This window comes from Zingiber officinale, chromosome 6A (assembly GCF_018446385.1).
Source record: "Zingiber officinale cultivar Zhangliang chromosome 6A, Zo_v1.1, whole genome shotgun sequence".
Classification (NCBI taxonomy): Eukaryota; Viridiplantae; Streptophyta; class Magnoliopsida; order Zingiberales; family Zingiberaceae; genus Zingiber; species Zingiber officinale.
Window position 1 is genome coordinate 87,709,729 of NC_055997.1, and position 144,179 is coordinate 87,853,907.

The following is a 144,179-nucleotide window of genomic DNA, read 5'->3' on the forward strand; positions in this document are numbered from 1 at the left end:
TGGATATAATCAGCTAGATCTTATACTCATCGTTGACTTATTTTCCCCTTTGTCAAACATGTTCCTTCGGCGTGAATGGCGGCACATGGTAGGTACCTGAGGGTCTGAAAGAGTGAGAGAATAAGTCAAAGTTGGGGTCATTCAGACCGACTAAAGATGATGCTGATGAGAGTGAAGTGTTGATTTTTTGGTCAGACAAAAACTTTGGTCAACGGTAAGTACGACCTTGTGATCTTTATCTAAATTTGTTATAATTCCATGAATCTTGTCCGTGGAAGAGACGTGGGGGATCGGCGCTCTCTCACAAGAAACGGGGCATTGCGCTCACCGTCATGGTGGTGGCGGCGATGTACGGCGCATCTTCACTGCCGGTGATGGCTTGGGAACCGACGACGAAGCGGACGCGGGTCGGCGAGTGGTGCGCCGTGGCGAATGGCGTACATGAGTACATCGCGCGTTATACCACAAGTCAGGAAGAGGTATGGCCTGTCCGCTGCTCCTCTTAGGCTCCGTTTACTAGGGAGGACAGACGGAAATACAGATTGCGGAAACATTTTCACGATGGATTGTTTTTTCCTATTCACTTCATTAAAAAAAAAAATGAATTACTCACTTTTCTTTTATTTACCTAATGGATAGATAGATTTATGTCCGTCTAAATTTAACGAAAAGTAGTTTTCTCCTTGCTTATTGTTTATTGTGCTGTTGAATTTCTCTCAACTCATGATTTGGTCTCACATGACCGTAGATGACGATCTTGTATGACCGTGAACGGTAGCCCTTCTCAACAATAGACGATGGCTCTGCTCGACCGCGGATGACGATCCCGTATGAGGTCATCTCATAACCTCGCGTGGTTGCCCGACGTGAGGTGCCCTTAGTAGCTGTGGGCAACGGTGACGAATCACGATAAAGTTTATATTTATCTTAAAATTGATAACACTACGAATAAAGAAATTTCTATGCATATTTGGAACTGAATACATTAAAAAGCAAGTCTTTTTTGACCTTTTAATTAAGATAAAATATAATATATATTTTTATCAATAAAATATAATATTTATTTTTATCAATCAAATTCTTATCAGTAAAATATACTATCTCTTTATTTATAAGAGAGAATATGTTAAAATACTTTGTCTTAATTTATATGAAGTCTAATTTATAAGCCTGATCACTATTACAATATGATACATCTTGATTTTCTCGACTTTAGCATCATTTCGTTTTATTGTTTTTTTTTGCCTTTCATTTTTATGTCCTCTTTCCAATCGCCTCTCTTTCTATATTTCTCGTAGTCCCTCTAGCAAATGGGTCGACAGGTCGTGCTCGGGTTGAGCTTAGCACAAGCTTGATCGGCTATGTTTAATTGTTGTGCCCACACGACCAATGACGGCCCACCCACCTGCCTAGCACGAGCATAGTTCATGTTGTGTCGGTGTAGGCTTGGGCCACAAATTATTTTAAAAAGGCTCATGTTTAACTCGGCATGATTAGAATTTTGGCGGATTGCGCCAAGACCCAAAGCATGTTAGGTCAGTTCAGTCGCATATGGGTTTCCATTATTCCACAAGGCCTAAGATCTTCACATGTCAATAGAAAAAAAATGTTCTGAGCAAAATGTTTTTTATTTCGTGAGATTGCAAATGTAAATTTGTTTTTTTTTTTTTAAAAAAAGAAGCTCTTCGCAGGTTCAAATTCTTTCTAAAGTTTCAAATTCTTAAAATCAGTTTGCTAATTGTCATCAACAAGGAAACGAATAATTGTAATGATTAAGATACCCTCTTCGTATAGCTAATTACTCACCAATAATGCAGAGTTTCTATAAGAGCCAAATCAAAATAAATAATATTCTACTACTTTTCATAATTTCTCCATGAAATTATATTAAAAATAATGAAAATGAGCATTTTTAAATTAAAATCCTCTACAAAATTTTTTGAACTAAAGAGAAGTTTTTTTTCCCAAAATAAGGACGCCCACTTTAATAGCATCTCACCTTATATAAAATGACACAATTTTCCTTTGCTATCTCTATTATTATCATGCTACGTTATAGCAATTATAAAATTATAAGATTTGAGTTGTTATAATTTTGAAGCTGCTATAATTATAATAGTTCTAGCAATTACCATTCGTAACTACTATTATATAGAAAATAACCTTGATAAAGAGATTAAAATTTCTCTATCTGAACAAGACTTTAAATGATATTTTTAACCTAAACTTATATTATTATGGGTTACATCCAATAATAAATATAGAACGAATTTTGATTTGACATATTATATAACAAATAATTCAACTCCGAGTTACAATTTATCACCTCTTAAATTTTATCTAATATTTATATTATAGTAATTATGATTTTATAATTATTATAATTGTATAGTAACCGTAGATTCATAATTGTTGTAAGGCAACTCCAATTTAAGATTTAGATATTTCAAATATAAGTAAAAATAATAGGATCAGTATAATGAAGGATACTTGTGTAATTACACAGAGGAGGGGAGCTCTTCGATAAAAAAAAAAACATTCTCATCTGGGCGCCATTTTTGCCCATTTTTTTAAAAAAAATGCAAAAAGAAATAAAAAAACAAGGGCTGTTTTGATATTTTGCTCGTCTCCTCTACTGCTTCCCACTATTTAAATACGCTATTCCTCTTTCTCGGTTCGCTGCATCTCGTTGTTTTCTTCTCCTCCGGTCACCGTTTTCTACCGGCCTGCCATTCCACTGCGAGTAAGCTCGATTCTCTCCCTGACGATCTGGATCTCATGGTTGTTCTACATTTTCTTTTCTTACAAGCTTTAGATAGATCGTTTGGCTGATCCGGAAGCACTGCTTTGTGTTAGGTTGAAGGGGGCGAGATGAAGAACTCGGTGTCGGATCGGAATCTGTTCATTGAGAGCGAGGATGAGGAGGGCGATGGAGTCGACCAGGGCGAAGTGCGAAAAGCGCGGCCCTCGGCCGCCGGAGACGACTCCGACGGCTCCGATTTGTCTTCCGAGGACGGGGATAGCGCGCCGCGTAGCAGGCCCGGCTCTTACTCCACCAATTGGCCCCAGAGTTACAGGTAAACACCTTTTTCGCTTCCACGTATTAGGTATTGCGTTGGCTGCCTGCCTTACGATCGAGATCTGACGGCCGGGAGGATTCGGTTCCTGCCCGTGGGATCTGGATCCAATTGCGGCTTGGAGTTATCATTTTTTTTATTGACGTAATTTAACAGATCATGAACTCGCCCTATTCAGTAGTCATTTCCATCTCGTGTTCAAAGACATCATCATTGCTGCAAAGAGAGAAAAAAACTTTAGCTTTCCGATTTGTCTCTCCTTGGCTGTGTGATGCGGGTTCCACCTTTTACTATAATAGAGAAAAAAACTTGCAACTTACTGATTCTGATATCACAATTCAAGCTAGATGCTAGAAGAAAACAAGAAAAAAAAGCAGTAGTCTTGTTTTGTTTCACTTTGTTGACATAACTCTGCAATAATTGAAGTAACTGCCTAGGAACAACATACGGAGAGATCTCGGAATGTTGTGTATCTAATCGGAATATTTTTCTAAGGAAAAAAGGATTGAGCGGCCAGTAGCTGCAGTCCAATCTGACATGTTCTGCTTATTTTATTCCCAGTGAAGTGTGGCAAAGATCCAGGCGATGGGGTAAACTAATTGTTGTCGACAGGCTGATCCGTGGTGGGGCTCGTGCTCTACGTGTCAACTATGATACCAAAGGGGATTCTTATGGCTTGGAAGACTAGAACTGGAACATGGTGGATAAGGAGTAAATTATCTGTCGGAGTGAGTCATGAATGAGGCACACATGTGTCACGTGAGTAACGGAACAAACGAATAGTGTGCCATAGCTGACAGTGTTTAGTCAGTTCTCTGTCTCTACCTCATTTGAACAAGGGAAAGGAGTATCTTATGGATGGTAAATTAATTAAAGGATTAAGCTGCTTAAACAAGAAATTACTATTTCGTATAACTTGAAAATAGATCACATGATAAATGGATATATTGAAATTCCTTCCAAGAATAGTTTGTGACGATCTTACCACTAGGGTTATCAGGAAAAAAAAACTCAATTTTTGAGAAATTGGCGGCTTTGGTCATATTGTGGTTGGTTCGGTTTTGGCTTCCCATTTTCTCAATTTGGTTTAAGTTTCAACTTTATTGATTTTCTTGGTTTGTTTATCTTCACACATTTAAAGTAGTTTTTAAATCAGTTTTAGGTAATTGACTATTTTTTTAAATCAGTCTGTCATACTTGGTTTATACATGTTATAATAAATCATATAATCTGGTTATTTTCAATTAATTTGGGTCTATATATATATATATATATATATATATATATATATATATATAAGTCCAAAAATCAAGAAAACAAATTCGAAATTGGAATTACTTAAATAGACAAAATAGGCCTGTCTATCTTTATTTTGATCATACTAATTAAAATGTTTTTGGTAAGATGTTGTGAGGGCTTTATTTTTCTTTCAAATTTTTAGCACACTATAAAAAAAGGAGAATGAAAATTTCATATGCTTTGACTATTCAGTAAGACATTATATTAATGTGAGCCCATTCTACAAAATTTTCAACGTTTTACTTGATTTTTTATGTGCAGAAAAAATCATATGCTTGACCAAATACTAAGGTGTTAATCTGTTATTTTTCATTTTCCAAAAGGGGATTCTCAATCAAAGAAGGAAATTTAAACCAGTTTAAAGGTACTAATGTAGTTTTTTGTGAAGAAAAAGGGTTCGTAGGCTTCTCGACAGTAAATTGATCAAATTAAAGGAGCTTTCATAGTTAAAGATTTTTAAACTACTCTACACTTTAAATGATTGAATTGATTGAAATTGCATCAATATTTGAATGCCACAAACAATGGTCTATGTATATGTGTTTATCACAAGTTAATTGTTTTGTCTACTAATGTTCTCTACTGAGCAATATGATTTTGGACTTGTAATTACTATCCTTATTTTTAATATTATCAGGCAATCCATGGGCATGTATAGTAGCATATCATCACCAAACATAGGATTCTTGGGGACTCCAACTCTTAGCAGATTATCTAGCTCCTTCATTTCTTCTTCATTTCGGTCTGCCAAACACACACCGGAAATCGTTGCATCACTAATAAAGCCTTTGTTACCCACCACTGTAGTCGATCAGCAAAAACAACAACATGTTGAAGCAGAAACAAGGCGGAGCTCACACTCATTGCTATTGCCCTCAAGGAAGCCATCCTTGGCAAAGATACAAGAGAAGGCCTCTCACGAATTTCCTATCTCCAAAAATTGTTCCTATGGACAGTCAGTGTTCAATGGTATGCATGTATCAACCTATTCTCCTCCCATTTAATTTGGATATATTTTTATATGTAGGTAATATCAACCAAAAAAATATCTGTGGTTATTACCAAGTCCCACACTTGTCTCTTGCTCATATAATAAGAGTATATTTTCAAATTTCAACTTAATGTATTAAATTTTTAGATTTATTTGATCATCACATGTATTTTGTCTAATTCTGTTTGAGAATGTGGTACATAAAACTTTATTAGCTAGGTCTAGTTGAGACATCTTAATTTATTCCCTAATAGAAAACTGTCGACTAATAAACAAAATCTGTAGACTTAGAAGAGTACAACAATATTAATTTAGACTCAAGTATTTTGGACGAGTCATTTTCCCCCACAAGGTAGTAGGGCATTTTTTCTCATCTAAAACCATTATTTCATATTGATGCCAAAGCAAGTTAATCCTATGCATCTAAGTGTTGGGATTACATAGACTATTTGAGAGTTTGGTCACAAAGACCATATTAGAACATCCAATCCATACTTAGAGAAAATGGTTCGTGTGACAGCAAGCACACTGAGTGATAGTTGCTAAGAAGATTGTTATATCTTACATAGTCGTTCTCTGAGCAATCAATGCTAACAAAGTTGTTACACTTTACTTAGCCGCTCAAATAAATTAAAGACACACTCTGCATGACACATAGCCTCTTTCCTGGTGGCACATAGCCTTTATCCAGGATCCATCCAATCTTCCAATGGCACATAGCCATTATCTTGGAGATATTCATGTTTTGCTATTTACCTAGATTAAATAATCTTCATTTACATCAATATTAACATCTCTAATCCCTTATAATGACCATTATGTCAAGAACATGTTTCACATCCAATATTCACATTCATTTCTATACATAACAGAAATGAGTCGCCTAGTGAATAACATCTAATGATGTAAATATATTTAATCTTCCTTTTTAGCTAGAATCTATTCATACTAATCAGTTGTTTTTCTAGTTATGTTCCATAGACCAAATCATACATAGCCATAGGATACATGCTAAAGTAGCAGACACTGATTAGAACTTTAAGTAAACAGTTAAATAGTCACTAAGGCAAAAACTTAAGATTAACTTATAATCTCAAAGGTCTCACATAGTAGAGAAATAGGGATCCATTCTCCTACTACCTTTATTGTCACAATAGCATATGTGGTATGAATCACATATTACGATGTTATTATCTTTACTAAAAAAAGCGTATGTTTTACTTAAATTTAATATCGTACAGATTTTGATCTAGATATACCTAATGTCTAATCCTGCATTCAATATATAAATTCTAATCTGTCTTTCAACAGGTTCAGTAAATGGTAGGTTCATTTACTTTGATCATTATTAACACATAAATGATCTCATCTTGACACAATTATCAAGGCAACCTTAACTTATGGATTTATCTCTAATTTCAACTACAGAAGCTATTCCATAAGTAACGGTCTTACCTCTATTTGTACTTAACAAACAGAGATGATTATCTATGTGAGTGGAATAATCTCAACCTGCCAACATGCTCACCGAGATCTTATATGAATGTAACAAATATAACATATACACTAAATAAATTATGATAAATAACACAATCAAATCATAGAGTCTAATTGTTATTTCAATATTGTTACATTCTACGAAGTCCCAATCACATTAAATGCATGCACACATATGCAAAAGATTTTTTTTATTTTAATTGCATGTGGCAAATTTTTTTTATTTGATTTTCTAAAATCAAACATTTTCTCACGAAGCACTGTGCTTCGTGTTTCTTCTGTTTTCTTCACCTCGCGATTTCTCCACCGCATGCTGCCCACGTCCGCACGCCGAGCACACTGCCACGCAACCGCAACAAACACAGTCGCCGACCACATAGGTTGATCTCTGGCCTACTCGGGCGGTCATCGGTCTTCTTCGGCATTAGACGCCGATCAACTTTAGGCCCGATGACGTCACCAGCGCCTGCTTTGCCTGTCCCAGCCACCAGCAAATCGTCGGCCAGCCGAGACACCATCGCAGGCCATGGAATGCCGTCGTCGTCACATCCCTGCGCCCGAGCCCTACTCCGATGGAAATCGCTACACTGTCGTGATTTTTCAAACTTGGCACAATGCGCTGTCGAGCAGCGACGCTAACGCCAGCGGTGACTCTTACCAGTGACCCTGTCGCCGGTGAGCGACGACTACCAGTGACCCTGTTGCCGATGAGCAACGACTACCAGTGACCCTATCGTCGGTCTTTATATGCTACGACACATTAGTCGTGCAAAACAGTGACGAGAAATGGCAAAGCGATACAGAAAATATCCGAACAGCGATTTTATAATTCGTCTTAAGCATTTAGAAATAACACCGCGCTGATACCTGTTGGGTTTTTCGGGTTGCGAAAACCACTTTTTCGCGTCGCGGAAACCCCGAAACCCCCATGCCACCGGATCCGTGCGAAGTAAAACTTTCGAAAAACATTACGAGTTCGAGTTTTATGCTAGTTCTAAACTAGGAGAAGGAATTACCCTTGATGCGAAGCCCTTCGCGTATCCCGCTCTTCCAAGTGATGCCGGATCTCGAGGTTGTCAAGTGTACAACCCTCTAGAAGTATCCACACGAACAAATAGGTGGAGAAACCTAACACAAAGGTGTGCTAGCACCTTGGTAAGGTTCGGCCAAGAGAGGAGAGGGAGAGCTTGAGGAAGAAGATGAAATAATTAGCTTGAATGAAAAATGAATTCACTTCACTCACAAAAGTGGCCGGCCACATTAAGGAGTGTAACTCCTTTTCATTAAATGTGGAGGCCATTAAAGAGGGGACTTGTAACCTCCATGAGGTGGCACACACATGTGCCAACTATGATGATGTGGCACATCATCATTAGTCCTCCTAATGCCAACTCACAAATGAGGTGACAAATGGTCAAGTCAAACTTGACCATTCATTTTCCTTCTCAAGTCAAGTCAAACTTGACCAAATCTCTCCCATGGTTGATCTAATCTAACAATTTGATTCAAACGAATTTAATATAATGAATCTAATTCATTTAATGAAATTGATTCAAGGAGTCATAATCTAAATTAGACTCATTGAACACATGAATCAACTTGAGTTCAACTCAATTAGCCCAATTAGGATTACTCTTAATCCAATTTGATTAATCACATGAATCTAATCCTCCTGGTTCATCATATGAACCTAATCTCCATCTAATTGTCCTTTGTGTGTGATCCTATAGGTTCTTATAACGTTGGCAATGCTCCTAAACTCATTTAGAAGCATAAGTAATGAGCGGTATCTAGCAACACATCATTACTACCCAAGTTATAAGAATGCTGAGATCCAACATCACCTTGTGACTACTAATTGTGACTCCTCACAATATATGACAAGTGTCCTTCTATCCTAGATTGATCAATGTGAGGCATAGACCGTGTCATCCTCTAATCAATCTAAATCTTGAACTCCAAGTAGACTCACTAAATCAAATGAGCTCAATATCTCATATTGACTCATTTGGGCATGGCCATGCACTTCGTGGTCTGACTCTATCAAGAATATCGATGTCGCTCCCGTCATATAGGAGGGATAGATCCCATCTACATCACTCATATCCCTCTGCATAATTCGTTACATACCCAGTAATCGCCTTTATAGTCCACCCAGTTACGGGTGACGTTTGATGAAACCAAAGTACATAACTCCTTATGTAGGGAACTATAGTGACTTCAGGTCTAAGGACTAGTAGTCATACTAATAGTCACATGAGAAAGTATATGACACTCATATAACGATCCATGATACTTTCTCATGGCGGGTCATTCAGTATACATTCTCCAATGCATACCCATGTGTCAACTTGATATCTCCATATCCATGACTTGTGAGATCAAGTCATCGAGTTGACCCACATGCTAGTCTTATTGCATTAACATTGTCCTTGAATGTTAATACTTGACTAGGAATGATTAAGAGTAGTGTTCCCTATATCATCTCACTATCGGTTCAACTAACCGATTGATATAGGTAAGAACCCTCTACTCAAGGACGCTATTATACTTAGTTATTTGGCACCAATACAAGTAAGTATAATAACCAAAACAAATGCCTTTATTTATATAAGAATATGATACAACAAGTCCATAATACAATCATCAAATGATTGACTTTAGGACTCTAACTAACAATCTCCCACTAGCACTAGTGTCAATCAGTGTAGGCTCTAAGCCCCAATGACCTAGTGTGACTATCATGCTTCCTCTGTGCCAAAGCCTTGGTCAAGGGATCTGCGATGTTAGCCTTTGTAGATACTCTGCAAATCTTCACATCTCCTCTCTCGATAATCTCTCGAATGAGATGGAAGTACCGTAGTATGTGTTTGGTCCGCTGGTGTGAGCGAGGTTCCTTCGCCAGTGCTATAGCTCCATTGGTGTCACAATAGAGCTCAATAGGGTCAGCAATGCTAGGAACCACCCCAAGTTCAGTGATGAACTTGCGGATCCAAACTGTCTCCTTTGCTGCTTCTGATGCAGCAATTATAACACCCCGTAGAATCACCATCGTGTCCTGCTTCGAACTCTTCCAGCTCACAGCACCACCATTTATGCAAAACACGAACCCTGACCGCGATCGATAATCATCCTGATCGGTCTGGAAGTTGGCATCACTGTAACCCTTTACAGCTAACTCATCATTGCCTCTATATATCAAGAAATATTCTTTAGTCCTTCTTAAGTACTTAAGAATATTCTTGACCGCTATCCAGTGACTTTCACCTGGATCTGACTGGTATCTGCTCGTCATGCTCAAAGCAGAGGCATAAGGGATCTGATCCATGCGGTCTCTCTCCTCTTTAGAAGAGGGACCTTGAGTCTTCGTAAGACTCACGCCATGTGACATCAGCAGAAATCCCTTCTTAGAGTTCTGCATGGCAAACCGAAGGAGTACCTTGTCAATATATGTACTCTGACTTAGGCCAAGCAATCTCTCAGATCTATCTCTATAGATCTGTATGCCTAGAATGCGAGATGCTTCACCTAAGTCCTTCATTGAGAAGCAACTCCCTAGCCAGGTCTTGACAGACTGAAGCAAAGGGATGTCTTTCCCAATGAGTAGTATGTCATCCACATACAATATGAGGAAGACAACTATGTCCCCTACAACCTTCTTGTAGACACAAAGTTCATCTTCATTCTTGATGAAACCAAACTGTTTGATTGCATTATCGAATCGAAGATTCCAGCTCCAAGAAGCTTGCTTTAGTCCATAAATGGAACTATGCAGCTTGCATACTCTGCCAGTATGCTATGGATCTACAAAACTCTCAGGTTGTGTCATGTACACATCCTCAAGCAGGTTTCCATTCAGAAACGCGGTTTTGACATCCATCTGCCATATCTCATAGTCATGGTATGCTGCAATAACAAGCATGATCCGAATGGACTTAAACATCGCTACTGGAGAAAAGGTTTCATCATAGTTAATACCATGAATCTGCTTGAAACCTTTAGCTACCAAGCGACCCTTATAGATAAGTCCATCTATGTCAGTCTTTCTCTTAAAGACCCACTTACACCCAATGGGTTTTACCCCTTCAGGTGGATCAACCGAAGTCTATACTTGGTTGGTGTACATGGATTCCATTTCGGATCTCATGACCTCTAGCCATTTCTCGGAATCTGGTCTCATCACAGCTTCCTGATAGGTGGTAGGCTCATCCTCTATAAGCACAACGTCATCATGGTCAGACAAGAGAAATGAGTATCTCTCAGGCTGACGACGTACCCCATCAGACCTGCGAAGAGGTATGTCTACTTGAACTGGTTGTTGTTCCTCAACTCCTTGTGGAACAACATCATCCACAACACTTTGTGGTTCCAGTTCAACTTCCATCGAGGCTTCAGTGCTATGGTCCGCATCTTGAACTTCTTCAAGATCGAACGTACTCCCACTAGTTTTTCTAGAAACAAAATCCCTTTCTAGAAAGACCCCAGTCTTTGCCACAACTACCTTGTGCTGACTGGGAATGTAGAAGTAATAACCCTTAGTTTCCTTGGGATATCCAATAAAGTAGCACTTGTCGGATTTGGGTCCTAATTTGTCTGAGACTTAACGTCTAACGTAAGCCTCACAACCCCAAATCCTCATAAAAGACACCTGGGCATCTCTCCCAGTCCATATCCTATATGGTGTCTTTATCACGGCCTTGGATGGAACTCGGTTGAGTATAAAAACTGCCGTGTCTAGAGCATAGCCCCAAAGGAATGTCGGAAGATCTGTGTGACTCATCATAGATCATACCATATCTAATAGGGTACGATTCCTCCTTTCGGATACACCATTCCACTGTGGTGTTCCAGGAGGAGTGAGTTGGGATAGAATCCCACACTCAACTAGATAGTCACGAAACTCATGGTTAAAGTATTCTCCACCTCGATTTGATCGAAGTATCTTAATACTCTTGCCGTTGGTTATACTTCATTCTTGAATTCTTTGAACTTTTCAAAGGATTCGACTTATGTCATCAAGTACATAACCATATTTACTGAGTCAGTAAATGTGATGAAGTACCTATAACCGCCTCTAGCAGCGACATTGAAAGGGCCACATACATCACTATGTATAAGACCTAACAAGTCAGTCGCTCTCTCACTGTGCCCACTAAAGGGAGTCTTGGTCATCTTGCCTAGTAGGCATGACTAGCACGTCTCATAAGATTCAAAATCAAATGAGTCCAGCAAACCATCCTTATGGAGCTGGGATAAGCACTTGTCATTTATATGACCTAAGCGATAGTGCCAGAGATAGGTTTGGTTCATGTCATTTGACTTGAACCTCTTGGTATTTATGTTATAGATAGGGCTTTCAAGGTCTAAAATGTAGAGTCCGTTCATCAGAGGTACACTACAATAGAACATATCTTTTAAATAAACTGAACAACATTTGTCCTTTATTATAAAAGAGAAACCTTTCTTGTCCAAACAAGAAACTGAAATTATGTTCTTAGTTAAAGCAGACGCATAACAACATTCATCTAATTCTAATACAAGCCCAGAAGGCAAAGATAGATGATAAGTTCCTATAGCAACAGCAACAACCCGTGCTCCATTGCCTACGCGTAGATCCACTTCGCCCTTTGTCAATGCCCTGCTATTTCTCAGCGCCTGCACATTAGTACAAATGTGAGAAGCACATCCGGTATCTAATACCCATGATGAAGAAATAGATAGATTGACTTCTATAACATATATACCTGAAGTGGAAGTCTCACTTCGCTTCTTCTTAAGATCCTCCAAGTATACTGCGGTTCCTCTTCCAGGTGCAGTCGACCGGTGGAAGCATTCTTGTCGACCCTCCTTTAAGCGATGCCTTGCCTTTGCCTTAGCTTGGACTTTCCTTTGCCTTTGGGCTTGCCCTTGCCCTTGTGTTTCGAACCATCACAGTGGGGCTTAACCTTCTTAAGATTCAGCTCAGCGATTCTTAACATGCTAAGCAATGGCTTGTCAATTTCGTTCATATTGTAGTTTAGAACGAATTGACTATAGCTATCCGGCAAGGATTGCAAGATCGGTTAGTCAAAGCGGGAATCTTAACCTCTGTAGGTTTTCTATGTACCCAATCATTTTGAGTACATATGGGCCTACGGGAGCCCCATCCGACATCTTGCATTGAAACAGTGCCTTTGAGATCTCGAATCTCTCGTGCCTAGCTTGTCCCTGATATAATTGATGAAGATGTTCAACCATATCGTAAGCTCCCATCAACTCATGTTGCTTCTGAAGCTTACAGTTCATGGTCGCGAGCATCAGACAGGACACATCTAATGCGTCATCTTGATGCTTCTTGTAAGCATCTCGGTTAGCTCGCGTGGCAGTGGCAGGAGGAGCCTCCGGAATGGGCTGCTCTAGAACGTACAGTTTACGTTCCTGGGTGAGAACTATTCTCAAGTTCCTGTACCAGTCCAGGAAATTTGTTCCGTTGAGCTTGTCCTTCTTAAGGACAAAATGCAGGGAGAAAGAGTTCGTATTCGACGTCATGGTTATCTACAACAGAAAAATGCAGAAAATAAATATCATATTCTTTTAATCATTTAATTAGGCCTTTAACTAAATGATGCTCCCACTGAATTCTATAATTCATGTGGGACAAGATCCACATCATACTAACCCTTGAGTTAGCTTTGGCTAATATGCCCAAGATTTAGTATGATCGGTAGGTAACGATTTACCAATTACATCTCTATGCAACTCTTGTTTATAGGATCAAGATCAGCATTTATATTAAAACTCGAGTTAGCTTTGGCTAATACGCCCAAGAATTAATATAAATGTGATTTTGACCTACCAACCATTGGAAAATGCCTATAGTTAAACTCGATCCAATTGAGTTAACTAGTTACTCAATCTAATTGAGCTGTACTCACTCATGCGTTGATAGGCGGGACCAAGATTGTCCCTCCGTACTCTACCAATTTAATATGTGTTGCTCTGCTTTGGCAGATTCAACAACACATGTGATCGAGGTAGTGATAGGTATCACGGCACGATAGACATTTGAATTGACGCGATTGAGATCTAATCTAATCGAGAGGGTGCATCTTGTACATGATTTAGATCTAATCTAATCGTTAGACACTAATTAATTACTAATTATGCATCACATACACTCAAGCAATTAATTAAATTATTTGTGATTAGTCATGGCCCTACTACGATCTTCTCAAGCCAATGAGAAGATCGGATGGTCAACCTAAGGTCAATAGCTTCTCAATCTCCTCCCTTTGACCACCTTGTGTTGCTCGCGCCCTCCTCGTAACTCCGTCTCGAGTGGACCTTCCACCGCTCCAATTTTGTACATTATAATTTTTGAAACTCGAGTTACATTCGAGTCTAAACTAATTTACAACAAGAATATAAAATAGAGAAAGGCACGACGTGCAGGTCGCGAATCAAATATACAACACGCACATCACATGATGGCACGCAGGCCGTATTATGAATTACAACACATTTCCAATCAGATTGGGTCTTTTTGGGCCATGACTATCACAAAATGATACATAATTCTAAATTATGTATTTTCTATAATTTTCTGTAATTTTTACAATTTTTATGAGTAAAATTCCCGGCGGTTCCGTTTAGCGGGTTTTCGGACGCAATCGCAGAACGAATCCCCTTGCGGGGCCAGGGCAGCGCCCCTACCCGCGATCTAACCATCGCGAGTGTTCCTTAGCGATCCTACAGCGCCTTAGCCCGCTGTCCCAAAAAGATTTGGAGCGAAACCTTGCCGTTTCGGAAAAAGCCTACAAGTGTCGAAACACTTGTGCTTCGCTTCTACGAGAAAAATACCCATAAAAACTATAAAAATAGGAAATTTACAGAATACTACAGAACTGATATTTTTCATAAAAATACAAAATAAACTCGTACAAGACTTCGCACGTGGCTCTGATACCATTGTTGGGTTTTTCGGGCCGCGAAAACCGCTTTTTCGCGTCGCGGAAATCCCGAAACCCCCATGCCACCGGATCCGTGCGAAGTAAAACTTTCGCAAAACATTACGAGTACGAGTTTTATGCTAGTTCTAAACTAGGAGAAGGAATTACCCTTGATGCGAAGCCCTTCGCGTATCCTGCTCTTCCAAGTGATGCCGGATCTCGAGGTTGTCAAGTGTACAACCCTCTAGAAGTATCCACACGAACAAATAGATGGAGAAACCAACACAAAGGTGTGCTAGCACTTTGGTAAGGTTCGGCCAAGAGAGGAGAGGGAGAGCTTGAGGAAGAAGATGAAATAATTAGCTTGAATGAAAAATGAATTCACTTCACTCACAAAAGTGGTCGGCCACATTAAGGAGTGTAACTCCTTTTCATTAAATGTGGAGGCCATTAAAGAGGGGACTTATAACCTCTATGAGGTGGCACACACATATGCCAACTATGATGATATGGTACATCATCATTAGTCCTCCTAATGTCAACTCACAAATGAGGTGACAAATGGTCAAGTCAAACTTGACCATTCATCTTCCTTCTCAAGTTAAGTCAAACTTGACCAAATCTCTCCCATGGTTGATCTAATCTAACCATTTGATTCAAACCAATTTAATATAATGAATCTAATTCATTTAATTAAATTGATTCAATGAGTCATAATCTAAATTAGACTCATTGAACACATGAATCAACTTGAGTCCAACTCAATTAGCCCAATTAGGATTACTGTTAATCCAATTTGATTAATCACATGAATCTAATCCTCTTGGTTCATCATATGAACCTAATCTTCATCTAATTATCCTTTGTGTGTGACCCTATAGGTTCTTATAACGTTGGCAATGCTCCTAAACCTATTTAGAAGCATAAGTAATGAGCGGTATCTAGCAACACATCATTACTACCCAAGTTATAAGAATGCTGAGATCCAACATCACCTTGTGACTACTAATTGTGACTCCTCACAATATATGACAAGTGTCCTTTTATCCTAGACATCTAGATTCATCAATGTGAGGCATAGACCGTGTCATCCTCTAATCATCTAAATCTTGAACTCCAAGTAGACTCACTAAATCAAATGAGCTCAATATCTCATATTGACTCATTTGGGCATGGCCATGCACTTCGTGGTCTCACTCTATCAAGAATATCGATGTCGCTCCCGTCATATAGGAGGGATAGATCCCATCTACATCACTCACATCCCTCTGCATAATTCGTTACATACCCAGTAATCGCCTTTATAGTCCACCCAGTTACGGGTGACGTTTGATGAAACCAAAGTACATAACTCCTTATGTAAGGAACCATGGTGACTTCAAGTCTAAGGACTAGTAGTCATACTAATAGTCACATGAGAAAGTATATGACACTCATATAACGATCCATGATACTTTCTCATGGCGGGTCATTCAGTATACATTCTCTAATGCATACCCATGTGTCAACTTGATATCTTCATATCCATGACTTGTGAGATCAAGTCATCGAGTTGACCTACATGCTAGTTTTATTGAATTAACATTGTCCCTGAATGTTAATACTCGACTAGGAATGATTAAGAGTAGTGTTCCCTATATCATCTCACTATCGGTTCAACTAACCGATTGATATAGGTAAGAACCCTCTACTCAAGGACGCTATTATACTTAGTTATTTGGCACCAATACAAGTAAGTATAATAACCAAAACAAATGCCTTTATTTATATAAGAATATGATACAACAAGTCCATAATTCAATCATCAAATGATTGGCTCTAGGGCTCTAACTAACAATACCATTGTTGATAATTCTAAATGCATGAATTAAAACGGTAAACACTTACAGCGTTCTCCCGCAGATCTGCAATCGGCAATGACAAGACTCTCTGTCGGAAGAATGATCACAGGATTGTAAAGCTCTCCGCAATTCCACGAACCAAATCCCACCGCCTCAAATGTTCTTCCCTCTCTTTCTTTTTCCATCGTCGTGTGAAAAACTCTTCCTCGTTTTCTCACCTCACGAATGAACCTTGGACACACCCCTTATAAAGGGAAATAGCCCAAGGGTATAATGGACTTTTTTATTAAGAGTAGTGGGGAACGTGGGCATGTTCTCACGTTCCCATTTCCTATAGCTAGCAGTTTAGAGTTGTTCAGGACCAAATTGGTATAAATTTGATAGCTTAAAGGGCCAAAATTGAGGCAATTAAAAGTTTGTGGCTAATTTGATACAAACTTACTGTAGATGAAAGATTCATATGCTAGATGTTCAATGGTTTTCAAATTTCTCATACCTTTTAAATGACCCATTTTTTTAAATTATTTAACAAAATACTGAAATTATGCACTATTTATTTTAGGAATTAACGTACTATGTGGCGTTGGGATCCTTTCGACTCCTTATGCTGTCAAAGAAGGGGGATGGTTTGGCCTGTCCATACTGTTAACATTTTCTGTACTGGCCTGGTATACTGGCATTCTGCTGCGCTACTGCTTGGACAGTGAGGAAGGACTTGAGACATATCCTGATATCGGACAGGCAGCCTTTGGCATGATAGGCCGCTTTGTCATCTCTGTATGTATGAGGCACATTAATTTCTTGTCTCTTTTTACTTGTTAATAAGAGATCTGATGAGCTAACCTTGTTTTTTTCCCCATGTATTGCAGATAATTCTATACCTGGAGTTGTACGTAAGTAATTAAAAAAATGAATTCATATTATCATGCTCGTTTCAACTTTCTTATGCTATGTTTCTACAAGTGATCATGTCTCAAAGCGTAAGGTTATACAAGAACACTTTCTCTTCAGAATTTAGCAAACTCATTTTGCCTTATTGTTTGGGGTTTTCTTAATGCATTAGGAATTAATCTAAGTTGGGTTTTGTTTGTAGTTCCATTTTCAACTAAAGTTTTAATTTTTTGAATTTAGTGATCTATTATAATTTTGCAGGCTTGCTGTGTTGAGTATATTATACTAGAGAGGGATAACTTATCATCATTGTTTCCAAATGCACAATTGGATCTAGGCGGACTACATATGGACTCTCATCTTTTCTTTGCCATTTTAACCACTCTTCTTGTTCTTCCCACAACTTGGCTTCGAGATTTAAGTTTTCTTAGTTATCTATCAGGTGATTCTATGATTCATTACTTCTGTTTACAATTGTTAATTGTGACTATGGTACTTATGATGTTGCCTTTTAGGGTGCCTGTAGCAGCTCCAGATTTTGGATTCTTTTGGAATTAGAAACATAGTAATATGCAACACTCACAGACGTGTTAGAATATGAACTTCCTCAGGGATAATAACCTGAAGAAGCAGCAGGACATATCTTGATCTTAAACTATTTTAGTTTAAGATCCTACGTGATGTCAAATGTGTCTAACTTTCTTTTAAAACATTAAAAGATGCATGTTAATATGTGTAATCTCAATTTGAGAGAGTATGGAAACGGCCAAGCAACAAAATGAGAATTATTTTTAAATTAACATGATTACACCTTTGCTTACAATTAATTCTGCCATTGTTTTCACAGTTGCGGGAGTCATTGCGTCAGTGTTAGCAGTCCTATGCTTATTTTGGGTGGGTGCATTCGATAAAGTTGGTTTTGAAAATACTGGAACTCCACTAAATCTGCAAGGTATTCCAATTTCAATTGGCATATATGGCTACTGCTATAATGGTCATGCTGTTTTCCCAAACATATATTCCTCACTGAAGAAACCTAGTCAATTCCCAATGATTCTCTTTACATGGTGAGTAATTAAACATTCTTAATTGTTTGGTAATATTTTTTAGTCTTATATAAACTAATAGAATTAAGCTTGGCTAATCATGCATATACAGTTTTGCAATTTGCACGATGATGTTTGTGGGGGCTGCTGTTGCTGGCTATGCTATGTTTGGGGAGTCAACTACATCACAGTTCACCCTAAACATGCCACAGAATCTTATGGCTTCCAAAATTGCTGTGTGGACAACGGTAATACTAACATTTCACCATTTTACCTATGAGTGTATTTAAAATTTAATAGTAGATGCAGCATGATTTTTTTTTTCCTCTGCAACAATATGCAAACGATGTGCTAGGTATTAAAATTTAAATTAGATCGTCTGTTTTGGCTTTTGAAATGGATCAATGCCTAGATTGCAATGTTTCATTGCATATGTGACTGGAGATGCCAAAAACCATAAGATTAATTCATAGCGTAGGAAGAAGACCACTTTTACTCTAGTTAAAGGGTAAATATAATTTGGGAAGACAAAACTGAGAATTTTCTTATTTGCAATTGAGTTGAATTTTATTACTGTCTTCATATAGTTCATTTCAATGACAACCTAAAAATAAATAGTGCTATAATTGGACATTGAGTTTTCTTAGGCGCACCCTAGTTTATCTCACATGGCAAATTATTAGATAAAGTAAGGAGATTTATATACTTGAGAGTGAATTTGTGGCTATTGACCTTGAGAATTTTGGTCCAATGGTTAGCACTGTCAAAGTTGGGTCAATTTTCTCATGTAGATCAACTTCTAAGGCAACCAATTAATGGATTGAAATTGATTTTTCTGAAGGGCTGAATACCTGGTGCTAGCTCTGAAGTATGCACAAATTCACACAATATAGTAAGGTGTAAGAGGATTACAAGATTTGAAAGCTAAGATGGATGTATGGAGTTACTAGAAAAGGAAACATAAAAACACTAAATTTCAAGAGCAATTAGTTGTAGCTTCAGTAGATGATAAATTTAGAGAAAATAGGTTGTTGCATGTTCCAAAACAATTAACGAATTTTATGTCTAGAAGAGTTAGAATACATAAGAGTGGAAGGAACAAAGGATAAAAAAAGACCAAAAAAAGGTCAATGGAATAAAATGTTTATTAATGTGAATATTATTACGAGAATAGTGATTAGTGTCTGAGATGATTATATCATGGATTTTGTTCTATTATCTTCAAAAATTATAAGCTGAAAACTAATCTCTTCACATTGGCCTTGTTTGCAGGTGGTGAATCCAATTACTAAATATCCTTGATTTATACTCCCTGTAGAAAACATGCCACTTGCATTGGTTTAGGCTGTATGAATTTGATTTATAGTAGTCTATCCAATAATCTTATCCTAATATATGGTTGTGCATTCTCAAATACTAACTTCTAGATGAATATATATGGGGTCATAAGCAGAGTTGGTTATGGTGTCTTTTTTTCTACAAGAGGTGATCCTATTTAAATGTTGATTACTATAATGTAATAAATAACATGTATTCAATCTCCCTAGTATTTGGTATTCTAATCTTCCCTGAAGATCTTTATATTTCCTTAATTAAAGAAAACATATGCATTAACTCTTACTCCTCTGGCTATGAGTTTGGAAGAGTTGATTCCATCGCGCCATATGAAGACACATTTATATCCAATTATGATAAGAACAACACTAGTTCTTTCTACCCTGTGTGTGGCGCTCTCTATCCCTTTCTTTGGTGAGTGTTATTCCTCTTTCACTGCGTTCCTAATTTTTTTTTTGTTTTTTCTATAAAATGTTTTGCACAACTATTCTTAAGAAAGTGCATTAATTTCTAAGGTTACAATCCAGTTAATTATCAATTGACATGTGTTAACCTTTAGGTGGATTTTGTAGCTATTGATATAGTTTGCAAGATAATATAAAATGTAGTATTTGGTTTGCGTTAATACAAACAGAGGCAAAATAATAAAAATAATGAAGTTTGCATTTATATAGTAATATTTATATTAATAACTATAATCAATGTTGTGTCTAAAAGAAATTCACGTATCTCAATAATGGTATAATATTGTCCACTTTAGGCTGAAGTCCTCATGACTTTGTTTTTGGACTCTATCCAAAAGACCTCATACCAATAAAGATATCTTCCTCTTTTTTAAATTCATAATCTTTTCCATTTCTTTGTAATGTGAAGATTTGATTGTATTTCCAACAATCCTCCTTTTAAATGAAAGACCAAAATTACTCTCATAGTTCAGGCCTCCTCGCAAGCATCTTGTCACTATTGACTTCCTCCGAGCCTCCCTGTAAGCATTAGATCACCCTGACCTACTTCGGGCCTCCCCTCAACTTTGTTCGAGGTCACCCCACATGACATCTAATTTAGACCATGACCCTGATACCATTTGTTGAGATCAAAAGAATTCACATATCTACACATTGGTATGGGATCTTTTGGGTAGAGTATAAAAATAAAACCAAGAGGGTTTAGGCTCAAAGTGGACAATATCATACCATTGTGAAGATATCTGAATTCTTTTGATTCTAACAATTGGTATCAGAACCAGATTCCAAACCAAATGCCATGTAGGGTGACCTTGAATGAAGTTGAGGGGAGGCTTGGAGCAGGTTAGGGTGACCAGATGCTTGTGGGGAGATCCGGAGCAGGTCAAGAGTAATCAGATGCTTACGGAGAGGCCCGAACCATAAGAGTAATGGTGGTCCTTCGTTTAAAAGGAGGATTGTTGGGAATACAATCAAAGCCTCACATTGCAAAGAAATGGAAAAGATCATGAGTTTAAAAAGAGGAAGGTATCTCCATTGATATGAGGTCTTTTGGGTAGAACCCAAAAATAAAGTCATAAGGGCTTAGGTCCAAAGTGAATCATATCATTGTGGAGATACGTGAATTTCTTTAGACACAATAAATAGTATCATAGTCATGATCCAGACCAAATGTCATATGAGGTGGCCTTGAACGAAGTTGCAAGGAGGCCCAGAGCAGGTCAAGGTAACAGATGCTTGCGGTGAGACCTGGAGCAGGTCGGAGTGACCGGATACTTGCGGGGAAGGTCCGGAGCAGGTCAGGGTGATCGGATACTCACGAGGAGACCTAGACCATGAGAGTAATGGTGGTCCTTTGTTTAAGGAGAGGATTGTTGAGATACAATCAAAATCCTACATTGAAAAGATATGGAAAAAATCTTTGGTTTAAAAGGATGTAAGATATCTTTATTGGTATGAGCCCTTTGGATAGAGCTTAAAATTAAAATCATAAGGATTTAGGCTTAAAGTGGACAATATCAAATTATTATGAAGATATATGTATTTCTTTCAGTCCCAACAATTAAACTATACAGGCAGGTTAAGAAATTCATTTCCCTCAAATTTGCATTCCATTACGAAGTTGATTGAATTTTTATTGTCATCAGGATTGGTGATGGCTTTGATTGGGTCTTTGCTCACCATGCTTGTAGTAAGTTATATTTTGTTCTATACTAATGAAGAATGTATTCAAGTTTAGTTATTCGCTACTCAAATCTTACATTCTATTGCAGTCCTTGATTCTTCCTTGCGTTTGCTTTTTGAGCATTCTACGCGACAAAGTCACAAGGATTCAGGTAATCCAATTCTTTGTTTTTGATTGAAACCATTCGAAATCTAGTGTGTATGCTTCAATTAGCGGTCTAAGAAGTCTCAATTGTTTTTTTTGTTCTTGTGGAGTTAACATTAGAGATGGATGACTTAAACACTAATATGAACAAGTACCGATATTTATCCCCTTACTTGGAGTCAATTCTCAACAGGTACAAAATATCTTGTTAAGTGTCTCCTCATGTAACGACCCTATTTCCATGATTGATCTGCTTGTATCTGGTCGTGGGGCCGGCGATATTTAACCGCTTAAAAATATTTGCTCCAATAATATCGAACTATATAAATCTATAAATTGTGAACGTATTAGCGCATCTAATTTCCCAGTTATTAGGATCTTATTACGTAATTGCTTCTTCGCCTGTAGGGTTTGCTGTGCATTTTCATCATCACAATTGGAGCGGTTTCTTCCGTTTGTGGTACCATCTCATCCGTCTCAAAGATCATCGACAAATTAAATCAATGATATGCCTCCAAACAAATTTGTTGTTCCTTGTTCCTCGTTGTTTTAAATTTTATTTAATAAGTTTTGATTTCATTTACAATTCCACATAACTGAATATTTATTGAGCTATGAGCTACATTGAATGCAAAATAATAAAATGTGTTTCATTATCAATTCAAGTTTCCAGCTTTTGTTATCATAAGAGTCTCCTATTAGACTCATTTGATATAATGAAATTGTCTTCCTAAAAGATTGGAAGCTTTTGTTTAATAAATATCGAAAAGTAGATAAGTTCGAATTGCAAATGAAATGAGCGTCCTAAATTATATTTCAAATTTATTTGATAAATAAATGAATAAATAAAAGGAAAACTTATTTATTTTCAGAATTGGTAGGATAACTTTGAATGCTTAAATTATTATTATTATTATTATTATTTAAAAAAAAATCAAGTCAAGTCGGTGAAGGCCTGCAGATGTGGGAAGTCTTCCATTACTTGCAGTGAGCGTGGGGGCCGGGGACTGGAGAAGGACAAGCACGTAGGCATACTCAGCCTCAGGCGATAAGCATGATCGCACAATTCTTTTTGGTGCAGAATCCACCGAATGGAGTCATCATCAACGCCAAATGCCGTCGTATGTCAACTCGCAATCACATCACAATCGAATCACATATATGACCATATTTATATATGTTCTCCAACAGTAGGTACCTTGGTCTATAATAATGGCAAGTGAGTTAAATTCTGTAAAATTTTCAATCACAAATTAGAGACTCAAATGCCCATAATAATACAGTTGAAAGGAGCTTCATTTTACTATAATAATAGTCTCACATCTAATGGAGTTCTATATAGCCAATCAACTAATTGACTAAGTTGGTCCCTAGGAGGCATAGTGGTAAAGAGCCCATATTGTGGGCATATATTTAAAGTTTCACAATAAAAAGCTATGAAAAATATCATTTTTTAAAAAGGTATAATATATCTCAACTTTTTTAATATAGCTTAAAAGGAGAAAATTATATTTTTAGTCCTGTAATTTATATCTTTTTTAATTTTGGTCTTGTTATGAGTTAATTTACGTTCTTAGTCCTGTAATTTGTAATATTTTTCAAATTCAGTCCTTTTCCCTCTAAAATTGAAAATTTTCAACGGAAAATGTCTAATTTGTGGTTGGAATATAAAAAACACATGGGTCATAAAAAAATCAAAATCCCTAAATTCAATTTACAACTCATCATTTTCCGTTGAAAAATTTCAATTTTAGAGGAAAAAAGATTGAAATTAAAAAATAGCTTAAAAGTAAAATCATTAATATATATAATCTTCAAAGTATTTATAGGGTGTCTACACATAATTCAAAAGGGATTTATTTTAAAAGATATAATTTGTCATAATTCTATTTATGTAATAATTCTTTCTAAGCACACAACAAGCAACCCCATATTTAGGCCACACAACCAACCAATCCACTTCGTGGTATAAACATTTAACAATACACAATTTATTATTATTATTTTTTAAAAGGGGAAAATCAATCTCTCAACTCGTATATTATGATTTATTTGATAAAAGGGAAAAATCGACTTCGTGACCTTACTTTTTAAATTTATTTGATAAGTGAAAAATAGAATCTAAACGTCTATTCTAGTATTAATAGAATTTGAATACCTAATATAAAAAAAAATGATTCATCGTAATAATTATTATTATTTGAATCAAAATTATTAATCTACAAAATTAAGATCCGACAAGTATGGATACAAAGACCCACACATTTGCCACTCTCGCTTAGTGCTTTCCCCCACTTGTGCACAAACATTCAAATTAATTTTTCTCTCTTTTTCTTCTAAATATTTAATTTATTTTAAAATTTAAATATATGTTTTTTTTAAAAAAAATCTCCATAAATTCTTTTATTCCACTAACCACGCCATTTGCCTCCACCATAGCACACCAAAGTGACTACTTTTTTTTTTTTTTCTCTCTTTTTCCAAAAAATGGAAACAAATAAATTTCCATTTGTGCCTTAAGATTATCTTTGAAGCTTTAAAATAGTAAAAGATGCCTCTAAAAATTTTCAAACTACAATGATTTTAACCCCCAATTATTAACCTTATCAATTTATTTATCTAACGAAAAATGATTAAGCCTTCGACTCGAATAGCATTTCAGTGTTTATGACGTCGCTATTTCATTGAGTGTGGTAACAAGTTACTATACGAGATAAACTTAGAACACAAATTCTACAAAAACTCTTTGGGCAAAAATCAAAAGGACACCTATCATTTGACAAACCATTCAGATGCCCCTTTTCTAATTAAAGTTAAATGGACACTACATTTAAAACAAACTATCTGAAATACGTCCGGACAAATTTTAAAATTTAAATTGTAACAATTAGTTGCTAGTTTCTTCAGCTGACTACTAGTTATTATAATGTGTAGCAGCTGGTTACTAACTTCTACAATAATATTATAATTTTATGTTGATTTTACTTATTGGAGAATGATAATCTAATTTAAATAATATTTTAATGAACAAAACAAATTAAGAGGACTTCATGACACTCATTCTATTTCAATTGATATCTAATCACGATCGACTGTATAACAACCAACAAACAGCTACTCTAATGTGTAGTGGTTGATTGCTAGCTTCTACAACATCTTATATTAATTTTATTTATTAGAGAGTAATAACCTAATTAAAATAATATTTTAATAAATAAAACAAACTAAGAAGATTCTATAACACCCACTATATTTCAAATGAATATTATTTAATTATGATCGACTGTGTAGAAACTAATAAGTAGCTTTTATAATAATATTATTATTTAATATTGATTTGTTTATTGGAGAGTGATAGACCGATTAAATAATATTTGCAAAACAAACTAATGAAACTTCCCGGCATCCACTACATTATAAATAAATATTATTTAATCATGATCAATTATATAGAAGTTAGCATATAAGTTGTTATAATGTATAGTAATTATTGTTAGTTTTTACATATTATAGTAGTAATTATCTGATAATTTTTACACATTATAGTAATTATCAGTAGTTATTATAATAATATTGAGTCAAGGATATTTTTAAGATAATATTATTGATGGATGTGCATTTGATTTATTTATTTTTTAAAGGGACGTCCGTTTGATATTCTCATAATTTGGTTGCCTTTCGATTTTTGCCCAAACTTATTCTATAAGAATAAAACTTAAATGAAAAAGGTTTTATATGAAGTAAGGTTCACTTCAGTTGTATGATTAGCGTATTTGTCAATGTATACTGATATGGTGCATATTCATGGGGTCAGTAAGATGATGTGGTTAGGAGTCAAGACCACCAGATAGTCAAAAGTCAAACCTCCGTGGCTAGTCAGAAGTCCAGCTTACGTGGAGGTCAAAAGTCAAATTTACGTGGAGGTCAGAAGTTCAGCCTCCGTGGCTGGTCAAAAGTCAAGCTTATGTGGCCAGGGTCAAGGTCTTAGCTGACGGGGCGGTCAAAGGATAGGATTATAAGTTGGACAAGTGTCAGCCCTGATAGCGGTCAAGGATCGGGCTCACGGGCCAGGTACAACTGAAGACTGAGCCCACAAGCCAAGTAAAGGTAAAGGAAAGAAGGCCCTTGGCATAGAACAGATCGGGCGTACAGGTCGGGATGTACAAGCCATGGATAACAATAGAGAGGCAAGTCGGGAAACAGACCGGGCGTACAGGTCGGGACGTACAAGCCATGGATAACAATAGAGAGACAGGTCGGGAAACAGATTGGGCATACAAGTCGGGACGTACAAGTCATGGATAACAATAGAGAGACAGGTCGGGAAACAGACCGAGCGTATAGGTCGGGACGTACATGCCATGGATAACAATAGAAAGGCAGGTCGGGAAGCAAACCGAGCGTACAGGTCGGGACGTACAAGCCATGGATAACAATAGAGAGGCAGGTCGGGAAACAGACCGGGCGTACAGGTCGGGACGTACAAGCCATGGATAACAATAGAGAGGCAGGTCGGGAAACAGACCGGGCGTACAGGTCGGGACGTACAAGCCATGGATAACAATAGAGAGGCAAGTCCCAAGCGACTCTAGTCTAGATCTGAGGGAAACAGACCGGACGTACAGGTCGGGACATACAAGCCATGGATAACAATAGAGAGGCAGGTCCCAAGCGACTCTAGTCTAGATCTGAGGGAAACAGACCGGGCGTATAGGTCGGGACGTACAAGCCATGGATAACAATAGAGAGGCAGGTCGGGAAACAGACCGGGCGTACAGGTCGGGACATACAAGCCATAGATAACAATAGAGAGGCAGGTCGGAAATAGACCGGGCGTACAGGTCGGGACGTACAAGACATGGATAACAATAGAAAGGCAGGTCGGAATATAGACATGGTGTACAGGTCGGAACGTATAAGTCACGGATAACAACATACAGAGACAGGTTGGAATACAGACCACGGAGTATAGACCTAGCATTCAGGCACTACAGGACAAACAAGTCAGGGAATCGCAACTGCATGTCAGAGAATGCCAGAGAATAATCAGTGTGTTAGGGAATATGCGAACAGTTAGAACTCAGTACCCCTTTTGATTCCATCGACAGCCTATAAGAAGGTGCCACATGTCATTCACCGCCAGACAAAGCCTGACAGCCAACATTTCCTGACATCCGTCAGATCCAGAAACTTCCGTTGGAGTATAAAAAGGGATGTTTTGTCCCTTATGCAGGTACGCTCACTCGTCATTTCTCACTAGTCTTTACTTTTCGTCTTTTCTCTATGTTTTCTGGGAAAAAAGTACCTGACTTGAGCGTCGGAGGGCCTGACCCGAGGACTTTTTTTTCTGATTTCTGGTCTCTAACGACTCGGGTGCTCGTTTGAGTGTGCGCAAGGCCGTATTGTCATCACCCTGGTCATCTCCCTTCGTCAGCCACTCGTGCGGACCTTTTTAGGGGGTGCCAGGTAGATCCGACGCCTCGGCAACTTTCCGTCAATTTCCAGTACATCGAGGTCCACCTTCATCTGACTCAACTTTCGGACGGAATCATATACCATTGATAAATCTTTATTTGAATCGAATCGTACTCAGTGCTCTATCTTTAGTGAAAACCTCGTTGGCCCTTCACCAAAGTTGTATGTCATTCGATCATACTAGCTCAATGATAGTATTGATGCAATGGGCATGGCTCGAATCATGATAAAAATCATGTATACACCCTTCCATATGCTAGCGAACTATAATTTTCTGATTTATCTTTCTAATCGTACACCCAAAATACTTTTTATGACAAAATTTCATTTTATTTCATGAAAAAATCATTTAATAAAAATACCCCCCTCCCCAACACGGTGCAGAGGCAAGGTGTTTGATGGATTCATAAAGTACCATGATTCAAAACCCACCTAGGATAGATATCGACTTTAAAGTGGATTTTCGACTGTGGGACAAGTTACCACGAGCACTTTCAGATTTTCCACTTCCCCCATCCCAAGTGCTTATAAATAGCCTGGTTAGCATGCTCTCCCTTGTGTAACTAATTCAACCATGAAGCTCCTCACTCTACTCGCCTTCCTTCTTCTCATCACTCTCTCAACATCCATCAAGACATCTTCATCGACTGCAGTCTTCACTCATCGCAAGCTCAATCACGGCAATCAGCAACAGCAGAAGGATGTAACTACTGCAAACATCAACAATCAGCTTCCGTCTAACAACAACAACAATAACAACAATAAAACTATGAGAGTAGGAAATGGATTTGGTGCGGCAAGCAAAGACGAAGCAATTGGTGCCAAGAAGGACTTGGACATGGAGAATCACCATACTACTGATGCCTCAGTTTGGATAGCCGCTCATAATGGACCTGCACCAGAAAGGAAAAACTAGGGTTTGATCTGCATGAATATATAATTAATTAGTATATGCATGAAATAAATGAGGTACGTAGACTGAAGTTTAGTGCTGCTAATTAAGCTGTGTAAGTAATCAGCTTATGCATGTAATGATCATGTTAAACCCATCTGTACTTATGCATAGTATGTATTAATGTGATAACTAGTTAATTAGCTAATGATGGTTCATATTTTATTTATAGATAAATAGATAGATAGATGGGCATAATAAAATTAATCAATGATTAATTAGAACGACCGATAAGGAAACACATACTGTATGAATTTTTCATTACTTGTGTTAGTCGATGTGCTCTTCAGGAGATGTGAGTAAAGGTTGTGTTTTGATCCTCATAAAGTAAGGTGCGTGGACGCGGAGGTGGAAGGCATTGCGAGAAGGTTGTGTTTTGAAACTTTTCGATTTTCCTTTGAGGTTTTGTTCTACTAAACTAAACTTTTCGACGAAGATCAAAGTTATTTTGAGGTTAAAAGGCTAGATCATCTTTTAAAGAATTTGACCAACTTATCAATCAATGAAGATCTATAGCTATTACGACCACAATTGTAAGGAATATATATACTACTAATCTATCGCGCGATTGAAGGAATCTACAAGAGTCGAATGCAATGCATGAGTTAAGTGAATTGAATATAATGAGATGATGGGTGGTTATCACACAAGCAAAGTCAGATGTATTAGTAGAATGAAACAATAGATTGAACTCATTGAATGACGCTGACGAGCTAAACAAGCGGTCGGAATTAGATGCGAATGGGTTAAGTCGAGCACATAGGTTTTGTATTGTTCAAGTAGGTCGTGTGGGTTAGATAAATGGAGAGCTAGGGATGGACAGGTTAAGTGGTTTGACCAAGAAGGGTCGATTAGACTGAGTGAGTTAGTTGGCTCAAAAAACAGCTAATTAAGATAAATGAATTGGACAAGATAAGATCAAGTGAATGAGTCAAGCAAGTTAAACAAGTTTTAACCGTGGTATATCTTTTGCTAGATAGGAGTTTTCCTAATTACCATGATTACTTCCAAATGGCCGACAACAATCATTCCGTGTGATAGGCATCGCATTCAAATATGGCCAAGCCAACACCCGAATGTCTCCCTAATGCATCGAAACAGAAAATAAATAAATAATAATAATAAAATTGTGAACTACATACGCATATATATATAATACACGATGGCAACTACACATAAAATGTGACTTATTTCAGTGAGAGATGAGAGCAACTACAGACTAAAAGCAGTTTACAGACCTCAGACGATAAGCACCAACTCTTAAATGATTTCTTTCAGTGAGATAATAAATGATGTCTATCACTCAGAATCATGCAGGTTGGTGCAAAACAGTTGCATCATCCACTGTTATTACCAGATGCATGAAATTCATAACATTTGATCTTAAATAAGAAGTGAAAAATATAATAACGAAATTTGCACTGTACAACACTAACAAAGATGAAAGTAATGTCAAAATATAGGCACTAATCAAGCAACTCAAGAATATCTCTAGTATCTATATTTGGAAAATGTTAAGGGGCCTGCTCATCTATTCAACCCAAAATGAGAGCTCATTTGGAATGAGTGCAGCCTTTATTTAAAAGGAACAGGACTGCCTAAATTGGGCAATCTGGGGCTCTATAGGAAGAATCATCCTGAGCAGATTTGTTTTCCAACAAGAACGTCGGTAAGGAATTTGCAGGAAATACAGCATGGCGTTCCCCTCGGACCTTTTTCTTTAGCTGCTCCATGAGGCGGTGGGATTCTCTAATGTCAAGCCATGAACCGGACCCATTATTTTCCCAAGCATCTATTACATGTTGCTGGAACTCCATTGCGCGTTCATAACTGCAATCAGAAGTGTTATCTTTTGATTAACATAGTTTTCTTATACAAAATAGCAAAACAAAACAGCAGGTCATTCCATCATTATAAAAAAAACTAAAAAAATTTTGGGGAAAACCTAGAACTTTGGTCATTACCAAATCACATACCATTTTTTCGCCCTTTGTTTTATAATTAGTGTATCAGAGTGAGATTGCTTAAATGGATTGTGAGGCCACTAGAAAAGAATAAGTTTCTCATAGGAAGATGAGCTAACATTTTAATTTCCTTACCTATCAAACTATATTTCCACCTTCGCTTATACAAGTGTATAACAACATTAGAATTTAGAAGAGCGAGTTTCTCACAAGATGAGCTACCATTTTTAGTGAAAGATATAGACATTGCCACATCCATGGATCCAACATAACTAAGAAATAATTGACCTTATTCATGTAATCATATTTCTATTACGTGTTTTACAACTTTTGAATCCATGGAAGGCCTTTTTCTCTTGCAATGAATCAATTAACACCTTGAAAGCAGTAATTTCTTTCAAGTTAGAACACAAACAGTATGCAGCTTGGACACGGAAGTCTATAACATCAACAATGAACCTTACTTTAATTTTTGAGATAAGAAGTCATTTGTGTGATACTAGTAAAGATTACCAAAAAACTGAATAATGTTCAACTGTGAATCATTAGTACTATGCCCTTGCTTCTTCAATGTTCTTAAGGCCTCCTCAGGTAAAGTAGAAAGCTTTTGCACACAAGGCCTTACGTGATAAGAATATACAAAAGCAATATTTGTTGCAAAAAAAAAAAATAGATAAGGGCTAAAGCGCATCAATTACTAAAACACATTAATTCTGACAAAATTGGAGAACTTTTTAAATTATATATATTATCAATGGACTAGGCAAGGAACACTGAATATGAATACCAGCAAGTAGAATGTATAACTTATGCAGCATTCCTGATGTTGCATATTATCAATATTCAGAATAGTGTTTACCTATATTAATAGCTACTAAGATGTATCATGTGGCGACTGGATGCAAAGAGAAAATGTTTACGAATATTAGAGAAATATCCTAATTTACCATGATGATGACCTTATTATACTTCACTAAGAATACGGATTCACGTGTTAGTGACCAGTATAGTAGCAGAATTCTAGAACACGTGTCTAATAAGAATTAGTGAATGAAATACCCATAGAATAATGATAGTATGTAAATCACAAGAACACGATTGTATACCTTCCCATGGTTCCATAAGCATTAGCAATGCATTGGTATGTATCAATTGAATCCTCATGTTGTAGCCCAAATGACTCGTCAATTATGTCCTTTGCACGAAGAAACATCTCCACCGCAGATTGTGGCTGATTCGTGTCCAAATATGCTTGCCCTAAATGCTTAGTGGCTAATCCTAAACCGAAATGTTTTGGACCAAAACAGTCTTTTATCTTCACAATTGCACTTTCTAAGTACGGAATTGATAGTGGTACCCTCTTTGTATAGAGAAGCAGCCACCCAACCCTTGCTGAGACACTTCCCTCCAGATGCCTCTCTTGTGGAAGATCCTGAAGAATAGCAAGGGTCCTCTTCATCAAAGACAAAGCAATCTCATAAACATCCATTGTCTCATACAACATAGACATCTCTACATATGCTCCAGCAACCTTTGAAGGAGACTCTGCTTCCTTCTTATCAAGAATACCACAAGCAATTTCCAAACATCTCTTAGCATCACCAAACTTCTCTTGGTTACACAAACATTTAGCCATTGAGATAAGCACAAAGGCTCTTGTCTCACTTTCTTTCTCGGTCTTCTGAGCTACCCTTTTGAGTGTTTGTGTCGCAAGTTCCAATCTACCTAATTCAATCAATATGTTAGCCCCATCAATTTCGACCTCACACAACTGCTCATCGAGGCCTAAACACTCCAATGCCCTCCTGGACAGCTCGCTCTGCTCCAAGGCCTCCTCATACTCTTCCAAGCCACTATAAATAACCCCAAGAAGGCGCCTAACCTGGATGACCTCTTCAGAACTTTCCCGAAAATGTCTCATATAAATCTCTAATGCCCTCAAGCCCAGTGGCAAAGCCTCGTCAAAAACCAGAACAACAGCCAAAGCTTCTGCCAGATCCTTGCAGGCGCTACCCATTTGCTTTGAATTACCCTCCAAGATCGTACCTTTCAGCTCAAAAGAGTTCCGTAGATGGGTCAAAGCCGCCCACCTTCGCCCCATTGCAGTCTTAGTATTCGCGAGTTGGAGCTGAACAGCGACAGTAGTCATAACAACATCTTTCTGCGCGGAGATTTCTCCCCGTGTGACCTCAAGGATCTGATCCGCAGTTTCCAAGGAGTCCAAGCTGTCGTCGTACCTCCTCATCTTGCGAGTGATGGCACCCATCAGGCAAAGGACCTTTGCAACAGGGAGCGACCATCCTCCGTCCCTCTTCTCAAAAAACTGCAGGGCTTTGACAGAAAAGGCGAGGGCTTTCTCCAAGTCTTCTGACCCTAGCAAGTCAAGCTGTTCGGACAGGCGGACCGTGTCATCGTCGAGGGAGGACTCCAGTGATTCGAAGGCGGCGAGTACCTCCGAGACCGTGTTTAGAGATTTAGGAGGAGTCGGCCCAACGGAGACTGTCCGGATGCCGCGGCGAAGGGGGCAACTGGGAAAATGCGGAGGGAAGAAGGGGGGAAGCAGGAGACAGCAGCTGGGGAACGGAGAGATGGGAGAAGGGGCTAGGGCAGAGAAGCGAGAGAGGAAACTGGTGAGAGGAGCGCCAGAGAGGCGGGTTTTGGGGAGCGAGGAGAGTGACAGCAGAGAAGCAGAGACTGCTCGCTTCATGGCGAAGCGAGCAAGGAAGCATCGAAGCCGAAGGGCATCGAATTCGAGGTTACAGAAACCCTCGAAAGCTCTTCACCTCGAGTCTCTCATGGACCGGGCCCTCATTCGGTCATTCATGCAAGGCCGTGCCCAAACGGCCCGTGATTTGTTCCAAGTTTTGTTCGATCAAAATTCTACCAAACATCCCTAAAATGTAATCCGTCCCTAGATAATAAGGGGAGGTAAACAACTGATAGCTACTAGTCATTAATGTACACGACTGATAACTAGTAGTTATTAATGTACATGATCAAGATATAAGAGAAGATATATTTAGACACATCGGATTTCGACCCTAAGATCTCATGTAGTAACACTCCATGTCTTAACCACAATACTATCCAATGAAATACTAACGAATAATTCTTGATCTTTCTCTTCCTCAATCAATCAATATTAAAATACTAACGAATAATTCTTGATCTTTCTCTTCCTCAATCAATCAATATTATATTTTAATATTTATTGATGGTTTAATTATATATTTATCTCTATTTATATATCCATTTTAACCTCTTTATTTTTATAATCTGTTATAATAATTTTGAGATTATGTAATTTTGAGCAAAATTACTATATATAAAATATATATAGTAATTTTAAATTAAAAGTTATCATAATATATAATAATTTTGGATAAAAATGAGGTAAAAAAAGTTTTTTAAGGATAAAAATGGTATATAATAATACTGAAATAACAGTTTTTTTATATGAAAATTGGTATAAAAAATGTTCTTTGCTATTTTTAAAAATTAGACCGCTATCTAATTTAGCCAAGAAGAAATATATGATTAATTCTATTAATACAATTAATAGGAGTATAGAATAAAAATTATTGCCTCAGTATAATACAGTGGGATGGTGCTAGGAGGACATTAAAGCCCCGGGTTAGAGTATAGCGGAAAGGTATTCAATTGTCATTCAAATATTTACGGTTCGATTTTTAATTACGATACATTTGTAGAAATTTTTCTTCTAAATGGGATTCACAATCAATGGATACTGGACTTTTGTACCACCCGCTGTGAGCGCTTCCCGATTTATTCTGATAACTTATGAAAAACTTCCGTGAAACCTGATTGGTCACCCAAGGTTTGACGTTACTTGACCTGATTAATCAATTTTATTGAGTTGGTTAGTGCGGGGTATAATTACTACTATAAGGCAAAAGTTTGAATCTCGATAAAGTTAAGAAAAAAAAGTCCGCCTCGCATTGGTCAACTATAATTTTCTGATTTACTTCCTCACAGATGGTCATGAGATTAATCTTGTGAAACCGTTGGGATGATGAATTTCACTTTTTACTATCATAAGTGAATATTAAAGTATCATGGTTTAATTTTTCGTTGAAACATGCATATTTTTTATTTGAAGGAAAAATTATAGGAAGTGACACGAAGTATGATTATCCGAGTGCGATTGGGTAGCCTTGTTGAATTAAATGCATGAATCACAAGTTAAATTCTATAAACACTTAACAACCTTTGCATTTTAGTTGATCACGTGCTTGGTGTTTGTCGTCAAAAGAGCAATTACATGAGTTTACGAGCTAAATCCCTTTTTTTATGGATGTTCTATCTCTTGCAAGAAAAAGAAAGTCACAGCCAACCCTCTCATGCTTTTCCTTGGGCGTTCATTTATAAAGGAGTAAAGTGTGGGATAAGTGGGCAATTTAGAAACTGCCCACGTCCTTGTCTCCTGCTACAAACATCTTTCACTCATCCAAGCCAAGCCACATAAATTATATTAAAATTTAGAACATCCAATTTATACTTAAGGAAAAAAGTGATTCGTACGATAGCAAACATACTGAACGATTAAAGCTAAAAAAGTTATTACACTTTATATAGCTACTTTATAAGATAAATTGGAGACATCAATATCTTACATTTATCCCAATTAAATCATTATATCAATATGAACATTTTTAATCTCACACAACTACTATTATGTATTCAATATCTCCAATCAATATAATTAATCATAATTATATTTTATACACTCAAAAATATTTTTAGTTAGAATGCATTTATTTTAATCAATAGTTTTCTTAGCCATGTTCCATAGTCAATAGGATATAAGTTAAAGTAGTATACTCTGATTAAATTTCAAGTAAATAGTTAAATAGGTAAAATCGAGTATAGGTTAAATTTCATATTGTTAGGATCAAAAGTAGCTAGAGGGGGGGTGAATAGCTCGTCGCGTTCGCTCGGTGCTCGGCGTTGCTTGTTCCTTCAAAGATGCGCAGCGGAAAATACAGAAACAAACACAACAACGCTAACACGGTTGGTTTACTTGGTATCCACCTCACAAGAGGTGACTAGTCCAAGGATCCACGCCACGCACGCACCCTCCACTATGAAAACACTCCTTTTCGGTAACTACCGAGGGCAGAGAAGCCCTACAAGACTCTCAGTACAAGAAGAAAGGAAAGGGAAACAAAATACAAGCGCAAAGCTTACAATGAGTACAGAAAACCCTAACCCTAGCTTCTCTTCTTGCCTTTGATCCGCCTCTTGACTTGGAAAGCTTCCAAGATCCTTCAAGAACTGGCGATCTGATCTTTGAGAGCGCTGTGGAGGAGTAGGCGAGAGCTCTGGAGTGAATCGGTGAAGTTCTGCCACAGCCATCGAACGCCTGCAGCTATAAACGATGTCAACGATCGGATCCCGATCGATTCGAATGTTCCCAATCGATCGGGGAGGCTTTGGATCGATCCACGGATCGATCCAGAGCACCTCTGTGCTGGATCGATCCACGGATCGATCCAGCGCTTATCGCGCGAAGCAGCCGCGTCCCAATCGATCCACTGATCGATTGGGACCTCTGGATCGATCCACGGATCGATCCAGAAGCTCTCTGTTCGCTGGGACAGGTCTGGATCGATCCACTGATCGATCCAGAGCCTGGATCGATCCACTGATCGATCCAACACTTGGTTTTTGTCCAAAACCAAGTCCTAAACCTCCCAAACCAACATCCGGTCAACCTTGACCTGTTGGTATGTCATGCCTAGCATCTAGTCACTCCCTTGACCTGCTAGGACTCCCTTACCAAGTGTCCGGTCAATCCCTTTGACCCACTTGGACTTTTCTCTGTGCCAAGTATCCGGTCAATCCCTTTGACCTACTTGGACTTTTCTTTCATGCCAAGTATCCAGTCAATCCTTTGACCTACTTGGACTTCCCCACCCCAGATGTCCGATCATCCTTGATCCATCTGGATTTTCCCTTGCCTGGCTTCACTCACCAGGACTTTCACCTAGCTTCACTCACTAGGGTTTTCATCTGCCTAGCTTCACTCACTAGGACTTTCACCTGGCTTCACTCACCAGGATTTCTATCTGCCTAGCTTCACTCACTAGGACTTTCACCTGGCTTCACTCACCAGGATTTCCATCTGCCTAGCTTCACTCACTAGGACTTCCTTCTGCCTGGCTTCACTCACCAGGACTTTTCTTCTGCCTGGCTTCACTCACCAGGACTTTCATTTTGCCTAACATCCCAGTTAGGACTTCCCAGTCAAGTATCCAGTCAACCTTGACCTACTTGACTCTTCTTCAATCAATATCTTATTGTCAAACATCTAAACCCAAACCAAGACTCAGCTTGGTTACCCAGGTCAACCTTGACCTGAGGGATATTGCACCAACAATCTCCCCCTTTTTGATGTTTGACAATACCACAATAACACTTACAATCCCATATGTAAGTTAGGCTAATCCCATAGCCTCCTTCTTCATGCCACTAGGTAATGAAAGCATAAATTAAGCTCTTCATTCTCCCCCTAAGAGGGCAAACTCCCTCTAGGTAATGAAAGCCTAACTTACTCCCTTTCATGAGTCCTTTCATTCTCCCCCTATGACCTTCCCATAGGTAATGAAGGACTAAGCTTAACCATACATTCTCCCCCTATTGGCACACATCAACCCATCGTTGGACACACATCAACCTATGCTCTAATTCTGGGCACACTTCAACAAATTCATTTGTTGAAGACTCTCCCCCTGAAGAGTTGCTCATCGTTGTTCACAACATCACTCGTTGTGATCAACACGATAATGAAGGTCCCATACCTTTCATTTATCCTTAACTTCTCCCTCAATGTAGACAACTACCCAACTTTGAGCATTATCTACTACTTGAGTGTCCACTTGAAATAATGAGGATATCCACTCCCCATTTCTCCCCATTTCAAGTTTAAATGCTCAACCTTGAGCAAGTTTACAACAGAAGGTTAACCACCTTCCAAGGTTCATGAAAAATAATTTTCATGTCTTTAAAGAGTCCCTCCCCCTAAAGACATGGTGGTAACTTCTGTCATTGCACCAACAATGACTTGGAATCCCTAAAACATTAGGAAACCCAAATTTGGAAGTTTTGAGGTTCAAATATTCAAAATTTGAAACATCCTCAACCTAAACTTCTACTTAGTCTTCGTTAATCAATCCATCCTTGTTTTCAACATGAAAACATCCTTTGTATGTATACAAATGTATTTAAGGGGTTTGGAATGGTTACCTAGACTCAAAGAGGTTCAAAGATGCTGAAATCAGGCCTTCCCAGCCAAAATCAGAACTTGGATCGATTGGAGTTGGGTTCCAATCGATTGAACCTTTCGAATCGATCCACGGATCGATTCAGACTCCTGATCGATCGGCTGATCGATCCAGAGCTTCTCTGGAATTGCCGTTGAATCGATCCATGGATCGATTCATGGAACTCAATCGATCCATGGATCGATCGAGACTCGATAGTTGCTGAAATTCCATTTCGGTCATCGAAACCCCTAGAAAATTCTACAAAAATCTAAAAATTATGAAATTTCGTGTAGACATTATTTAGGGCATACTTAATCATGGAAAAATAGTTTTCTATGAAAATACATCATATTTTCAAAGATTGACACAAACTTGAAAACTTGCACAAACTTTAGTGTTTTTCTTCAAGTTTGTGTCTAACTATTCAATGGTGATTACTATCAAAAGATAGCCTTCACCAAGGTTTTCCAAAAACATTTTAAAAACATTTTCAAAACCAATATCCCATCATGTTCCTTGGGCATAATGCACATGACTTGTACATTAGCTTTCCCAATGATGGGAAACACATAACTATGTGTTTTGATGAATTTAAAACTCAAAGGAATGCACTAAATCAATATCTTGAGCTTTGTTCATCATCCTAACATCTCACTTGTATCTAATGTGCACTGAAACACATACAAGTCATCTTATAGGTCTTTGTGAGATGTAAGATTTTGGTTTTGCCCTATTCTAGGGATCATGCATATCTATCTAGGCATTTTGAGAGGTAGACATCCACAAAGGATGTTACTTGTCAATAAGTGTCGTTAAATGCCATTTGTCCTTAATTACAAGGAATTAAACTTAATGCATGATTATGTTATGGCATACATCAAAAGAAAATAATTTTCAAAAGAAAATATCCTATTGCTACATGATGTATGAATGTCATGACATGGTATTTTTTGGATTTTTCATAATAAAACATGAATGTAAAAATAGACATGATGTCATGGCATATGATGGGCAAACAATCATGGCAAGATTTAGCATAAATAAAATATACCTAGATTAACTATCTAAGTATCCTTAAAGTCTTAGCTAAACTTACAACTTAAACCTAGATTGCCCTAAAGTGCTTCAAGAAAATGCCAAAGCCTAAGTTTGCATTTCTTATTCCCTTGATTAATTTATGCCAATTAAAATAAACATGTCCTCAAATGTTGGCATAATTCATTTTTCCTCAAGAGTAGCACTTTTAAATTTAAGGCCCGGATTGCCTTAAATTGCCTAAGAACATACCAAAATCCCAACTTGATAGTTCTTATGAATTTCCCAATATGTGCCATTTAAGATTAAAATCAATTCTTCCACCATTAGGCACATTTTACTCTTTCAAGGAGTAATCAATAGGTCCATTTCATTTTCAAAGGTTAACTAAACCTTGAAAATGCTCCTTGAGTGTCAATTTCCTCAAAGTTGGGTTAACTACCCTTCTAATCGGAGCTGACACTCTCTAACCCATCTATGGGGTAGAGAAGATGCTCCTAGGAACCCAACACCTATTGGTGCTCCTTGGATGCTCTAGGTACTCACTAGGGATAACTTCCCTAGATACCTTCCTAGTGACCTTGTTGGGCTTCTTAGAAGCCTTGGTCACATTTTCTAGGTCAACTCTAGGGATAGCCTCCCTTGTGACCTTGTTTGTGACTTTCTTAGACTTCTTAGAAGTCTTAGTCACATTTGTTGCAAAAATACTCTTAGGGATGACTTCCCTAGTATTTTTGGCTTGACCACTAGACCTAGGGTTTGTTCCATAACTATATGGAACTCTATGGTAAGAGGGCACATCCTTCTTAGCCTTTGGTTTGTATCCCAAACCTCTATGGCCATTGGATGGCTTTTGTACCCCTAGACCTAGGCTATGCTCATTTTGGCCTAATAGGATATTTTCCATCCTTCTTAGGGTCTTTTCCATTTTATCAAGTCTTGACCTCAAGACTTGATTTTCCATCACTAAGTCCTTAGTTTTTGGTTTTCCATTAAGTCCATGAGCATTTTTGTTTCTAGGCTTGTAGCTACAATCCTTAGAGTTCTTGCCTAGACTTTTACCTACATTCCTAGCCTTAGGTGTAGTAGTTTTGGCATGTAGGGCCACATGCTTTTCCTTAAAGCCCTCATGCTTCCTATTCTTATGGTAAATCGCATTAAAATGATAAAAATTAGAACTATCATGCTTTTTACCATAATGTAAAGGAGTAGGCTCAATAAATGTTACCTTCTTCTTTACCTTGGAGGCTCCCCCTTGACTAATGCCTCCTTGAGCCTTGACCATCTTCTTCCCCTTGAGGCATTGACTCCGATAATGCCCCTTTTGATTGCAAGAGAAACATATGATATGTTCCTTGCTCTTCTTTGTTCCGGGAATGGTCTCCTCGGGCTTCTCCTTGCCCTTCTTCGTCACTTGACCCTTCTTCTTGGCCAAGTTGGGACACTTGCTCTTGTAGTGCCCACTTTCCCTACACTCAAAACATATTATATGATTTTTATTTTTAATTGAAACATTTATACCTTCTTGTGTAGGGATGACACTTGCTCCTCCATTTGCTATTTCTTGAATTTCGGAGGTGGCACCATCTTCTTCTTCTTCACTTGACCCGGATGTAGAAGCTTCTCCTTCTTCTTGATCCGGCGTCACCAAGGATTGCTCCCCCTCAATCCTAGAGGTGGAGGCTTCATCATCTTGATCATGAAACAAGGAGTATGCTCCCTCCTTGTTCCCTTCGTTGCATTCCCTTGAGGATGAAGCTTCTTGGATTTCCTCTTCTTCGGAGGTTGAGCATCTCTCAACCTCGGAGTCCTCCTCTTGGTCTTGCTCCAAAGAGTCACCCTCTCTGGATTCTTCATGATCTTGTACAGTGGAGGGGATCTCTTCATGAAGCTTGGCCAATTTGCTCCATAGCTCCTTTGCATCTTCAAACTCTCCAATTTTGCAAAGGATGGTGCTTGGCAATAAATTGACCAAAAGCTTGGTCACTTTGTCATTGGCCTCGCACCTTTGGACTTGCTCCGGGCTCCATTTGCTTTTCTTTAGAACTTTGCCCTTTGAATTTCTTGGAACCTTGAAACCTTCCATTAGAGCAAACCATTGCTCTATCTCCATCATAAGAAAATTTTCGATTCTTGATTTCCAAGAATCGAAACTCGTAGAAGTGTATGGTGGAGCCACCCTTGTGTCAAATCCAAGTCCATCTTGGAATTGCATCTTGAAGTTGAGCTTGATAAAATCTTGAACTTGAAGAATTTGCTTCAACTTCTTCACCCTCTAGCTTTTCTTGTTATGCTTGACCCTTCCGGCGATGATTCCGGTGAAGAGCGGCCTCGCTCTGATACCACTTGTTAGGACCAAAAGTAGCTAGAGGGGGGGGGGGGGGGGAATAGCTCGTCGCGTTGGCTCGGTGCTCGGCGTTGCTTGTTCCTTCAAAGATGCGCAGCGGAAAATACAGAAACAAACACAACAACGCTAACACGGTTGGTTTACTTGGTATCCACCTCACAAGAGGTGACTAGTCCAAGGATCCACACCACGCACGCACCCTCCACTATGAAAACACTCCTTTTCGGTAACTACCGAGGGCGGAGAAGCCCTACAAGACTCTCAGTACAAGAAGAAAGGAAAGGGAAACAAAATACAAGCGCAAAGCTTACAATGAGTACAGAAAACCCTAACCCTAGCTTCTCTTCTTGCCTTTGATCCGCCTCTTGACTTGGAAAGCTTCCAAGATCCTTCAAGAACTGGCGATCTGATCTTTGAGAGCGCTGTGGAGGAGTAGGCGAGAGCTCTGGAGTGAATCGGAGAAGTTCTTGCCGTAGCCATCGAACGCCTGCAGCTATAAACGATGTCAACGGTCGGATCCCGATCGATTCGAATGTTCCCAATCGATCGGGGAGGCTTTGGATCGATCCACGGATCGATCCAGAGCGCCTCTGTGCTCTGGAAACGCGCCTGGATCGATCCACGGATCGATCCAGCGCTTATCGCACGAAGGAGCCGCGTCCCAATCGATCCACTGATCGATTGGGACCTCTGGATCGATCCACGGATCGATCCAGAAGCTCTCTGTTCGCTGGGACAGGTCTGGATCGATCCACTGATCGATCCAGAGCCTGGATCGATCCACTGATCGATCCAACACTTGGTTTTTGTCCAAAACCAAGTCCTAAACCTCCCAAACCAACATCCGGTCAACCTTGACCTGTTGGTATGTCATGCCTAGCATCTAGTCACTCCTTTGACCTGCTAGGACTCCCTTACCAAGTGTCCGGTCAATCCCTTTGACCCACTTGGACTTTTCTCTGTGCCAAGTATCCGGTCAATCCCTTTGACCTACTTGGACTTTTCTTTCATGCCAAGTATCCAGTCAATCCTTTGACCTACTTGGACTTCCCAGCACCAGATGTCCGATCATCCTTGATCCATCTGGATTTTCCCTTGCCTGGCTTCACTCACCAGGACTTTCACCTAGCTTCACTCACTAGGGTTTTCATCTGCCTAGCTTCACTCACTAGGACTTTCACCTGGCTTCACTCACCAGGGTTTTCCATCTGCCTAGCTTCACTCACTAGGACTTTCACCTGGCTTCACTCACCAGGATTTCCATCTGCCTAGCTTCACTCACTAGGACTTCCTTCTGCCTGGCTTCACTCACCAGGACTTCCTTCTGCCTGGCTTCACTCACCAGGACTTTTCTTCTGCCTGGCTTCACTCACCAGGACTTTCATTTTGCCTAACATCCCAGTTAGGACTTCCCAGTCAAGTATCCAGTCAACCTTGACCTACTTGACTCTTCTTCAATCAATATCTTATTGTCAAACATCTAAACCCAAACCAAGACTCAGCTTGGTTACCCAGGTCAACCTTGACCTGAGGGATATTGCACCAACACATACCACTCTGAATGGTTTTATTTAATCATTTTACACACATTCTTATATTTTAAAAAATTAATATAATATAAGAAAACCAAATAAATGAAACTAAATTTATTGTGAAATTAATAGTATAAACATTTCAAATTAGTCAATTAAAAAATAATAATCCTATTTAACTTTATTAACTATCTCTCGATTACAAGTAATCGGTTCAGTCTCATAGAAATTTTTCATCGATTATCAGAATAAATTATGAATATCTGGATGATAACATCAATGTTGATTAACCAATTGCATAAGTAATTTATTTCAAATTATAAAAATGAAATAAAATTAAAAAAATGTGATATTTTATTTAAAAAATAAAGTTGTATTTTTTATTACGTAAGTAAAAAATATACTTAAAAAATTTTAAAAAAATGTATAGTTAAAAAAATTAACATAAAGATAAAAAACAAATGTAAAAAAAAAAATTAAGTTTAAAAAACAAAACACCTAAAGTTACTGTTGATTTTATAACAGAGGGAAATATAATGAAATATTAAACTAAATTATATATTAAAATTTTTAAATAAATAAAATTTTATTCATTATTTAGGTTGAACCAAATAAATTAGGTTATATTTTATTCCCCATAATTTTGATTATGTGATTACATAATGATCACTTAACCAATTAAGATTATATATGATAACTTGAACCAAACACACTTTAAAAGTTACGATTGTTAGGATGTATACTAAAAGCCTAGCTTTTGATATAAACATTTATCTAGAAATAAGAATCACATTGGTCAAATGTCTACATTTATGATAAATGTAGTTGCTTAATTAATTTATATTGTAGATAACATGGTGTGTGGTGTCACACACAGAAGATCATGTTATCGGTTCCTTATAAATTATAAACAGTAGCTCACGACCAAGATGGAAAGGAACAAACCATTGGAAGGTCGTAGTGTAATTAGGTATTAGTTTATCTTAACTATATAATTACACTAGTACACTTAGAGTGTATTGAGTAGGACCATTTGAGGTCGTTCCTTTTATATTGACTTTATGAAGGAATAAAGACCTCAGTTATTATGGAAGTGTGTGCTCTTAATCCTAATATAATAACAAGCACATATATTTGATATTTATTTCTTTAATTTAACAATGGGTGAGATTTAGTTCGATAAATCAATAAGCCCGATAAGTTGGGAAATGATATCACTTATAGTGTGTGTTGTTGATTATAGAAGGAAACTGTGTCCTAGTGATCTAGATTGAGAATGCCCCCAAGAGGAGCTCATAAGGATTGTCATGTTAAACCCTGCAGGTGGACTTAGTCCGACATGACGATGAAGTTGAGTGGTACTACTCTTGGAGCTAGATATTAATTAAGTGAGTTGTCAGTAACTTACTTAATTAGTGGACATTTGTTATCTTAAACACAGGGAGACTAACACACTCATAATAAGAAGGAGCCCAAAATATAATTTGAGATTGGTGCGGTAGTTCAATAATAGTTCTCTAGTGGAATGAATTATTATTGATAAAATTAAGTTGTATGTTCGGGGCGAACACGGGATGCTTAATTTTATTGGGAGACCAAAACCAATTCCTCCTCTCGGTCCCTATCGTAGCCTCTTAATTATAGAGTACTATACCCACCTATACCCACCTTCTTACCCATCCCATAGGGGCTGGCCAAGCTAGTTTGGAAATCAAGCTAGGGCCGGCCAAAGTTTGGTTCATGGGTGCTTCAAGGTGGCCGACCCTAGCTTGGGTTCAAGCTTGGTGTGGCCGGCCCAAATTAAAATAAAAGGATTTATATTTTTAAAATTTTTCTTATGTGGATAACATGATTTAAAAGAGAGTTTAAATTTTTAAATCTTTCCTTTTATAAGATTCTACAAAAGATTAAGAGAAGAGCTAAATCTCTTTCCTTATTTGTAGATTAAAAGGTTGATTTTAATTTTGGTAAAAACTTTTCTTTTAACCATGTTCATGATTTAAAAGTTTAAAAAATTAATAATTCTCTTTTATTAGTTTCTACAAAAGATTAAGAAAAGATTTGATATCTTTTCTTATTTGTAGAGTGAAAGGAGATTTTAATTTTTAGAGATAACTTTCCGGAAATTATCCACATGTTTAAAGAAAGATTTAATTTATAAAATTTCCTTTTTATTAACCAATCATGAAGAGATAAAATTATTAGAGAAATTTTATTTTAAAATTTCTGGAAACAAATTAGGAAGGTTTTAATTATTGATTGAATTAAATTTTCTTTGCTTAGTTTATTGTGGCTGGTCATGTTGATTAATAAAAGAGAAATTGATTTTATATCAATTAAATTTATTTTTCATGGCAAAAGAATTAAGGAAGTTTTTATTAAAATTTCCTTATTTGCCAAGACCAAGGATTATAAAAGAGGGGGTAGAGGTGCCTTCATGACAAGAACTCTATTCTATTTTTCTCCCTCTTTTTCTTCCATGGTGTGGCCGGCCATCCTTTCTTCCTCTCTTCTCTTTGATGGTCGAACCTCATCCTTCTTGTGGAGATTCATATGGTGGCCGAATCAAGTTTAGAGAAGAAGACGAAGAAGGAGAGAAAGAAAGCTTTGTTTCTAGCATCCCTTGGAGCATGGTGGTGGTGGCCGAACCTCTTCATCCTAGGAGAAGTTTTGATGACCGAAACTTGCAAGGAAGAAGAAGGTGCTTGGTGGTTCTCATCACGGAAGGTCGTTGCCCACACAACGTCTGAGGTTAGAAGAGGAATACGGTAGAAGATCAAGAGGTCTTTCTAAAAGGTATAACTAGTATTTTTCCTTTCCGCATCATACTAGTTATTTTTGGAAATAATACCAAATACAAGAGGCATGCGATTCTAGTATTTCGAATTTATTTTCGATGTTGTGTTCTTTTGTTTTTCTTTTTCCTTGTGATTTGATTGCTCTTTTCGGTTGACCTAAAGTTATTTAAGGAAATTAAATATTAGCTTTCCTTAAAAGGCTTTGTCTAGTCGGTGGTGGTTGCTCCCATATCCAAGAAGACCATGTGCCTCGCCACGTCAGTACTGGAAGCCAATTTTGTAAATTAAAATTTAATAGAATTAATAACCTAGGTGATTTGGATCGAAAGTGTTAAGTTCCGCAGGAGATCCAAGTCTAAACCTAAAAGAACAAATAAATTAAACTTAGGATCAAACGTGTTAAGTTTCGCAGGCGATCCGAGTTTAATTTAAAAGAACACATGGTAGCTAGGAAAAGGTTCAGACCTTTGTACAAAATTTTTGTACAGTGAAACCATTAGGTTTTCCGAGTAGCAACCAGCAACGATAAGATATTCATTTATTCAATCGATTATTTAAGAATCATTGATCCAATTAATTAGTGATAACGAAGATAGACCCCCTTAGGTATAATGATTTTTCTAAGATTAACATTAGGATTTTGATAAATGATAAAAATTTTATGTTTATTATTTATGTTTTTTTATTTTGCGACTTATTCTTAATCTTAACAAAGTATAAATATTGTAACTTTCATATTTGCATTGGAAATTTTTTAGAAACAAGTAAGTTGCTTCTCTAATCCTAATATAATCAAGTTTTAGATTATAATGAGTCCCATATTGTTAAAATAACAAGAAGCAAAATGTGAAAACTGCTATTAAAGCATATGGACATGAGCCTTTGCTCCATACTTACCTGGACGGGGTCTATGGGTGATCAAGATGGCCTAGGACCTAGCCCAATGACCTCCATTGCACTTTGGAGGGGTATTGGTCTACCATCTCCCCAAGTTGGGAGAGTGGACGTCATAATTTGTTGTAGTGGGGGTACGCGTTCGCGCGACCCCTGCCTAATTCTTAAAATAAATTATTTTATTTATTATAATCCTACTTTTAATAATAATAATAATAATAATTTTTTATATATAACATGATTGATTTTATTTAATCATTTTACACACATTCTTATATTTTTAAAAAATTAATATAATCTAAGAAAACCAAATAAATGAAACTAAATTTATTGTCAAAATTAATAGTATAAACATTTCAAATTAGTCAATTAAAAAAATGATAATCCTATTTAACTTTATTAACTATCTCTCGAAGTAATCGGTACAGTCTCATATAAATTTTCCACCGACGATCAGAGTAAATTGAGATAAAAATACATTATAGTTAGGGTTCGAACCGTGAATATCTGGGTGATAACATCAATGCTGATTAACCAATTGCATAAGTAATTTATTTCAAATTATAAAAATGAAATAAAATTAAAAATATGTGATATTTTATTTAAAAAATAAAGTTGTATTTTTTATTAGGTAAGTAAAAAATATACTTAAAAAAATTAAAAAAAATGTATAGTTAAAAAAATTAACATAAAGTTAAAAAAACAAATGTTAAAAAAAATTAAGTTTAAAAAACAAAATACCTAAAGTTACTGCTGATTTTATAATAGAGAAAATATAATAAAATATTAAACTAAATTATATATTAAAATTTTTAAATAAATAAATTTTTATTACATTATTTAGGTTAAACCAAATAAATTAGGTTATATTTTATTCCCCATAATTTTGATTATGTGATTACATAATGATCACTTAACCAATTAAAATTATATATGATAACTTGAACCAAACACACTTTAAAAGTTATGATAAGATATTCATTTATTCAATCGATTATTTAAGAATCATTGATCCAATTAGTTAATGATACGGTGATGAAGATAGACCCCCTTAGGTATAATGATTTTTCTAAGATTAACATTAGGATTTTGATAAATGATAAAATATTTTATGTTTATTATTTATGTTTTTTTATTTTGCGACTTATTCTTAATCTTAACAAAGTATAAATATTGTAACTTTCATATTTGCATTGGAAATCTTTTTGAAACAATTAAGTTGCTTCTCTAATCCTAATATAATCAAGTTTTAGATTATAATTAGTCCCATATTGTTAAAATAACAAGAAGCAAAATGTGAAAACTGCTATTAAAGGATATGGACATGAGCCTTTGCTCCATACTTACCTGGACGGGGTCTATGGGTGATCAAGATGGCCTATGACCTAGCCCAATGACCTCCATTGCACTTTGGAGGGGTATTGGTCTACCATCTCCCTAAGTTGGGAGAGTGGACGTCATAATTTGTTGTAGTGGGGGTACGCGTTCGCGCGACCCCTGTCTAATTCATAAAATAAATTATTTTATTTATTTTAATCCTAATTTTATTAATAATAATAATAATAATAAATTTTTATATATCACATGATTGGTTTTATTTAAACATTTTACACACATTCTTATATTTTTAAAAAATTAATATAATCTAAGAAAACCAAATAAATGAAACTAAATTTATTGTCAAAATTAATAGTATAAACATTTCAAATTAGTCAATTAAAAAAATTATAATCCTATTTAACTTTATTAACTATCTCTCGAAGTAATCGGTACAGTCTCATATAAATTTTCCACCGACGATCAGAATAAATTGAGATACAAATACATTATAGTTAGGGTTCGAACCGAGGGTTCGAACCGTAAATATCTGGGTGATAACATCAATGTTGATTAACCAATTGCATAAGTAATTTATTTAAAATTATTAAAATGAAATAAAATTAAAAATATGTGATATTTTATATAAAAAATAAAGTTGTATTTTTTATTAGGTAAGTAAAAAATATACTTAAAATTTTTTAATAAATGTATAGTTAAAAAAATTAACATAAAGTTAAAAAAACAAATGTTAAAAAAAACTTAAGTTTAAAAAACAAAACACCTAAAGTTACTGTTGACTTTATAATAGAGGTAAATATAATAAAATATTAAACTAAATTATATATTAAAATTTTCAAATAAATAAATTTTTATTATATTATTTAGGTTGAACCAAATAAATTAGATTATATTTTATTCCTCATAATTTTGATTACGTGATTACATAATGATCACTTAACTAATTAAGATTATATATGATAAATTGAACTAAACATATTTTAAAAGTTATGATAAGATATTCATTTATTCATTCGATTATTTAAGAATCATTGATCCAATTAGTTAGTGATACGGTGATGAAGATAGACCCCCTTAGGTATAATGATTTTTCTAAGATTAACATTAGGATTTTGATAAATGATAAAATATTTTATGTTTATTATTTATGTTTTTTTATTTTGTGACTTATTCTTAATCTTAACAAAGTAGAAATATTGTAACTTTCATATTTGCATTGGAAATCTTTTTGAAACAAGTAAGTTGCTTCTCTAATCCTAACATAATCAAGATTTATATTATAATTAGTCCCATATTGTTAAAATAACAAGAAGCAAAATGTGAAAACTGCTATTAAAGCATATGGACATGAGCCTTTGCTCCATACTTACCTGGACGGGGTCTATGGATAATCAAGATGGCCTATGACCTAGCCCAATGACCTCCATTGCACTTTGGAGGGGTATTGGTCTACCATCTCCCCAAGTTGGGAGAGTGGACGTCATAATTTGTTGTAGTGGGGGTACGTGTTCGCGCGACTCTTCCCTAATTCTTAAAATAAATTATTTTATTTATTTTAATCCTACTTTTATTAATAATAATAATAATAATAATAATTTTTTATATATAACTTGATTGGTTTTATTTAATCATTTTACACACATTCTGATATTTTTAAAAAATTAATATAATCTAAGAAAACCAAATAAATGAAACTAAATTTATTGTCAAAATTAATAGTATAAATATTTCAAATTAGTCAATTAAAAAAATGATAATCCTATTTAACTTTATTAACTATCTCTCGAAGTAATCGGTACAATCTCATATAAATTTTCCATAGACGATCAGAGTAAATTGAGATACAAATACAATATAGATTGGGTTCGAACCGAGGGTTCGAACCGTGAATATCAGGTGATAACATCAATGCTGATTAACCAATTGCATAAGTAATTTATTTCAAATTATAAAAATGAAATAAAATTAAAAATATGTGATATTTTATTTAAAAAATAAAGTTGTATTTTTTATTAGGTAAGTAAAAAATATACTTTAAAAAATTTTAAAAAATGTATAGTTAAAAAAATTAACATAAAATTAAAAAAACAAATGTTAAAAAAAAATTAAATTTAAAAAACAAAACACCTAAAGTTACTGTTGACTTTATAATAGAGGGAAATATAATAAAATATTAAACTAAATTATATATTAAAATTTTCAAATAAATAAATTTTTATTACATTATTTAGGTTGAACCAAATAAATTAGGTTTTATTTTATTCCTCATAATTTTGATTATGTGATTACATAATGATCACTTAACCAATTAATATTATATATGATAAATTGAACTAAACATATTTTAAAAGTAATGATAAGATATTCATTTATTCATTCGATTATTTAAGAATCATTGATCCAATTAGTTAGTGATACGGTGATGAAGTTAGACCCCCTTAGGTATAATGATTTTTCTAAGATTAACATTAGGATTTTGATAAATGATAAAATATTTTATGTTTATTATTTATGTTTTTTTATTTTGTGACTTATTCTTAATCTTAACAAAGTAGAAATATTGTAACTTTCATATTTGCATTGGAAATCTTTTTGAAAAAAGTAAGTTGCTTCTCTAATCCTAACATAATCAAGATTTAGATGATAATTAGTCTCATATTGTTAAAATAACAAGAAGCAAAATGTGAAAACTGCTATTAAAGCATATGGACATGAGCAATTTGCTCCATACTTACCTGGACGGGGTCTATGGGTAATCAAGATGGCCAATGACCTAGCCCAATGACCTCCATTGCACTTTGGAGGGGTATTGGTCTACCATCTCCCCAAGTTGGGAGAGTGGACGTCATAATTTGTTGTAGTGGGGGTACGCGTTCGCGCGACCCTTGCATAATTCTTAAAATAAATTATTTTATTTATTTTAATCCTACTTTTATTAATAATAATATTAATAATTTTATATATATAACATGATTGATTTTATTTAATCATTTTACACACATTCTGATATTTTTAAAAAATTAATATAATCTAAGAAAACCAAATAAATGAAACTAAATTTATTGTCAAAATTAATAGTATAAACATTTCAAATTAGTCAATTAAAAAAATTATAATCCTATTTAACTTTATTAACTATCTCTCGAAGTAATCGGTACATTCTCATATAAATTTTCCACCGACGATCAACGATCAGAGTAAATTGAGATACAAATACAATATAGTTTGGGTTCGAACCGAGGGTTCGAACCGTGAATATCTGGGTGATAACATCAATGCTGATTAACCAATTGCATAAGTAATTTATTTCAAATTATAAAAATGAAATAAAATTAAAAATATGTGATATTTTATTTAAAAAATAAAGTTGTATTTTTTATTAGGTAAGTAAAAAATATACTTAAAATTTTTTTAAAAAATGTATAGTTAAAAAAATTAACATAAAGTAAAAAAAACAAATGTTAAAAAAAAATTAAGTTTAAAAAACAAAACACCTAAAGTTACTTTTGACTTTATAATAGAGGGAAATATAATAAAATATTAAACTAAATTATATATTAAAATTTTCAAATAAATAAATTTTTATTACATTATTTAGGTTGAACCAAATAAATTAGGTTATATTTTATTCCTTATAATTTTGATTATGTGATTACATAATGATCACTTAACCAATTAATATTATATATGATAAATTGAACTAAACATACTTTAAAAGTTATGATAAGATATTCATTTATTCATTCGATTATTTAAGAATCATTGATCCAATTAGTTAGTGATACGGTGATGAAGATACACCCCCTTAGGTATAATGATTTTTCTAAGATTAACATTAGGATTTTGATAAATGATAAAATATTTTATGTTTATTATTTATGTTTTTTTATTTTGTGACTTATTCTTAATCTTAACAAATTAGAAATATTGTAACTTTCATATTTGCATTGGAAATCTTTTTGAAACAAGTAAGTTGCTTCTCTAATCCTAACATAATCAAGTTTTAGATTATAATTAGTCCCATATTGTTAAAATAACAAGAAGCAAAATGTGAAAAATGCTATTAAAACATATGGACATGAGCCTTTGTTCCATACTTACCTGGACGGGGTCTATGGGTGATCAAGATGGCCTATGACCTAGCCCAATGACCTCCATTGCACTTTGGAGGGGTATTGGTCTACCATCTCCCCAAGTTGGGAGAGTGGACGTCATAATTTGTTGTAGTGGGGGTACGCGTTTGCGCGACCCTTGCCTAATTCTTAAAATAAATTATTTTATTTATTTTAATCCTACTTTTATTAATAATAATATTAATAATTTTTTATATATAACTTGATTGGTTTTATTTAATCATTTTACACACATTCTTATATTTTTAAAAAATTAATATAATCTAAGAAAACCAAATAAATGAAACTAAATTTATTGTCAAAATTAATAGTATAAACATTTCAAATTAGTCAATTAAAAAAATTATAATCCTATTTAACTTTATTAACTATCTCTCGGTAGTCTCATATAAATTTTCCACCGACGATCAGAATAAATTGAGATACAAATATATTATAGTTAGGGTTCGAACCGAGGGTTCGAACCGTGAATATCTGGGTGATAACTTCAATGTTGATTAACCAATTGCATAAGTAATTTATTTCAAATTATAAAAATGAAATAAAATTAAAAATATGTGATATTTTATTTAAAAAATAAAGTTGTATTTTTTATTAGGTAAGTAAAAAAATATACTTAAAATTTTTTAAAAAATGTATAGTTAAAAAAATTAACATAAAGTTAAAAAAACAAATGTTAAAAAAAAATTAAGTTTAAAAAACAAAACACCTAAAGTTACTGTTGACTTTATAATAGAGGTAAATATAATAAAATATTAAACTAAATTATATTTTAAAATTTTCAAATAAATAAATTTTTATTACATTATTTAGGTTGAACCAAATAAATTAGGTTATATTTTATTCCTCATAATTTTGATTATGTGATTACATAATGATCACTTAACTAATTAAGATTATATATGATAAATTCAACTAAACATACTTTAAAAGTTATGATAAGATATTCATTTATTCATTCGATTATTTAAGAATCATTGATCCAATTAGTTAGTGATACGGTGATGAAGATAGACCCCCTTAGGTATAATGATTTTTCTAAGATTAACATTAGGATTTTGATAAATAATAAAATATTTTATGTTTATTATTTATGTTTTTTTATTTTGTAACTTATTCTTAATCTTAACAAAGTAGAAATATTGTAACTTTCATATTTGCATTGGAAATCTTTTTGAAACAAGTAAGTTGCTTCTCTAATCCTAACATAATCAAGATTTAGATTATAATTAGTCCCATATTGTTAAAATAACAAGAAGCAAAATGTGAAAACTGCTATTAAAGCATATGGACATGAGCCTTTGCTCCATACTTACCTGGACGGGGTCTACGGGTAATCAAGATGTCCTATGACCTAGCCCAATGACCTCCATTGCACTTTGGAGAGGTATTGGTCTACCATCTCCCCAAGTTGGGAGAGTGGACGTCATAATTTGTTGTAGTGGGGGTACGCGTTCGCGCGACCCTTCCCTAATTCTTAAAATAAATTATTTTATTTATTTTAATCCTACTTTTAATAATAATAATAATAATATTAATTTTTTTATATATAACATGATTGGTTTTATTTAATCATTTTACACACATTCTTATATTTTTTAAAAATTAATATAATCTAAGAAAACCAAATAAATGAAACTAAATTTATTGTCAAAATTAATAGTATAAACATTTCAAATTAGTCAATTAAAAAAATGATAATCCTATTTAACTTTATTAACTATCTCTCGAAGTAATCGGTACAGTCTCATATAAATTTTCCACCGCCGATCAGAGTAAATTGAGATACAAATACATTATAGTTTGGGTTCGAACCGAGGGTTCGAACCGTGAATATCTGGGTGATAACATCAATGCTGATTAACCAATTGCATAAGTAATTTATTTCAAATTATAAAAATGAAATAAAATTAAAAATATGTGATATTTTATTTAAAAAATAAAGTTGTATTTTTTATTAGGTAAGTAAAAAATATTCTTAAAAAAATTAAAAAATATATATAGTTAAAAAAATTAACATAAAGTTAAAAAAACAAATGTTAAAAAAAATTAAGTTTAAAAAACAAAACACCTAAAGTTACTGTTGATTTTATAATAGAGGGAAATATAATAAAATATTAAACTAAATTATATATTAAAATTTTCAAATAAATAAATTTTTATTACATTATTTAGGTTGAACCAAATAAATTAGGTTATATTTTATTCCCCATAATTTTGATTATGTGATTATATAATGATCACTTAACCAATTAAGATTATATATGATAACTTGAACCAAACACACTTTAAAAGTTATGATAAGATATTCATTTATTCAATCGATTATTTAAAAATCATTGATCCAATTAGTTAATGATACGGTGATGAAGATAGACCCCCTTAGGTATAATGATTTTTCTAAGATTAACATTAGGATTTTGATAAATGATAAAATATTTTATGTTTATTATTTATGTTTTTTTTTTATTTTGCGACTTATTCTTAATCTTAACAAAGTATAAATATTGTAACTTTCATATTTGCATTGGAAATCTTTTTGAAACAAGTAAGTTGCTTCTCTAATCCTAATATAATCAAGTTTTAGATTATAATTAGTCCCATATTATTAAAATAACAAGAAGCAAAATGTGAAAACTGCTATTAAAGCATATGGACATGAGCCTTTGCTTCATACTTACCTGGACGGGGTCTATGGGTGATCAAGATGGCCTATGACCTAGCCCAGTGACCTCCATTGCACTTTGGAGGGGTTTTGGTTTACCATCTCCCCAAGTTGGGAGAGTGGACGTCATAATTTGTTGTAGTGGGGGTACGCGTTCGCGCGGCCCCTGCCTAATTCTTAAAATAAATTATTTTATTTATTTTAATCCTAATTTTATTAATAACAATAATAATAATAATTTTTTATATATCACATGATTGGTTTTATTTAATCATTTTACACATATTATTATATTTTTAAAAAATTAATATAATCTAAGAAAACCAAATAATCTAGAAGACATGAATTCAATCTGTGGAGGATGCAGACGGAATTCAATCTATGGAAGATGCAGACGGAAACCTTTATTCTTATGAACGACCATGATGGTGGCATGACACTGAGGAGACCAACACAAAACTCAGAAGCAAACCAATAGGAAATAAAGTTAGTTTCAGATTTATTACCTAACGAAGTTACTTGCAGGATAGGGAAGGTCAAGGATGCCCACGAGTTTTGGACCTACCTGACCAAGCTTCACGAGTAGCCGTTGGAGTTAGACGATCAAGTCGAAATCGAATCCAGACTCGAGTCAGATCCAACGAAAAAGCCTACTGAATTAGGGGATGCGCTTAAGGTTAGTATAGTTTATCAAAATACCCCTATCAATAGTAGGTTAAATAATCTGCATGATGATTCAGATAAGTATGAAATTATCCCAAGAATGGTGCATGATAATCTAGATCTATATTATTTAAATTCAATATCACAAAATAATCAAGATTCGGATCAAGTCAATCAAGACTTTGATCAATTTGACATCAACCTTGACTTGGTCAAACAGAACAATGACCAAATCAATTCAAATAATTTACTTAATTCAGAAAATTTAAAATTAAGTCAACATTTAGACATAAGTAAGTCAAACATTAAAATAAATTCGAATTTAAAAATTAAAAATGAGAAAATGGATAAAACTAATAAATACCTTAATAACATATTTAATAATCTAGATAAAATCATTCTAGAAAATATTATCCAAACTCAAGATAATTTAATTAACAAAAAATTAAATTTTAAAGATGAGACTTATCTAATAAATTCCACTAATCATATCAACTTAAAAGAAGAAGAAAATACAAGGATAAAATCAAAACTAAATTTAATAAACTTAAAATTAAATGTTAAAGATAACATATTGAACAAAGATAATCTTGAAAATTCAAAATTAACAATTAATAAAAGGTTAAAAGATAAACCTTTAAAGAATTATAATTCAAACAATTTAATTAATTCAAAATTAAAAACTTAAATTTAAATTTCAAATTAAATAAAAATATAAAAAGAAAATCAATAATTTATGAGAAGACTCCAAATTAGTTGACACATTCAAAAATAATCTACCCGATAGGATAACCAAAAGTAACCTACCCGACAGGGTAATTAGGATTAGAATAAAAAGGGGCAAAGTTTAACTTGACCTATGGTACTAGTGTCCGGATCACTATTAAGCAAGCATGGCTTTCGCATTATTTTTGAGTCGGACAAAGTTGTATTGTCTAAAAATGGAATGTTTGTAGGAAGAGGCTATGTATCTGATGGGTTGTTTAAGCTCAATGTAATGGCTATTAGGCTCAAGATAAATAAAAATGAAAGTTCTTCCACTTATATGCTTGAGTCTTCGTGTTTGTGGCATGGTAGACTAGGACATGTTAACTACGATGTGTTGCATAGATTAATAAACATGCAAAGCATACCTACATTCCACCTTGACCCAAAACACAAGTGTGAGATTTGTGTTGAAGCGAAAATGACAAGGTCATCCTTTCAACATATTGAAAGAAATAATGAACCACTTGACCTAATCCACACTGATGTGTACAACCTAAAAGGTACACCAACACGTGGTGGTAATAAATACTTCATCACTTTTGTAGACGATAACACAAAATATTGTTATGTGTATCTTCTCAAAAGTAAGGATGAAGCTATAGAGAAATTTGCTCTCTATAAGAATGAGGTTGAAAACCAACTTAATAGGAAAATTAAGGTGGTTCGAAGTGACCGAGGCGGTGAATATGTGTCAACATTCGCTGAGTTAAGTGCTGAACATGGGATCAGACACGAACAACAACTCCATATACTCCTCAGCAAAACGGAGTTGCTGAGCGAAAGAATCGAACTCTTAAGGAGATGATGAATGCTCTTCTATTAAGCTCTGGATTGCCAGAGTCCATGTGGGGGGAAGCTGTGTTAACAGCTAATTACCTTTTAAATAACGTGCCCCGGAAGAAAATAGATAAGAGCTCTTATGAGTTGTGAAATGGAAGACAACCGTCCTACAAATATTTATGAATGTGGGGGTGTCTTGCCAAAGTGTTGGTACCTGATCCGAAAAGGATTAAGATAGGACCAAAGACTGTTGATTGCATATTTATTGGATATGCACATAACAATATTGCTTATCGATTTTGTGTGTATGAGCCACACATACCGGAGATATACAAGAACTTGATAATCGAATCGAGAAATACCTCTTTCTTCGAGCATGTGTTTTCGTATAAGACCCGTGAGGATGCTAGCTCCTCAAAACGGGCAACCGAAACACAAGGCGAAGAAGAAGATGATGACGATGAGGAACCCGTGGAGGTTGAGCCTAGACGGAGCAAAAGAGCTCAGGTAGAAAAATCCTATGGATCAGATTTTATCACTTTCATGTTGGAGAGTGAGCCCCGAAGTTACTCAGAAACTGTAAGCTCTTCTGATGGACCTCACTGGAAAGAGGCAATTGCATCTGAGATAGAATCTATCTTGCAAAATAACACTTAGGAACTTGTGGATCTTCCTCCGGGAAGTAAAACACTAGGTTGCAAGTGGATCTTCAAGAAGAAAATGAAATCAGATGACACAATCGATAAATACAAGGCCAGATTGGTAATTAAAGGATACCGACAATGAGAAGACCTTGACTACTTCGATACATACTCTCCGGTATCGAGAATAACTTCTATTAGAGTATTGTTGGCTATTGCCGCTCTATGGAATCTCGAAGTACTTCAAATGGATGTAAAGACAACCTTTCTAAACGGTGATTTAGAAGAGGAAATCTACATGCACCAAGCTGAGGGGTTTTCTCTGCCAGTACAGAAAAACAAGGTCTGTAGATTAGTGAAGTCATTATATGGCTTGAAACAAGCACCAAAGCAGTGGCATGAGAAATTCGATAATGCCATGAAGGAATGTGGATTCAAAATCAATGAATGTGATAAATGTGTCTACATAAGAGCCACAGAGATTGACTATGTAATCTTGTGCCTCTATGTAGATGACATACTTATCATTGGGAGCAATGATAAGATAATCAAATCCACTAAAGATATGTTGAACTCAAGATTTGACATGAAAGACATGGGCCTAGCTGATGTGATTCTAGGAATTAAAACTCTTAGAACGACAGAAGGACTTGTTCTTAGTCAGTCTCATTACGTGGACAAGATTCTTAAGAAATTCACCAAGGGTGATACTGCGTTGGCACGAATGTCGATAGATACGAGTCAACATCTATCGAAAAATCGAGGTGAAAGTATCTCGCAGATAGAGTACTCCCGAGTGATTGGAAGTCTGATGTACTTGATGAGTTGTACTCGACCAGACTTGGCCTCCGCAGTAAGCAAACTGAGTAAATACACGAGTAATCTCGGTGTTGAGCACTGGAAAGGGATAACAAGAGTACTGAGGTACTTGAGGTATACTTGTGAATATGGACTACACTACACGAGATATCCTGTTGTGATTGAAGGATACAGTGATGCAAGTTGGATATCTGACATAAAAGACTCTATGTCTACGAGTGGATATATTTTCACTCTAGCAGGTGCAGCCATTTCCTGGAAATCTTCTAAGCAAACCATACTAACCAAATCCACGATGGAATCTGAGTTTGTAGCTCTTGACAAGTACGGTGAAGAGGCTGAATGGCTACGGCAATTCTTAGAAGATATTCTTCTATGGCCGAAACCCGTGCCGACGATTTGCATACATTGCGATAGTCAATCAGCAATCGGTCGGGCACAGAGCCATCTGTATAATGGTAAGTCTAGACATATACGTCGTAGACATAATACCATTAGACAACTACTCTCAACTGGAATTATCACTGTTAACTATGTGAAGTCAAAGGATAACCTAGCGGATCCGCTAACCAAAGGGTTAAATCGAGAGTTAGTTGCAAGCTGATCAAGAGGAATGGGCTTGATGCCGTTGTCAGTGATCAGTGCAGAGGACACCCAACCTATGCTGACTGGAGATCCCAAGAACTAGGTTCAAAGGGACAACTAATCTGCACTGACTAGACACACTGTGGGGGGGAGCCCAATGAAACAATGACTAGACCAGGATAAGCCGATGAGCTTTTAATGATCAAGAAGATTAGATGACAACTCTTGACGGATCACCTATGTGAGAAAGAAGTGGGGCCGCTTCGAAGAGAATTGGAGGCACAATTCTTAGAGCTTCTCACAGAACCAGACGTGTTCATGGCCAAGAACGAACACACTCATGAGAACTGAGTTGTATCAGGGAGAGTCTTGGATGAGATTTGTCACTGCTTACACAGACGGCAGTATAGTTCAAATACATCGTGTCTACTATCATCCAGTAAGCAACCAAATCTTCTTCACAAAGGAGGGTTCAAAGGGTAAAACCTACCTATCCTATACATGACTCAACTGTTGAATGCTTTCACATACCCTGTTTTCCATTCATGTAGGGGATTGTTGGAAATGTGAATGGAATAAAGAGGTGAAGAGACTCTATTGTGCATGGGTTTAGTCCCACATTAGAAGTCTCTTGGCTTTATTGTTGGTTTAAATTATGACACATGCATTAATGTTGTAAACATATGCATGGGGAGAGACTCTCTCACGCGTGAGTGCGTATGGGTGGGTGCAAATCCAGGACCCGGATTGTACTGAACCAAGGTTGACTCGTGCGCGAGCATGACTTGCGCATGTCGAAACGTCTCGATATTAATGGCGGCATTAAACTCATTAATGGTGATTTCGTAACGTCTCAGTATTAATGGCGACATTAATCTCATTAATAATGATTCTATAATGTCTTGACATTAATGAAGACATTAAACCCATTAATGACGAAATTAAACTCAGCATTAAATGATCATAATTTGATCATTTATTGTAGGCAAGATGAGAGCTCCTATATAAGGAGGCTGGATCTTGAAAAAGCGGTAGCGAAAGAAAAGCGAAAGCAAAACGAAAGCGAAGCAAAAGCAAGAGAATTCCTCCACCTTCGTTCCCCGATTCTTTTCTCTCAGTCGTGCATCCGCTCGGCTAAACTACTTGTGATAGCACTCAGGTGCATTCTCAGTTCGTCACGAACAACCAGTGCTTGGTTGTGTTCGTGGTTTTGCCGTTGTATCCTGGGAAACAGACGATCTGAGAAAACCTCGAAGCACACCGGAGGTGGGATGAATCTGTTTCAAGGAAACTGCATCGATCGTAGGCCTCAGTCCGCTGCTCTGTTTGTCCGCTCGGTTGGACTCTTCATCTGCTAGGTCAGCCACTCGCCCTTCTGATCTGCCCGACCAGTCTCCCGCTCTGCCTGTCTATCCTTCAGTCTGCTCGGATGCTTTGATTGCTCAGACTCTGAGGTCAGAAAACCAGCCCCTGCTGGCAGCCTGAGATTATCTGCTCAGGTCATCTTAACTGTGAGTTGAATTTAATTCGAGTATTTAGATTCAACTAATTTCCTGTAAATCTCCAGCTACATATTGTTTGGTTTCCAACAATCTTGAAACAGATTCGATTATGTTGAGATGGCCACGGAACGAAATGTTGAGGTGCAACAGACTCAAAATGTGCAGGCCCCCTCCGCTCCGATTGGAACTGTGCCAATCAGTCATGGGGAAAAGCCAGAGAAGTTCAGTGGACTGAACTTCAAGAGGTGGTAGCAGAAGATGCTCTTCTACCTGACCACACTCAATCTGGCTCGGTTCTTGACCGAGGACCCCCCCCCCCCCAGCGCACTGAGGATGCTGATGTGTAAACCATCAGTACAGTGGAGGTATGGACTCATTCTGAGTTCCTTTGTCGAAACTATATCCTCAACTGTCTTGCCGACTCGCTGTACGCTGTGTATAGCATGAAGAGAATGACTAAGGAGTTGTGGGAGTCCCTGGACAAGAAATACAAGATGGAGGATGCAGGGGCAAAGAAGTTCATCGTGGGTCGATTCCTGGACTACAAGATGGTTGACTCCAAGACGGTGATCAGCCAAGTCCAGGAGCTTTAGGTGATCTTGCACGAGATCCACTTGGAAGGGATGGTTCTGAGTGAAACCTTCCAGGTGGTTGCTATCATTGAGAAACTGTCTCCCGGCTGGAAGGACTTCAAAAAGTACCTGAAGCACAAGCGGAAGGAGATGAATGTGGAGGAACTCATTGTTCGACTTCGCATCGAAGAAGACAACAAGAGTTCAGAGAGGAAACTGTTCTCTCAGGCTACTGTGAAAGCCAACGTGATCGAGCTCGGTCAAAGCTCGAAGCGGAAGAACCCCAAGTCTTCCAAGATGAGACCCAAAGGAGGCATCAACAAGAAGAAGTTCTCTGGGAAGTGCTTTAACTGTGACAAAGTGAGTCACAAATCTTCGGAGTGCAGAAAGTCGAAGAAGAAGCAAGAGGCCAACCTGAACGAGAGACCAGAAATGGACGACCTCTGCGCTATGGTCTCTGAGTTGAACCTGATAGGTTCAAACCCGCGGCAATGGTGGATCGATACTGGAGCCACCAGACATGTGTGCTGCAACAAGGAGCTACTCCACAACTTCGAGGAAGTCACTAGAGACAAATTGTTCATGGGGAACTCAGCAACCTCAGATATCATGGGCCAAGGAAAGGTGGTGCTGAAGATGACCTCGGGCAAGGACCTCACTCTGAACAATGTGCTGTATGTTCTGGAGATTCGGAAGAATCTAGTGTCCGGATCACTGTTAAGCAAGCATGGCTTTCGCATTGTTTTTAAGTCGGATAGAGTTGTATTGTCCAAAAATGGAATGTTTGTAGGAAGAGGCTACAAACAGGGCTTTAGAGATGAAATATTTCGTTTCTGAAGGCCATTTTTCTGTCTCTAAACAATATTTGAAACGGAATATTCCGTCTCAACATTCCGTTATTGAAAGCCCCGTAGCTAATTTTGAGACGGAACTATTCTGTCTCTAATTTCATAAACGGATTGAAAAATCATTTATATATCTGTTTTTAATTTGACCAAATGAAATTATTTTTGAAAACAAATTCCGTCTCTAATTTTGTTTTAAATTCATTATTAGTCTGTCTCAAATTATATAACACATATAATTTTAATCTGTTTATAATCCGTTTACAATCTTGTTTATAAATCCGTATATAACATTCGTTTATAATTTTGTTTTAAATCTGTCATTAGTTTGTCACAAATTATATATTAAATATAATTGTAATCTGTTTATAAATTCGTATATAAATTTTATCTTTAATTTTGTTTTAAATCTGTTATTAATCTGTCTCAAATAACATATCAAAAATAATTTTAATTTATTTATAAATCTGTTTACAAAATTAATATTTAAACTTATCATTAATTTTTTATTATATTATATTTTTCTCGTCTACATATTATTTTAGCTGAAATAATCACACATTTCAAATAAATTAAAAATATTTGAAATAATTAATGTTTAATCCAAAAATATCACATCATCCAAATATTCATATTATCTAACTAAATCTAATTTTTATTTCGTTTATCACGACGCTCACGGGGACCAGATCCTCCTGGATACAAATGATTTGTATATCCCGCCTCTTGAATCATCTTACGAACCATTTCCTTGAGATTTTCTTCTCTTTGTCTAGCTTCCTCCATAAGTTTTTCTTCCCTTTGTCTACTTTCCTCGATAAGTTTATTTTCTCTTTGCCTATTTTCTGTGATAACGAGTTCCAATTTGTTTTTGCTTTCAATAATTTCTTTCTCCATCCTCTTACTAGTAGCACGCATGTCTTTAATTTCTTGTGATAGTTCGTTGTTTTTCTCATTGGATCACATTTCATTGTTACTTCCATTGTATGATCTTCCAAAGTGTTGATTGCGTCCAAATCCATACACCCTTCCCTTATATTGGCCACCCACCACATCACACCATGATTTCAAATCGAATGAAGGAGTAATATGATCATCAACATTTAGTCGCTCTCTATATTGTTTCTGTCCATATTATAATAACTTATAATAGTTTAATAATTAAATATAAAACAACAAATGAGATGTCAATATGATATTAATGAAAAATTAACTATGTTAACTTACACTAACTCGGGCTGATTTGTTATCCACAAACTCTCCGATACCTTGCTTCCTTTTATGCATTTGTTCAAAAACCTCAAATTCATCCACTTCTCGTCCTAAATCTTTTTTCTACAATTATATATAACATATGTCAATATATACCATATCATATGAGATACATTTAATTTAAATCTAAATATTAAATTTAATAAATGAGATGTATAAATTATTGAAATAAACATATAGAAAAGAGATTTACCATCCTCTCGCGGCGTGCTCCAAAAGAAATTGAACCCCCGGTATGTTTGGTAATAGACTCATCCTTCATTATCATTTTATTTTTACGTGCAATATCACATTTGATCTTGTGATCTTCTGTATTCCAATGATTTTTAACTAGATCATTCCAGATATTAGCTTCCATCCATTCAGGGCCCCTACCTATCATATCTAATATGTTTGGTTCCCTTCCTAAATCTTCTTGCGCCGATGAAAAATGCTGCTTTCTTAGCCAAATGAATTGTTGCTCTGTACCTTTCACTTGCATTTTCATTCCATACCTTTTTCATTTCTCTGTCTGTAAAATTATCCCATTTATATCTCAACTGCACAAATTCAATAGACAATCAATGGTTATAAATAATATCAATGGTGAATTAATTCATACAAAATGAGATTATTTTTTTTAGAATTTAAAATATATTGCTTACCTTAAAATTTTCCCAAAGCAAATCCTTAATATCATTAGGCACCTTTTTCCACGTTGGCCACGTTCCTTTAATCATTCCTTTGATATCATTTGTAATTTCACGATGAACATCAATTTCAACAAATCTAAATACAACAAAATGAATAATATTATAACAAGAAAAATAATTTATTATAAAATAGACAGAAAACTTATTAAATTTAAAAGTCATATGACTTGTACTTATTCATAGCCACGTGTATTTTAGTTTGTTCATCAATATTTGATGGAATCTTAGATCCTTGATTAGGCCCTCTTCGTCGAACTACTGATGAACTACCTTCTTCATATCGATCATCATTGATCACATCATTTCCTGGAATTTGTATTTCCACCTCATCCTAGGACAAATAAATACATATAATATATGTAATTTAATAAATACATTATCAAGATAAAATTTACACACCTGTACTTCATATGGTATGTTGTCAAGTTCAGGAATTGTATCATGTTGCCTACATACTGTAAGACCGATAGGTTCGATAGAGGGGGGGTGAATATCGATTCGAAAATATCGAGTATAAGCGCAGCGGAAAAGAAAAGTAGACACAGTTGTTTTTACTTCGTTCGGAGCCTGTGACGACTCCTACTCGAAGGCCCGTGGTCCTTGACCACTTTCGTTGGGCAATCACTAGCAATTCGAATATAATTACAAAATGAGTACAAGGAATGCTAATGAAACAAAGTAATACCGACAAGGAAATTAACCAAAAAGACGAAGAAGCACTTTGTCGGAGCTTTGTTAGCGTCGCAGGAACGTGGAGCAGCAGGACCAGCAGTCGAAGAGTTCTCAGTAATGATGATTTTGAAGCTCCTGCCTGGGGCTTCTTTTATATGCTGTCCCGGGCGCCTGGATCCCTTCCGGGCGCCTGGAACGTGACGTAGCTGCACAAACCATGATGCTCCACGTGGCGACGACTCGGCTGGATGAAATTTGCCTTCCGGGCGCCCGGATCCCTTCCGGGCGCCCGGACCTCCGGGCGCCCGGATCCCTCTTCTCCTGCAAGAAAAGGTTAGTCCGAGGCAAATGTACCTGCAAAAAAGAATGTTAGCACAGTTTATAGATGAGCAGAAGTATGACTTAGATTCCGCTTTCCGAGACCGGAATCTAGTCACGATCTCGACTCGATATCCGAAATGGATCTAAGCCGGATCGACGCCTAATGTTCCCTACCCGGAACGCCCTCGCAATCACCCTCCAGGACTTACCTCACTTACTCGCAGACGTCCGGCCAGCCCGTTGACCTGTCTGGACTTCTCGCCAAGCGTCCGGTCAGCCCGTCGACCCGCTTGGACTTCTCGCCAGCTATCCGGTCAGCCCGTCGACCTAGCTGGACTTCTCGCCAGCTATCCGGTCAGCCCGTCGACCTAGCTGGACTTCTCGCCAAGCGTCCGGTCAGCCCGTCGACCCGCTTGGACTTCTCGCCAGCTATCCGGTCAGCCCGTCGACCTAGCTGGACTTTTCCTGCACACTTGATAAAAGTGTCAGACAACAACAAACCTAACTTAACCTGATTTGTCATTCATCAAAACCTGAGTTAGACCGTTAGTGCTAACCGCACCAACAATCTCCCCCTTTTTGATGGAATGACAACCTGGTTAAGTTAGTGATAAAAAATATGCAAGAATCAAGCATGATTTTTAAGGTTTAAGTTAGTTTTTCAAGTTTGCATTAAGTTGCTCTAACTTAACCAACCTAACCCTCCCCCTTTGGCATTCATCAAAAAACAAGGGTAAAGATACACAGTGAGAAATACCGAAAACAATAATACCTTGAACAATAACTGTGTTTTTAAATCCAAGAGAAGATCAAATTGACTTGGGGGAGTATAAAGTTTTGAAATTTTGTTTAAAGCATTAGCTTTTAGTTTTTTAAAAAATGCTAAGTTTAGATAGGTTAATTTTCAAACATACGTCTATAAGGTCCAAAACAAGTTTCAACTTTGAAATGCTACTTAAACATAAGTTTTCAAAACCAAAATTCCAAAACTAAGTTTGAAAAGTCTAGTTTTCAAAACTGATTGAAATTTATTTTTCAACACTAAGTGTACAAGATTCAATTTTCAAAATCAAGGAAAATAATTTTGAGAAGCTTAGTTTGTAAACTAAACTTTGTAAAATTTATCTTTCAAATTAAATTGTCAAAATTAAGTAAAATCAAATTTTTAAGAAATAGACTCAGGACAATTTTTTTTTAAGTAAGATTAAGTTTAAATCTTTACTTGAAAAGTTCAGTTTTCAAAGAATAGGTAAAAAGTTTGTGAGATTAAAAATTTCACAATTTTAAACAAATTATTTTTAAACTTTGATTTTAAAAATTAAGTTGAAAATTCAATTTGGAAAACTAAAGTAGTTTATTTCTCCCCCTGAATTTGATATCTAACCAGTACAACTTACCAATTAGACTTATAACCTAGTAGTAGAAGGCGGGTCGTTAATTATAATCAGTCAGTGTTTGATTTGACTGATGAACTTTAATCTGATTAATATTTGAATTGTATTTAACGTCCAGACTGATACTGATGCACTGAAATAAGCATCTTAGGTCCAGACAGATGGCCTATGCATCTCACCCCTTTCTATGTTTATCAACCACAAGCAAGGTAAACCTACGGTATTGGTGAGATGCTCAAGAACTAAATCTATGGGTACATGATTTCTAAGGATGTAAGACTAGTCTAAGGCCAAAACTGTTTTTGAAAGTCTAAAAATGGAAATTTTGAAATCAAACAAGTTTAGCCTACAAGTTGATAAAATCATTTTTTGAAAGTTTTTTTTTTGTTTTTGTTTTTTTGTTTTTTTTTTAAAATTTCCTAGTCTATTGAGTAAGAACATATTCAATGTAAGTTTGAAATATCACTAGATAACTCCAAAAATATTTTACAAATAGTGTAGCTACAGAAGTAGGTCATCACTAAAGCTACTGAGATGATGAAGAGGGTGGTCCAGACCCCAAGGATCGAAGAAGTGTCATCAGCTCAGTGTGGCGGGTGTCCCCGGCAGCTCGTAACTCGGCAACCTCTCGCCGCATGTCCCGATGAAAATCGGAGTTCTCCTGCTGGAGACTCGCCATGGCTCTCTCTAGTCCGGTCATACGGTCGGCTAGAGTGCGGGAAGCGTGTCGTGGTGCTCGAGCTGGGGGTGGTGGTGGAGCCGGTGCGGCTTCCTCCGGAAATAGTGCGAGCATGAACTCGTCCATCTGTGCGTCTGGATCGGGCTGGTGCTGTGCCCCCCTCCGCCAAGTCATAGTCCCGTCATCTCTATCTACGTGAATGCCGGCTAAGGAGAAGTTCCGAGAGGATATAACATCGAACTCGGTCATATGGGCAACCTCTCCTCTAGTGACATCAATGTGCAGTGAGGACTATAGGCTGTCAGAATGTGACCAAATGGCATATGGACTCGACTGTCAGTCACGTATCCGGCTGCGTAAGTGATGGTGGAGAAGATATGTAGGCTAATGTCAATCTCCAACCTATGAATCAGGGCATAAAGTAGGAATGAATGGAATGGGCGCATCACAGCGATGTCCCGAGTGGTCAGTGGTAAAATACAAAGAACTACAACCCTATAAAGAGCGTAGTCATGGACTCTAAGTTCTACTGACCGAAACTGTGTTACAGTGGGATCTCTCTCTCCCCCAAAAAAATACGAATACATCGTATCGAGAGTAATATGTGAGTAGGGATCGTCGAACGGTAGATCCCTCGGAGGATAGCACAAAAAGGGGCAAGTAGAAGGACGCAACTCTAAAAACTCTCTAATAGTCGTAGGGGAAAATACGATATCAGTGCCTGCTGCCCTAGTGGTATAGGTGAAGTCATCTATTTTTACTAAGTTATTGCAAAATTCGGCACATAGACTTATGTTTATTGGACTGGTACATTCTACAAGGTTCCTTAAATTGTAGTGGCCTATAACCTCTAAGGCAGAGGGACATGACCTTAGGAAGAAGGCTCTATCTATGCAGGTAGTCCTAATGGCCTTATAGATGGTGGACTCAAATTTAATCCTATGTTCGTCTGTGGGAAACCTAGGGTCTGTACTAGCATTGGAGGGTCCAGCACCAGTATTTGTTCGTTTCTTACTGTATATAAAGAATATAAAAAAAATTTAGAAGACAACAAAAAAAAATTATTTTAGAGAGGGGAAGAATATTTTACCGAGGTGCCATCGAAAAAAATAGATTTGACGACCTCGGTTGAATCGCAACAGCGTCTTCACCGCACGAAAATTTAATTTAGAGTACTTTCGCACTGAGGTTCAAAGTGAACCTTGGCAAAAGTGAGAATGAGTGGGGCAGAGGTTGGGGGCGCCTGCTGCCCCTTATTTATAGGGCACTCCGGGCGCCCGGACTCTTTCCGGGCGCCCGGGGTCGCTGGGGCGGGGCGCCCGGGACCCCTTCCGGGCGCCCCCGACGAAAATACCAGGGGCGCCCGCCCCTGGTTTTTGACCTTTTTTTTTTTTTTTTTTAAGTAAGATTTTGAAAACTTAAGTTTTAAATTAAATTTTGAGATTAATTTAAGTTTCTTTTAAAATTAATTTTTAAGTTTAAAACTAAAATTTTTGAAATTAATTTTTAAGTTTAAAATTTTGAAATTAATTTTTAGGTTTTAAAATTAAAATTTTTGAAATTAATTTTTAAGTTTAAAATTAAAATTTTTGAAATTAATTTTTAAGTTTAAAATTAAAATTTTTGAAATTAATTTTTAAGTTTAAAATTAATTTTTAAGTTTAAAATTAAGATTTTGAAATTAATTTTTAAGTTTAAAATTAAAATTTTTGAAATTAATTTTTAAGTTTAAAATTAAAATTTTTGAAATTAATTTTTAAGTTTAAATTAAAATTTTTGAAATTAATTTTTAAGTTTAAAATTAAAATTTTGAAATTAATTTTTAAGTTTAAAATTAAAATTTTTGAAATTAATTTTTAAGTTTAAAATTAAAATTTTGAAATTAATTTTTAAGTTTAAAATTAAAATTTTGAAAGTAATTTTTTAAGTTTAAAATTAAGATTTTGAAATTAATTTTAAGTTTAAAATTAAAATTTTGAAATTAATTTTAAGTTTAAAATTAAAATTTTGAAATTAATTTTAAGTTTAAAATTAAAATTTTTGAAATTAATTTTAAGTTTAAAATTAAAATTTTTGAAATTAATTTTAAGTTTAAAATTAAAATTTTTGAAATTAATTTTAAGTTTAAAATTAAAATTTTTGAAATTAATTTTTAAGTTTAAAATTAAAATTTTGAAATTAATTAAGTTTAAAATTAAAATCCTAATTCATCTCACCCGATCTATATTATCAATCAGGGAATCCTATGATTTTGTGAGATGAAATTGGTTTGATTACAGACTTTTGGTTTAACTTGTGTTAGATTCAGATTTAGTTTTGGTTTCCACAAATAGGCATTCTTTGGATAAACTTCTAAGCTTGGTGAGTCACAGGACATCATTAGAAGTAACCAACCTTTCGAAGTTTTCCGAATAGTCCCATCCACGGAACTTAGTACTAAATCTTGGTCTAACTGGTTAGGATTCGTTAAGGGTAGCTTCGGTCAGTTCCACTTGGCCAAATGCACCAGATCGAAGCCATATCTTTCTAGACATGCGATGCCCAAGCTTCCCTAACGTACTATCATCCAAAAACTTCACCAGTACCATGAGTCAAGTTAACCTCGGTCTCTTTTTAACTAATCCTAATTACCCTGTCGGGTTAGTTTGTTTTGGGTTACCCTGTCGGGTATGTTAGTTTTGGAGGTGCCAGCTATTCTGGAGCCTCCCCCTGAATTATTGGCCATTAATTTAGATTTTGGGTTTGTGTCGATTCTTTTTATAGTTATAATCAACTTGGTGATAGTCTAAATTTTGTTGAGTTTTGAATTTTGATTTCAAGTTAAATTTATTTTTTAGTTTTTGATCTGATTTATTCAAGTTTATATAATGTATTTTATCTTTAGGTATATAGAATTGATTAGGTCCTACTTGCGTGGTTAAGCACGCTTTCGGGACCCAAGCTTGTTTAGTTACTTTGTGTTGGGTTAATAATGATTTAAAGGTTTTGTTTGATTTTGACTTATATCCAAGTCCGGTTTTATTATAGCATGCCTTTTGGTTATTTAGAATTAAATCTAAATTTTTAGATCTTGTTGTGAATTTTTCCAACAATTCTTTTAACTTATTAATTTCACTTTTTAATGATAAATTCTCCTCCTCAAGTGTTCGGTCTTGAGTTGGATTCAAATTTTTTAATTGTTCCTTGAGGTTTTGATTTTCTTCAAGAAGTGATTTATTTTCATTTTCCAATTTAACTAATTTTTTATTTAAACACGAGATAATTCTAAAGAATTTACGATTTAAGTTTAGGTATACCTCTTCGGAACCTTCGGAAACGAGTGCGGACTCGTGGCTTGATTCGGGTTCGGACCCGTCTTCCGATTCCTCTGATTCGTCTTCCGTTTCAGCTTCGCGAGCCATCAGCGCGAGGTGACTTTGGTGCTTTTGCCTTTCTCCCTCCGATTCGTCTGAGGAGGAATCGTCCCATGTTGCTTTGAGGGCTTTCTTCTTTGTTGACTTTGGTTTGTCAAGTTTCAATCTTGGGCATTCGTTCTTGTAGTGCCCCTTTTTGTTGCATCCGAAACATGTGACATTTCTTGAGTCGGTTGGCGAACTGATCTTCTGAAGATCCTGTTTGCTGAAGTTTCTCTTTTTCCTGGTGAACATTTTCCTTACCAGGTTCACCAGGTGTTCTTCGTCTTCAGAGTCTTGATCGGAATCTTCTTCGGATTCGGGTTTGTTCTTCTTTTCTTTAGATGAACCTGCGAATAAAGCTACACCTTTCTCGACCCCGGCGTTAGTTTGCTCATGAAGTTCTAATTCACAGAAGAGTTCATCCAATTTTAATTTAGATAAATTTTTTGAAATTTTGTAGGCATCTACAATTGATGCCCACAAATTATTTCGCGGAAAAGCATTTAACGCGTATCTTATTAAGTCTCGGTTCTCCATTTGGTGTCCTATCGCGTGGAGACCGTTGAGGATATCTTTGACCCTCGCGTGGAGCTGACTTGCCGTTTCTCCTTCCTGCATTTTTATATTAAAAATTTTATTTAACAGCAAATCTCTTTTTGTTACCTTCGCGTCGCTTGTTCCTTCGTGCAGCTCGATCAGTTTATCCCAGAGCTCCTTAGCGTTTTCATGCGGTCCGACCCGGTTCAGTTCTTCTCGTGTTAGTCCGCAGTGTAGAGTGTTGATGGCTTTGTTTTCAATTGATGCCTTTTTCTTTAAATCATTTGTCCATTCTTCAGGGTCTATTATTTTCCGGAGTTGTCTACTGGAATTTTATAAGCCTTTGTGACGCTCATCCATTGGTCGTAGTCTGTCTTCATGTAGACCTCCATTCTTCTCTTCCAGTACTAAAAGTCATCCCCGTTGAATAGGGGAGGACGAACTGTGCTGAAGCCTTCTTGTTGAGACATCTTATCCTGCACACACTAAATTAACTGGAAAAAAGGAAATCCCAAGACTTCGTCTTGGATTAGCAGTGCGGAAAAAAAAAGAACTCTAAGTGTAACGAAAAAAATCTTCCAAAAAGATAATAATATCAGTTTGGAATTGAAAAATATTTCACCCCCTGTCTGATTGGTGGTTGCACCAAATTAGAGCGGTACTTGCTCTGATACCACTTGTAAGACCGATAGGTTCGATAGAGGGGGGGTGAATATCGATTCGAAAATATCGAGTATAAGCGCAGCGGAAAAGAAAGTAGACACAGTTGTTTTTACTTCGTTCGGAGCCTGTGACGACTCCTACTCGAAGGCCCGTGGTCCTTGACCACTTTCGTTGGGCAATCACTAGCAATTCGAATATAATTACAAAATGAGTACAAGGAATGCTAATGAAACAAAGTAATACCGACAAGGAAATTAACCAAAAAGACGAAGAAGCACTTTGTCGGAGCTTTGTTAGCGTCGCAGGAACGTGGAGCAGCAGGACCAGCAGTCGAAGAGTTCTCAGTAATGATGATTTTGAAGCTCCTGCCTGGGGCTTCTTTTATATGCTGTCCCGGGCGCCTGGATCCCTTCCGGGCGCCTGGAACATGACGTAGCTGCACAAACCATGATGCTCCACGTGGCGACGACTCGGCTGGATGAAATTTGCCTTCCGGGCGCCCGGATCCCTTCCGGGCGCCCGGACCTCCTTCTTTCCGAAAGTCCCTCCTGCAAGAAAAGGTTAGTCCGAGGCAAATGTACCCTGCAGCAAAGAATGTTAGCACAGTTTTATAGATGAGCAAAGTATGACTTAGATTCCGTCTTTCCGAGACCGGAATCTAGTCACGATCTCGACTCAGATATCCGAAATGGATCTAAGCCGGATCGACGCCTAATGTTCCCTACCCGGGAACGCGTCCTCGCAGTCACTCCCCTCCAGTGACTTACCTCACTTACCTGCCAGACGTCCGGTCAGCCCGTTGACCCGTCTGGACTTCTCGCCAAGCGTCCGGTCAGCCCGTCGACCCGCTTGGACTTCTCGCCAGCTATCCGGTCAGCCCGTCGACCTAGCTGGACTTCTCGCCAGCTATCCGGTCAGCCCGTCGACCTAGCTGGACTTCTCGCCAAGCGTCCGGTCAGCCCGTCGACCCGCTTGGACTTCTCGCCAGCTATCCGGTCAGCCCGTCGACCTAGCTGGACTTTTCCTGCACACTTGATAAAAGTGTCAGACAACAACAAACCTAACTTAACCTGATTTGTCATTCATCAAAACCTGAGTTAGACCGTTAGTGCTAACCGCACCAACACATACATCATCATTAAAGTAAATATTATGTAACTCAATGTTTTATTCAAATTTGTATACCATTAATAAAAAAATATATACATTACATACTCATCTTGTATTGTAAGAGATTGGCATCTACTTCGACCTCTCCCTCTTGATCTTCCTCTGCTGGAACCAATATCTTTCGTTCCTCTATTTGACATCCTGCATCACATAAATAAAAAATTTAGTAAAAGAGAATACAAGAAAAAGTTCAGCAAAAGATAATTATAGTAAACCACAAATAAAATTCAGTATACAATATTTCTAAAGTGAACAACAAATTTCTGAAGTGAACAGCAATAAATACTATGCAGTACAGATTACACTATGCAAATAAAAATTTTGTAGAAAATAACAAACGTGAAAAATTTCTATAAACAAAATAAAATTTAGTAAACAACACAGTAAACAACAATAGCAGTAAAATTCAATAAACAACAACAAATGCAACAAAAAGAGTGTCAACCTCAAAAAGAGTGTCAAACTTAGCTTTGTTTCTGGACAAAGTATATAGTGGCAACAAGAGTCATATTAGTCGAAACATACAAACTCAAAGGAGTTCAAAAGGATATAAGGACAACCATACTAGCCATCACAATTTGCATTTTCAGAGAAAGGAACCTACCTGCCGGGAGGATGCTTGTATACAGGTCATCACAATTTACCTGCCAGAAACCTACCTGCCAGGAACCATGCCGACCATCACAATTTACAGGTCTGTTGCAGGTAAATGGAATGGCATACAATAGTCAGATAACACCAGGAGGATGCTTGTATACATATTTAGTTGTGAAGGAAGCAAATATCAGGATTCAACAAGTATAGAGACAAGTGATAGCTGGAAATAGTTGTTGACGAATCTAGCACATGCTTCACATAGACAAGTTGAATCTCTAGAATAATCAATTCAATCTGTCACAAATAAAATGTCTGGAAGTGCATGAGTCAAGCTCCAACAATGCAATGCCCAATAAAATCACAATATCTATCAGATTAAGTCAAACAAGCATGAAACAGCTGCACCTGCGTATGCAATTGCAAATCCATCCTATACTTGTGATGCACAATCTACCATTTCGTACAAACAAGTTCATGCTCATTTAAACCACTCAAACCCAATTGGCAGTAGCAGTAAATACTATGCAAACAACATTTCTGCAAGATTAACAATAGCAGTAAACACTAGCAATAATACAAACAACATTAGCAATAACAGTAACAGAATGTAAACACAAATTCTACAGTAACAATAGCAAAATTCAGCAAAGACAATAGCAGGAACACAATTTCTGCAGTAAACACAATTTCTACAGTAACATCTCAACTTGCACAAGCTGCATCTAATATCTTGCACAATTTCTGCAGTAACAATTTTTGCAAAGATGAGATGTATATTTCTACAAGATATTGTGCATCTAATATCTTGCACAATTTCTGCAGAAACGATTTCTGCAAAGATGAAATGTACATTTCTGCAAGATATTGTGCATCTAATATCTTGCACAATTTCTGCAGTATGATTTCTGCAGCTTCTGCAGTAACATCTCATCTTGAGACAATTTCTGCAGTAAACACAATTTCCAATATACAAAGGCAAATGCAACATCTCATCTTGCACAAGCATATATTGGATGTTCTCATAGTTCTCATAGTTGTACACAAATAGCAAAGAACATATGCACACAGATAAGCACATGCACTTGAACTATACGGTAACCAATATAATTAAAGGCAATAGTGAAACATTTGTGAACAACAGTACAGCAAAAACTCATGATAGAAAAAATCTATATTCACTACTAACAGCAGTAAACAACAGTAAAAGGTATAAAGCCAAAAATTGAATCAATTTATCTCTAAGATCAAACATAGAATCAAGTTTAACTCTTTGCAGAAAATTGCCAAAAACAATAGTACACTACGAACCAAATAATCTTATTACACTTTGTTCGAAACGAAGATCAAAATCAACACAATAAAATTGAAAATATTGCTAAACATAGCAAATATATTTAATTATAATTTTCCATTTCACTAGCACTATTATTAGAGTCGTGATCTGTTTCATCTTTTGTTATTTGATTCAAAATCTTCAGATTCTTCCTCCAGCTCTTCATGCTCTAGAATAACTTGCTTGTCATTCATAACACGACGAAGCTCCTCAATTTCCATTGAATTTAGTTCCTCTTCATCAACATCACAAATAATGTTAGCATCATCAATATCTGTATCTATGAGAACAAGGTGTGGACGGGATATCTCCTCTTCTTGATAAGCAACCTCAACAATAGGTGAAACATTTTCATCTTGCTCTTCAAGGAATGATATGTCAAATTTCCCTCTAGCTTTCACTTTGCATGCTGTGACCCAATCATTCCTCTCTTGTTTGATGGTAAGAGATCTGATATAGTACACTTGTTGGGCTTGGGCAGCTAATATGAAAGGGTCATTTGTGTTTAACTTTGATTTTTGATTAATTTCTACAAGACCCAACCTATGTATTTTCATCCCTTTATATGATGTATCATACCAATGACACTTAAACAATACTATAGCATCCTTAAGACCATAATATTTCAATTCCAGAATTTCTTCCAACACCCCATAGTAGTCCACTTCATACTCATTGACGGTGCTCCCCAACACACAAACATCATAATTTGATGTTGCTTTGTAACGCCCATGTTCCATGGTCTCGAATTTAAATCCATTGACAAAGTATCCTTTATGACTTGAAACCCGTCGATTTGGACCATGTGCTAGCTTCTTTATATCATCATCAACCTCAACAGGATGTTCTTGAATCTAAAATTAATATAAAATTAGACTTAAATGGATTAAAAATATTGTGATAAACTATTTGAAATTGATGTATAAATTAAGATTGTAATTTACATACTTACATAAGTGAGTAACCATTGAGGAAATTCTTGATCACATAATATTTGAAGTTCCTTGTCATTGATCCCTGAATATTGTTGTTTCTTTACTTCAATAAATTTCCTACATTTATCAAGTGATTATTTATGACTTTTAATTCTCAATTGCCAAAATAATGAGAGAAAAATATATGATTAAGGAAATTACGTCATAAGTAGAACGATCTCGTCACAATTCATCAAGATGTATCTATGGGCAGCTTTTAACTCATCATCTTTAAGATATCTAACTGCAACTCGAGAGCCAAGTGCTCATCCTGGGTGAGTAAAAATTGACAGTACGCTAGAAGAATCTACTGCTCCATCATCATTTTGTGGAATCCGATTTAGTCATGATTGGATGTTTGGTTCAAAGTATGATGAACAAAATGTTGAGACTTCCTCTATCATATAAGCTTCAATAATCGAAGCTTCAACTCGAGCTCTATTACCCACTTTTTTCTTCAAATGGTACAAAAATCTGAAATAATTTTACATTTTTATTAGATATATATAACTATCATCAACGTGAATTAGTAAATTTATCTAAAAAATACCTCTCAAAAGGATACATCCATCTATAGTGTACAGGTCCACCCACTTTAGCTTCATATGCAAGATGAATTGGCAAATGCTCCATGGAATCGAAGAAAGCTGGGGAAAAACCCTTTAAAGCTTACACAGTATCTCAATAATATTTAGTTCAATTTGTTCCATGTGCTCTACTTGCAACACAGTTACGCATATATCCCTAGAATAATTGCTTAATTCTATTAATACTTCCCAAATTGATTTTGGAAGAAGATCATGAAATGCAATAGGCAATAATCTTTGCATAAATACATGACAATCATAGCTCTTCATCCCAATAAACTTGCATTCTCTTTCATTTACACAACGAGATATGTTCGATGCATATCCATCTGGAAATTTTAAAGATTTAGCCCAAAAACATATTTCTTTCATTTGTGATTTGCTCAAAGTGTATGGTGCTTTTGGTTTGTAAACTTTACCATTTGCGTGCTCAATCAAATGCAACTCAGGATGGCTACAAAGTGGCTCCAAGTCTTTTCTAGCTTTAGCATTATCCTTCGTCTTATCTTTGACATCCATGATAGTGTTGAAAACATTATCAAATACATTTTTCTCAATATGCATCACATCTAAATTGTGCCGAATAAGATTTGTTTTCCAATAAGGTAGCTCCCAAAATATACTTATTTTAACCCAATTATGCATTTTGCCAAATCCATCAATCGGTTGGGTGTTACTTAGTGGTTTCCCAAATGCTACATGTGGGAGTCTATTTACTCTTTGATAAATGTCTTCCCCAGTTAAACGAAGAGGCGGAGAATCTTTTTCAACCTTACCCTTTCAGAACTTATATGCTTGTCTTCTAAAAGGATGATCATGAGGTAAGAATTGACGATGACAGTCAAACCTGTTGGTTAGTCCTAGGAAAACGTACCGGTTCCACTGTACAAAATTTTTTTGTACAAGTGTCGAACCTTTCCTTAAATAACCTATTGTGTTCTTTAGAAGTTAAATTAGAAATCGCAGACGGAACTTAATATCATTGATTCCAAATTTAACTTATCTGTTCTTGATGGTTTAGATTTGAATCGCAAGCGGAACTTAACACTATTAATTCAAATCCACCTATATATTAATTCCATTAAATATTAATGTCTAAAATTGGCTTCCAGGACTGCATGGCGAGGCACATGACCTTCTTGGATATGGGAGCAACCACCACCGCCTAGACAAAGCCTTTTAAGGAAAGCTAATATTTAATTTTCATAAATAACTCTAGGTTTAACCAAAAAGAACAATCGAATCACAAATTTAAAAAATAAAACAAAAGAAACATAAATTCGAAACAAATCCGAAAACTCTAGAATCATATGCCTCTTGTGTTTGGTATTTCCAAAAATAACTATACAAAGAAAAACTAGTATGATGCGGAAAACAATTACTAGTTATACCTTTCTTCATAAGCAAAAATAACCTCTTGATCTTCTACCGTATTCCTCTTCTTATCCCGGACGTTGTGTGGGCAACGATCTACCGAGATGAGAATCCACCTAAGCCACCTTCTTCTCCAAGCAAGATTCAGCCACCACATAAACTCCAAGAGATATGAGGTTCGACCACCACCACCAAGCTCCAAGGGATACTAGAAACAAAACCTCCTTTCTCTCCTTCTTCTCCTAGCTAGAACCGGCCACCATCAAGAGCTCCAAGAGGGGTTGCCACCGGCCACAAGAAGAAGAGAAAAGGGAGAAGCTAGGGCCGGCCACCAAGGAGGAAAAGAGAGGAAGAATATAATAGAGTCGTTCACCCACGAAGGCACCTCTACCCCCTCTTTTATAATCCTTGATCTTGACAAATAAGGAAATTTAAATAAAAACTTCCTTAATTCTTTTGCCATGAAAAGGAAAATTTATCTTATTAAAAACAATTTTCTCTTCTCAATTTACAATGACCAACCACTTTAAAAACAAAACAAGGTGAGTTTTAATTAATTAAAACTTCCTAATTTGTCTCCGGAAATTTATAAAAAATTTCTCCAATAATTTTTCCCTTCATGGTGGTTTGTAAAAAGGAAATTTTATAAATTAAAATCTTTCTTTTAAACATGTGGATAAAAAGAAAGTTATCTCTAAAAATTAAAATCTCTTTTAATCTACAAATAAGGAAAGATATCAAATCTTTTGTAGAAACTTATAAAAGAGATTATTTAATTTTTAAACCCTCTTTAAATTATGAATATGGTTAAAAAGGAAAGTTTTCTTAAAATTAAAATCCACCTTTTAATCTACAAATAAGGAAAGATTTCAAATCTTTTCTTAGTCTTTTGTAGAAAGCTATAAAAGGAAAGATTTAAATTTTAAACTCTCTTTTAAAACCATGATATACACATAAGAAATAATTTTAATAAAAATCCTTTTTAATATTCTAGTGGCTGGCCACCTAAGCTTGGGACCCAAGTTTTGGCCGGCCACCAACTTGGCTCATCCACTTGGTCTTGGCTGGCCCTAGCTTGGGTTCCAAGCTAGCTTGGCCGACCCCATTAGGATGGGTAAGAAAGTGGGTATGTGGTGGGTATAAATCTCTATATACAAGAGGCTACGATAGGGATCGAGAGGAGGAATTGGTTTTGGTCTCCCGATGAAATTAAGCTTCCCGTGTTCGCCCCGAACACACAACTTAATTTCATCAATAATAATTCATACCACTAAAGAATTATTATTGAACTACCGCACCAATCCCAAATTACATTTTGGGCTCCTTCTTATTATGAGTGTGTTAGTCTCCCTGTGTTTAAGATGTCGAATGACCACTAATTAAGTGAGTTACTGACAACTCATTTAATTAATATCTTAGTCCAAGAGTAGTACCACTCAACCTTATCGTCATGTCGGACTAAGTCCACCTGCAGGGTTTAACATGACAATCCTTATGAGCTCCTCTTGGGGACATTATCAACCTAGATCACTAGGACACAGTTTCCTTCTATAATCAACAACACACATTATAAGTGATATCATTTACCAACTTATCGGGCTTATTGATTTATCGAACTAAATCTCACCCATTGATAAATTAAAGAAATAAATATCAAATATATGTGCTTATTATTATATTAGGATTAAGAGCACACAATTCCATAATAACTGAGGTCTTTGTTCCTTTATAAAGTCAGTATAAAAAGAAACGACCTCTAATGGTCCTACTCAATACACTCTAAGTGTACTAGTGTAATTATATAGTTAAGATAAACTAATACCTAATTATACTACGACCTTCCATTGGTATGTTCCTTTCCATCTTGGTCGTGAGCTACTGTTTATAATTTATAAGGTGTTGATAACATGATCCTCTGTGTGTGACACCACACACCATGTTATCTACAATATAAATTAATTGAACAACTACATTTATCATAAATGTAGACATTTGACCAATGTGATTCTTATTTCTAAATAAATGTTTATACCAAAAGCTAGGCTTTTAGTATACACTCTAACAAAACCAAGAGGCCTTCCTCCCATATTTAAGTTGGAATGATTTAGTATGTTCCATACAGTAAGGGCATGCCAACCAACCATGAGTACTCCAACCAGACAACATTGCATATGCTGGAAAATCACTAATTGTCCACAAAAGTGCAGCCTTCATTTGAAAGTTCTGTTTAGAGCACACATCATAGGTTTCGACACCAGTAATCCATAATTCTTTTAACTCATCTATTAAAGGATGTAAACAAACATCAATATTTTTTCCTGGACTCTTTGGTCCGGCAATAACCATGTTAAGGAACATGAAAGGATTTTGCATGCACATCCATGGAGGGAGATTATAAACTGTAATAATCACTGGCCAACATGAATAAGGGGTACTTTAATGACCAAATGGGTTGAACCTATCTGTGGATAATCCAAGACGCACATTGTGAGGATCTGAGGCAAATGAAGGATAAGTGCGATCAAAATGCTGCCAAGCTTCACCATGAGATGGGTGTGCCATTTTTCCATCTACGCAATGATTTTTTGCATGCCAAGTCATGTGCTCACAAGTATATGTAGATGCATAAAGCCTCTTAAGTCTTGGTATTAACGGTAAGTACCGTAAGACATTAAAAGGAACTTCTTTCCGCACTCCAGGCTTCCTCGGTTTAAATCTGGGATGAAAGCAAATGGGGCATTCTTTGTAGTCTTTGTATTCTTCATAATATAAAATACAATTATTCACACACACATCAATTTTCTTATAACCAAGTCCAAGATTGGCAAGTTGCTTCTTTGTTTTATATAAATTTGGTGGTAAATTATCACTCTCCGGTAACATACTTTTTATTATTGACATAAGTCTATCGTAGCATGCCTCAGGTAGATTATACTCAGACTTAAGATTTAACAACTGCTCCACAGCTGAAAGTTTAGTGTGATTTTTACAACCATTCCATAGTGGCTCATCTGCATCCTTTAATAAGTCAAAGAATTTCTGTGCATCATAATTCGGTGGTTGTTCATTACTTAGTGAAGTCCAATCAAAACCTTGATCAATACCCTCAATTACCATTGTTCTATAACGAGATCCTTCTTCATTATGAACTCTTTCATAATCATTAGTTTTCTGTAATGGTTCACCATGTGCATGCCATTGCTTGTAGCCACGAGTGAATCCATTTTTGACGAGGTGATAACGCACATCCTTGTCCTTTAAAAATTTTCTATTACGACACTTGCTGCATGGACATCTTATTCTGTTATCATAGACACAAGTTGGATGTTCATAGACAAACTTTAAGAATCCTTTGACTCCTTTAATAAACTCATTGAGAAGAAAACCATTATCATCTTTTTGGTGCCACATCTAATTATGATTTGTAGATATTTTCTGCATTTTTAGAAAATATACAGATATTTTTTATAAACAAAATAAGAGAACTTTATAACAGTAACTTCTAAAACTATAATTATATTGTTTTCTAATCATTTACATTTACAAAAAGACTAGTTGTATTAATTCAGCACCTTTAATATTTTGACAATCAATAATAACATGTAAATTTTAAGATTTGATCTATATCTCCAAATATAAAATACTAAAAAAACAATAGACATTTAAATGTTGAATATTAGAACTTGATATGCATTGCTAGAATAATATTAATGATGAATAATTTCATTAATAAAACAGTAAATATTCAAAAAATATTAAATTAACAACTCAGGATGCAATATTAGCTAGCTTAGGTTGTATATGAACTGCATGAATGTTAGCAAGTGTTTTCACATGATACTGCTTATTTTGCTCCTCAATCCACATGGTATAAGCAATATTATAATATCCATGCTCTAGTATATATAGTAAGGTTTCTAATACTCTTTTAACATGATCGAGTTCATACATGTGGTGAAAATTTGAAAGGTTTTGATTACTATGAGGAAGCATTGCAAAAAGACTTCATAAGAGGAAGCAGTGCAAAAAAACCTCATAAGAGAAATGCAGTAATTCAAATCTGAAGAGTCAACCTTCCAAGCAGAGAAATCTTTTTGGCTTGGAACAGAATGGAGAAAAGGAAACATTGCTAGTTGAGATAGAGCTACTCAGAATTGAATTCATAGAAATCGAGCTATCTTTGCAAGACAAAAATCTGGAAATTGATTTTCTTAAAAAAGAGATAGAAGTTTTAAAAGAGGAAATTTGTAAATCATTGGTGAACATAAATACATACAAAAGATGGAGAGCAACAGATGAAGTCGGCGAGAAGAAGAAAGCGACGAGATAACAAATGAGAATCAAGATAAAACACGTGACCAACAAAGAAGGGATTGTATTCATTCACCACAAACGAAGCAAATAATGTGGTAACTGATGCACCAATAAAACCTTCCTTAGTTTTTCTTTAGAGATAGTTTGATCAGTGGTGTTCTCCTAAAAAAAAGAATCCAAAAATATATGCAGCAAGATCATTGATGACTATAAGCAATGCTGGCAAGAGAAGCATATAAAAGGTAGGCATTCATGGTTGATAGACAAATAACTAACAAACAAGTGCTGGACTCTACATGCTGGAGGCACAATTAAGACCATCTTCTTTCCAAGATTTGATGTCTCAAAAGGATTTATAATGAGTTGTATTAGTTTAGTAATGTATTCAACATTCAAACACAAATAAGTAAAATTGTGATAATGATCTCATACTATATCAAAATAGAAAACATATCACGCCACTGAAAGATGCATACCCAAGGAGTTTGATACAAATCAATGATCCAAGAATAAAGGAGTTCAAACTGCATAAGAGTTTAAAAGCCCTAGTATGTTTGGGAGGCAAAAACATGACACTACAAACAAATTCAAGAAGAAATTAGGGGTTACCTTTTGAGAGAGAGCAGCAGAGTCGGCGAGATACGAGATAAATCTGCTAGTTGAGATAGAGCTACTCAGAATTGAATTCATAGAAATCGAGCTATCTTTGCAAGACAAAAATCTGGAAACTGATATTCTTAAGAAAGAGATAGAAGTTTTAAAAGAGGAAATCTGTAAATTACATACAAAAGATGGAAGGCAACAGATGGAGTCGGTGAGAAGAAGAAAGCGATGAGATAAGAAGAAGAAATTAGGGCTTAACTTACCTTTTTTGAGAGAGAGCAATAGACGAAGTCGGCGACGAGCGAAGCCGGTGAGATACAAGCAGCGAGAAAGCAGTTGCGAACGAGAATATGTAAGTCGGAGTCGGCGAGATAAGAGGAGAAGAAGAAAGCAGAGTCGGCGAGGAAGGGATGTCGCGAGGGAAGACGAGAATATGTAAGCAAGATTTAGGGGTTTTGTAAAAATAAAATAAAATAAAATAATAATAATTTAATACATTTCTTTATTTTTATATAAATTAAAAATAGAATTTATTTCCATTTACAAATATATAAGTGGATTTGTTGGCAAACAAAATTTCGTATTAAATTATGTTTCAAATCTGTATATATTTTTGTTTATAAATATTTATTTTAAAAATTTATTTTGAGTTTGTTTTAAATTCCGTCTCAAATTTTTTTTATATATTATATTTTATTTAAATATAATAGATTAGTAATTCCGTATTAAATTCATTTTTGATTTACTATAATTTAAAACAGATTTTAATTCTGTTTTAAAAATCCGTTTCTGAAGCCCTGTTTTCTTGTAGTGCTCGGACATCATGGGCCAAGGAAAGGTGGTGCTGAAGATGACCTCGGGCAAGGACCTCACTCTGAACAATGTGTTGTATGTTCCGGAGATTCGGAAGAATCTAGTGTCCAGATCACTATTAAGCAAGCATGGCTTTCGCATTGTTTTTGAGTCGAACAGAGTTATATTGTCCAAAAATGAAATGTTTGTAGGATGAGGCTATGTATCTGATGAGTTGTTTAAGCTCAATGTAATGACCATTAGGCCCAAGATAAATAAAAATGAAAGCTCTTCCACTTATATGCTTGAGTCTTCGTGTTTGTGGCATGGTAGACTAGGACATGTTAACTACGATGTGTTGCGTAGATTAATAAACATGCAAAGCATACCTACATTCCACCTTGACCCAAAACACAAGTGTGAGATTTGTGTTGAAGCAAAAATGACAAGGTCATCCTTTCAACATATTGAAAGAAATAATGAACCACTTGACCTAATCCACACTGATATGTGCGACCTAAAAGGTACACCAACACGTGGTGATAATAAATACTTCATCACTTTTGTAGACGATAACACAAAATATTGTTATGTGTATCTTCTCAAAAGTAAGGATGAAGCTATAGAGAAATTTGCTCTCTATAAGAATGAGGTTGAAAACCAACTTAATAGGAAAATTAAGGTGGTTCGAAGTGACCGAGACGGTGAATATGTGTCACCATTCGCTGAGTTATGTGCTGAACATGGGATCAGACATGAAACAACAGCTCCATATACTCCTTAGCAAAACGGAGTTGCTGAGCGAAAGAATCGAACTCTTAAGGAGATGATGAATGCTCTTCTATTAAGCTCTAGATTGCCAGAGTCCATGTAACACCCGAAAATTCTCAAATTAATTTTAGAAATATTCTATGATTTTTCTGGAATTTTAGAATATTTTTATGGAATTTTTAGAATAGCCGAAATAGCAAAAACATAAAACAGCTTAAGCGGGGATCGAACTCGAGACCTAGCGAATGCTATGCCTTATAGGGTGACTTTAGTAACCAAGGGGCCCCAGCAGGGGTGTGCTGAAAGAAGAGAGGAACAATTATATTTATGATGGAGTTGGGGTGAAATTATCACTTAATATAAATAAGGAACTTAAGTGGGGATTGTTATTTTCCAAACGACAAATCTCTTCTCCCTCAAACCCTCACCGCCGACCCCTCTCTCTCCAAAACCTCTCAGCGCCCAAGCTCAAGAAGACCTAGGGTTTCCTCCCTAAGGTCGAAGGAGCACCCTCCGGCGACGACTCCGGCACGAGGACGCTCCTCTCCGCGAGAAGGAAGCATAGACGCAAGAAGATCGTCGAGGAGATCTCTTCTTCGGAAAAGCTTAGCGATTGGATTGTAAGGAAAATTAGCACAGGATGTAAGAAACCCCTCACCTGCAGTATAAGTAGTTATTCGTATGTTTTTATGCATTAGTTTAGTCGTATACAGATTTTCAGTACGTAGGGTGTGTTCTAGTGCACACCAAGTGTTTGATAAAATGTTTAGCTCAGTAAAATGCCACAGTAGACATTTTAATAGCTCAGTAAATGCAGTAGAAGCATTTAAAATAGTATATTTAGTCTTGCTCCAGCTTATATGGGACTACGGTCCAATGGGTGGGCTCCCATAGTCGCCTCTAGGTTCAGATAACCTAATAAAAGCAAGATAAATTAATTAGCTTATGATCCAGTATTTTACTTTTATCAGTGGCACTGTACTGGACTAGATGTCCTTGGGTTGGGCTCCCACAATCGTCCCTAGGTTTAGATAACCTAGTAACCCTACTAGAATCGGGATTTACAACCCCGAGTCTAGTTAGGGAATGCGCGCATAGCAAGTACAGTTGTCGGGCCCATCAGCAGCATGATTAGTATTTTCATCTATTTATGATAAATAGCTTTCAAAAACTCACAATCAGTTATGTGAACATGATTTAAATTCAGTATTAGCTTAGTTCAGTTCAGCTCAGTTTATGTTCCAGTTTAGCTCTTTCTTAACGATATTCCATGATTAGTTTTGATGACATGTTTTAGTATTCATGTTAGTAATTTCAGTATGCCATGCTTTAACATGTTCAGCATATGTTTTAAATAGCATTCTTAAAAAAAAAACATGTTTTCATCGTGTGCATGTTTTTGTGAGGTAGATGGTTTCTTACTAAGCTCCCAAGCTTACAGATACTTCCTTTCCTTATACTGCAGATAAAGGTAAAGGAAAGATGGATTAGCGGAGGCTGAAGGACAATGTGATGAAGATGTGTGTGACAGGAACTTGGAATAAAGATGCTTGGGAACTAGCAAACCTGAATATTTAGCATTTCTGAATTTGGTTATTTTCTATACTTTAGAATGTTTAAGTAGTATGAACGGTGAAGTATGCACTAAGTTTGATATTAGATAGCAAACTATGAGTAGTGAAATGCCTAGTAGTTCGCTTTATGCTTATAGATTTGATATATGTGATTTGTGCACGAAACAGTGCTGAAATCAGAGCTCAGCTGCAAAATCAGAAACCCCAATTGATCAGCCGATCTATTGGAGGGCCCTCAATCGATCAGTTGATCGATTGGGGAGCTCGTTTCCGCGAACAGTAAGCTTCTGGATCGATCAGCCAATCGATCCGGTAGCGTTCCGTCGCGAACAGAGAGTTAATGGATCGATCAACCGATCGATCGGGGAATTAGCTCTCGTGAACAGAGAGCTTTGGAATCGATCACTGGATCGATTGGCAAGTTTGGATCGATCAACCGATCGATCCAGAATTTACCCCGTGCACAGTAGCAAGCTGAATCGATCAGTGGATCGATCAGACCACTCCAATCGATCCAACGATCGATTGGGAGGCCTGATAATAGCGGGAGACCCCTCATTTCGGCCCTTGATCATATGTGAAGCCTAGATTACCTCCTTTAGCATAGGAACAACATTCAAGATGTAGTTTAAACATGAATTTCAGATCTAATATCAATTAGCAGAAGAAATTGTATTAGTTAGCAAAATTTTAAATTAACTCAACTTTCCGCACACTAAGAATAGTTAGCGACAGTATAATGTAACCCCCGGCCTTACAGCTTAGTTAGTAGGAGGCGGGTCGTTACAGTCCATGTGGGGGGGGAAGCTGTGTTAACAGCTAATTACCTTTTAAATAACGTGCCCCGGAAGAAAATAGATAAGAGCCCTTATGAGTTGTGGAATGGAAGACAACCGTCCTACAAATATTTACGAATGTGGGGGTGTCTTGCCAAAGTGTTGGTACCTGATCCGAAAAGGATTAAGATAGGACCAAAGACTGTTGATTGCATATTTATTGGATATGCACATAACAATAGTGCTTATCAATTTTGTGTGTATGAGCCACACGTACCGGAGATACACAAGAACTCGATAATCGAATCGAGAAATGCCTCTTTCTTCGAGCATGTGTTTCCGTATAAGACCCGTGAGGATGCTAGTTCCTCAAAATGGGCAATCGAAACACAAGGCGAAGAAGAAGATGATGATGATGAGGAACCCGTGGAGGTTGAGCCTAGACGGAGCAAAAGAGCTCGGGTAGAAAAATCCTATGGATCGAATTTTATCACTTTCATGTTGGAGAGTGAGCCCTGAAGTTACTCAGAAGTTGTAAGCTCTTCTGATGAACCTCACTGGAAAGAGGCAATTGCATCTGAGATAGAATCTATCTTGCAAAATAACACTTAGGAACTTGTGGATCTTCCTCCGGGAAGTAAACCACTAGGTTGCAAGTGGATCTTCAAGAAGAAAATGAAATCAGATGACACAATCGATAAATACAAGGAAAGATTGGTAATTAAAGGATACCGACAACGAGAAGACCTTGACTACTTCAATACATACTCTCCGGTATCGAGAATAACTTCCATTAGAGTATTGTTGGCTATTGCCGCTCTATGGAATCTCGAAGTACATCAAATGGATGTAAAGACAGCCTTTCTAAACGGGGATTTAGAAGAGGAAATCTACATGGACCAACCTGAGGGGTTTTCTCTGCCAGGACAGAAAAACAAGGTCTGTAGATTGGTGAAGTCATTATATGGCTTGAAACAAGCACCAAAGCAGTGACATGAGAAATTTGATAATGTCATGAAGGAATGTGGATTCAAGATCAATGAATGTGATAAATGTGTCTACATGAGAGCCACAAAGAGTGACTATGTCATCTTGTGCCTCTATGTAGATGACATACTTATCATTGGGAACAATGATAAGATAATCAAATCCACTAAAGATATGTTGAACTCAAGATTTGACATGAAAGACATGGGCCTAGCTGATGTAATTCTAGGAATTAAAATTCTTAGAACGACAAGAGGACTTGTTCTTAGTCAGTCTCATTACGTGGACAAGATTCTTGAGAAATTCACCAAGGGTGATACTGCGTTGGCACGAATGCCGATAGATACGAGTCAACATCTATCGAAAAATCGAGGTGAAAGTATCTCGCAGATAGAGTACTCCCGAGTGATTGGAAGTCTGATGTACTTGATGAGTTGTACTCGACCAGACTTGGCCTCCGCAGTAAGCAAACTGAGTAAATACACGAGTAATCTCGGTGTTGAGCACTGGAAAGGGATAACAAGAGTACTGAGGTACTTGAGGTATACTTGTGAATATGGACTACACTACACGAGATATCCTGTTGTGATTGAAGGATACAGTGATGCAAGTTGGATATCTGACATAAAAGACTCTATGTCTACGAGTGGATATATTTTCACTCTAGCAGGTGCAGCCATTTCCTGGAAATCTTCTAAGCAAACCATAATAACCAAATCCACGATGGAATCTGAGTTTGTAGCTCTTGACAAGTACGGTGAAGAGGCTGAATGGCTACGGCAATTCTTAGAAGATATTCTTCTATGGCCGAAACCCGTGCCGACGATTTGCATACATTGCGATAGTCAATCAGCAATCGGTCGGGCACAGAGCCATCTGTATAATGGTAAGTCTAGACATATACGTCGTAGACATAATACCATTAGACAACTACTCTCAACTGGAATTATCACTGTTGACTATGTGAAGTCAAAGGATAACCTAGCGGATCCGCTAACCAAAGACTTAAATCGAGAGTTAGTTGCAAGCTCATCAAGAGGAATGGGCTTGATGCCATTGTCAGTGATCAGTGCAGAGGACACCCAACCTATGCTGACTGGAGATCCCAAGAACTAGGTTCAAAGGGACAACTAATCTGCACTGACTAGACACACTGTGGGGGGGGGGGGGGGGGGGAGCCCAATGAAACAGTGACTAGACCAGGATAAGCCGATGGACTTTTAATGATCAAGAAGAGTAGATGACAACTCTTGACGGATCACCTATGTGAGAAAGAAGTGGGACCGCTTTGAAGAGAATTGGAGGCACAATTCTTAAAGCTTCTCACAGAACCAGGCGTGTTCATGGCCAAGAACGAACACACTCATGTGAACTGAGTTGTATCAGAGAGAGTCTTGGGTGAGATTTGTCACTGCTTACACAGACGGCAGTATAGTTCAAAGACATCGTGTCTACTATCAGCCAGTAAGCAACCAGATCTTCACAAGGGAGGGTTCAAAGGGTAAAACCTACCTATCATATACTTGACTCAACTGTTGAATGTTATCACATACCCTGTTTTCCATTCATGTGGGGGATTGTTGGAAATGTGAATAGAATAAAGAGGTGGAGACAAAGAGACTCTATTGTGTATGAGTTTGGTCCCACATTAGAAGTCTCTTGGCTTTATTGTTGGTTTAAATTATGACACATGCATTAATGTTGTAAACATATGCATGGGGAGAGACTCTCTCACGCGTGAGTGCGCAGGGGTGGGTGCAAATCCAGGGCCTGGATTGTACTGAACCAAGGTTGACTCGTGCGCGAGCATGACTTGCGCATGTCGAATGCCGAACCGGTTGAGGTAAAATTTACCCAAAAGAATGAACCAACATATTGCCACTTGAACCTTGCTCAAGGGTGTAATGGAAGCATTAATGTGAAATTAATGTTGATTCCGTAACGTCTCAACATTAATGGTGGCATTAAACTCATTAATGGTGATTTCGTAACGTCTCAGTATTAATGGCAACATTAATCTCATTAATAATGATTATGTAACGTCTCGACATTAATGAAGACATTAAACCCATTGTAAGGACCTGGCCCCTCGGCCCCTTGGACGCCCCAAGCCGGCCCCTCGACTGTGCCGTTACTCACACGGTCTTCCCACCCCTGGCCAGTGGATTTTTGCCTTCCCCAGGATTCGAATTCTCGATCTCCAGGTTAAATATTAGAGTTTATGAATCCTGGTAGCCAAGTGAGCGCCACTCACTTGGCTATCAGGATTCATAAACTCTAGTATTTAACCTGGAGATCTAGAGTTCGAACCCTGGGGAAGGCAAAAATCCACTGGCTAGGGGCGGGAAGACCTTGTAATGGCTCGGCCGGGGGCTCTGCCGGGGGCACAGTCGTTACAAAGTAACATTCTAATGGACTCTAATCTAGCTACTGGAGTATAAGTTTCATCATAGTCAAGTCTCTCTACTTGACTAAACCCCTTAGCAACTAACCTAGATTTGTTTCTAGTAATTTCCCCAGTTTCGCGTAATTTATTTCTAAACACCCATTTTGTTTCTTTTATTTTCTTATTTTTGGTTGGTGGTACTAAATCCCACACTTTATTTCTCTCAAATTGAGCTAGTTCCTCTTGCATAGCTATGACACAATCTGGGTCAAGTAAAGATTCAGCTATGGTTCTGGGTTCAATTTTTGAAATCAAAGAGATTTGACTTAGGTTTCTAAAGAACGACCTAGTTTGAACCCTTATATCTGGATCAGCAATTATTTGGTCAATAGGATGATTTGGGTTGACTCTTATGATTCTAGATAGTTGAGTTTCTTGAATTTCTTGTTCCTCTTCATGATTTAAATCTTGATTGGTTCCTTCCAGATTACTGTTGCCTTGAATAAACTCAATTGGCTGAAGTTGGGTTTGTTCTAGGTTTTGTTTAGATTCCTCAAATTTTACATTTGTGGTTTCTTCAATTCTTAATGTAACTTTATTATATATTCTATAACCCCTAATATTCAGTGAATATCCTACAAAGATTCTATTTTCTACTTTAGAAGTAAATTTTTCTAAGTATTCTCTTATGTTTAGGATGAAGGCTGGGCACCCGAATACTTTAAAGTATTTTATATTGGGCTGTTTGTTGTAATAAATTTCAAAAAGGGTTTTGTTATGTGTTTTATTTAGTGTTGTTCAATTTTGCACATAGCAGGCTGTACTAACACCTTCTGCCCAAAAGTACTTAGGTAAATTATATTCATTCAGCATAGTTCTAGAGGCTTCAAGTAAAGTTCTATTTTTTCTTTCTACTATTCCATTTTATTGGGGAGTTTTAGGACACGAAAATTTGTGATGATATCCGTTTTCAAGACAAAATTTATTAAAGTTATGATTTTTAAATTTTCCCCCATTGTCACTTCTAATTCTTTTAATTTTAAGGTCTTTTTCATTTTCAACTTGTTTGTAGAAGTTTGTGAAGATTTCAAATGTTTCATCCTTATTTTTTAGAAATTTTACCCAAGTGAACCTAGAATAGTTGTCTATTATTACTAGACAATATAAACTTCCATTTATTGATTTGACCCCATGGAAGTCAAGTAAGTTTAAATGTGGAAGTTCGAGTATTGAGTTGGTTTGACATTGATTAGTTAGTTTGTGAGTAAATTTTGTTTGCTTACCTTGTTGACAAGTATTACATGTTGTTGAGTTTAAGTTAGGTATATTTGGTAATCCTCTAACTAATCCATTTAATTTGCTTATATTTCTGAAATTTGTGTGTGACATTCTTCTATGCTATAACCAAGTTTCTTCTTTTAGTGTTAAATAACACTTAATTGAAGAAGTGGTTAAGTTAATTACATAGATGTTATCTTTTCTAAACCCTTTTAGACTTATCGTAGGGTTATCTAGGTGCTTGATTAAGCATTCCGAAAATAAAAACCTAACCTTATATCTAGTGTCACACAATTGACTGATACTAAGGAGATTATATTTGAAATTTTCAACAAGTAAAATATTTATAATAATGAAGTCAATTTTAAGCTCAATGTTACCTATACCAATTACCTTGAGTTTGTCATTGTTTCCAAAGGCAATTGTTCCTAAGCTTTTGTAGTGTGATCTATAGTCATATGTTTGGAGCAACCACTGTCCAAAATCCATTTGGTTTCCTACAATAGGAAGGAATTATGGTTAATCTGAGTTTAGTCTTTACTTAAAAATAATTCTTTAGTTGTTTAGTTAATAATAAATTTTTGAGTTAAAAAAATTTAAGATAAATTTTTATGTTAAATTTTAAGCTAATAATTTTTTTAAAAATAATGTTTAATACAAAATACTTTAATTTAAATTTAATTTAATTTTACTTTACTTTAATTTAATTTAACTTAGTTTAATTTAATTTAATTTAATTTAAATTAATTTAAATTAATTTAATTTAGTTTAGTTTAGTTTAGTTTAGTTTAGTTTAATTTAATTTAATTCAATTCAATTTATTTATTTTAATTTAATTTATTTTAATTTAATTGAATTTAATTTTACTTTACTTTACTTTAATTTAATTTAACTTGAATTTAATTTAGTTTAATTTAATTTAATTTAATTTAATTTTACTTTAATTTAATTTAATTTTACTTTAGTTTAATTTAATTTAATTTTACTTTAATTTAATTTAAGTCCTTAGTCATCTCACCCGATTTATGTTTTCAATTAGGGAATTCTATAATTTTTGTGAGATGAGTTGGATTTGTTGGTTGCTACTCGGAAAACCTAATGGTTCCACTGTACAAAAATTTTATACAAAGGTCTGAACCTTTTCCTAGCTATCATGTGTTCTTTTAAATTAAACTTGGATCGTCTGCGGAACTTAACACGTTTGATCCAAAGTTTAATTTATTTGTTCTTTTAGGTTTAGACTTGGATCTCCTGCGGAACTTAACACGTTCGATCCAAATCACCTACGTTATTAATTCCATTAAATATTAATTTCCAAAATTGACTTCCAGGACTGCATGGCGAGGCACATGGCCTTCTTGGATATGGGAACAACCACCACCGCCTAGACAAAGTCTTTTAAGGAAAGCTAATATTTAATTTCCTTAAATAACTTTAGGTCAACCAAAAAGAACAATCAAATCACAAGGAAAATAAAAATAAAAGAACACAACATCAAAAACTAATTCGAAATACTAGAATCGCATGCCTCTTGTATTTGGTATTTTTACAAAGAAATAAAACTAGTATGATGCGGAAATTAAATACTAGTATACCTTTTCTTTTGCAAACAAAAACCTCTAGGTCTTCTACCGTATTCCTCTTCTAATCCCGGACGTTGTGTGGGCAACGATCTTCTGAGACGAGAACCACCAAGGCGCCTTCTTCTTCCTTCCTTCAAGTTTCGACCAAGCATATCTTCTAAAGGATGAAGAACTTTTTTCACCAACCAAGCTCCAAGGGATGCAAGCTTTCTCTCCTTCTTCCTCAAGCTAGATCCGGCCACCTCCTCCAAGCTCCAAGAGATAAAGGATTTCGGCCACACAAGAGCTAAGGAAGAGAGAAAAGGAGAAGGGTCGGCCACACTACGGAAGAAAAGAAGGAGAAAATAGAATAGAGTCGTTAGCCATGAAGCCTCCTCTACCCCCTCTTTTATAATCCTTGGTCTTGGCAAAGAAGGAAAATTTAATAAAAACTTCCTTAATTCTTTTGCCATTGAAAAAGAAAATTTATTTAATTAAAAATAATTTTCTTCTCATCAATTATAATGGCCGTCCACCACAAGCTATAAACAAGGAGAGTTTTAATTAATTAAAACTTCCTAATTTGTCTCCAGAAATTTATAAAAATTTCTCCAATAATTTTAATCCCTTCATGGTTAGTAAAAAAGAAATTTTATAAATTAAAAACTTTCTTTTAAACATGTGGATAAAAAGAAAGTTATCTCTAAAAATTAAAATCTCTTTTAATCTACAAATAAGGAAATATATCAAATCTTTTCTTAATCTCTTGTAGAAACTTATAAAGAGAATATTTAATTTTTAAACTCTCTTTTAAATCATGAACATGGTTAAAAAGAAAAGTTTTCTTAAAATTTAAAATCCACCTTTTAATCAACAAATAAGGAAAGATTTCAAATTTTAAACTCTCTTTTAAACATGTAGATGATTTACAAATAAGGAAAGTTTTTTCCAAAAATTAAAACCATCCTTTTAATCTACAAATAAGGAAAGAGATTAATCTCTTCTCTTAATCTTTTGTAGAAAGCTATAAAAGGAAATTTTTAATTTTTAAACTCTCTTTTAAAACCATCCACATAAGAAATAATTTTAATAAAAATCCTTTTTAATATTCTAGTGGTCGGCCACCTAAGCTTGGGACCCAAGCTTTGGCCGGCCACCAACTTGGCTCATCCACTTGGTCTTGGACGGCCCTAGCTTGGGTTCCAAGCTAGCTTGGCCGGCCCCATTGGATGGGTAAGAAAGTGGGTATGTGGTGGGTATAAATATCTATATACAAGAGGCTACGATAGGAACCGAGAGGAGGAATTGGTTTTGGTCTCCCGATGAAATTAAGCTTCCCGTGTTCGCCCCGAACACATAACTTAATTTCATCAATAATAATGCATTCCACTAAAGAACTATTATTGAACTACCGCACCAATCCCAAATTACATTTTGGGCTCCTTCTTATTATGAGTGTGTTAGTCTCCCTGTGTTTAAGATGTCGAATGCCCACTAATTAAGTGAGTTACTGACAACTCATTTAATTAATATCTTAGTCCAAGAGTAGTACCACTGAACCTTATCGTCATGTTGGACTAAGTCCACCTGCAGGGTTTAACATGACAATCCTTATGAGCTCCTCTTGGGGACATTATCAACCTAGATCACTAGGACACAGTTTCCTTCTATAATCAACAACACACACTATAAGTGATATCATTTTCCAACTTATCGGACTTATTGATTTATCGAACTAAATCTCACCCATTGATAAATTAAAGAAATAAATATCAAATATATGTGCTTGTTATTATATTAGGATTAAGAGCACACACTTCCATAATAACTGAGGTCTTTGTTCCTTTATAAAGTCAGTATAAATAAACGATCTCTAATGGTCCTACTCAATACACTCTAAGTGTACTAGTGTAATTATATAGTTAAGATAAACTAATACCTAATTACACTACGACCTTCCAATGGTTTGTTCCTTTCCATCTTGGTCATGAGCTACTGTTTATAATTTATAAGGTACTGATAACATGATATTCTGTGTGTGACACCACACACCATGTTATCTATAATATAAATTAATTGAACAACTACATTTATCATAAATGTAGACATTTGACCAATGTGATTCTTATTTCTAGATAAATATTTTATACCAAAAGCTAGGCTTTTAGTATACATCCTAACAGGATTCAATTTCAGTGTTTGGTTTAACTTTGTGTTAGATTCAGGTTTAGCTTTGGACTCAACAAATAGACATTCTTTGGATAAACTTTTGTGTTATGGCGAGTCACTTGGACATCATTAGAGTAACCATGCCTTCGAGGTTTTTCAAATAGTCCTATCCACTGAACTTAATACAAAACCTTAGTCTAACTGGTTAGGATCCGTAGAGGATAGCTTCGGTTAGTTCCACTAAGCCAAATGCACCATGTCGAAACCATATCTTCCTAGACATGCATAGACATAGTTTCCCTAACGTACTATCATCCAAAATTTCACTAGTACCGTTGGTCAAGTTAAACTACTTCCCCTTTGAACTAGTCCTAATTATCCTGCTGGGTAGGTTGATTTTAGTTACCCTGTCGAGTAGATTAATTTTGGAGGTGCTAGTTATTCTGGAGCCTCCCCCTGAATTATTGGTCTATTATTTTTAAGTTTTAATTCTAGGTTTGTGTATGTTACTTTTATAACTATATTTAACTTGATGATAATTTGATTTTTGTTGGGTTCTAAAATTTTTTGATTTTGAGTTTGTTGGTTTAGGTTTGTGTTTTGATTTTTTGATTTGGTTTATCAGATTTTATATAATATATTTTATCATTAGGTATGTAATTTTGGTTAATTCCTACTTGCGTGGTTAAGCACGCTTTCGGAACCCAAGCTTTGTTTTGTTTTTTATGTTGGGTTATTAATGATTTAAATGCTTTATTTGAATTTGACTTGTAGCCAAGTCCTGTTTTATTGTAGACTCCTTTTTGACGATTTAAAATTAAATCTAAATTCTTAGATCTTGTTGTAAATTTTTCTAACATACCTTTTAATTTATTATTTTCTATTTTTAGTGTTAAATTTTTCTCCTCAAGTGTTAGGTCTTGAGTTGGATTGGAATTTATGATTTGTTCCTTGAGGTTTTGGTTTTCCTCAAGGAGCAATTTATTTTCATTTTCTTTTACTGTTAATTTTTTATTTAAACAATCAATAATTCTAAAAAATTTCTTATTCAAATTAAAACATACCTCTTCGGGACCTTCGGAAACGAGTACGGACTCATGGCTCGATTCGGGTTCGGACCCGTCTTCTGATTCATCCTCCGATTCTTCTTCGAGGGTCATTAACGCGAGGTGACTCTGGTGCTTCTGATCTTCGACCTCCGATTCTTCTGATGAAGGGTCGTCCCAAGTTGCTTTGAGAGTATTCTTCTTGGATGTCTTCGACTTGTTGCTCTTCAATCTCGGACACTCGTTCTTGTAGTGACCTTTCTTGTTGCATCCGAAGCAAGTCACATTCCTTGGTTCGGATGGGGAGTTGATCTCCTGCAGGTCCTTTTTGCTGAAGTTTTTCTTCCTCCTGGTGAACATTTTCCTTACTAGGTTCACCAGGTACTCTTCATCTTCAGAATCTTGGTCGGACTCATCTTCAGGTTCAGGCTTGGTTTTTTTCTTTTCCTTGGAGGGGCCTACAAATAAGGCAATACCTTTCTCGGATCCGGCATTAGTCTGCTCGTGTAATTCTAATTCACAAAATAATTCGTCGAGTTTTAATTTAGATAAATTCTTTGAAATTTTGTAGGCATCCACGATAAATGCCCACAAGGTATTACGTGGAAAGGCATTCAATGTGTACCTGATTAGATCGTGATTCTCCATTTGGTGGCCTATCGTGTGGAGTCTATTGAGGATGTCTTTGATCCTTGCATAGAGTTGACTTGTTGTTTCTCCTTCCTGCATTTTAATATTAAATAATTTATTTAATAAAAGATTGCGCTTAGTTATCTTTGCGTCGCTTGTTCCTTCGTGTAGTTCGATCAACTTGTCCCACAACTCTTTCGCATTTTGGTGCGGTCCCACTCGGTTTAGCTCTTCCTTCGTCAGCCCGCATTACAGCGTGTTGAGAGATTTGTAGTCCGTCGAGGACTTCTTTCTCATGTCCGGAGTCCACTGTTCCGGGTCTAGTGGGTTTCCGGAGTTGTCAACCGGCACCTTGTAGCCTCTGATGACACTGAACCATTGATCGAAATCAGTCTTCAGGTAGACCTCGATCCGCTTCTTCCAGTACAGAAAATCATCCCCGTTGAATAGGGGGGGCGTACTGTGCTAAAGCCTTCAATTTGAGACATATTTGTCCTGCACACAATTAAACAAAGAGAAAAAAAATCCCAAGACTTGGTCTTGGATTAGTAGTGCGGAATAAAGTTAAAGAAAAACCGAATTGGTGTTGCACCAATTTAGCTTTAATTACTACGAAATTTTTTCCCCAAAAATGGCAATAATACCAGCTTAGATTTATAGTGCAAAACTGAAAATCGAAGAAATAAAATTAAAACAAATTTCACCCCTGTCTGATTGGTGGTTTTACCAAATCAGAGCGGTACCTGCTCTGATACCACTTGTTGGATCGTGTAATTCGATAGAGGAGGTGAATATCGATTTGAATCGTCGAAAAGAATATTGAGTATGCAACGGAAAACATGAAAATAGAACAATGTTAACACGAACCTTTTTACTTGGTTCAGAGCCTTGGTCAACTCCTACTCTAAGGTCCACACTCGTTGAGTGCTTTCGTTGGGCAATCCACTAGCAATTCAAATAATTGTTTTATAATTGAAAGTACAGTTGCTTTAAAGAAAGAATACCGACAACCAAAAAGAAATAAGAACGAGGCGTGTTGTCTGAGGAGCTTTCGCAGCGTCAAGGAGCGTAGCACGGCAGAGCAAACGTTGGAAGATCTTGATATTTGTTGTTCTTTGCTCCAGGGTGCATCCTCCTTATATAGGAGGCTCGGGGTGCCTGGATCCCTTTCAGGCTCTTGGAGTGTGACATATCCTGTCCAACCAAAGCGCTCCACGTTGTGACATGTGTTGGGGATAATTTTTGCACTCAGAGCGCCCGGATCCCTTCCGGGCGCCCAGATCACTTTTTCTCCTGGAAGTCCTTCTCCTGTAAGAAATGGTTAGTCCGAGATAAAGTACAATTTATATTAGCCTACAAAACAAAATGTTAGCACAGTTATAATTAACAAGCAGAGTATTAATTAGATTCTATCTCCTCAAGACTAGAATCTAGTCACGATCTCAACTTAGATTTCCAAAATGGATCTAAGTTGGATCGACGCCTAATGTTTCCTTCCCGGGAACGCGTCCTCACAGTCACTCCCCTCCAGTGACTTACCTCAACTTACCTGCCAGACGTCCGGTCATCCCTTCGACCCGTTTGGACTTCGTGCCAGCTATCAGGTCAGCCCATCGACCTAGCTGGACTTCGTGCTAAACGTCCGGTCAGCCCGTCGACCCGTCTGGGCTTCGTGTCATCTATTAGGTCAGCCCTTCGACCTAGCTGGACTTCATGCCAGAAGTCAGGTCAGCCCGTCGACCCGTCTGGACTTCTCCTGTACACTTTGTAGAAGTGTTAGATAAATAAAAACTAACTTAACCTACTTTGTCATTCATCAAAATTTGAGTTAGACCGTTAGTGCTAACCGGACCAACAGCATATCTCAATTCAATTTCAGATATAATTCCATCTTATTGCTCACTAATGAAAACATAACTCTTTAAGGTATTAGAATATCTTATAAAGATACACTTTTTTACCCTTGGGTCCTAATTTTTCATACTTATGAGTCTTATCATAAACATAAATAGTTGACCCTCAAGGTCTCGATTACTCAAATATGATTTTCTGTCTGTCCAACGTTCATATAGAGTAGATGGAATAAATTTATAAGGTACTAGGTTAAGGATATAGGTTGTTGCTAATAATACATCTCTCCAATAAGAAATAGACAAATTTATAAGACCTCTTGAACTTCTTGTTTCTCAAGGTAGACCTGCTACCTTACTACCCTCCTAGTACCGACCCCATGGATATGGAGGGAGGTAAATGGAGATATATAGGCGTTAGACGCATAGTGGGGTAAATCCAAGGTCATTAGTTCATGAGAATCGACCTCTAGTCATTGCGCCAAAGATGTCATGTACCCACCATCTGCGTTGCTCCCTAGCCATTACTCCAGAGATGTCATTACGCTTGAGTTTTCAAAATAACGTATTGAGTCGTTCAATGCGTCTCTTGACTTCTCAAAATGGGGCATACACTATTTCCTAGATAACCTTTCTCATCTTATTTCGTCGCATATCATGACGAGTCATAGTGTTTATTGTCCATGACATTTGAAATTGAAAATAATAAAGTCAGTACAAACAGACAAATCAGTAATAAAACTAATTCATTTCAATTCAAAGTATGCATAGAACTAATATATTAAGAATACAAAAGGAAAATTTTCATAAAATTTTATAATTATAATACAAATAATTTTTCATCATTTAAATTTATTTTTTACAAAAAACTTAATTTAAAAAAATCTTAAATAAGTTAGGAAAATATTCTAAAATAAATTCAACATATTAATCTGAATAGACTCATAGCCATAATACGGTCACTGTCGACAAGTTTTAGTGAAGATAGACTTCTTAAGTTGAAACTAAATCTAAATAGGTTCATCGTGATATCGACTCGGCCAGCATACCTACTCAGTGTCCCATATGTCATATTTGGCAGTTATGATCCCGAGTGCCAAAACACTCGGTTGTTAAGTTCGACTAAGTTGTCGAATCCCGAATGCCAAAATCACTAGGCAATACTCGACCTCAGCTGAGTGTGCATACACTTAACAGTACTTCACACTATTTTAATAGAACTCCCGAATGAAGTGCTTGGGGATTCATGAACCTAATCGTCGGAACACTGCATTCAACAAGGTATTCATTAGATGCATAGTAGAATACTGTCATACATGACAACATGCTCACTGCTAAGTGCAACCACAGTATAGGATATTTCTCCAAATATCCCCCATCTTAAATATTCCCCATTGTGATGGATAGGGATGGGGATATTTAGAAATCACCGGGCATAACTCTATGCTCGGTGATTTCTATCCTACATGGTATTAAAAAAATAAATAATAATAATAAAAAAGTAAATTGAGTTGTTGCTGCAGTAACAAATGGTTTGCCCTCCCAGACGCCTACTGCTGCTATAGCAATTGTTGTTTTTTTTTAATTTTTTTTTAAAGTTGAATGTTGAAGGTAAACATTGTAACGGTCAATTTGAACCAACATTCAATTTTTAGAATGTTGGGTAATGGTTTTCTTTTTCTTCTATATATTATTAATTTTTTCATTCTCTTTCAACAAAAAAAACCACTTTGTTCCCAAAATTTAGAGAAAAATTGATAGAAATTTTGGTCATTATTTTAGGAATTATTGAATTCTCCAAATATTGATAAAAATTCAAGTGGAGAACATTCTCGAGTTTATCCCAATCTACAATCTCCTCCATTTCCATTTCCCACACAATATCCACAAAATTTCTAACATTTTCCATACCCACCACCATATTATCATAATTTTCAAAGTTATCCAAAATTTTCTAGTATTGACTCTCGAGCTTCGTTTTATATGTCACACCCCGGGAGAGTCCCTACCGGTGAAATTTCGTCAGCATCTCTCATGTACAGGTGGTAATATGAAACTTGTCTACACAGCCCACAGGGCCTCTCAATCCTCGGCCAACACAGCCGGAACATATATAATAATATAAATAAACAATCCACGTAGTTTATAATAAATCAGCCTCCGGTTGACTACACAACAAATCACAACAAGCAGTTTATTATAAAACCTACTCCACTACTCGAGGAAAACACAACCCACAACAAAAAACTATCGCAACGGAAAACAAGGGTAGTAGACCAAAACTCGATATAACATCCACGAGTACGAGATCTACACATCACACGCATGTAGATCACAAAACAAGGAAACAAAGTCTGAAAGTAGAAAACCATATCTACACGAGGTGGGGGACTAGTGACTGGAATCTCCTGATAGCTTCAACCTGAAATAGAAATAAAGCAACGGGGTGAGTTCAACAACTCAGCGAGTATCAAGCTGACATGCATAGTAAGATATATCTAACAGTAATAATCATGGAGTACAGGCTCCTGATCAAAAATAGGAAATGCGAAAACTGAACAAGCAAAGAAGTTGTACTCACCAGGATCTCCTATCCGGATATAAGGGTCATCAGACCAAACATATCATGTCTCCTGTATGCATGTCAATCATATGCAACCATAAAAATACAACATCCAAAATGCAGCAATCACAAGCACTAAATGCAATCTATGCATATGATGCAAATGTCCTGGTCACCCCTGACGCCAGTCAACCACCTCACATACGATGGTGAGGTCGAGTGGGTAGAGCTGTGACAACTGTACACTTTGTCATCACTACTCCTAAGTGACCGAGTGGACAGGATGTTGTCGGAATATACCTATCCTCCTACCCCAAACAGAGTGGGAGAGTCAAAGTTCTCATCTCCCTGTGTCATAGTCAAGAGGAGGGATCCCTGCCCGCTACCACGCTGCAGTTACACTACCCATAAGCAGACCAGCGGAGCCCTAACAAAGCAAACTACCACACACCCTGCTTGATAAACCACTAACCCATGAGTGGTTGTGTGCGCAGATCATGTAACTGGCGATGTGCTCAACAACAATGAAGCCGACAATCGCTTAGTATGTAATCATGCAAAATGGTGCATGACACTAAGCATGTAATCCTGAAAATACTAACCTCCTCATAATATGTACCAAAAAAAAAACCAAGTCCATATCAATGATCTAGGTACACATGCCAAGTAATAAACCTAGATATACATGCCAGGTAATAAACTAGGTACACATGCTAAGTAGTAAATTAGGTACACATGTCAAGTAAATCTAGTAGCTATACCTATATCCGGTAATGCATTATATGTCACTACATAAGTACACAATGCAAGAATCAAGAGGACATAAGCATAAATGCATAATAGATAACAATATGGTAAATTACGGTATCAAGTAGTGACATACCAAGCAGATATAATCATAACTATTACTACTAGTTATAAGTCACTAAGCATATCAGAATGATAATATCAAAAAGATGAGTCAAAGGTATCTGTCTCAAAAATGGAGATCGTATCAGATAGATCCCATGTCGAGACTCTCGTCTCGAATTAGAGTCCTATAACAACATGCATATAATTTTTGCAAAGTCCAAATGCAACTAACCAAATTAAATCCTAATTTCATTAGGAACCTCAATTTGGATTATCCTAAACAATCCCACCAAATTTGCTAACCCAAATAGCTAAACATAATCCTAATCCGACTAGAAAATCAACTCATAAATGAATCTCTAATCTATGGCCAAACAAATTGAGTAACCTCAACTATTTCATACTAACTTCAATGCATTTACCTCCAATCTGTGCCAATAGATTTAACTCCGACGACGACTGCCTTCCGGCAGCCAGGCGACCAACGATGGCAGATCCAAATCTGAAACCTTTGCAAGTGATCCACAGCCGGAGACAACTTGCTGCTAGAACAGAGTAGCTGGTCCTAGGAGATGTTACTGCCGGAATACCATAGCCAGATCCCAATCTATGCTGACAGTTTTCCCTTTGTCGGAGACCAAGTAGAAGGTGGTTGAAAGAACGACAGCTGATCTGTGTCGACGAAGAAAAAGAATTGAGATCCAATGGAAAAGGAGAAGGCAGTGGACATATCGCTAGGGTTTTCTCGCTGATGAGCCTTCAACCACTGCTCCGATTTGGTCCTCACGCGAACAGTTGCGGCAACACTAGGAAAATTGTGAGAGAGAAGAATGACCGGAATAGCAGTGTCGGCATGAGAGAAAGGGCACGAGCGGAGGTGATAAGAAGAGAGGCATCGGTTGTAGGGGCGCCGGCGCTGCTCCGTGCGACGATGAAGCGATGCAATGGGAGAGGGTGACACCTAGAGCATTTTCGCTCGGGCTGTGGTTGTCAGTGGCAAGGAAGACGCGAGGAAGGTGGAGAGGAGTCGGGGGAGAAGGGAATCGGGAATAGTAGTGCCCGGCTTCTCCTTGGGCACTGATTTTGTATGCGTCAGATTGGGGGAAGGCGATCGAGTTTCGGGGGAAAAGGAAGAGATCGGGGAGTGAGGATGGCTAGGGCACGACGTGGAATGAAGAGGAAATTTATAACTTAGGTATTTGAATTAAACCCTAGGTTAAATTCCTCAATCAACTCCCACTTGTGGGTATTCCAAACAGGCTTTTTCCAAGCCTATAAATTCTTCCCATTAAACTCGTCATACGAGCTCCGAAAAATTCTCAAAAAAATTTTAAAATTCCAATAAGGTCATTCGTCTATTAAACCTTATTATTTAATTATTAGTTTGGATACCATATTTTACATTATATATGTCCAACAGAATATTGGCAGAATAACTAATATTTCATGCAAGCTCCATCTCATGGAACTAATTCGCTTCAATCACTAGGGATTCAATCAAATGAATCGAAAAGAGCTAGTATTGATGCAAGTGACAGTGATAAAGGTATAGAAACATCTCATGCAACCCTCGACTTACAACCTCCTTCATTTTCATCTCAAATAGGGCTTGATAATATTATTTTCGATTAAACAACTGAGACAGACAGTGAATCAGATGGAGATCATAGCAAGCAAACAGTGTGGAAAGTAGCAGATGATAAGCTCCTTGCAGCAGCCTACACAATCATGAACGAAGATTCAATAGTTGGTAATGCCTAGAAGTGTGAGTCTTTTTAGAAATGGATGGTGACATACTATAATACCAATCGAGATAAGGGAGCTAAAAAGAGAACTGTGGATAAAACAAAATCACATTGGGCTTCAATGAAAAAGATCATGAATAGATATAATGGAATCTACAATAAATGATATAATGATCGACCAAGTGGATGGAGCGATGAGGATTTGATGGTGCAGGCTCATGAAGAATACAAAGGTACTTTTAAATCTACTTTCCAATATAAACATGTGTGGATGATTGTAAAAGATAGTCCGATATACGTTTCTTAATCCTTAGAGCAACGGGCTATAAAGAAAGTAAGGACATCAGAATCATCAGATGCGCATACTAACTCTTCAAATCCTAACACAACTGTTGATATGGATGATAGAGAAGCTCGATATCGTCCAATGAGACAAAAAGCAGCAAAGATGAAAAGTAAAGAAAGAGTAGACCTAATTGATGAATTGAATAAGACTATGCAATAGTCAATAGCATATTTGAAGGAGTATAATAATAGTAAGAAAGTGGACCAACTCATTCAAGCATATCAATTCCTCGTAATTGACACACGAGATATGGTAGATAAACAACTTTAGAACCATATAACAATATATGAGGAAATGAAGAAAAGAATGAATATGTAGTAAATTTTTATTTATTTTCTTAACTAATTATGGTTTTTAATTTATATAGTTTATCATTCTATATTTTATTAATGTGGTTGTACTTTAGTATTTCAATTTTGAATAGTGAAAGATTTATATTCATGTATATTATATTATTTTTTAAAAAATTATATGTCTCCTTATATTTAAATAAAATATTATTATTAAATTAATTGTTTTTAATAATTATCAAAATATAAATAAATATTAAAATATATTAAATTAAAAATGAATAAGTATAATAAATTTTATTTAAATATAAAATTAGATGTAAATTAATAAAATTACAGTGAGACTTATAAATATTTAGTTGATGAGATATTTGATTATGGAATTTAAGATATTTGAGATTAAGATATTTAGTAGGTGGGATTTATAACTATTTGATTTGTTGAATATTTAATTATGAAATTTAGGATATTTAAGAAGTGAGATATTTGATTGATGAGAATCTGTGAAACATTTATATTCATATATATTGTATTATTTTTTAAATAAATATATGTCTCCTTAGATTTACATAAAATATTATTATTAAATTAATTGTATTTAATAATTATCAAAATATAAATAAATATTGAAATATATTAAATTAAAAATTAATAAATATAATTAATTTTATTTAAATATAAAATTAGATGTAAATTAATAAAATAAAGACTTATAAATATTTAGTTGATGAGATATTTAATTGTAGGATTTAAGATATTTAAGAGAGATATTTGGTAGGTGAGATCTATAAATATTTGATTTGGGTAATATTTGATTATAAAATTTAAGATATTTAAGGAGTGAGATATTTGATTGATGATATAGACATAAGTATCATAAATATTTAAGAGAAATATTTGATGATGTTTGGATGCTCTAACATGCCAAAGTTTATAAATAGGAAGAGTTCGGCTATGCACCTCGCGGAGCCGTGCGCCAAGTACCTATGGATTGTTTTCATTAACCACCTTATTTGTGAGTAACATTGGGCTTGTGCCTATTTGTCAAAGTTCATAAATAGGAAGAGTTCGGCTATGCACCTCGCGAAGTCGTGCGCCAAGTACCTATGGATTGTTTTCATTAACCACTCAAGTTGTGAGTAGCATTGGGCTTGTGCCTATTTGCTAATGAGAATTTTTTTTAATAAACAGTAAAAAAACACCCTTGTTTTTTAAACAGAAAGAATATTATTGTAACACCTATAAATTTCTTCTATTTAAATACAGCAAAAAGAAGTAGAAGAAGAGATAAAAGAAATAAAAATAAATGTCCTGGGGCTAGGATTGAACCCAAGAGCACTTATTTATAATTGGTTAAAGATGTCATTAGGGTGGTGGTAAAGTATCACATGAGTAATAGGAAATAATTCATTATATGTAGAATATATGTGAAGAGATGCTTCAACTTCCACTTGGTATAAAAGGGAAAGGATGAGACGAAAACCTAACTTTTCATCTCCCTCTTCCTCCTCTACTCTTTAGCCGAAATCCTCTCCTTCACCTTTGTGGTTTTTGGCCAAGATCTAGGACTTGGGTTTCTAAAATTCTAAGTCTTCAAGGGGAGGATCTAAGAGGATAATTCCACAAGGTTCGTACGCACGTGAAATGTGTTTTGGATATCAAGGCATACAAAAGAGAGGATTTTCTTCCCTACACCATCTATAATAATAAGATCTAGCGAAATGATGTAAGTACTACTCACCTGCAGTATAAGCTGCTTCGATTATGCATGTATGAACCTTCTTGTTGTGGGTTGTTATGGTTGTATGCATGATTAAGAGATATGCATGTTAAAGAATATATAAGACATGTTATGTAAGATGCCCTCTATAATTTTTGGGATTAAGAGCATGTTTAGAGGGTCTTGGATTGCTTCCCATGTAGTTTGGGGCTAAGAAGTATATTCCAGTGCCCTAAAGTGCTTCCCTATAAGTGTGATGGATTAACTGCACACAAGGTGTTTGTTGAAATGACAAGCTAGTGCAAGTATAAGAAAGCGATATTTAAAGAAAGTATTTTACTTTGATGTGGCATTGTACAGGACACAAGGTCCATGGGTGGACTCCTAGATCACCCTAGGCCCCTAGATCGCCTAGTAGTACCTTAATAGGTTCGTGATTAGCTACCTCGGATCTCATTAAGGATGCCCAAAGCAAGTTAATTATTATTTTCACCGATATGTAATATGAAGTTTTCCCAAGTTCATTGTTTATTTAAGTGAAAGCATTCTTAAGTTTGGGAATTAGAGATTATAAGGTGCAGTTTTGATGAACTCTATTGTATAGCAAGGTTTATGGTTTTCATTACTTGTTTTCAATATAAGCATGGTTTTATATTGACGTCTCATGATAAACCTATTTAAAAATGATGATGTTTGCATGATGAGTCTATTTAAAAATACATGTCATGTACATATTTCCAAATTATGGGTTTTAGCATGAGTAATTATTGAGTGTATGTTTTGTGTTCCTTCAAACAGTTTTGCAAAGCATGGTTTCCCTTTTTAATGCAATGTTTTGTGAGTAGATAGTACTTACTAAGCGTTTGCTTATAGATTGCATTTCCTTATACTACAGATAAATGTAAAGGAAAACTCGAGTAGGACGAGGCAGCAGGAGAAGTGTTAGGATCCTTCGTACGGAGGCTAGAGAGGGGGGGTGTGAATAGCCGACACCAAATCGTTGCGTTTCTACAAACTAGGTTAGCGCAGCGGAAAATAACACATAGAAACGAAGGAAAAGAAGGCAAACCTCAAACAAACCGATGTAACGAGGTTCGGAGATTAGGGCTCCTACTCCTCGGCGTGTCCGTAAGGTGGACGAGTCCAGTCAATCCGTCGGTGGATGAGTCCCCGGAAAACCGGCTAAAAATAACTCCTTATGGGTGGAGAAACCTCGCCACAATACTTGTAACAACAAGAAGTACAAGAAAGCAGAAGACAATACAAGTGTAAAAACAATCTTGCCTTCTCGTCGACTGGAAGAAGCAACAGCTCCAAGCGCCTACAACAGCAGATGGTCCAGCCGGAAGCTCACGCGAAGCTTTGGAGGAGCTCAATCAAAGCTCAAGCACAGCAGCACTTAGGGACAGGAAGAAGGAAAAAAAGTAGTAGCACCAAAGCCTTGATCTCCTTTTATAACCTGCGAACCTGCACAGCGAAGACAGAAGCCAGCGGAGAAGACGGAGCGACCCGTTGTGACTCAACGGTCGAATGTGGACCGATCAGGCTCCACCCTGATCGGTCCAGGACCCTTCTGATCGGTCTGGGGACCGATCAGGCCCTGGGCTGATCGGTCCCTAGACCGATCAGAATGCTTCACAGAAAGTTGCCCAACTTTCTGTTCGTTTCTTGATCGGTCTGTGGACCGATCAGGCCACAGCTGGATCGGTCCACAGACCGATCCCACCTCTCTGTGAGAGAGGTGGTTGCGTCTCTGATCGGTCGTGGAGACCGATCAGGCTTCATGTTGATCGGTCCCCAGACCGATCAGTAAGCTCACAGAACCGATGCGCTTTGCCTTCTGTTTGTTATCTGATCGGTCACCAGACCGATCAGATACACAAACGTATCACTGGATCGGTCTGCAGACCGATCCAAAGCTTGGTTTTTGCCCAAACCAAGTCCCAAGTCTCCCAAACCATCATCCGGTCAACCTTGACCTGTTGGTACATCATGCTTAGCATCCGGTCACTCCCTTGACCTGCTAAGACTCTCCACCAAGTGTCCGGTCAATCCCTTTGACCCACTTGGACTTTTCTCTTCGTGTCAAGTATCCGGTCACTCCCTTGACCTGCTTGACCTTCTTAACACCAGATGTCCGATCACCCTTGATCCATCTGGATTTTCCCTTGCCCGGCTTCACTCACCAGGACTTTCACCTAGCTTCACTCACTAGGGTTTTCACCTGGCTTCACTCACCAGGATTTCCAATCTGCCTGGCTTCACTCACCAGGACTTTCCCGAATGCCTGGCTTCACTCACCAGGACTTCCACTTTCACCTAGCTTCACTCACCAGGATTTCCCGACTGCCTGGCTTCACTCACCAGGACTTCTCCGACTGCCTGGCTTCACTCACCAGGACTTTTCCCCGTGCCAAACTCCCTGTTTGGACTTTCCCCGTGCCAAGTCTCCATACTTGGACTTTCCGCGTGCCAAGCTACCTGCTTGGACTTTTCCCCGTGCCAAGTCTCCATACTTGGACTTTTCGCGTGCCAAGCACCCTGCTTGGACTTTTCCCGAATCAGGTCAACCAGGTCAACCTTGACCTAAGGTTGCACCTACAATCTCCCAAACACCTATTCTTGTCAAACATCAAGAATACAACTCTCTTCTCGTCAAACATCGTCAAACATCAAAACACAACTCGAGTCAGGTCAACTCGAGTCAGGTCAACCTTGACCTAAGGTTGCACCAACAATCTCCCTCTTTTTGATGTTTGACAAAATCCAAAATCAAGTTAGGTTAACCCGATAACCTAACTTAGGTTTTCCAATGTTCTTCCTTGAACATTCTTTCAAAACCTACACTCTCCCCCTTGGGACATCTCTCCCCCTTTTTGACACACATCAAAAAGAGGGAATCAAGGTCAAGAGTTTCTTCCTAATGAAAGTCTCATACCTTTCATTGAAATCCTTAATTTCCCCCTTGATACTAAACTCAACACTCAACTTAGTGAAAATCCCATATCACTAATCCTCAAAAGTCTTAAGAAGTAAAAACTCCCCCTAAAAGTCAACTCCCCCTTGACAATTAGTTAAGACTCCCCCTAAAGGTCAACTCCCCCTTGACCATTGCACCAACAATGTCTTGGAGAGTTTCAAACCTTTAGAAACCCGAAACTCACTCCCAACTGAACTTTCGGACACCTGCTGAAATTCAGAAATTGGCACGCACCGATCGATCAGGACCCCTGATCGGTCCTCGGACCGATCAGGCCCTCTGGATCGGTCCAGTGACCGATCCAGCCTTGGACAGACTCGAGTTCTGATTTCCTTCTCCCGAAATTCAGAAACTCGCAACAAATTCCAGAAAACTCCAAAAATTATAAAATTTTGAGGATATATTCCTCATACCATATATTGTCATGGAAAAATAATTTTAGATGAAAATAACTTCCATTTTCAAATCTTGATACAAAGTTCAAAAACTTTGAAATAGTTCAAGTTTACCTCAACTTTGTATCAATTTGCTCAATGATGAATGCTATCACTAGAAAAGCTTCATCAAGGTTTTTCAAATCAATTTTGAAATGATTTTAACTCCTTTAATTTGGGACCACAATCTTTGGGCTATATGTACATGACTTGTACATAAGCTTTCCCTATGATCCCCCTTCTTGAATTAGTCTCATCTAGGTACAAGAACTATGCACCTTGATCCTAACTCATGATCCTAATATCTCACACACATCTAAGGTGTATCAAACACATCCAAGTCAATTTTGATGTGAGATATGGGTTTAGGTTATCTAGATTCTCATGCATTTTCTAAACATCAATTTGATCTCAATATCAAATTGTGTTTCTATCCTTAAATCAATTTAAATTGATCATTAATGCAAGAGATGATGACATGACATGAAATAATATCATAAATAGAAGCATGTGTCAATGTCATGATGTCATGGCATAAAGTTTGAAACTTAAATAACCATGACATAAAACTAACCTAAGCATTATCATGACATTTCAAAAGATAAACTTAAACATGATGCCATGACATGTGAGGGCAAACAATCATGGCAAGATTTAGCATGAACAAGACATACCTAGATTACCTATCTAAGTATCCTTAGCCTTAGCTAATACTTAAGCTTTAACCCTTGATTGCCCTAATATGCCAAAATCCTAATTTTGACACTTCTTGAACTCTAGATTCATTCATGCCACTTAAAGATCAAATTTATCCTCAAATCTTGGCATGTTTCATTTTTCCTCAAGAGTTCTCTAGATTTTCCCAAATTGTGCCAATTGAAATTAACATCATCATTTTCCATGATGGCACATTTTACTCTTCCAAGGAGTAAATATTAATGATTGTTCCATTTCATTTTCAAAGGTTCCCAAAAACCTTGAAAATGCTCCTTGAGTGTCAATTTCCTCAAAGTTGGGTTAACTACCCTTCTAATCGGAGTTGACACTCTCTAACCCATCTATGGGGTAGAGAAGATGCTCCTAGGAACCCAATACCTATTTGAGCTCATTGGGTTCACTAAATATTCACTAGGGATAACTTCCCTAGCAACCCTCCTAATGACCCTCTTAGGCTTTAAAGCCTTGGTCATTTGGGACTCATCAAGATCAACTTTAGGGGTGACTCCCCTTGTGACCTTGGTGGTGGTCTTCCTAGCCCTAGATTTTGTTCCATAATCGAATGGAACATTATGATAAGTGGGCTTGACCACTTGGGACTTAGGTTTGTGACCCAAACCTCTCTTGTCCTTTGGCTTTGAAATTTGACCCTTAGACCCTAGAGTTGACTTCTCTAAATTCTTTAGGGCCTTTTCTAGAGTGTCAAGTCTTGACCTCAAGACTTGATTTTCTTTCTCTAAAACCTCAAGTTTTAATTTATCATTCTTTCTTGAGGTGTTCCTAGGCATATGTCTAGTTGTCTTGGGGTTTCTACCTAGATTTTCCTTAGCCTTAGATGAGTTGATCCTAGGGTTGGCTTTCCTAGTGTTATCCTTATCTAGGCTAACATGTTTAGCACCTAAGCACATATATTGGTTCCTTAAGTTAACATGCTTATCATTATTAGCAATTGCAATAAAACTACTAGCATGTGTCTTATTAGAATTGCAATAATGAGCTTTAAATGTTACCTTAGGGTTTGCCTTTGCTCCCCCTATTGACGTGCTCGGTCTCTTGTTCTTGTGAGGTTGCCTCCCCCTCGGACATTGACTCCTATAGTGTCCCCTTCGCTTGCATTGAAAGCACACCACGTGCTCCTTGCCTTTGCGTATCGGGACTCCGGCTTCCTTGACCTTTGGCGCCGGTGGAGACTTTCTAATCCTCTTTGGACACTTACTCTTGTAGTGCCCAAACTCCCTACACTCAAAACACATTATGTGTAATTTGCTTGAAATTAAAATGCTTGAGTTACCTAGGGTTGAGGATGAATGTAGACTCTCTCCTTCATCCCTTCCGGAGGTAGATGCTTCTTCTTGCTCCAATCTTGAAGAAGTGCTCTCCTCCTCTTCTTCCTTAGATGTTGAGTAACCCTCAACTTCTAATTCCTCTCTTCCATGGTGTGAGCTACTTAGCTCACTTGACTCCTCTTCATGGCTTGAAGTGGAGCTCTCCTCATGGAACTTGGCCAAGTTGTTCCACAACTCCTTGGCATTGTTATAACCACCTACCTTACACAAAATGTCATTAGGTAATGAAAATTCAAGAATTTTCGTTGCCTCATCGTTGATTGTGGATTGGTGGATTTGCTCCTTTGTCCACTTTTTCTTCTCTAGGGTTTCTCCGTCTTTATCCACCGGATGAGTAAACCCTACCTGCACACAACTCCAATTTTCAAGGTTAGTCATAAGAAAATACCTCATTCTTACCTTCCAATACGTGAAGTCGCAGCACTCGTAGAAGGGTGGAAACGTAATGTCTTCTCCGAGTCGATCCATTCTCTAGCTTGTGCTCCCACGGGTGTTAATCCGATGAAGAGTGCGCCTCGCTCTGATACCACTTGTTAGGATCCTTCGTACGGAGGCTAGAGAGGGGGGGTGTGAATAGCCGACACTAAATCGTCGCGTTTCTATAAACTAGGTTAGCGCAGCGGAAAATAACACGTAGAAACGAAGGAAAAGAAGACAAACCTCAAACAAACCGATGTAACGAGGTTCGGAGATTAGGGCTCCTACTCCTCGGCGTGTCCGTAAGGTGGACGAGTCCAGTCAATCCGTCGGTGGATGAGTCCCCGGAAAACCGGCTAAAAATAACTCCTTATGGGTGGAGAAACCTCGCCACAATACTTGTAACAACAAGAAGTACAAGAAAGCAGAAGACAATACAAGTGTAAAAACAATCTTGCATTCTCGTCGACTGGAAGAAGCAACAGCTCAATCAGGCGAAATGGTCGATAGGAAGCTCACGCGAAGCTTTGGAGGAGCTCAATCAAAGCTCAAGCACAGCAAGGACAGGAAGAAGGAAAAAAAAGTAGTAGCACCAAAGCCTTGATCTCCTTTTATAACACGCACAAGGCGAAGCCGGCGGAGAGGGCGGGCGACCCGTTGTGACTCAGCGGTCGAATGTGGACCGATCGAGCTCCACCGATCGATCGGGACCCGATCGGTCCGGGACCGATCGAGCCCTGGCTGATCGGTCCCTAGACCGATCGAGATGCTTCAAAGTTGCCCAACTTTACATTGCGTTTCTTGATCGATGCGTGGACCGATCGAGGCCTGGATCGGTCCACCGATCTGAGAGAGGTGGTTGCGTCTCTGATCGGTCGTGAGACCGATCAGGCTTCATGTTGATCGGTCCCCGGACCGATCAAGTGTAAAATAAGCGTTTTAGCACGCCCGATCGGTCACCGGACCGATCGAGACCCCTCTGGATCGGTCCCCCGATCCAAAGCTTGGTTTTTGCCCAAACCAAGTCCCAAGTCTCCCAAACCATCATCCGGTCAACCTTGACCTGTTGGTACATCATGCTTAGCATCCGGTCACTCCCTTGACCTGCTAAGACTCTCCACCAAGTGTCCGGTCAATCCCTTTGACCCACTTGGACTTTTCTCTTCGTGTCAAGTATTCGGTCACTCCCTTGACCTACTTGACCTTCTCAACACCAGATGTCCGATCACCCTTGATCCATCTGGATTTTCCCTTGCCCGGCTTCACTCACCAGGACTTTCACCTAGCTTCACTCACTAGGGTTTCACCGCTTCACTCACAGATTTCTCACCGCCTGGCTTCACTCACCAGGACTTCCAAACTGCCTGGCTTCACTCACCAGGACTTTCCCGAATGTCTGGCTTCACTCACCAGGACTTCCACTTTCACCTAGCTTCACTCACTAGGATTTTCACCTGGCTTCACTCACCAGGACTTCTCCGACTGCCTGGCTTCACTCACCAGGACTTTTCCCCGTGCCAAACTCCCTGTTTGGACTTTCCCCGTGCCAAGTCTCCATACTTGGACTTTCCGCGTGCCAAGCTACCTGCTTGGACTTTTCCCCGTGCCAAGTCTCCATACTTGGACTTTTCGCGTGCCAAGCTCCCTGCTTGGACTTTTCCCGAATCAGGTCAACCAGGTCAACCTTGACCTAAGGTTGCACCTACAATCTCCCAAACACCTATTCTTGTCAAACATCAAGAATACAACTCTCTTCTCATCAAACATCGTCAAACATCAAAACACAACTCGAGTCAGGTCAACTCGAGTCAGGTCAACCAGGTCAACCTTGACCTAAGGTTGCACCAACAAGAAGTGCTTGGGTGTGTGTGTGTGTGGTGGAACAATGGAAAGAGATCCGAGAGTTGTTAATTTGGGGAACATGTAGAACTTTAGTTTGTTTCTTCGCTCCATATTATATAAAATACTGGCATAAGTTGGTTATGAAGGAATTGACGGCTTGGCAGAATGTTTGGATGGCAAGTGAAAGCGAAAAAGTGGAGAACAAGCTCTTCCGGTAGCGAAGGGGGAGCCTCCGTATGGCCCGTGGCGCAGCCGTGCGGATTCGCACGGCCTCGAGTTGTCTCCTCTCAGCCAAAGCTACACGGTCGTGTGGAAGCACACGGCTGTGCCCTTCCTCCTCTCGGCCAAAGGTGACACGGTCGTGTCCTTCTTCCTCTCGGCCGAGGTGACACAACCATGTGGGATCACACGGCCGGACACCTCCTCCTCTCGGTCATTGCTACACGGTCGTGTGATTTCCACACGGCCGTGTCTTTCCTTCTTTTTGCCGAAGTGACACGGCCGTGTGAAGGTCACACGGTCGTGCCCCTTCCATCCTCTACCAAGGGTCACAACCGTGCAACCCTCACACGGACGTGCCCTGTGTCAGTTGAGAGTACAACACCTGTCAGGGCCACACGACCCAGACCCCTCAACAAGTTCAGACTATATTTCTGAATCGAGCGAAGTGCAAATAAAAATGTCCTTAGAAGGTATAAAAAAAAAAGAAAGAGTAAAGTAACGTCCGTGCTCTAAGGAGCGTCTTAGTCAGACGGTCATTATAGTTTGGTATCAGAGTCAGCTCCATCCTTCCGTCACACACCTCAAGCATTGATCCTGCAGCCTCCAAGTAAGAAATTATAGTTTTCATAACTTTTATGTATCTAGTTCTGTTATGATTAATAAGAATGCTTGTTCAGATTTAGCACGCTTATACATGAAAATACTATCAAGTGCTTATGATAGGAAGTAGTATGCTTATACAGGGAAGTACTAAATATAATAAATAAGAATGATGATAGGCTGACGAAATATCTCACTGGTTGGTCTATGGATATGTAGAATAGATAGAGGACAACTAGCCAGACAGCCGAGAGTGAAGGAACCTCAACCGGTGGGAAATGAGTCTGCACTCCAGCCCAACCTGTTAGAAGTAGTAGCTCAACTGCAGAGACAATTAGTGGAGCAGCAGCAGGTCATTGCCACCCTAACTACTAATCAGCAAGCTCCTCTTGTAGTCCCACCGGAAGTCAATATGGTAACACCTACTATAGCTGAAGTACCATCCGTTACATCTGTAGCCCCGGCAAAGGTGGTGAGGCAAGAAGCATATCTCATCCACTGGCACAAACTGAAACCAGAGAATTTCTCTGGCACCAATGAACCATGGGATGCTCAGGCATGGTTCAAAACCCTGGAGAGTATAATGGAGCTATTGGACTGGCCGGAGGTAGAAAAAATTAAGTGTGCCTCCTTCTGCTTCACTGGGGATGCAAGAATGTGGTGGGAACGAGTCAAGGCAAAATGAAAAGTAGATCAAATGACCTGGTCTGACTTTGAGACTGAGTTCTTCAAAGAGTTCTTCCATATGTGAGTCACGAACAAACATTACGATGAGTTCACGGAATTCCGACAAGGAAGTTTATCAGTAGATGAAGCCGTGAAGAAATTCAATAGGTTGGCTCGCCTATGTCCCGAGTTGGTCAACACAGAAAGAGAAAGGGTAAGACTAATGCTCAAGATGCTAAGACCTGAGATAGCTCTGAATGTAGCTGACAGAATTAATAGATCGCAGACTGCAAAAGAGCTGATTAGTAGTGCCCTGATCACGGAGCATTATCTGAACAGTATCAAGCAGCAAAAGCTAGTACTGATGGAGAACAAAGGTCAAGGGAGTTCTGGCACTCAGAAACCCCAAAGTCATGGGTCAACCTGGAAAGGAAGCTCCAAGAGGAAGCAGTGGAGTAATAAGAAGGGAGGATCCGTAAACAAGCAACCTAAGTATGCCACATGTTCCACCTACGGAAAGATGCATCCTGGAATCTGTCGCAAGGGCACGAGTGGTTGTTATACATGTGGCCAAGAGGGGCATATGACCAAGAATTGCCCAACCAAGATCAACCTTCTTCCTACACAACCTGTGCAATATGGAGGCAAGCAGGCACAGCTACACCAGATGTAGGTCGTGTTGGAGGGCCCTCGTATTAGACAAGGTAGACTGGAAGCTGCACGAAGTTCTACAAATGGTCGAGTTTTCTCCCTTACCAGAGAGGAGGTAGCAAACGCCTCCACCGTTGTCACAGGTCAGATATGCATTTTTAATCAATATGCAACTGTGCTATTTGATACCGGGGCAATCCATTCATTTGTCTCCATAGTATTTGCTGAAAGAATAGGTATACCCCCGGAGGTCCTAAGCAACAATTCTTGATGACACTACCCTCGGGGAGAGATAATGACATCTATGCACTGGCTGTGAGCTATGCCAGTCAAAATTTCAGACAGAGAACTGTACAGCGATCTGATCTTGCTTAACATGTCTGATTATGATGTTATTTTTGGGATGGACTTTCTGAGCAAGTATGGTGCCTCCATCGAGTGTCGTAAGCGAAGGGTTTTATTCCAACCTGAGGCATAGTTTAAGTTTGTGTTCATCGGAGATTCAAAGAAGAGAACCCAGAAGTTTTTATCGGCTCTGAAAGCTCAGAAGATGTTAGCCGATGGATGTGATGGGTTTCTAGCTCATGTGGTTAATACCCAGTAAGAAAGAAATAAAGAGCTAGAGAGAGTTAGAGTCATGTGTGACTACCCGGAAGTGTTTCCCGATGAGTTGCCAGGTTTAGCGCCGGATAGGGAAATTGAATTTGAGATTGAACTCATCCCTGGTACCCATCCAATCTCAAAAGCACCCTACCGCATGACTCCGGCAGAATTGAAAGAACTTCATGAACAGTTACAGGAGCTACTCGACAAGGGCTTCATTCACCCTAGTCACTCACCATGGGGAGCTCCGGTGCTGTTCGTAAAGAAGAAGGACAGGTTCATGCGAATGTGTGTGGACTTCCGAGCGCTGAACAAAGTAACAATCAAGAATAGATATCCCTTGCCGAGGATTAATGATCTATTTGATCAGTTAAAGGGAGTCACAGTCTTTTCTAAGATAGACTTGCGGTCCAGATATCATCAAGTGAAAGTGAGGGCAGATGATATACCGAAGATAATATTCCGAACGAGGTATGGACACTACGAGTTCATAGTCATGCCTTTTGGAGTGACGAACGCTCCAGCTACGTTTATGGATCTGATAAACAGAGTGTTCAAAGCATACTTGGATATGTTTGTGATCCTCTTCATAGACGATATTCTTATATACTCCATAACACAGGAAGAACATGTTGAACATCTAAAGATAGTGTTACAGATTCTTCAGCAGAGACAGTTGTATGTGAAGTTCTCCAAGTGCGAGTTTTGGATCAAACAAGTGTCCTTCCTAGGTCACATTATTTCCAAGGATGGGGTCATGGTAGACCCGACAAAAATAAAAGTTGTGAGTAACTGGAATAGACCCAGGAATGTCAGTGAAATCAGAAGTTTCCTTGGATTAGCAGGCTACTACAGAAAATTTATAGAGAACTTCTCCAGGATCGTCTCACCACTGACATCACTTACTAGAAAGAATAGAAAATTTGAGTGGATAGAGGATTGTGAGAAGAGTTTCATGGAACTGAAAAGGAGATTGACCAGTGCTCCAATCATGACTCTTTCAGAGAATGGCGAGAGCTTCGATATTAACAGTGATGCCTCTAAATTGGGACTCGGAGTTGTACTGATGCAGAATGTTAAGGTCATCGCTTATGCCTCGAGACAATTCAAGGATTATGAGAAGAACTATCCTACTCATGACCTTGAGTTAGCAGCAATAGTCTTCGCTCTCAAAATCTGGAGGCATTATTTATACGGAGCTCAGTGTAAGATTTACACTGATCACCAGAGCCTGAAGTATTTCTTCACTCAGAAATACCTAAACATGAGACAACGGAGATGACTTGAGTTAGTCAAAGACTATGATTGTGAAATCCTCTACTATCCAGGGAAGGCGAACAAGGTGGCAGATACGCTAAGTAGAAAATCTTGCGCAACTTTATTTTCCTTATCTGCCATGTCTCAACCCCTACGGAATGAAGTAGTAAATTTTGGGCTAGAAATTATTACTGGGCAGCTCTCCACTTTGACACTAGTGTCAACCTTGCTTTACGATATATAGAAAGGGCAGGATGAAGATCCTAATATTCAGAAGATCAAGCAGGGATACAAAAAGGAGAAAATGGAGAGTTTCGAATATCAGATCATGGGATGCTATATTATGGTAATCGTCTTTGTGTCCCTAATCAAGAAGAACTGCGAAAGAAAATTCTAGAGGAAGCCCATAGAACACCTTATGCAATGCATCATGGTTCCACCAAGATTTAAAGGAACGCTTCTGATGGTCTGGAATGAATAGAGATGTTGCTAGATACATCAGTACCTGTCTGACGTGTCAACGGGTTAAAGCAGAACATTAGAGACCAGGCGGAGTTCTGCAGCCTATCCAGATCCCAGAGTGGAAGTGAGAGGATATATCTATGGATTTTATAGTAGGATTACCCAGAACTACGAATGGTTATGATACTATCTGGGTAATAATAGACAGATTAACCAAGTCTGCTCATTGCCTAACAATCAAAACATCCTACTCTATTAAGCAGTTAGTACAATTGTATGTAAAAGAGGTCATCAGGTTGCATGGAGTTTCTAAAACCATAATTTCTTATAGAGATTGTCATTTTACTTCACACTTCTGGGAGTGTGTTCATAGAGCTCTTGGCACTACGTTACGATTCAGTACTGCATTTCACCCTCAAACTGATGGGCAAACAAAATAGGTGAACCAAATTTTGGAGGATATGCTACGGGCTAGTGCCTTAGATTTCAAAGGGAGCTAGTGGCAATACCTATGTTTAGCAGAATTGGCATACAATAATAGCTATCAAGCTACTATCGGAATGACACCCTATGAGGCTCTATATGGGAGGAGATGTAGATCTCCTATTTGTTGGTATGAAGGTGGTGAAAAGAAAGAAATGAGACTCCAGATAGACCTCATCGAAGACACCACCAAAGCTATTCAGAACATTCGCCAGAGAATAGAAACTGCTTATAACCGGCAGAAAAGCTATGCGGATGTGCGTCGTAGACCGCTAGAATTTGAGGTTGGGGATTCAGTATTCCTCAAAGTAGCTCCTATGAAAGGAGTGATGCGGTTTGGGAAGAAAGGAAAGTTAAGTCCACGGTATGTGGGGCCATACATGATCACCAAAAAAGTTGGCAAGGTAGCTTATGAGCTGGAACTACCCCAGGAAATGTCAGCTATTCATAATGTCTTTCATGCCTCAATGTTGAAGAAGCATGTTCCCGATGCAAATCAAGTGATTGAGCTGCAGACGGTACAAGTTCAAGAGGATCTCAATTTTGAAAGTCGACATATTCAAATAATAGATTGAGAAGTTAAGAAGCTGAGGAACAAAGAGATACCGTTAGTAAAAGTGTTGTGACAAAGTCAACAGTATGAAGAAGCAACATAGGAACGCGAAGATGATATGAGACAGAAGTATCCATAACTATTTTAAGTTCGAGGATGAACTTTTTATAATGTATGGGGGATTATAACACCCATAAATTTCTTCTATTTAAATACAGCAAAAAGAAGTAGAAGAAGAGATAGAAGAAATAAAAATAGATTAATAAATGGCCTTGGGCTAGGATTGAACCCAAGACCTCTTATTTATGATTGGTTAAAGTTGTCATTAGGATGGTGGTAAAGCATCACATGAGCAATAGGAAACAATTCATTATATGTAGAATATATGTGAAGAGATGCTTCAACTTACACTTGGTATAAAAGGGAAAGGATGAGATGAAAACCTAACTTTTCATCTCCCTCTTCCTCCTCTCCTCTCTAGCCGAAATCCTCTCCTTCACCTTTGTGGTTTTTGGGCAAGATCTAGGACTAGGGTTTCTAAAATTCTAAGTCTTCAAGGGGAGGATCTAAGAGGATAATTCCACAAGGTTCGTACGCACGTGAAAGGTGTTTTGGAGATCAAGACATACAAAAGAGAGGATTTTCTTTCCTACACCCTCTATAATAGTAAGATCTAGCGAAAGGATGTAAGTACTACTCACCTGCAGTATAAGTTGCTTAGATTATGCATGTATGAACCTTCTTGCAGTGGGTTGTTATGGTTGTATGCATGATTAAGAGATATGCATGTTAAAGAAGATATACGACATGTTATGTAAGATGCCCTCTACAATTTTTGGGATTAAGAGCATGTTTAGAGGGTCTTGGATTGCTTCCCATGTAGTTTGGGGCTAAGAAGTATATTCCGTTGCCCTAAAGTGCTTCCCTATAAGTGTGAGGGATTAAGTGCACACAAGGTGTTTGTTGAAATGACAAGCTAGTGCAAGTATAAGAAAGTATTTTACTTTGATGTGGCATTGTACTGGACACAAGGTCCATGGGTGGGCTCTTAGATCACCCCTAGTCCCCTAGATCACCTAATAGTACCTTAATAGGTCCGGGATTAGCTACCTAGGATCTTACTAAGGATGCACGCAAAGTGGTACAATGTCAGACCCAAAGTAAGTTGATTATTATTTTCACTAGTATGTAATATGAAGTTTTCCCAAGTTTATTGTTTATTTAAGTGAAAGTATTCTTAAGTTTGGGAATTAGAGATTATAAGGTGCAGTTTTGATGACTTCTATTGTATAGCAAGGTCTATGGTTTTCATTACTTGTTTTCAATACAAGGATGATTTTATGTTGACGTCTCATGATAAACCTATTTAAAAATAATGATGCTTATATGATGAGTCTATTTAAAAATACATATCATGTACATATTTCCAAATATGGGTTTTAGCATGAGTAATTATTGAGTGCATGTTTTGTGTTCTTTCAATCTGTTTTGCAAAACATGTTTTCCCTTTTTAATGTATTGTTTTGTGAGTAGATGGTACTTACTAAGCGTTTGCTTATAGATTGCATTTCCTTATACTACAGATAAAGGTAAAGGAAAACTCGAGTAGGAGGAGGCAGCAGGAGCAGTGCTTGGGTGTGTGTGTGTGGCAGAACAATGGAAAGAGATCCAAGAGTTGTTAATTTGGGGAACATGTAGAACTTTAGTTTGTTTCTTCGCTCCATATTATATAAAATACTAACATAAGTTGGTTATGAAGGAATTGACGGCTTGGCAGAATGTTTGGATGGCAAGTGAAAGCGAAAAAGTGGAGATCAAGCTCTTCCGGTAGCGAAGGGGAGCCTCCGCACGGCCCGTGGCACGACCGTGCGGATTCGCACGACCTCGGGTTGTCTCCTCTCGGCCAAGGCTACACCGTCGTGTGGAAGCACACGGTTGTGCCCTTGCTCCTCTCGGCCAAAGGTGACACGACCATGTGATTCCACACAGTCGTGCCCTTTTTCTCTCGGCCAAGGTGACACGGCCGTGTGAGATCACATGGTCGGACACCTCCTCTTCTCGCCCATTGCTGCACGGCCGTGTGATTTCCACACAGCCGTGTATTTTCTTCTTTCTGCCGAAGTGACACGGCCGTGTGAGGGTCACACGGTCGTGCCCCTTTTATCCTCTACCAAGGGTCACGGTCGTGCAACCCTCACACGGCCGTGTCCTGTGTCAGTTGAGAGTACAACATCTGTCAGGGCTATATGGCCCAAACTCCTCTAAAAGTTCAAACTAGATTTCTGAATCGAGCGAAATATAAATAATAATATCCTTAGAAGGTATAAAAAAAAAAAAAGTAAAATAATACCTGTCCTTTAAGGAGAGACTTAGTCAAGCGGTCGTTACAATTATTCTTGTGTGTTTTTTTTTTTTTTTTTTTTGTCATTATGGTTGAACGTATCATTGTAATCTCATGAAAAAAAAATATGCATTCGAGTTATCTTTTTACTTGCATTAAAAAATACATATAAGTATGCACAGAAATGCAGAATCAAATACGTATCAAATTATTTTTTTATTACAGAATTAAAAAAAATAAATTCATGCGCCGAAGTTTTCAGTATATTGTATCAATATCAAAATTTAATTATATACCATATAAAATTTATATTATACCGAATATATCAAAAATTTAGTACTTCAATATAATTTTTTATTATATCGATTTTTCGATATAATATATAATATAGAGTTTAAATTTTGATATACCTCGAACTATATCATATCAACTTCGTGAGTAAAACATGGACAAAAATGAATCCTTTGTGCACAAAATTAAACATGCATTTTAACGTTGTTCTGATATCATTGCTGAATTAAATGCATCAAACACTAGTTAAATTCTGTAAATACTTGCAACTTTTATAGTATATTTTGGTTAATCCTATTCTTGGTGCTTGTCAAAGCAATTACACATTCAGTCTTCCATCTTATAAAAAAAATGAAAATAACAACCAACCCTTTTTACCTTGACATTCATTTATAAAAGCGTAAAATATGAGATAAGCGGACAGTTTTAAAAATCAGTCACATTATCCAATGAGCGTGCACAAATCCGTTGGATCATTTTTTTTTTATGATCCAAAAATGTGTTACTCATATTCATGATTAGATCATGATCATGATTCAATCATAAATTATTATGATTCTTTTCTGAATATACCGTCCCTATCAGATTATAATTTTTATTCGGAGCGGACGGGCGATGGTCGTCCGAAGGCCTCTGGTGGTGAATAAGTGGTTGATTACTGGATACCGAGCGAGGATGTCTTTCAGGCAGCCTCCGATCACCCGCTCTAAATAAAAATTATAATCTAGTGGGGACAATGAACTCAGGAAGGGATCATTATCATTTGCGATCGGATCATAACCACGATCCAATCACAAATACAAATGACATATTCTCTGTATCATAAAATATAGTTCAGGAGATCCTACCTCCTGGTGAGCGAGGTGTTTACCGTCTATAGGTCCAATACTTAATAAAAGCAAGACAATGTATAGATAAAATATTTGACTCGGTTATTATCAAAATTAATTAATTTTAAAAAATAAAAAATATTTAAATAAAAAAATAAGAAAAAAAATACAAAATTGATCTAACCGTCGGATTTTGGAGAGCCGCCCTCTTCTCGACGCGGCTTCTTTTATACCAGCTGACGGCCCCTTCCCCAAGCCTTCTTTTTCCTTGCTTCCTTCGACCCCAAATCCCATTCGCCGTCCGTCCTCCGCCACCTCGCCCCAATCTCCACGGAGAGCGCTCTAAGGCACGGACGCCCCACTGCTGCTGCTCGGCAGACGACTATCGCGATCGCGTTAATCGCCTCGGTGAGTATTCAGGCGATGTTGGCCTTCTTTTTTCTGCCTCTCTTTATGCCCTTGACCTACCTCCTCTCCTGTCCCCTATTCGTTATCCCCGCCGTTGCGTCTTCTTTTTCTGATTGATCATTGGGAATCGCCTTTTCCGTTGTTGGGCAGCGTGTTCTTAATTTTATTTCGATCAACTTTCAACGCATAATTAGATTCTGGAATATTTTGGTTGTATTTATTGGAGACGATGGATTACTACAATTTGAAACTTGGATTCTGTGGATTGGATAGTCACGGTTTTCACTAGTCACACATGCTCGAAGATGCGACTCCTAATGCTGACTGTTACCAGCATTTGCAATTCCAGAAAATGTTCTGGTGGGATGAATTGGATGTTTTAATTTCCATCAATAACGATAGTCGCTAATAAAAAAATGAACAACATAATACGGAGGTAAACACAGGGTTCAAGAGAAAAAAAATACAGAGGTAAACAAAACTCTAGTTTTGAGTTGAAGATCGAGACATTCCAGTGATAATGGCTGTTTTAATAGCCCCTTCATCCTTTCCACATTCAACCATTATAATATATATCATAATTCGAAGCTCTTAAAGAACTGGAGGAGAGATCAAGAGTAGGACATGAAACATTTTTACTCCTTTTGATTATGATTTTTTGATCTTTGGATCCATGAAGTCAGTTGGGCAAATTTTCTTTTATATAATGCAAGTGTCCCTTTAAGATAACTATTGAATCTAGGTCAGTATCCTTGATTTATGGGTGGATTTTTTTTTTTTATCATCTTCACCATATTAAAGATGATCATATATAGTATATCTCAGTTGAGGAAATCATTTCATTCTAGTTCATGTTAGATGTACAATTATGAGCTTCTTGTATATGAGTTTTTAACCAGTTGATTTAATATTATTTTCTTCTGTTAAAGAACTTGTTTTGCATTATTTTTTTCTAAGCTCCTGTTCTTCTCCATCTTTATGGTTTTAGATTTTCTGATCTTTTACTATATGTTGCTTATACTGCACTTTATTCACATCACATCTTCATTTCCTCATTCAGATGATAATTCTGTGATATGGACTGGAAAGTTTTGCTCGTCCTGGGTATGCGTGAATGATGTTCAATTTGGAAAAGGGTTCAATTGCTCCTGCTAGATGGAAATGGCAACAGACGACTGAACTACCACTTACTACTAAATTGCTGAGTGATGTGTCACCCGAGATAGAATTATCTGATTATAGAAAATTACCAAGTTCAGCACCTGAGCCCCCAGTTGGGCTTCTAAATGGTGAACACCTAGATGCAGAACTGATCGTTGATTTAGATCTATTTTTTGAAAGGCTCTACAGTTACTACCGTCAGAAGGGGCTTTGGTGTATCATCGTCAAGTGGATGGTTGAACTTTTATATGTAATTTTCATGGTAGGGTTTATTGCCTTTTTCTTACTTTATGTTGATTGGGATGCCTTGCGCAAAGCAAAGTGTGGAGTTGAGGCAGTTGAGTTGGGAGAAAAACCTTGTGATCTTCCTAAGGAAGTCATTAAGCAACATCCTTTAGTTCCTTTTACAATTAGTAAAGCAATTATTATTGGCTCCATGGTCATATTGACTCTCTATGGGCTTTTCAACTTTTTGAAATTCTTTGTACAACTGAAGAATATTGTCAAAATTCGTCACTTCTATTATAACAGGTATTAATGCAACTGTCAATATACTATTTATCTCAGAATTTTCAGGAAAAAACTTTCTAAGTAATAATTTCCTTTCAGACTCAATGTTACAGATCGTGAAATTCAGACAACACCTTGGCCTACTATTATGGAAAAGGTTGTTCAACTACAGAAGTCTCAACAACTTTGTGTGGTAAAGGATCTTTCTGCTCATGATGTGGTAATGAGAATAATGCGCAAGGAGAATTATTTGATTGCGATGATTAATAAAGGTGTTCTAGCATTTTCCATTTCGTCATGGGTTCCTGGAGCTGGTCCAACTGTCAAATCTAGAATCACTGGAAAGAAAAACCATTTGATACTTCCAAAAACTCTTGAATGGACCTTAAATTGGTGCATATTCCAAAGCATGTTTGACAGGTATGTGTTGAGTAAGGTATCTAGTTGCACATTATTTGTTGAGAGGAGGTTGGCAATGTTATCACATTTGTGTTGATGTTATATGCAGATTGATACAAACCAATATGACATGAAGAACTATCCATTGCTCTTTAAGAATTACTAGAATGTTCTTGAATTTGCAGAAGATATTTGAACAGTGACCTAATAATGCTGACATGTTATAATATCAATATAACATGTAGATTGTGCTTGAAGTAGTTTCAATAAGTTAAATTTGGCAGAATGAACCAAAGTTCATTTAGATTTAGTCACTAGGCAGTTTATTCCCCTACCAATAATGTGTAAGGGTTTCTCTCACATAAATACCTAGTATCTTTTCAGCACTATTAGAGTATTAATTTTGGTATTTGCTATATATTGGATATGCATCATGCTTTGCAAGTTTAATATTGAATACCATCATGCTTTGCTGTATATTGAAAGTTTTTTGGTTGACCATAATTACTTTGGCTGAAGGGGAGCCTTGGTGCACGGTAAAGTTGTTGCCCTGTGACTTGAGGTCGCGGGTTCGAGTCGTAGAAACAACCTCTTGCAATGCAAGATAAGACTGTGTATAATAGACTCAATGTGGTCCGACCCTTCCCCAGGACCCATATTGACGGAAACTTTGTGCACCGGTCTGCACTTTTTATATAATTACTTTGGCTTGATTAATGTTTCAAAACCTGTTACTATAATTTGTATATGACAATGAACAATGTAGTTCCTTTCATGCCATAATACAATGGAGTTGATGTACATTAAGTTATGATCCTGAAGGAAGTTAGTCAAAGCGTAGATCCTAGAAAGTCTACTGTAATAAACCATTATTCTTGCTATGGGCTAGATACACAGGTGATATGTTGTCATTGCCATGAGTGATTCCCCACCTCCTACCCCCATAAAAGTAGATTTTTTGTGTGCAATATGATTATTATTTACACAAATTTTGATGGCAACTTCTTATTATCATGGATATATTTTTTATTTGTTTGCAGCAAATTTTGTCTTCGAAGGGATTTTGTAACCAACCCTTCATCATTGAGAAAAAGACTTGTTTGTCTTGGGATTGGAATGTTTCTCATATCACCATGCCTTTTAATCTTCTTGCTAGTGCACCTTTTTCTAAGACATGCTGAACAGTTATACCATCATCCAAGCACAGCATCATCTCGTAGGTGGTCTAATTTAGCGAAATGGATTTTCAGGGAGTTCAATGAGGTAACCTTCTTACAAGATTAAATTAAGATTTAGTTTAACTTTCCCACATCCTTGAGTAAAAAATAGATTAGTATAACAATAGAATAAACTCCTACAAAAGTCATTTGCACTTTAAGCCAAGTCTATCACCTAAACCTTACCTTAGTAACCGTGCTAAGAAACTCTTCCCTTGACAACCTCAAGGCAAGAAAAGAGTTAAGAGAAATGTTAGGATGAAACAAATCTGATCACATTATATCTACTAATGAATCACAATTGAATGCAATTACTTAATCATAATGAACTAACATGACCCCAAATGCATATTTACATCCCTGAATGTAGGCTATTATAGTCCCTGAGTGCTTGAACATATGAACTACCTATTAGATGACATGACATGACATCTAGTAATCAAGAGAGCACATATATGGAAGTTCTTCCCTTGCACTCTATCTTACTGTTTGGATTGATAGCTCATGTTTTGCCTAAACAGTGGGTATTGCTGACAAACAACCACATAATGCAAGAAATTGCCCTCGAAGCTTCACACTCGTCAACTGCTAGTCAAAAGAAAAAAAGTTTATGGATTGCTCTTTATTTTGAGTCACGTGTGTACCAGATTCAGTCCTTTATATATCATCAATAAGCTTGTTGGTTATATGGTTCATTAGGCCATTCATCCATCATGATAACATTCAAATATCTCGTTTCTTCCATGACCCTAATCATGATAACATTAAAAGGAGCTACCCGATACAACAGAGAATGGTAGGATCTTACCTCACGGATAACGTTGGTCATCAAGGATCATCTAGTTAAGCAATCAAATCTGAACTTTTACTTCTCTAGGTTCTTGTTTCCATAGTTGATTACAAATATTGAACTGAATCCACTGTTGCACCAGAAGAAAAAAAAACAGGAATGGAGCTTTTACCAGCTCAAATTATTGACTTGACTAGAAATGTGACCAGCTGGGGTATATTGATTGACTTGGCTGACTTTTGGAAAAAAGCAGAGGACCTAGCAATGTCATCAAAAACCATGCTACTTTTATAAATGACTATCTAAAGTCAAGAATTTCCCTTGTATATAAGCAAGATGTTGATAAGAAAACTTATCATTTTGCATGATAAATTTATAGCATGTTTAATATTTATCATATTTTTTTTATTGGCTGGTACTGCTCTTATGTCCTTGAGTAGACTGTACAATTAAATTCAGAGTCAAAACTGTCTAAAGTCTCCAATGATTTGTTTATAGTTCTCAGTAGGGATGGAATCTTTTATCACTCTTTATATAATTAGATGGCTCAAATCATGTTTGAATTTCCTTATCATGCTGAACCATAGATTTCTTGAAGTTCAAAACTCTCAATCTAAAATAGAACACCAGAAAACTTGTTTGCATCATATGCTACAGTCCAAACATGAGTTTCATTAACAATCTTGTACTGTTCTCATTTTTCATTGCAATGACTGTTTGAATAACTTTTCAGGTGGATCATTTATTTATGCAACGATTAAACAACAGTGTGATAGATGCTTCAAATTATTTAAAGCAATTTCCATTCCCTCTAATTTCCATATTAGCCAAATTTGTGTCTTTTGTTTCTGGTGGCTTCGCTGCAATTCTAATTATAATTGCATTTTTGGATGAGTCTCTACTTGAAGGTCAAGTAAGTTATCTATCTTATGCATTTAACTATGAATTTCAAGTTAACTATGCAAGTTTTATTTGTGCCTAAATATGATTTCAGATATTTGGTCGCAATTTATTTTGGTATGCTGCTGTTTTTGGAACTGTGACTGCCATAAGTCGAGCTGTTGTAACAGATGAACTTCAAGTTCGTGATCCAGAAGGTGCAATGTCTATTGCCATCCAAAACACACATTATATGCCTAAAAAGTGGCGTGGTAGAGAAAATAGTGATGCTGTTTGTGCAGAATTTGAAACCCTGTTTCAGGTGTCGTACTTGTACACCACACCCTATTTTCTTTAACTATTATCTTTGTTAATTCCTTTTACACCAATTAAAAATTTGGTGATAGTAATGGCTCTGTTATTTTCCAAATTATAGTTGCCACGAGCAATTGTTCTAAACGGCCAAAAATGTTATTTTTGTCATATATTATTTTTTTCTTAAATAATATGCAAAATTTGAAATGCAAACATGCACAAGTTCCATGACAAACATTTTGCATTAGGGGTTAATTTCTGTAGTTTTTTCTCTTTTCACACAACTTCATGTAACGTTAACCTTGAAACCTACAAAAAAAGATGTGTTATATACAAGTCTAATTAGATATTGACCTACTCATTATTTAATTTGGAGTATATTCTAGATCTATACCTGCTAACCTTGTTCTGCTGAGGCTAAACTTGGTACAAATTAATTCATTATTGAGCATCTGATAGTGATTTATACGATTTAAAGTATGCATCTCTCAAATATTGATGCTGATTTTCGTTCATTGTTCATTATAACAGGGCAATAAATTTTCGTTCATTGTCCATTATAACAGTGCAACAAATTCTCATTCATTGTTCATTATAACAGGCTGATTTTTTTTTAGCATGTATTTTCTATGTTTGCTGCAGCACAAAGAAATTCTTCCTTAGGCTACATCACCATTTTTTTCACTAACTGCCTGTGAGCAACTACGATCAAACTGATATATACTATTAGTTTCTCTTACATGAATTTGTTTCCAAGTTATATAAGTAACAATAACTTATTATTAAATTATAGTGGCATTTGTATAAGTGATAATTTTGAAAGAGTTAATCAATGGAACATGGCAACCATATATAGAATAAGTTATATAGATCATGATAAATACATACTTTCAGACAAAAACTGACGTTTTTAAGGCATTATAAGAATAGGCATCCAAAATTGTTTAAACCTTGATATGTAACATTGTTATTTAACCTAAAAGGTAATGGCATCAATAGCGAACCATCTTGTTTGCTATAGGAGATGATGCGATAGGTCATGAGTGACTTCTATTGTTGATTGCACCACCAGACTTTTGACTCTTAGTTGTTTGACAAAGTCATTTGGTTCAAACTCAATAACTTGGCTTGGATTGTGTGAGGCAATATGTGATTAAAATGATATGTGGTCTCCGTCTACTTTGTGGCTCGCATAATTTCTCATCTGAGCGTATTAAGAACACATACATAATGATAGTGTATGTTCTATGTGCTGCGGCAAATTATTGCATGTGCATGTCGTACATGGACCAGTTTACAAATAATGATGGGTATAGAACATTTCAATTTCTTTAAATCACAGTTATTTTAAGTTTTGATTGTACTTTGTAGCATTGAAAAGTTTGCTTAATTGATCTTTTCTAGTGCAGTACACTGGAATGATGCTACTGGAAGAGATGGCATCCATTTTCATTACTCCTTATTTGCTCATATTTGTTGTGCCAAAGGTAAAACTTGGTGTTATATTCATGAACTTGCATTATAAGTTTGTATTCAATTTAATACATATATGTATCAATACACAGCATGTTGATGACATTTTGAAATTTATTTCAAAATTCACGGTGTATGTTGATGGAGTTGGCGATGTCTGCAGGTCAATCATTGTACTGCTGTCTTTTTGTTTTTTCATGATTGGCTCTTTTGCTTACTCATGAACTTAATTCTCTTTTATTTACATGCAGTTTTAGTTTGTTTGACATCCAAAACCATGGAAATAAGAAGTATGCTTCACCTTCTAATGCAGAGCGAGATAAGAGTTCTCAGGGTAAAACAGAAAAATCATTTTTGAGGTACGTTTTCCCTGAGGCTGACTTGTTATCTAACATGCCCTTTCGAAGAACTGGTTATCAGTACGTCTTCCCTGAGGCCATGACTTGTTATCTAATATGCCCTTTTCAAGAACTGGTTAGCATGTGGGACAACATTAAACTACCATCTACTCAAGGTTTCTTCTATTCAACTTCATTCCGTATCCATTTTATCGTAAAAACAACTTTTAGCATATGGTCAAGAGGATCAGTTTGTTGCAATGAAGTCATTTGCTGGACTAGCAAGTTGCATATACAAAGTTGATTTATATGTAGTTTTATCAATACCCTTTTTGTGCATTCTAAAAACAGGACCCATTACCTTGATACAATTCCATCAGTCTATTTTTTTCCCGCTGTCCTAAGCTACAATGTCAGCTGCTCGACTAGGTCATTGGTGGAAACTGAGTTCTTTGTTCATTATGTTTTTATGATAAGCATGGATAGACAGACATTTTCCTCATTAATCAAACCCTTTCAAGGCCAAACATGACTGGCAACCTTTCACTCTTTGTTGGCTAAATATCAGTGGTTGAAAAAAGGCAGCATTCATGACAGATCTCGAGTATCTTTACTTGCTACAATCATTCACTACTTTTTGAACCTTATAACTGAAGAAAAGATTTTCTTTGGAATTATGCAAGGTTTTTCATCCCTTTCTGATATGTTTGGATTCTAACAGACAATCCAGGGGCTTTTTATAGTTAGGTCCAATTATATGATGTGATTCTTCAAATTAATATCACAATTTCAATTATTATTTTTATTTTTGCATAGATGAGTGATTAGTATTCATAATTTTTTTTTACCTACATTTGTTTCATGCTTTTCTGCAGCTTCCAGAGCACCTATCCATATTGGGAACCTGACACATATGGTCAACAATTCCTGTCCAATCTTCACAAATTTAGGGAAAGACAGACCCACATCAGCTACCCCTATACCATTCAGGACAGCTCATCTTATCACCCATGGAACTTTACGTCAAGATGGAACGACAAGCATGAACAAACATACCGATTCTTCTCGAGGGAAGAGCATCACAACCTTGATTATTTTTCATTAACAAATCCTAATCGAAGGACTCGCCCTTATATCCTTGATTGGTATTACACAACCTTCTCGCTCGACCCAGCTAGAAATTCAACTGACTTCCATCCATCTACCAGTGAAGTGATAGTCGAACCTTCAGAACCTATGTGGTCGCCGCTGAATAAACAGTTAAGTGAAATCGAAGAAAGTACAGCCTGGCAATCTCAATTCTCAGATAGAGTTTACAGTCACTTGGAGGCCTCTACATCCAGACCTCTATTCAAGGAGCAGGATCTTCACCACCCAGTTGTGGAGCATCACAATATTGGCCATTGGTGGAATCGACCTGGTTCTCAGTTATCTGTCCCACAGGCAAGCTTTATGGAACCCCCAACCTTCGGTGAGCAGCATCTGAATTTCCACCATGATGATGCATCTGAGAGAAGCGAGGAGCAGCAAGGAGAGTCAGAAGTCGCTGCCGACAATGAGTGGAAAACCCCAAACTCTATGTTTAGAACCACATACATCGATGACTCTGATAACGACGAGGCATTCAATCTTCATTTTACCGATGACAAGGGCAAAAGACACATTCGGCAGACGACTAATCATAACAGTATGCCGTTTAGAAGCATTCCTGTGAGAATACTACCAAGCAGCAATGATCCAGTGTGGTTCAGAGAACGTTGAGAGCTGGCTGTTCTGGAAGTCATATAGTAATGCTATTCTTTTGTAAATATAATATTCGTTGGTGGGAATGCTAGAACTCTATTACAAATCGTGTAATTAGCCCTGGAGGGGTGGTTCGCAAACTACATTGGATCGCAGTGCAGCTATTACATGTGCTGTATGATCAACCATTTATATATATTTCCCTAATAAAATGGCTAACCGCAAGCCTTATTTGTGGCTCGGGTATCGTTTCAAATGTTGCAATGTCATCCAGGGCAACAAGCCTTGACCCGACCCGATGTGTCAAAGTGGGGATCGGGCTTGGTCTGCCTGGGTTCGACAGGTGCTGCTCTTGTTCAAGGTTGCTCCTAAATGTTAAATGATTTCATAGCTGCCTTAGCTAGAGTACTACTATAATAGTTTCTCCGAAAAGATCATTTTGACTAAAGGTCTCAGCCTAATCGACTCGCCATTCACTGGGAAAGATACACGTGAATTTATCTCTATCTTTCTCAAGTGGTAGAATTGCCACACGGGAGCAAGATTCGAATCCCATGAGGTTCATTCCCTTTAGTAAGTTATCTATCTTATGTGATGAGTATTATCATCTTTTGTCACAGCCCATGAGGTTCATTCCCTTAAGTAAGTTATCTATCTTATGAGATGAGTATTATCATCTTTTGTCACACATGCATGTATCTTAATATCGTAACAAACAAACAAACTAGCACAAATAGATCAATAATCTTGAATGGAAAATACCAGTCAATTACAGCAGCAATGTGAACTTTGCTGTCAGTTTACTCATCTACCATCACAATAAAATTACGAGTTGTACGTACGTATATACACTTTTTGATGCCCTATTTTTCATTATTGTACGTTCTATTTGTAGAAATTAATAGGTAGAGAAAAAAAATAATATAAAGTTTTTTTATCATTTTATTATTAAAGTCAAAGGTTTATTTATACAAATTGTCTAAAATAATAATGGAAAGATTAAATAAGACATGCAATCATAATAATTATAAACATAGTAATATAATAGATTTGAAAATATTATTTTTCCTATTTGATTCATGTCGATCTTGATTGTGTGTCAAATATAATAAATCTCAATTGATTGAAATCAAATAGAGATTATTTCCATTATTGTCATTACTCCCGACAAACTCAACGGGAGTGCTTGAACGTTGAGTTTGAGTGCTAATTTGGTAAAACGTTGTCTAGATAATGACTTAATAAAAATGTAATACCCCGGTTTTGAGATTCTGGTTAAGTATGACTTAAAAGATTAGGGGGACGTTTAGTTAAATGATGGGAATGACTATGAGTATGGATTTGATAGTAGGGTGGAATGAGAATAGGAATGGAAATAAAACCCATAAAGTTATATGGGTTTGGTTGATTCCCATAAATCTAGTAATCATTCCCAAAATGTCATTTCCAAACCCACAATCCAAGCATTATCTTTTACTATCATTCCATTCCCTCATTCCCAAACCCATCAACCAAACACCCCCTAGATGATACTATCCATATCACCAAGCTGCACCTTCCTTTTCGGAAGCCCAAACTTAAGAACTCCAAAATTAAGCGTGCTTGGCTTGGAGAAATCTAAGGATGGGTGACCTCTTGGGAAGTTTTCCAGGGTGCGTGCGAGTAAGGACAAAGCACGCTGAAAGGACCTCCGGTGGTCTGTGGAGCTAGTCGTCAACCCGATGGGCAATTCTGGTGGCGTTCCAAGTTCAGTCCGGGTGGGACCCGCCCGGGCTGGGGAGTTACAGATGGTATCAGAGCGACCTTGTGACCGTGAGTGCGCCTGTGGCAGGAGCACCCAGGGCACCACCTAGCGAGTGAGATTCTGGGATTTGTCTGTGGTGTGATTTGTGGTTACACAACGAGGACGTTGTGTCTTTAAGTGTGGGTGATTGTAATATCCCGGTTCTGAGATTCTGGTTAAGTATGGCTTAAAAGGTTAGATGGTATTATCCATATCACCAAGGTGCATATTCCTTTTCACTTGGCTTGGAGAAATCTAAGAATGAGTGACCTCCTGGGAAGTTTTCCAGGGTGTGTGCGAGTAAGGACAAAGCACGCTGAAAGGACTTCCGGTGATCTGTGGAGCTAGTCATCAACCCAATGGGCAATTCTGGTGGCGTTCCCGGTTCGGTCGCCCCGGCCGGGGCATTACAAAATATATCAACAAGTTGATCTTCCGTAGAGATATAAGAAACAGAAAGTTGTCGAGTCGTCACACGCTCGCAAACAAAATGAAAATCAATCTCTGCATGTTTGGTACGAGTATGAAAAACAGGATTTGCCGCAAGATAAGTTGCTCCAATATTATCACACCATATTTTAGGCGTAGCAGTTGGGAAAAAGTGTAATTTTGAAAGAAGATATTGTAGCTAAATAATTTCTGACGTTGTGTTAGCGATAGCTTTATATTCAGCTTCAGTACTCGAGCTAGAGACTGTAGGTTGCTTCTTTAAAAATCAGGAAACAAGATTTCACCCAAAAAATATAGCATATCCAATAGTAGAACATTTATCTTCGGGAGATCCAGCCCAATTTGCATCACTGTAGGCAATCAACTCTTATGAAGACTGACGATATAAAAGAAGACCATGTAGAATAGTGTCTTTGAGATATCGAAGAATTCTCTTAACACCTTCCTAATAATGTTCAGTAGGAGCATGCATAAATTGACAGGCATGATTCACAACGAAAGCAATATCGGGTCGTATAATTGTGACATATTGTAGGGCACCAACAATATTACGGTAGATCTGGGGGTCAGACATCGAAGAGGAGGATGAAGGTGCAGTGAAATCACCCCAATAATTGGTGTGGAGATAGGGTGTGCACCATCCATTTTAGCTCGTTGTAGGAGTCCAGTAATGTATTTGCTCTAAGAGAGAAGACAACTTTCAGAATGTGAGAGAAACTCTATGCCAAGGAAAAAATGAGCATTACCAAGATCTCGAATAGGAAACTCTTGACGGAGAAAATGTAGTAAAGTAGTAATGTTATTTTGATCACTACAAGTTATTAATATATCATCCACATAAATAAGAACAAATATTAAAAATTTCTCATTACATTTGTAGAATAGAGAAAAGTATGTTTTTGAGTTAGAAAATCCCTGAGTATGAAGCCTGGTAGATAGACGATGAAATCATGCACGAGGTGCTTGTCGAAGATCATATATAGACTTCTGAAGTTGATACACATGTGTTGAAAGTTGTGAGTGGATGAATCTAGGAGGTTGCTCCATATAAACAGTTTCTTCAAGGTGTCCATAAAGGAAAACATTGAAAATATCTAATTAGTGTATTGGCTAATTGGAGCTTACAGCTATAGATAGCAATCTGATAGTTATAATTTTGACGACTGGACTAAAAGTATCATTGAAGTCAATACCTACTATTGATTAAAGCCTTTAGCAACAAGACGAGCTTTGTAACGTTCAATAGAATCATCTACACGATACTTAATTCTGTAAACCTATTTAGCCCCCACAATATTCATAAATGGGGTACGAGGAATTAAGCTTCAGGTTGCATTACGAAGAAGAGCATCAAATTCTGTAGTCATCGCAGCACGCCAATTTGGATCTTTGGCTGCCTGTGTAAAACTAAAAGATTCAACAAAATTTGAAGAAGCAATAAGAGCACATGGAAGAGGATAACGAGTGGAAACTGGTTGACATCATGCATAAATATCGCTTAGAGGAAGCATCCACCGAGGAATATCATCAGCAGAGCTGCTCGGAGATGAGTGGTCAGACGAATGAGAATCAAAACTAAAGAGTGGATCACCACTAGCCGCCGAGTTTACAGAAACTTATGGAGATAGAGCATGACCCAAGATACCATCCTCCCTTGTACTTTTAATATGTCCTGATGAATCAATATGTCCTGATGAATCAATATGTGGGGGCTTCTAGTATATTACTTGGTGATATTAGATAGTTGCCTTGAACTGCAAATGGAAATAGAGATTCATCAAAAGTAACATGTCGATAAATATATATCTGACCGGCCGAAATATGGAGGCAATGATACCCATGATGCAAATTACTATAACCAAGGAAAACACATTGTAAAAAGCGAGGGTTTAACTTGTGCTTAGAGTAAGGTCGTAGCCAAAGATAACATGTGCAACCAAAGATACGAAGAATGAGTAATCTGGAAGACAATTATAAAGTCTTTCCAAGGGACACTTATTTTGAAGTTGTGGAGTGGGTAAATGAGTAATAAGGTAGACTGCGGTTTGGACGACATCATCCCAAAATTTAAGTGGAACTGAGACATGATTAAGAAGAGCTAAGCCAGTTTCAACCATATGACGATGTTTTTTCTTGGCGGATCCATTTTGTTCAGGAATGTGGGGACAAGAGACTCGGTGGATGATGCTAGAGGAAGTAAGATGACGATGAAGCGCTTGATACTCTCCTCCCCAATCAGAATGAAGGGAAAGGATTTTACGATCAAATAGCGCTCAACTTGTTTTTGAAAGCGACAAAAAATATAAAAGAGATCAGACTTTCTTTTTATAGGAAAAATCCAAGTAAACTTGCTGAAATTATCATTGAAAATAACATAAAAAAAACCTTGATTAGATAGAATAGGAGCAGGACCCTACACATCAGAGTGAATAATTTCTAAAAGAAAACTAGAAGTGCAAGAAGAAGACACAAAAGGTAATTTATAAAATTTTGCTTTCATGCAAGCTTCACATAAATGAGAATAGGAGACTAAAGAAATTGGTAAATCATACTGGTTAATGATATTCTGAACAACACGTAGAGACGGATGACCAAGACGTGCGTGCCAAGAGAATTTATCAATGTGTTCTCCAACAAACGCATTAGTATAGGTGGACTAAAGATGATAAAGACCGTCTTTAATATTTCCTCGAAGTAGAATATTTCCTGTTATGGGATCCTTCACAAGACAATGATGAGGATGAAATTCAAAGAACACATTATTATCAAGAGCAAACTGACTGACGGAAAACAAATTTTTAATAATAGAAGGAACATGAAGAGTGTTGCGCATGCGAAAAGTACGACTGCATGAGTTTTCAGATATATTTCCAATGTGAGTAATTTGTAAACCTGAGCCATTACCTATTTGTACCATGTCGCGCCCATCATAAGGCGAAACTTCTATGAGAATATTATATTCCGGTGTAACATGATGAGTTGCTCCAGAATCCGGATGTCATCCTAGGTTCTCAAGAGTCGATGAATGAGATGATCGAGCTGTAGAATGCCAAGAAGCTAAGGTGGTAGTCGATTTGAAGATGCATGCTCTTCTTGTGATATAGTTGGTTGTCCCTATGATGCAAGGCCACCAACAAAATTTGAGTCAAATCGTTTAGGAAATTGAATACTAATATGTTCAACTCTGAGACAAATTTGACATCTTCTCCGACTATAAGATCAATCAAATCTTCTAGAGCAATGAATACCAGTATGACCAACAATGTGACAAATTTGACATCAGTCTAAACCTTGATATCGTTGAGTATCTGACATCAAAAAATAAATATTTGACTCCGATGAAAAGGATGAAAAGTAGCGGTGATGGAACCTCGGGTTGCCAACAGCAAAGGACGTCAGTGCCAAAATCAGTAGCAAAGAAAATGGTAGTTGTCGAAGTCCCCAAGGTTGCCGCACAAAATTGGCAAGAAAGGACGTTGGCAATGAGACTGCAAGATTTTGTTGAAGCACGCTGATCTTTGGGTTGCTCCAAGTTACTATTGTGCTCCAAGATGTTCACGTTGTTGCTAACTAATGTTGTAGAAATCTGGTGCTGGAAAAAAAGATTAATTTTGAGGGAAGATAAAGAAAAGTAAGGATCACGACTCTGCATGTAGAAATTAATAGGTAGAAGAAAGAAACAACATAAAATTTTTTGATTATCTTATTACTAAAACCAATAGATTTATTATACAAATTGTCTAAAACAATAATGAAAAGATTAAATAAGACATGCCATCATAATAATTATAAACATAGTAATATAATAGACTTGGAAATATTTTTTTTCTATTTAATTCATGTCGATCTTGATTATGTGTCAAATATAATAAATCTCAATTTATTAAAATCAATTAGAGATTATTTTCATTATTATCATTACTCTCCACTGCAAAATAAATGTTTCCTAATACACAAGTAAAGTAATGTTAATTACATTAACTATTTTTCTTTCATCGGCCAAACAGTGTGCATTTCCTCTATCAAGTTGGCCACCCATTTTCTCTTGTCATCAACGCCAGCAAGGTGCAGCAAGAAATCACCATCAGAGTAGACTCCTGTTCATTAACCACATCATTATCTGTTCATCAAGCATTTAAAAAAAGGGATTTGGGAAACAAAACTGCTAATTAATTAAAAGATAAATACACTTCGTCTACATAATACCAAAACACTATAAATTGTTAGAAATAAAATCATTTATTTCTTCTTCTTTAAATATAATCGAATGAAAAGTTGGACCAACCGTTCCAAGTAGCTTTAGGAGAGGCGAGAAGACGCAGCACGGACTTAAGAGTGGGAATCCAAGGATACGAATTGAAGAGGCATTGCATGGGCGATATGGCCACATGGGCTTGCAACTCTTCTTCGGATAGGCCGTAGATGAGATGCTTGAGGGCGTCGTTGTCGCCGCTCTTTGTGGATCCAAATTGAATGAAGGAGGTTTCGTTCCACCATATCTGCAAGAACCTCTCGCTCCACTTTGATCGTCTCACGAAGAAGACTCCTGATATTCATCAATATTGAATTGTGATTCTTGTATTGACGGAAGCTTCGTGCATCATTTTATACATGAAAATACAAATTATAGAAAGATTAAGCACCTGCATTGACCCCATTGGTATCCTCAGTGACCACTAGGTCAGGAGCCTTGTCAAAATCCATGTGCCCAATAGCAGCATGAAGAATACTCTCCTAAGATTCAAATAAATAAATAAATAAATAAATAATTGTTATATTTAAAAAAAAAAAGCAAAATTCATGCTAATAGAGATTTTTTTTATATCTCCCTCCTCCTAAATATAATATATTAGTAATTAGTCCTTTTAATTTTATTTATTTATTTATTTAGAGTTTCTCTCGTTGAAGTGATAAGGTATATATTATGCTTCTCGTTTTAAGTAAATTGCTGGTTCACATAATTGATTTACGCAATAAAATATTTATTTAAAAAAAAATTGGAGGAAAGAGACTCACAAGAGATATCGAAGGGTTCATCACCATCGTGTCCTGAAACCAAGACCGCCAATTAGTTCACGAATAAAACAACGAATTCGCATCGGAAGTCAACGACGGTGGAGTGAGCTCACGGCGTCGTTCCAGAAGACCCAGTCGTAGCGCGGAAGCAGCGATTGGACGGCCAGGATCTTGCTCCAGCTAGGCGGGCGGCCAGGATCCACCAGCTTCCTGGCGTCCACGTACCGGTACCCCATCCCGCCGGCGTACGACCGCTTGTTCCCCGCCACCGCCTCCCCCACCCCGCGGAACGATCGGAGCCGCCCGCCGCCCTCCGCTTCGTCGGAGAAGCTCACCATCGCGATGCGCGGCCGCCTCCGCTGCTGCTGCGCCGCCGCAGCCTCGGCCTCCTCGCCTACATACCCCTCCGGGGAGCACCGTCGGCCGAAGGAATTGGCGTGGCGGAGGAGGCCGGCGGCGGCCGCACGGGCGAAGGCGAGAGCGAGGAGAAAGGAGGCGGCGGAGACGAGGAGGAGGAGGAGCGGCGGCAGGCGGCGGTGCAGCGGCCGGGGCTTCTGCCACCGGAACGACGACGACGACGCAGGCGGACGCATAGCCATTTTTAAGCGGACGGGCGCTGAATTTGGCTCCGTGGCTGATGGGGCTCCTTAATAGTTTATCTCAGTCTTCACGCAAACTTAAAATAATTAATTAATAAGAAGATGAGCCATCGTGACAAACATGAAGGCGTCATTGTCAAAGCAAACCAGCCGCCGACTCTGATTTTTCTGTTTGTTATTCTTTTCTTCGCTGGCTGTTTAAAATTGACTTGGAATGTTTTTGGTGGACTCTCAGGAAAAACTTATCTCACTTGTGGGGAAAATATGTGAAAATCTAGATTTTCACCGATTTCCTTCGTGGTAAATTCGCCGTAAATTTAATTCATAACTACTTTAGATTCTAGATTTAAGCCACGTCACAAATTGAAATTTTGAAAGTCAATGCCTTGCGCAGATTGGCGTAGGAATTCAAAATTATTGGGTACTGGCCACTTTTTTTTATATATATATATATATATATATATATATATATATATATATATATATATATAATGAAGTTCATTTTGCTAACCATCATTCATATTGAAATACAATAATTCTTCGAGAAGAATTTATAAAATATACAAAATAACAAAATAATCCTTCAAATTCATAGAAAATATACAACCCAAGAAAAATGTTCAATCCAGGGATATAACAAATCAAAAAATCTAAAACGAATCAAATTTTACACGTGAAAGAAAATGTGCTCAGAGTTAGGAGTTTGTCCCTTAAAAATAACATCATTGTGCTCTTTCCAAATCCAATATACAGTAGAGCAGAAAGCAGCTCGATGAATCTGAGAGTGTCTGAACTTAGAAGAAACATGCTTGGAAAACCAATTGACTTCTCTATTCCAGCGTAAAGGGACCATTTGGATAGAACAAGAATGTAGTATCTTAGTCCAAACCATAGCTGTAAATGGACAATCGAAAAAAATATGAAAAATAGTCTCCCTGTGAATACCACACAAACTGCAAAGATCAGAGGAGATGACCCCCCATATGAGCAGTCTAGAACGAGTAGCAAGTCTCCCCTGAATTGCAAGCCAAGCAATAAAATTACATTTAGGGATATGAGAAGAGCCCCAAATCAAGTTATACCAAGTCACAACAGACTTTTTAGGCCTGAAATATTCATAAGCCGAAACAATTGAGTATATACTAGAAATGGCAAGCTTCCAAGAAATAATGCCTGGATCAATAGAACAAGTAAAATGGGCAGTAATAAAGTCTCAAGCTTGAGTAGTAATAGAATCAATAGGATCAGGTAACCGCCAATGATTATCATGCCAAACATAAGCAACATAAGCCGATTTAGAAATATTAGCATCAACAATACAGATAGACGGGAATTTCTCAATCAATGAAACACCCCGAAGCCATGGATCAGTCCAAAATTTGAAATGCATACCAGAACCAAGGGAGTAAGAAAACAAATCCTTAAACATAGAGCGAAGATCAAGAAGCTTCCTCCAACACCAACTGGCATCAGGGGGCTTGATTATCCCCCCAATAACTCAAGGTTCGAAGCTTATTTACCCTAATCCAAGCAGCCCATAAACTTTCATAAGAGGTTAATGTTGGTGCGGGAAGCATCAGACGATCAAACTCAAGTTTTGATAATGGCAAAGGGTTCAAAGTTAAGTAGTGTTGTAATCTAACAAGTTCATGGAGCTTGTAGGAAAGTCCTAAGTGATACTTAGGCAAAAGTCCTAGCTGCGGTTAGGTAGGTGGAAAACCCTAGGTCATAGGGGGTGGTAACCCTATGCGAAAAGTCTTGACGGGTCAAGAGCTTCAGGCAAAAGTCCTAGGGGGGGTAACCCTAGGTAGAAAGTCCTGGTGTCGTGAACCAGGTGGAAGACTGGACAGGCTGGGAAGCGGAAGTCCAACAGAAAATCCGGAAGCTTCGAACGCTGAGCAAAAGTCCAGTCGATCTGGAGGATCGCACTGGCAACAGGTAAATCTCCTGAGTGGAGTAGGTGAGGATGAATTCCCCATAGAGGGAACAGTAGGTGTCGGGTTGACCTAAGGTTTCCGGTTGGAAATCCGAAGTCAGACTCGAACAGTCCAATGACTGTCGATTATATCACTTATAATATGTCTGTGCTAACTTTGTTTTGCAGGGTTTTGTGTTTGGGACTAACACATTTTACAGGAATAAAGAAGCACATTTGACATCGGATGAACAGTGTCCGAGGCGGCTCCATGGGGCTTGGAGGCGCCTCGGGTGAAAGCCGAAGTCACCTGTCCAGAGGAGCTGGAGGCGCCTTGGACCAGGCGTTGAGGCGCCTTGGATCAGCCTGGAGGCGCCTTCAATGGGATAAGGCGCGACCAGATCAGAGCTGATCCACGCGTGCGACTCGGCGGCCTGGAGGCGCCTCGGACAGGCTTGGAGGTGCCTCCAGCACTGTTTAAAGGGGGGGTCGAGGCAGAGGCTCAATGCAATCAATTCTAAAGCTGTTATTCATCAATGTGCTGCTCAAAAATGACCCGGCGAAGCTACGACGAGTTTTCGACAACCCAAAGCCACAAGTTTTCTTCTTAGTGTTGTCGGTATAAGTTTTTCTTTAATTATTGCACTTATTGTAACTTACATTTGTACAAATTCTTTGCGCGATATAGTTGTTGCCCACAGTAAGCGATCAATGATCGCGGGCCTTGGAGTAGGAGTCGCCACAGGCTCTGAACCAAGTAAACGACCTGTGCCTTCTGTGTTTGTGTGATTCTTTCTATTTATTCCGCTGCTTTATTACTCGAACGATTTATGATTCCGAAATGCGAAATAGCCACGAGCGTTATTCACCCCCCCTCTAGCGCTTCTCGATCCAACAATTGGTATCAGAGCGGGGTCGCGTTGATCTGGTGCAACCACCAATCACGCAAACTTTTTCGTGGTGTTTTTCGATTTTACGGAGTCAATTAGAATTTAGCTTAATAGCTACCTTCTAATTATTTTTTTTGAATCGGTTTTTAGCTCGAAGTTGGTGCAACACCACTCGAGCTCGTAATCTTAATCTTATTTCCCGCACTGCTAATCCAAGACCTAGTCTTGGGACATTTCTATTTTGTCTTTGTTTTTGCATATTATCAATGGCCCAACAAGAGGGATTCAACACCGTTCGTCCCCCGCTCTTCACCGGAGAAGATTTCGGGTACTGGAAGGGGCGAATGGAAATCTTCCTCAAGATACAATTCGACACGTGGATGATCATCAAGACGGGATTGCAACTACCAACCGACGAAGATGGCAAGCCTACACCTTGCAAAAAATGTGAACCATCACTAATCAAGAAAGTGGAAGCCGATGCTCGAGCTACCTGCACCCTCCAATGCGGACTGACTAAGGAGGAGCTTAATAGAGTTGGACCGTTCTCCAGCACAAAAGAGCTATGGGAGAAGCTGATCGAACTCCACGAGGGCACCTCTGACACCAAGGTGAGTAAAAGAGACCTTTTGTTCAATAAATTATATAATCTGAAAATGTAGGACGGAGAGACAGCAAGTCAACTCCACGCTCGCATACAAGACATTCTCAACTCCCTCCATGTGATCGGGCAAAGAGTCGAGAATCGGGATATTATAAGGTACGCTCTAAATGCTTTTCCAAGGAGTACATTGTGGGTATCAATGGTAGATGCCTACAAAGTCTCCAAGAACTTATCTTCCATTAGATTAGATGAATTGTTTTTAGAATTCGAACTGCATGAACAGACTAATACACTGCCAACCGAGAAGGGTATTGCTTTGGTTGCAGGTACCAGTCGAACACGCGAAGCAAGATCACGGCGAAGAACTGAACCGGAGTCGGAAGACGAACCCGACTCAGATAATGAAGACGACGAATTGACCTTCAAGCTCGTGAATCTTGTGAAGAAGCTCTACAAGAAGAAGAAGGACTTCAACAAGAGAGACCTAAAGAAAGCAGTCCACTCCAAGGAGAGTCAACCAAGCTCTAAAGTCAAGCTCGAAGTGATCTGCTACGGATGCAACCAGAAAGGGCACATCAAGGCCAACTGCCCTAATCAGAAGGATGCAAAGAAGCAGAGGAAAAAGAAGGTGCTAAAGGCGACATGGGACGAATCTTCCTCAGAAGAAGATACCGACGACGAACTCGATCAGACGAGTCTCTTTGCACTGATGGCCTGGGACCAGATCAATCTGTCCGAGAGCGAGAGCGAATCGGAAGCCGAGTCCGAGCGAAGCCATGGATCCGTATCCGTTTCCGAAGGGCCTAACACCGCTATAAGTATTCCTCGATTAAACAATTTAGTTAATTACTTATTATGCAAATTAGCTAAATCAAACCTTAAGGTCAAGTCACTTCTAAAGGAAGTAGCAGTCCTTAAAGAAGTGATCAACTCCAAAACCTTGCCTGACCCTGTTCAGACTGGAAATTCAACTCAAGTTTAAAAACTTGAGGAAGAAAATTTCAGTCTGAAAACTCAGGTCAAGGATTTGAAAAATACATTAGAACGATTCTCTTTGGGCACCAAGAAGCTTGACCTGATTCTTGGGACACAAAGAGCCGTTTACAACAAAACTGGGCTAGGTTATAAAACTAAAAGAAAATATAGATCTTACCTGTCCTTAGTAAATAAATAAAATAATAAATCAGTCCAAGCATGGGTACCCAAGTCCAACCTGGTTAATCAAGTTGGACTTGGTCAATATTTGGGTCCCTAAGGATCAAATACATTACCTCGATAGACCATACCGA

The 144,179-nt window shown here is 37.1% G+C and overlaps 4 protein-coding genes, 1 long non-coding RNA gene and 7 other non-coding genes across 15 annotated transcripts; 9 read left to right on the plus strand and 3 right to left on the minus strand.

The window, feature by feature from the left end:
• Positions 1-2,644: 2,644 nt before the first annotated feature.
• Positions 2,645-22,828, plus strand: LOC121996817 (amino acid transporter AVT1C-like). 3 transcript variants are annotated; one of them, XM_042550938.1, is made up of 13 exons: positions 2,645-2,743; positions 2,857-3,077; positions 5,014-5,345; positions 17,196-17,410; positions 17,503-17,526; positions 17,786-17,966; positions 18,372-18,591; positions 18,683-18,818; positions 19,843-19,862; positions 20,174-20,319; positions 22,016-22,059; positions 22,142-22,204; positions 22,606-22,828. In XM_042550938.1, the coding sequence occupies exons 2-13, from the start codon at positions 2,872-2,874 to the stop codon at positions 22,702-22,704; spliced, it is 1,686 nt and encodes a 561-aa protein (XP_042406872.1). In that variant the 5' UTR covers positions 2,645-2,743; positions 2,857-2,871; the 3' UTR covers positions 22,705-22,828. The 3 variants fall into 3 exon arrangements, with proteins under 3 accessions (XP_042406872.1, XP_042406870.1, XP_042406873.1); XM_042550936.1 differs by having other exon boundaries at positions 2,670-2,781; XM_042550939.1 differs by lacking the exons at positions 22,016-22,059; positions 22,142-22,204 and having other exon boundaries at positions 2,670-2,781.
• A 7,179-nt stretch (positions 22,829-30,007) lies between these two features.
• Positions 30,008-33,351, minus strand: LOC121996819 (protein KINESIN LIGHT CHAIN-RELATED 1-like). The gene is made up of 2 exons (XM_042550941.1): positions 31,695-33,351; positions 30,008-30,454 (listed from the first exon to the last, which is right to left on the minus strand). Exons 1-2 carry the CDS (start codon positions 33,293-33,295, stop codon positions 30,223-30,225), a joined length of 1,833 nt encoding a protein of 610 aa, XP_042406875.1. The 5' UTR covers positions 33,296-33,351; the 3' UTR covers positions 30,008-30,222.
• A 13,124-nt stretch (positions 33,352-46,475) lies between these two features.
• Positions 46,476-46,637, plus strand: LOC121998836. The gene has a single exon (XR_006116628.1). It is a non-coding gene; the product is annotated as a U1 spliceosomal RNA (small nuclear RNA).
• A 1,182-nt stretch (positions 46,638-47,819) lies between these two features.
• On the plus strand, positions 47,820-47,981 carry LOC121998848. Its single transcript, XR_006116639.1, has one exon. It is a non-coding gene; the product is annotated as a U1 spliceosomal RNA (small nuclear RNA).
• Positions 47,982-49,180: 1,199 nt separating this feature from the next.
• Positions 49,181-49,342, plus strand: LOC121998895. Its single transcript, XR_006116682.1, has one exon. It is a non-coding gene; the product is annotated as a U1 spliceosomal RNA (small nuclear RNA).
• Positions 49,343-50,545: 1,203 nt separating this feature from the next.
• LOC121998872 lies at positions 50,546-50,706 on the plus strand. The gene has a single exon (XR_006116661.1). It is a non-coding gene; the product is annotated as a U1 spliceosomal RNA (small nuclear RNA).
• A 1,205-nt stretch (positions 50,707-51,911) lies between these two features.
• Positions 51,912-52,072, plus strand: LOC121998860. Its single transcript, XR_006116650.1, has one exon. It is a non-coding gene; the product is annotated as a U1 spliceosomal RNA (small nuclear RNA).
• Positions 52,073-53,259: 1,187 nt separating this feature from the next.
• LOC121998883 lies at positions 53,260-53,421 on the plus strand. Its single transcript, XR_006116671.1, has one exon. It is a non-coding gene; the product is annotated as a U1 spliceosomal RNA (small nuclear RNA).
• Positions 53,422-54,624: 1,203 nt separating this feature from the next.
• On the plus strand, positions 54,625-54,786 carry LOC121998825. Its single transcript, XR_006116617.1, has one exon. It is a non-coding gene; the product is annotated as a U1 spliceosomal RNA (small nuclear RNA).
• A 45,661-nt stretch (positions 54,787-100,447) lies between these two features.
• Positions 100,448-102,771, minus strand: LOC121996820. The gene is made up of 2 exons (XR_006116161.1): positions 102,027-102,771; positions 100,448-100,611 (listed from the first exon to the last, which is right to left on the minus strand). It is a non-coding gene; the product is annotated as an uncharacterized LOC121996820 (long non-coding RNA).
• Positions 102,772-122,635: 19,864 nt separating this feature from the next.
• Positions 122,636-131,873, plus strand: LOC121996821 (autophagy-related protein 9-like). Its single transcript, XM_042550942.1, has 10 exons — positions 122,636-122,808; positions 123,869-124,500; positions 124,579-124,899; positions 125,919-126,141; positions 127,619-127,798; positions 127,880-128,086; positions 129,489-129,566; positions 129,645-129,715; positions 129,804-129,911; positions 130,766-131,873. The coding sequence occupies exons 2-10, from the start codon at positions 123,923-123,925 to the stop codon at positions 131,649-131,651; spliced, it is 2,652 nt and encodes an 883-aa protein (XP_042406876.1). The 5' UTR covers positions 122,636-122,808; positions 123,869-123,922; the 3' UTR covers positions 131,652-131,873.
• A 5,202-nt stretch (positions 131,874-137,075) lies between these two features.
• LOC121996822 (probable alpha-1,6-mannosyltransferase MNN10) lies at positions 137,076-139,548 on the minus strand. Of its 2 annotated transcripts, XM_042550943.1 has the most exons (6): positions 138,996-139,548; positions 138,883-138,915; positions 138,510-138,600; positions 138,152-138,412; positions 137,843-137,963; positions 137,076-137,458 (listed from the first exon to the last, which is right to left on the minus strand). In XM_042550943.1, exons 1-5 carry the CDS (start codon positions 139,479-139,481, stop codon positions 137,848-137,850), a joined length of 987 nt encoding a protein of 328 aa, XP_042406877.1. In that variant the 5' UTR covers positions 139,482-139,548; the 3' UTR covers positions 137,076-137,458; positions 137,843-137,847. The 2 variants fall into 2 exon arrangements, with proteins under 2 accessions (XP_042406877.1, XP_042406878.1); XM_042550944.1 differs by lacking the exon at positions 137,076-137,458 and having other exon boundaries at positions 137,750-137,963.
• Between the last annotated feature and the right edge of the window lie 4,631 nt (positions 139,549-144,179).

Bases quoted from the DNA above. Each gene is read 5' to 3' on its own strand.
- LOC121996817 (XM_042550936.1), top strand. The intron at 17,411-17,502 runs GTATGTATGAGG...CATGTATTGCAG, and splicing joins TAGGCCGCTTTGTCATCTCT to ATAATTCTATACCTGGAGTT. The intron at 19,863-20,173 runs ATATCCTTGATT...ATTAAAGAAAAC, and splicing joins GTGGTGAATCCAATTACTAA to ATATGCATTAACTCTTACTC.
- LOC121996819 (XM_042550941.1), bottom strand. From the start codon at position 33,295: ATGAAGCGAGCAGTCTCTGCTTCTCTGCTGTCACTCTCCTCGCTCCCC. The intron at 30,455-31,694 runs GTATACAATCGT...TTCTGATTGCAG, and splicing joins GCTTATGGAACCATGGGAAG to TTATGAACGCGCAATGGAGT.
- LOC121996821 (XM_042550942.1), top strand. From the start codon at position 123,923: ATGATGTTCAATTTGGAAAAGGGTTCAATTGCTCCTGCTAGATGGAAA. The intron at 126,142-127,618 runs GTAACCTTCTTA...ATAACTTTTCAG, and splicing joins TTTTCAGGGAGTTCAATGAG to GTGGATCATTTATTTATGCA. The intron at 129,912-130,765 runs GTACGTTTTCCC...GCTTTTCTGCAG, and splicing joins ACAGAAAAATCATTTTTGAG to CTTCCAGAGCACCTATCCAT.
- LOC121996822 (XM_042550943.1), bottom strand. From the start codon at position 139,481: ATGGCTATGCGTCCGCCTGCGTCGTCGTCGTCGTTCCGGTGGCAGAAG. The intron at 138,413-138,509 runs GTGCTTAATCTT...GATGAATATCAG, and splicing joins TACCAATGGGGTCAATGCAG to GAGTCTTCTTCGTGAGACGA. The intron at 137,964-138,151 runs GTTGGTCCAACT...GTTAATGAACAG, and splicing joins TCCTAAAGCTACTTGGAACG to GAGTCTACTCTGATGGTGAT.